General features: G+C 40.8%; 1 protein-coding gene across 1 annotated transcript; it reads right to left on the reverse strand.

Annotated features, from left to right (window-relative positions):
- Window positions 1–1,194: 1,194 nt before the first annotated feature.
- ITIH5 (inter-alpha-trypsin inhibitor heavy chain 5) lies at window positions 1,195–119,297 on the reverse strand. Its single transcript, XM_010590891.3, has 14 exons — window positions 119,115–119,297; window positions 107,922–107,966; window positions 84,821–84,984; window positions 83,650–83,751; window positions 77,248–77,498; window positions 58,604–58,773; window positions 57,775–57,891; window positions 33,053–33,221; window positions 29,002–29,311; window positions 25,486–26,045; window positions 23,081–23,134; window positions 18,516–18,632; window positions 9,464–9,841; window positions 1,195–8,157 (listed from the first exon to the last, which is right to left on the reverse strand). The coding sequence occupies exons 1-14, from the start codon at window positions 119,229–119,231 to the stop codon at window positions 7,856–7,858; spliced, it is 2,856 nt and encodes a 951-aa protein (XP_010589193.2). The 5' UTR covers window positions 119,232–119,297; the 3' UTR covers window positions 1,195–7,855.
- Between the last annotated feature and the right edge of the window lie 16,759 nt (window positions 119,298–136,056).

The following is a 136,056-nucleotide window of genomic DNA, read 5'->3' on the forward strand; positions in this document are numbered from 1 at the left end:
TAATAATACACATTTTTATGTTTTCTTCATCACAAATTCTTAAAACATTCTAATTAGTTTTTTAGGCAGGCGGATGAGGAGATTGAAAAAATAGATAGTTGGCTACGAGTTGTATAGAAAAAAACTTTAGTTTCTACGTTATTCCTAGGCTCTAGCCTTCTTCAGGAGTTCCTGGGTGGTGCAAATGGTTAACACTGCTAACCAAAAGGCTGGAGGTTCAAGCCCACCCAGGGGCACCTCGGAAAAAAGGATGGAGATCTACTGAAAAAAATCAGCCGCTAAAAACCCTAGGAGCACAGTTCTATTCTGACACACATGGTGTCACAGTGAGTAGGAGTCTACTAGATGGCAACTTTTTTTTAATTTGGCCTTTTGCAAAAGCAAATCACTTCACTTTTGAGCCAATCCTTCAGACTTTAAACCGTTTCTGTCTTCCCCTGGAAAGGCTTGCTTCTGTAACGTTCCATGTGGACTTTCAGAATGAAAAAAAAAAAAAAATGAATGAAGTACTGTGCAAATCTTTTATTTTTAAAAAATTTGTAGAGCATAATGTTATCTTTATGGCTGAAAGATTCTAACGGGAGGCAGACTTCCCAGTGGAAGTTTCATAGGGTAAAAGAGTGTATGTATACCATGCATAAATTGCTCTTACACATTTTAAATAAGTTTTATTTTGTAAAAAGCAGACTAAGATGTATTTATCATGAATTTTTTACTTGTAGTACAATAAAGTGATTTGTCATCTCAATAAACTTAGTACATGTGATTTTCAACTTATATAACCAAAAATTCCCAGTGAGCAGTAGGGACATGAGGCCTTCCTTCTCTTGCACAAACACAGCTGCTGTTTTGAAAAAACAATATGATTAACAGAGAATTTTCAGGAAGAACACTGTGTCAATATAAAAATTAATTTTGAGCTGACCTCCTATGAAATGCAACCAGCATATATCTATGTTCCTACCTTTATTTGCAACATCTCAAATAGAAAAGGATGGGAGGCTGGAACCTTCCGTTCCCATCTTCCCATATTCCCAATCCCAAATACCTATAATATAAACAGACACTTTGAGGATGGAAAGTTTGCTTTTGTTCCTGAGTTTGAGGTGAAGCCAGAGTAACTAAAGGGAAATGACCTCAGAGAGAGGCCAATACTGCAGATTTATATGTAGGATTCCTCTATGTAGAGGCAAATGCTGAAGCCATGAAGAGGATGAGCCAGGAAAGGGGAGAGAATGCAGAGAAGAAAGTACAGAGGACCAAGAGTAAACCTTAGGGTAACCCACGGGTTAGTACAAGTTTCAGTAAAGAAGGCTAGGAAAGGTCAAAATCACATAAAAGAAGCAAAGGGATGTCAGGATTTCAAGAAAGGAGAAGAGGCCAACAGAGTCTTGCCACAGAGGTTGAGGTCACTGAGAGCTGGATTTGTACATTGGGAATGGTAATGTCTCATCTGAGAGTCAGTTCCACTAATGTGGCAAAGACAGAGCTGAATCTGAAGAGTTGAGCAACTAAGAGGAGAAAAAATGAGGTTTCGAATACCAGCCACCAGAGCAAGCCTGACATCGAAATGAAAGAGAAGATAGAAGCCTCAAGGGAGAGCAATCAAGAGACAATCATTTCAGAATAGAAGAGACTCTTGGAGTGATACTGGAAATCAAGAAGGAAGAAGCTGGTCTGGAGGTTCTAAAAAGAAAGGGAATAATTGAGCAACTATCCAGAGAAAATGAGAATGAATGGGGTCTGGAATTCAGGTAAACAAAGTTGTACTTGGATGAAAGGGAGATATCAAAATGACAGAGCCATGTGAAGATACAGTCACTTTTTAATATGAGAAAGAATAAATGAGGCAGCTCCTTCTTCAGTTTCCTCAGCAAGATAGGAGGCAAAGTTACTGTGGAAAGCCTAAAAAGGTGAAGTAGAATGGAGGCTTGAAATAGACATTGAGGAAAACACACTTAAATAAAAGCCAATGATTTCAGTTTTGCTAAATGCCACAGGAGCCTATTGGTTGAATGGGCTCACCTTAGAGTTCTGTGATTTTTCCAAGGAATTTGATGTATCTTGGGAGCAGAAGTGAAGGAAACAGGTGATATAGATACAAGGGTGGAGACCCATCTGGCACAGGGTCAAGCGAGTTAAGGAACCTAGGATTCCACCAAGTGGTATCCAAGTTCTCAGTAACCACTGCATCAACAGTGCTGTGCTTGAAAGCAAATGGAATAAGATTGCTTCAGTTGGAGGATGTTTCCCATTGCCTAACATCATAGTAAAGAATATTTTAAGTGGTTGCCTCTGTATTTGCTCTTCTTCCTTGAAGGTTAACGCTCTGTCTTTGAAATGATTTCCTGACCTCCTTCTTTCCTTCTTGGTTCTCCCTCATCTGTGTTCAGATAACAGCCCCCCCCTCCCCCCCCAAATCCTCTTGTAGTATTTATCACACTTTTTCAATCTTGGTAATTTTTTCCATCTCCTGTTCTAAACTGTGAACTCCACGTGGGCATGAACTGTGTTTATTTTCCTCTGATTCTTGAGCCTGATGTCCTAGAGCTCAAAATATCTTGGAGTAACTGAATGAATAATCTTGTATCTATTATTTGGAAGTTCAGGAAGTATACTCACCTGAAGGAAGCTCATAAGACTTTAGAAATTATTCCAATCCCTTCATTTTATAGAGAAACCAGAGCTCAGAGAGGTTGACTTTTTGTCCTTGACGTCAATTGTTTGCTTGTTTTCTCTTCAATACAGTTGACTAGTTCTGTGTTCTGTGTCTGTCTTGGTTCCAATCAGGTGTTGCTCCATTTAGAATTTAATATAGATGAATCTGAATCTGAACAAGATCCAGCAGGATCACTCAGGACTGGAGGGGAAAATGCCAGAACCACAAGCTAGAAATGCTATTTGAGGGGGAAAATGACCCTTAGCCAAATGCAAGTACCAAGCAGGATGCTGGTCAAAGCTTGTGCAAATAAGTGACCCAATGATACAGATGGAATTGTATAGATATCTTAAAGACTTAACCCCTCTCCTGGTAAATATGACCTTGTTTGGAAACAGGATTTTTCTTTGCAGATGTTATCAGTTAAAAGTTATACTGGTGTAGGAGCCCTGGTGGCCCAGTGGTTAAGAGTTCAGGCTGGTAACCAAAAGATCGGCTGTTTGAATCCACCAGCCGCTCCTTAGAAACCCTATGGGATAGTTCTACTCTGTCTATAGAGTTGCCATGAATCAGAATTGACTCAATGGCAACAGGTTTGGCTTTATGTTGGTGTAGGGTGGGTCCTACTACTAATCTCGTCTGAGTGGCATCTTAGAAAAGGGCAGACTGGAAAAAGTCACACCCACAGAGGGGAGACAGCAAATGGGAATCCATCTATATGACAAGGAACACCAAGAAACACCGGGGGCTACCAGAAACTGAAAGAGACATGAAAGAATCTTCTAGAGCCAACAGAGAGAGAACATAGCCTTGTCAATCCTGAGTTCACACCTCTAGCTTCCAGAACTGTTAGAAAATAAATTTCTATTCTTTAAAGTCACCTCCTTTTTGGTATTTTGTTATGGCAGCCCTGGGAAACTAAAACTCCCAGTACCAAACCAAACCCATTGCTGTTGAGTCGATTACAATTCATAGGGACTCTATTGGCCACAGTAGAACCACCCCACAGAGTTTCCAAGGAGCACCTGGTGGAGTTTAACTGCCGGCCTTTTGGTTAGCAGCCAACCTCTTAACCACTGCACTATCAAGGTTTCCAATATGAAGGTGATAAAAGCTACGGGATCCCAGAGTCCGCAGGCAGTAATGAACAGAGAGGTATGAGAGACTTCCATGGATTTGACAGTTTTGTAAGAGCTCAGGAATGGCTGCTGTAAATTTGTCATCCTTTCGAGTAAATATAATATTTTAACATTATCCTTCTGGTGTCTCTACTCCATGTACATATCAGTTCATAAAAAAAACAATTCAGAAATTCCTGTAAACAAGCAGTTCAGTTAGAATCAAGTTTTAGTGTCTACAACCCCGAATCTGATTTTCCCTGAAAAAAAAAATAAACATACCAATATGTTGTTTGTTTTTAGATGTCATTCTCCTACAAATTTTTGTTTAGGAAAGATCTCTCTTGAATGTGGGCTACTTGTATCCTATTTATTTAAAACTGACTAAAATATTTAAAGTTTCATTTCTAGGTATTAGCTTAGTTGTGTCATTTTATTTTATGTTTACTTAGCTGGGTCATGTTCACATGGTTTCAAAAATCCTTCATCTTTTAAAAACAACATTGTATACATTCTGGACAGTTTGATGAAAGGAAAAGTAATTTGTATTTCTAATGATTCAGTATAGTCAAGAGATAAACTTGAAGGGATGAACCTTATCCCTAATCCACCTATGAAGATGGGTGATTCAATTAAACATTTAATGTTACACCTGTTAGGAACAAAGAGCTGCTCTTTCTGACTCCCAGGCACCCTGCATCCTGAGCTTAGCCAGCTGGCTCTGATGGAGCGCCAGATGGTTTATCCTTCCAAACGCCCACCCCCTCTAGCCTGAAGCAGTAATTCATTAAAAAGTCAAAGAGGGGAAAACAAAGCACCTACCACTGGCAGGTAGAGACCTTTCAGTCTGAGGTTCTTCATTTTTATTTTGGGAAATATAAAACTTTAAATCAGAAGAATCTTAAAGGTGACCATTCAAATGTCTTCCTTTTTCTAATGAAGGAGGGGATTGGAACCCAGGGATGGTGACTTGCTCAAAGTCCCAGTTAGCCAGTTATGATGACTTATTAAGTATTATAATGGCAATATTTATTTCCTTTAACTGCAACGTATTTCTCGATGTTGTGAAGACACTCATTTAGTAACTCCCCTTACTTGCAAATTCTCAGAAAAAGAACTCTCCGCGTGGTGAGACGGTGTCAAAGCTAACAAGATGAATTCTGGCGGTTGAGCCTGGCCCTGCACTAAATCTTTGATATAACTTGAGAAAAATCACTCAACTGTATTCTGCCTCAGTTTCCCCAACTGAGAGGAGAATTCCTCCTTTACTCGGCATTTACTTTACATGACTTGCTAATCACAACCAAAACCAAACCCATTGTCGTTGAGTCAAATTTCAACTTACAGTGACCCTACAGGACATAGCAGAACTGCCCCATAGCGTTCCCAAGGCTGTCACTTGCGGTAAACAAAAAATGCTGTGTATTTCAATCAAATTAAAGGGTCCGAAATCTAACACTGAGGAACCCTGAATGGCGCAAACAGTTAAGCACTCAGCTAAAAACGGAAAATTTGGAGGTTCAAATCCATTCAGAGGTACTTTAGAAGAAAGGCCGGCATCAGCTTCCCAAAAATCAGCCATTGAAAGCCTACGGAGCGTAGTTGTACTCTGACACACATGGGGTCACCAGGAATGGGAATCAACTCAATGGCAACTGGCAAAGCCTAACACTGGTACGGGATTTCAGGCTCACAGATAATCAGTGTCTGGCTAAAACAGAAATCTAATGGCAAATTCCTTTTATGGTAAGGAGAGAGATACACAACTAGTCTTTGCTCTTGGCTTTAAAGCTGCTGTGGAACATGGGAGGAGAGAGAAAAGTAATATTTGTCTAAAGTAAAAACATTAAAAGTTCAACCTTGATACTCTTTTTAATCATTATTATTTTATTTTCTGACTAGGGGAGTAAGCAATGGGTAGCCCATTGGAATATTTTTCTTTGCTCTTAGATAAGGTAAACGCAGAAGCAGCAGCAACTGGTATTGCTTAGTAATACGCTCCTCCAGAGTGTTGGCACCTATACCTGGAATAATAAACCACCTACACCTGCTCCAGGTGCTATACTGTGGGCTGAGCCTCTCAGCTCAAGGGATGCTACCCAGCTGGGACACAGATTTACAGACTAGGAGGGTCCCCACGGAGCGTCCCTGGCACTGGCTAGCCCTGGCTCATATTCCTCCTCTTTCTCTTAGTTCCAAAATACGTAAGTATCCTTCAGCAGTCTCCAGCATGAGAGCAGCCAGCTGAGTCTGGGGAGATGGGAGTAAATCCATGGCACAGCTGACAGGCCAGGGCATCTGTTGCCAGCTATGACTGATGAGGCCGTAGTCTGGTAGGTTCATGAAACAGAGAGACAGAGAGAGAGACTCTGAGACAGGACTGTCAAGTCACCCAGCACTAGCTTACTCTCCCAAAGCCGCCTGGGTCCAACAGGAACATGTGGATGTCATTCTGCTGCCCAGATGTCTCCCACGGGAAGGTAAATATGATAAACAAGTTTCTCAGCCCTGACTTCTCCCCAGGTGCTAAATCTGCTTTCCCGTTTCATGCAAAGGCTGCCTTGGCTTCATTCCCGACCTCAAGCCTCTTGTGAGGCCAACACAAAAGCCTTTAACTCAACCCCACATCAAAATATTGTATTTCTCTGACCAAAATCTTGATTTCTCTTTTCTTTGGCTCCAGTGCCCTTTCACCTGTGTCAGTCTGCATCCCAACCATGCCCCTCCCTCAGATCAGAGCCCTGAGAAGACCCACAGACCAACTATCCAGGAGGTGAAAAGGAGGTGTCGATTGCATCAGCAGGCTCACTTCCCTGTGATAATATGAACGGGCTTCAGAGAGGTGCTCAGAATGAGAAGCGTGACATTTATTGACTTTTCAAGTCCCCGTGATTTTAACCTTTTCTTTATAGGACCGGGTTTGTCCAAGCTCTGAAACCAAAGACCCTCACTCATGCTGATTTCCTGGCTTTGGCCTTTCTGAGGTGTGGAAGGTCTTTTTAGATTTTGTAGAATATACACTTTTCCTGCTGCGAATGTACAAGTTGATCCCTATGGCTGAGCCAATAGCTCTCTCCCTCCCAGTCCCTGTCCCACCTCCTGGAGGACTGCAAGCAAAACGATGCAGGAATTATGACAAAGCCTGAACAGCTCCAAGTAAAAGATACAGCATTCATTTACTTGACCAGCCCTCCAGCACCCACACAGGCCAGTAAAAAACAGCCACTTGGCATTATTAAAGTACTTGGCTTACTGGAATACAGAGGCCCTCCACTAGCAAAGTCCAGTGGTTTACAAAGTCCATTAGAAGGTTATCAGTATCTAGGATATGGATTTCTGTTTCCAATTTATTTTAATGAAAACTAAATTTTAAGGGCAAGATATCACAGCAGAAGAAAATCCTCTCCTAAGAAAACAGTGATCAAATCTCTCTGCCATTTGCACCACCTACAGCCTGGGCTCAATTAGAGGTTCCCTTGAAACCCTGGTGGTGCAGTGGTTAAGAGCTACGGCTGCTACCCATCAAGGCTGGCAGTTAGAATCTACCAGGTGCTCCTTGGAAACTCTATGGGACAGTTCTACTCTGTCCTATACGGTCGCTATGAGTCAGAATCAACTCTATGGCAACAGGTTTGGTTTGTTTTTTTTGAGGCAAAGGTTGGCCAAACCTCTGGAGAACGCAGAGATTCCTAAGCATTAGTATAAGGCAAAAAGCAGGGTGCCCAAACTTGGCCCTTTCCACAGAAAAAAAAATCTCATGGCAATCTTCCTTCATCAGATGGGTTACCTTACGGTAGGCTATGAGAAGGACATGCCAGTTGGTATAAGACATAGGGTTTCTCTACTGTAGATAGGAAGGAGGAAGGCAGGAAAAGGAAGTAGGAGGAAGTAAGTCTCACACAAGCTTCCTGCTCCTACCCTTTGCTCAAGCAGACATTGGACCCACACTCCATGGGGATAGATTATGGAGTGCAGCTAATTGCCAAGAATGAGGCATGTACAAGCAACAAGAAGAGCTGCACTACGGTGTCCCCAGACCATTTCCCTGTCATGCACTCTATATTTAAGGCCACTAGCTTCAGAGTCCCCTGGGTATTCCCAGGCCAAATGTAGTCTCTGTGTCAAACGGATGAGATGCCAGGTAATCTTTATATTCCCCATCAATCAGTTTGGCAGCATTGTTCTTGGCAAACCAGCAGTCTATTTCCTCTTCCCCATTGTAGATCTTTCTTTGTTTCCAGACCACTGGGACTCGGTGCCCTTTCACCTTTAGGACAGTCTCAGACCTTTTGTCTGCCTGAGGGAGTGGAGGATCAGTAAGATTCTTGCTGAGCCCTGCAGGCTCCTCTGTGAGTTTAGCATCCTGGTTCAGGAACTGACCTGGGAGGACAAAAAAAAAGCATCAGGTCTAAGTCTAAGGCAGACAACACCGTTTTGAAATCTGACTTCAATTCAGGCCCCTGGTAATGAGGAAATGCACAGAGGAAGGTGAGAATTAATTATACAGTGGTGGGAGGGTTTTTAATTGACCACAATGCAAGGCTGGACTCTCCCAGAAGGTATTCGCAGATTTCCCAGTGTCAGTGACATCACATGTGTTTTGGGGGGTACTGGAGAGGAAAGGAGGAGTCCTGTTGGTGCAGTGGTTAAGCGCTTGGCTGCTGACCAAAAGGTCAGCAGTTTGAACCTTCCAGCTGTTCCATGGGAGAAAGACATGGCAGTCTGCTTCCGTAGATTACAGCCTTGGAAACCCTACGGGGCAGTTCTACTCTATACTACAAGGTCACTATGAGTCAAAATCGACTTGACGGCAATTGGGTTTTGGAGAGAAGAGAGTTCAGGTTTTATTCATAATGGCCAGCCATTTCTGGAAGCTGCCCAGTGACTAACACTGGAAAGTTGCCTACCTAACAAACAGAGATAACCACAGTCTCCTACTAAGTTGGGAGGACAAAACAGGAGCCGATAAACAGAGAAGTAAGGTCAGGTCTTCCCCTCTGTCCTCCCTGCTTATAGGTTTGCCTATGTACTATCATTTAGTGGATACACTAGGGTAGGGGAGTGGAGAGCATTACTGCTGATACTCAAAATCAAAGTTCTAAAGGTCAAGTGAGGGCACTGCTAAGGCCAAAGGAACACAGACCTGCATCTGTGAGAAGAAGCTCGCGTTTCATAGTCAGGCTCTACATAGACGCTTCCAGCTCAAGAGCCAGGGAATCCTGCCTTCTAAGCTGAGCCCTGGCAAGGGCTTGCTCTCTAGTTTTGGGCAAGGGGCTCAGGAGAAATTGCACGTTGAAGAAAGCTCGTCAGTGTGGACTGCCTGCTACTTGTACCAATATGGATGACCCCTATGGAAGGAATATGTTTCCTGTGCTTGGTGCTGGGCTGTGGTCTGCTCTTTATTTGTATCTTCTTGCTGAGTGGTAAAGAACCAGACATTAAGATGAAAGCTCTCAATTTCTTTGCTTGCTTTCCCAGAACGCTAGTGAGACCTGGTTTATAAAGCCCATTCCTATTCCAAGAAAGTCATCGGGAAACAAGAAATCTGCTTTATATCTCTCAGGCACACACATAGATTCCTAGTGAATTTCCCAATCAAGCTAAAGATATTGGCAATATCAGCTTCACTGTGGGGTATTTAATCCTATCCTCTAAACTCAATGTGAATAAGAGAGTAGCTGCTTACCTAATAGTCCATGGCAGTAACTGGAAAGGCCTTTGCTGTTGGAGATGTAGAAGCCCAGGTGGTTTCGCTGGTAGGATGCTGGCTTTTTGTAGAGGTGAATGAGGATGACAAAGGCAATGGTGCCCTGGATGGTGACGGTGACATTGGCGTTGGCAGATACTGATACCTCCAGCCCCCGACTCCCCACCACCACGCTCTGGTTGCAAGGGAGGACCAGCCTGTCCCCACCATCCAAGATGACTCTTTTTGGTGTGATTTCCAGATAAGATCTCTCAGGCTTATTGACAAGGATGGTGATGGTGTGGAAGTAAGTGCGCTGTTTCTTGTGGCCATTTGGAGGAGCAGGGGCCCCGATTAACTCTCCATTCACTGTCACACCTCAAAGGCAGAGGGGAGGAAAACAACGATTAGAAAAACCGTCCTTACTTTTATGCTAAAAGTCATCTCTAATCAGAATTTCCTTCCTCGGGCTTATCAGATCACTGAGTGTTGGAAATGTTTTGCGCTTGACTATTAACCTAAAGGTTGGCAGTTCAAACCTACCCAGTGGCACCATGGAAGAATGCCCTGGTGATCTGCTTTCATAAAGATTACAGCCAAGAAAATCCTATGGAGCAGTTCTGTTCTGTAACACATGGGGTCGCTATGAGTTGGAATCAACTTGACAGCAACGGGTTTGGTTTTGATACTGGGCTTATCTTTGTAACACTGATTCACATATAGAAGTGCTTACTAGATGAGTGAATGAATGATTGAATGAATGAAGTTATTAATCAATTTTCACCCATGCTTGACCAGTATCTTGGGGGGGGGACAGAGAGAATGATGTAGATTTGGATCAAGGTATCATTAGAAGGGGGTTTACATGTTTGTTTGCTTTCATTCCAGTGTCTGGTCATAGTGACAAAAAGCCTTGTGTGGCCCTGACATGTATTTTGCATCTACCAGTTGTCACTGATCCTAATATGGAGATCCTATGATGCCATTGAGCAGTGTGGTACAATGGAAAGACCAGAATTTTTTGAGTCCAAAAAAATCAAGATCTAAAGAAGAGAAGTATATAATTGTACCAATTGATGTAGAAAAAGCATGTGACAAGATCCAATACCCACTCATGGTAAAAACTCTCAGCAACTAGGAACCTAGGGGAACCTCCTCAACTTGATAAAGAACACGTACAAAAAAATCTACAGCTAACATCATACTTAACCGGAAGAACTTGACGCTTTCCCCCTAAGATAAAGACATCTCCTCTCACTACTGCCATTCAATATTGCACTGGAAGTCCTAGATATTGCAATTAGACAAGAAAAGGAAATAAAAGGTATACAGATTGAGAAGGAAGAAATAAAATTGTCTCTTTTCACAGAAGATATGATTGTCTATGTAGAAAATCCTAAAGAATCAACAAAACAACTCCTGGAACTAAAAGGTGGTTATATATAGCAAGATATCAGGATACAAGATTAATATACAAAGGTCAGTACCCTTCTTACATACCAGAAATGAACAATTGGAATTAAAAACACAACATCATCAATATTAACACAACAAAATACTTAGGCATAAATCTAACAAAACATGTACAAGGCCTATATGAGGAAAACTACAGAACTCTGATGAAAGAAATCAAAGAAGAGCTAAATAAATCGAGAGATATTCCATGTTCATGGATAGGAAAACTTAGTATCATCATGATGTCAATTCTTCCCAACTTGATTTACAGATTCAATGCAATCCCAATAAAAAGTTCATCAAGTTATTTTGCAAATATTGACCAGCTGATTCTAAAGTTTATATGGAAAAGCAGAAAACCCAAAATAGTCAGCACAATACTGAAGAACAGAGCTGGAGGACTGATACTACCTGACATCAAGACTTACTATAAAGCTACAGTGATCAAGACATCAAGGCATAGAGAGAAGAACAGATAAATGGATTAGTAGAACAGAATGGAGAGCCCAGAAATAGGTTCACACAAATACAGTTAACTGATCTTTGGCAAAGGAGCAAAGAAAATTAAATGGTCTTCAACAACTGGACATCCACATGCAAAAAAATGAATCTAGACACAAACCTTCCATCTTTCACAAAAATTGACTCAAAATGGATCATAGGCCTAAATGTAAGATCCAAGACTCTACAAGTTTTAGAAGGCATCACAGGAGAAAATCTAGGTGATCTTGGCTTTGGTGATGATTTTTTAGATGCAACACCAAAAGCATGAGCCATAAAGGGAAAAAATGATGAGTTAGATTTCATTAAAATTAAAAACTTCTGCTCTGCAAAAGGCACTGTTAAGAGGATAAAAGACAAACCAGACTGGGAGAAACTATTTGCAAAGCATGCATTTGATAAAGGACTAATATCCAAGATATGCAAAGAACTCTTAAAATTCAATGATAAGTCAACAAACAACCCAATTACAAAATGGGCAAAAGGTCTGAACAGAAACTTCACCAAAGAAGATATACAGACGGCAAATAGGCATGTAAAAAAATGCTCATCATCATATGTCATTGTTGTATTGTTGTTAGCTGCCATCAAGTCACCCACTGACTCATGGCAACTCCATGTACAATGGAACAAAATGTTGCTCAGTCTTGCACCATCCCCATGATGGATTGTGGATTGGACCATTGTGATCCATAGGGTTTTCGCTGGCTGAGTTTTGGAAGTTGGTTGCCAGACCTTTCTTCCTAGTCTGTCTTAGTCTGGAAGCTCTGCTGAAACCTGTTAAGCATCATGGCAACACACAAGCCTCTACTGACAGATGGGCAGTTGCTGTACATGAGGTGCACTGGCTGGGAATCAAACCTAGGTCTCCCACAAAGAAGGTGCAAATTCTATTACTGAACCACAAATACCCTGTATGTCATTACCAGTTGCCATCAAGTTGATTCCAACTCATGGTGACCCCATGTGTGTCAGAATAGAACTGTAGTCCATAGGGTTATCTGTGGCTGATTTTTTTGGAAGTAGATCAGCAGGCCTTTCTTCCAAAGCACTTCTGGGTGGATTTGAACTGCCAACCTTTTGCTTAGCAGATGAATGTGTTTGCACCACCCAGGGTCTCCCATATGTCATTTAAAAAAAAAAAAAAACGTTGCCATCGAGTTGATTCCAACTCATAGCGATCCTATAGGACAGAGGAGAACTGCCCCATAGGGTTTCCAAGGAGCAGCTGGTGGATTTAAACTTCTGACCTTATGGTTAGCAGCTGTATCACTTAACCACTATGCCACCACAGTTTCCATATGTCATTAGGGAATTGAAAATCAAAAAACATGAGATACCACTACACATCTGTTAGAATGGCTAAAATCCGAAACACTGACAACACCAAATGCTGACAAGGATGTAGACCAACAGGAACTCTCTCACTGTTGGTGGGAATGGAAAATGGTACAGCCTACTTTAGAAGACAGTTTGGCAGTTTCTTACAAAGCTAAACATAGGCTTACCATTCGATCCAGCAATCACACTTCTAAGTACTTGCCCAAATGAGATGTAAACATATGACCACATATAAAAGCCTGCACACAAATGCCTATAGCAGCTTTATTCATAATTGCTCCAAAGTGGAAGCAACCAAACTATCCTTCAATAGGTAAGTGGATAAATAAACTGCTACATCCATACAATCAAGTTTTATTCATAGATAAAAAGTGAGCTGTCAAGCTATGAAAAGACATGGTGGAACTTTAAATGCATATCGCTAAGTGAAGTCCCTCATGTGTCTGTCAGTTTTTCGTACCGTGGGGGCTTGCGTGTTGCTGTGATGCTGGAGGCTGTGCCACTGGAATTCAAATACAAGCAGGGTCACCCATGGTAGACAGGTTTCAGCTGAGCTGACAGACTAGGGAGAAAGACCTAGCAGTCTACTTTTGAAAAGAATTATCCAGTGAAAACCTTATGAATAGCAGCGGAACACTGTCTGATAGAGTGCCGGAAGATGAACCCCTGAGGTTGGAAGGCACTCAAAATATGACTAGGGAGAGCTGCCTCCTCAAAGGAGAGTCGAACTTAATGATGTGGATGGAATCAACTTTTGGGACCTTCATTTGCTGATGTGGCTAGAGTCAAAATGAGAAGAAACAGCTGTAAACATCCATTTATACTCAGAATGTGGAATGTACGAAGTATTAATCTAGAAAAATTGGAAATCATCAAAAATGAAATGGAATGCATAGACATCAACATCCTAGGCATTAGCGAGCTGAAATGGACTGGTGTTAGCCATTTTGAATCAGACAATCATATGGTCTACTCTGCTGGGAATGACAAATTGAAGAGAAATGGCATTGCACTCGTCAAAAAGAACATTTCAAGATCTATCCTGAAGTACAACATTGTCAGTGGTCAGATATTCATATGCCTACAAGGAAGACCAGTTAATACGACTTTTATTCAAATTTACACACCTTACACACCACAACAAATTGAAGATTTTTGCCAACTCTGCAGTCAGAAATTGATCAAACGTGTAATCAGGATGCACTGATAATTACTGGTGATTGGGTAGTCGGAAAATATGGCCTTGGTGACAGAAACAATGCCAGTGATCGCATGATAGAATTTTGCCAGACCAACAACTTCTTCATTGCAAATACCTTTTTTCACCAACATAAATGCTGACTATAAAGGTGGATCTTGCCAGATGGAATACACAGGAATCAAATAGACTAAATCTGTCGAAAGAGAAGATGGAAAAGCATAATATCATCAGTCAGAACAAGGTCAGGGCCGACTGTGGAACAGAACTTCAATTACTCCTATGCAAGCTCAAGTTGAAACTGAAGAAAATTAGAACAAGTCCACAAGAGCCAAAGTACAACCTTGCCACCTGAATTTAGAGACCATCTCAAGAATAGATCTGATGCATTGAACACAAATGACCGAAGACCAGACGAGTTGTGGAATAACATCAAGGACATCATAAATGAAGAAAGCGAGAGTTCATTAAAAAGACAAGAAAGAAAGAAAAGACCAAGATGGATGTCAGAAGAGACTCTGAACCTTGCTCTTGAACATTGAATAGGTAAAGCAAAAGGAAGAAATGATGAAGTAAAAGAGCTGAACAGATTTCAAAGTTTGAGAAGACAAAGTAAAGTATTATAATGACAGGTGCAAAGACCTGGAAATAGAAAACCAAAAGAGAAGAACACACTCCCCATTTCCCACGCTGAAAGAACTGAAGAAAAAAATTCAAGCCTTGAGTTGCAATAGTGAAGGGTTCTATAGGGAAAATACTAAACGATGCAGGAAGCATCAAAAGAAAATGGAAGGAACACACAGAGTCACTATTCCAAAAAGAACTGGTCAATGTTCAACCATTTCAGGAGGTAGCATATGATCAGGAACCGATGGTACTAATGGAAGAAGTTGAAGCTACACTGAAGGCATTTGGCCAAAAACAAGGATCCAGGAACTGACAGGATACCAACTGAGATGTTTCAACAAATGGATGCAGCGCTGGAAGTGCTCACTCGTCTATCCCAAGAAATTTGGAAGACAGCTACCTGGCCAACCAACTGGAAGAGATCCATATTTATGCCTCTGCCCAAGAAAGGTTATCCAACGGAATGAGGAAATTATCAAACAATATCATTAATATCACATGCAAGTAAAATTTTGCTGAAGATCATTCAAAAGTGACTGCAGCATTATGTTGGCAGGGAACTGCCAGACATTCAAGCTGGATTCAGAAGAGGATGTAGAACGAGGGATATCATTGCGGATGTGAGATGGATCCTGGCTGAAAGCAGATAATATCAGAAAGGTGTTTGCCTGTGTTTTATCGACTATGCAAAGGCATTCGACTGTGTGGATCATAATAAATTACGGATAACATTGCGAAGAATGGGAATTCCAGAACACTTAATTGTGCTCATGAGGAACCTGTACATAGATAAGAGGTAGTCATTCAAAGAGAACAAGGGGATACTGTGTGGTTTAAAGTCAGGAAAGGTGTGCATCAGGGCTGTATCCTTTCACCATACCTATTCAATCTGTATGCTGAGCCAACAGTCCGAGAAGCTGGACTATATGAAGAAGAACTGGGCATCAGGATTGGAGGAAGACTGATTAACAACCTGCATTATGCAGATGACACAACCTTGTTTGCTGGAAAGTGAAGAGGACTTGACACACTTCCTGATGAAGATCAAAGACCACAGCCTTCAGTATGGATTACACCTCAACATAAAAGAAAACAAAAATCTTCACAACTGGACCAATAAGCAACATCATGATAAATGGAGAAAAGATTGAAGTTGTCAAGGATTTCATTTTACTTGGATCCACAATCCACAGCCATGGAAGCAGCAGTCAAGAAATCAAAAGATGTGTTGCATTGCGCAAATCTACTGCAAAAGAACTCTTTAAAGTGTGGAAAAGCAAAGATATCACCTTGAAGACTAAGGTGTGTCTGACCCAAGCTCTGGAGTTTTCAATTGCGAAATTGCATGAGAAAGTTGGACGATGAATAGGAAAGATCACAGAAGAATTGATGCCTTTGAATTGTGTTGGCAAAGAACATTGAGTATACCAAAAGAATGGACAAATCTGTCTTGGAAGAAGTACAACCAGAGTGTTCCTTGGAAGCAGGGATGGCGAGACGATGTCTCACTTACGTCGGTCATATTATCATGAGCGATCAGTCCCTGGATAAGGACATCATGCTTTGTAAAGTAGAGGGCCAGAGAAAAAGAGGAAGACCCTCAAGGAGATGGACTGACACAGTGGCTGCAACAATGGGCTCAAGTATAACAAAGATTGTGTGGATGGCACAGGACTGGGCAGTGTTTCGTTCTGTAGTATACAGGGTTGCTACGAGTCGGAATCAACTCGACGGCATCTAACAACAGCAACAAGTGAAAGGAGCCAGTCTGAAAAAGCTATATTGTATGATTCCAACTATATGACATTCTGGGGAAGGCAAAACTACAGGGACAGTGAAAAGATCAGTGGCTGCCAGGAGTACAGGTGAAGGGAGGGAGGGAGGGATAAACAGGTAGAGCACAGGGCATTTTAAGGGCAATGAAACTCTTCTGTATGATATTGTCATGGTGGACACATGACATTATGCATTTGTCAAATCCATAGAACTGTACTACACAAAAAGTGAACCCTATTTTTTTTTAATGTAAACTATTCACTTGAGTTAATAATAATGTATGAATATTGGCTCATCAATTGTAACAAATGTACCACAGGAATGCAAGACGTTAATAGAAGAAACAACGTGCAGGGGGGAGGGAATATATGGGAACTCTGTACTTTCTGTACAATTTTTCTATAAGCCTAAAACTGCTCTAAAACATAAGTCTATTATAAAAATAAAACAAAACCTACAACATCTTCAACTTACTAGGTATGCATCCCTGGGTAAGTCACTTAAAAAAAACTGGGCCTCAGTTTCCTCATCTGTAAAATGGGGGATATAACACCTACCTAATTGTTGTGAGAATCCTAGCAGGTAACTATGTGTCAGCTGAGAAGTGCAATCAAATACAACTCCTTTCTTTTCCATTCATTACCATCAACACAAATGCAGCTTCTTCTCTAGACTTGGCAAGGCCTGTGAGCCAGACCCCAGCATAGGCTCCCATGCTGTCCAGTTGAAGAGCAAACAGATGGCAAATCCACATGAAAGGCTGAGGGCTGAATTAGGTGTGCATGCTAAATGTGTTCTGCTCTCACAAAAGACAGAGGCAATCTGCGATAATATAATACTGCTGTATAACTGACTCTTTCTCTCCTTTGGGGATAATCTTCCCAATAAGTCTTGACTGGCAACTTCTTAGATATTCCAGAGGAACACTGCCTTCACTGGGGCAAAGGGTCAGGGGAAGAGGAGTAATTACAGCATGGGCAGAGCCTGGGCTCTTCAGCCTCTAGAGGCCAAGCATCTTCTGGCTGAGCTTCCCATCAGGCACACGGAGTTGAATAAAGAGACCATGGGAACAGCTCCTAAGGGGGTGGGATACAGTTAGGGCCCTACCTCACTCCTGATCCCTTTGAAATTAGAAATAAGTAGAGATTTAGCTCTGAGGCTAGACAGCCCAGTAAGAGAACAATGTGGGAAAGAAACCCTGGGATCAAACATTAAATAATTATGTCACAAGTACTGTCATCGGTCCTCTGTGACCTAACCTTCCAAGAAGTCCATTTTCTCAGAACTGAGAAATGTCAGACTGTCCACTCTAAGGCTTGTCCTCACCAAATTAAGCTGCGTGGCTGTCCACATGGCCATCACTGAGGCACTGTCACCTCCATTTAACTTGAAAAGCTTTTTATATACTCATTTCTCTTACCCAATCCCTCTAGAGATCGAAGGGGTTCAGAGCCCATTTTACACATATGTTCACCCTACACCAAAAAACCAAAAATCAAACTCATTGCTATTGAGTCGATTCTGATTCATAGTGACCCTGTAGGACAGAGCAGAACCCTCATAGGGTTTCCAAGAAGTGGCTGGTGAGTTCCAACTGCTGACCTTTTGGTTGGCAGCCAAACACTTAACCACTGTGCCACCAGGGCTCCGCACGACCACAAAGCTGTGTAATTAACATCTGGGGTTTGCATCTAAATCAAGGAGCTGAAGCCGTTGAGTTTAGGACTCTTGCATCTCTCCATGGTTACAACTTTCAAAACCAGAAAGGCCTAATAACAATATATCATGAATTTATGTAACACTGAGTATTTACAAAACAATTTCATATCTGTTATTTGGTTTGATCTTTATACTAGCCCTGTGAGGTAGACAGAACAAGTATCATTAACTCCATTTTACAAGGGAAACAACTGAAGCTTCTGAATTGTGTGTCCAAAGGTCACACGACTAGTTACGTCACTGAGCAGGATTCCAATGCATGTCTTTCTGACGCCAAGCCCAGGACACAGCTGCTTCCCTTAATTAATCATCGACAACAGTCACTAAGCATGTATGGGGTGCCCCTTATACAAATGGACATTCATCTTAAGAACAGAGGGGAAGTATGCAGGCCCTCGCCCTGTGCCCAGATGCCATGGGGGGGACAGAACTTACCAGAGTCCCTGTGATCAGAGACTAGCCTTAGAATGTCTCCAGGTTGTCCATCAATGTTAAAGCAGACAGTGAGCTGGCTCGAGGGAAAATCCACGACAAAATGGGGGTCTCCATCCGCTGCCAGGGCAGGAAAAAAGGAGAGAAGGAGAAAAAGCATTTACTGGTGCCTTCTGTTTTGTATCTTCTCCGCATTAATTACTTAATCCTGACAACAGTTCTGTAGGGACGACATCCTCAGTTTATAAAACAGGAAGACGAGGTGAAATGACTCACCAAAGTTAGCACGTGGGAAAGTAAATATTTGAATGCAGGTCCTCTTAATTCAAATATGATTCTCCTGTCACCACAATTCTGTTAGATATAGACAACTAAGCTTTGACAGATAATAGGGGCATGAAAAAGGAAAGAGTTATTGCTCTAAGCCCTCAACAATTACTGAGTTCATGTTCTTCAATTTCCTTTGTAAATTTCTCCAACAAACATAACAAAACTAAATCCGCTGCCATGGAGTTGATTCCAACTCAGAGCGCCCCTACAGGACAGAGTAGAACTGCCCCAAAGGAGTGGCTGATGGAGTGAAACTGCCGATATTTTGGTTAGCAGCTGAGCTCTTAACGGCCATATCATTGCTTTCTCCCTTAATTGCCAAAGTAAAGCAATCTGAATGAGGCGCCTTCCTTTCCTGTGAAAAGAGCTGTGGCCCTTCTTGCCCAGGAAGCCACGGGCTATCTCAGAAACATTCTCAGCATCAGCTATATGCCATCCTTGCATGACAGTGCTAATAACCCAGCCCAGTTTACAGTTAAGCACCAGGCTGCTAACCGAAAGGTCAGCAGTTTGAACCCATCAGCAGCTCCTCAGGAGAAGGACCTGGCGATCTGCTCCTGCAAAGATTACAGCCTAGGACACTCTCTGAGGCAGTTCTACTCTGTCACGTGGGGTCACTACGAATAAGGATTGACTCAACGGCATACAACAATAACAACAAACAAATGAAGGATAAAGAGTCCTTAGGATCAGGGGACACTGAGCTTCTGTCAAGGGTGATGGAAAAATCCAGCAACAGTTAGTGGTGACGGCTGAACAACAGGATGAACATAATTAATGCCACTGAACTGTACAAGTGAAGACTGTAGAGACGGCAAATGTTTGGTGAACTGTACAAGTGAAGGTTGTAGAGACGGCAAATGTTTGGTTACCTATGTATTCACCACAATGGGGCAGGGAGGGAAGAGTCCAGTGAGGGTTAGAAGGTCAGAGTGCAGTAAGTGATGAGGGCGGCAATCCTTCCTTTGGGTCGTACTGGCTTTATTTCTCCAATTTTTGTCCACAGATGAGTCCACAAAGCTCAGCTGACCCCTGTTCCTTGCCCCTTCTCCTCATTTTCACCTCTGTTAAAGATGAACAGCCTTGCCTTGTATTGCAGAGACAAAATACTTACCAAGAGTCTACATCGATTCTCTTCTTTTGCTAGACTGGAGATTTCATTTCTCTCTAATTTATATACCAAACACATGTTTCTGGATGCCTCTCCTCTTTGAATATATTTGTAACCTACTGCTGTCAAGTTGATTCTGACTCATGGCGACCCCACGTGTTATAGAATAGAACTGTTTCATAGGGTTTTCTTGGCTGTAATCTTTGTGGAAGCAGATTGCAGGTCTTTCTTCCACTGTCCAACTGGGTGGGTTCAAACTACCAACGTTTAGGATAGCAGCTGAGCACAACCTGCTCACACCACTCAGGGATCTATGTGTACAATATGTGTATGGTAGGCATGCAGGGGTAGGAGGAGTTCAGTCTTTTTCTTTTTTTTTTAAACTTCGACAAGTTGTGCTGGCTTCCCCAGTATTATGCACTGTCTTACCCTTCACCACAGTTACCACTTATCTATTGTCTATTTAGTGTTTTTCCATCCCCACCCTTCCCTCCCTCGTAATCATCAAAGATTCTTATTGTGTGTGAAACTTTTCATGAGTTTTTACAGTAGTGGTCTCGTATAATATTTGTCCTTTTGTGATTGACTTATTTCACTCATCGTAATGCCCTCCAGATTCATTCATGTTGCGAGATGCTTCACAGATTCATCATTGTTCTTTATCGTTGCGTAGTACTCCGTTGAGTGTATGTACCACAGTTTGTTTATCCATTCATCTGTTGATGGGCATCTGTTGATGGGCATCTAGGTTGTTTCCATCTTTTGCTATTGTGAACAATGCTGCAGTGAACATGAGTGTGCATATGTCTATTCTTGTGATGGCTCTTATTTCTCTAGGATATATTCCTAGGAGTGGGATTGCTGGATCATATGGTACTTCTATTTCTAGCTTTCTAAGGATGCATTATATTGTTTTCCAAAATGATTGTACCATTTTGCATTCCCACTAGCAGTGCATAAGAGCTCTAACCTTCCCACAGCCTCTCCAACATTTGTTATTTTCTGTTTTTTTGATTCAGCCAGGGTGAGATGGTATCTCATTGTGGTTTTGATTTGCATTTCTCTAATGGCTAGTGATCTTGGGCATTTCTCATGTGTCTGTTAGCCACTTGAATGTCTTCTTTGGTGAAGTGTCTGTTCATTTCCTTTGCCCATTTTTTAATGGATTATTTATCTTTTTGTTGTAGAGGTGTTGGATTTTTAGGAATCCAGTCATTTCAAACTCCAAATTAATGTCCTCGGCTTAACTGCTGGAAACCCTCTTCGGCCTCCAGCATCACTCATGAGGACCCTTGAGAGCATCTGCCTGATCTCACTGTGAAGTGTTTCAAGCACACTGTCAAAGTCAACATATGCAGAAATGCATGGTGTTGGCCTTCTGCAGATGAGAAAAAAATGATATCTATAGGAGTCAAAAGTTCACATCCATATTTCTGGCACTCTTTCAATATGAATATAGCTTATCTGACAGTTCTCTGAGAATTTCTATGTGCTCATACCACATCATTTCTACTCAAGTCTTCCAAACCCCTAATTTACAAGGAACGATGTCACTTGTTCCAAGAAAGGGGGAGGGGTCTGAAAGTCAGTACATCCAAGAGGAAGGTTTTCTTGCATTCCATAAAACACGGGTGTGCTCAAAGGGAAGTACATCTGTCCCCTGGAGACTGTGTTTCCACCTCCATAGCTAATCACGTTGTCCCTGGCTTTATGAACTTGCATGTACAGCACACCAGCAGAAAGGCAGTAACAAAGACTTACAAAGGATGACGTGTATATTTTAAGAATAAAACCCAGCCCTTGTGTTTTCACTCCAACTGGATTTTTATTATAATCCCAGGAAGCTGGCAAAAGGAAATTTTATGACTTTTTTCTTTATCTTTTCTTCCCTCCTAAAGACAAGGATTGTTGTTGTTGTTATGTTGTTAGGTGCCGTCAAGTTTGTTCTGGCTCATAGCGACCCTGTGTACAACAGAACAAAACACTGCCCAATCTTGTGCCATCCTCACAATCGTTGCTATGCTTGAGCCCACTGTTGCAGCCACTGTGTCAATCCATCTCCTTGAGGGTCGTCCTCTTTTTCTCTGGCCCTCTACTTTACCAAGCATAATGCCCTTCTCCAGGGACTGGTCCCTCCTGATAACACGTCCAAAGTGTGTGAGATGAAGTCTCACCATCCTCCCTTCTAAGAAGCATTCTGGCTGTACTTCTTCCAAGACAGATTTGTTCATTCTTCTGCAGTCCATGGGATATTCAATATTCTTCACCAACACCATAATACAAATGCCTCGATTCTTCTTTGGTCTTCCTTATTCATTGTACAGCTTTCACGGGCATATGAGGTGATTGAAAACACCACGGTTTGGGTCAGGCACACCTTAGTCCTCAAAGTGACATCTTTGCTTTTTAACACTTTAAAGAGGTCTTTTGTAGCAGATTTGCCCAATGCAATGTGTCTTTTGATTTCCCGACTGCTGCTTCCATGGGCGTTAACTGTGGATCCAAGTAAAATGAAATCCTTGACAACTTCAATATTTTCTCCATTTATCATGATGTTACTTACTGGTTTTGTTGTGAGGATTTTGGTTTTCTTTATGTTGAGGTGTAGTCCATACTGAAGGCTGTAGTCTTTGATCTTCATCAGTAATTGCTTCGAGTCCTCTTCTCTTTCAGGAAGCAAGGCTGTTAATGAGACTTCATCCAATCCTGATGCTGTGTTCTTCTTCATACAAGCAAGGATTAAAAAAAAAACAACCAACTCTGCATGTCACAGATATTTGTAGCACCAGAGGCTGGAAGTGTGGGCATACCTCAGCTCTCTAAAACAACTGTCTTTTAAACTTAGTAATTACCAAATTGTGTTTCTGCTATCCATCTATTCTTCTGTCAGTGCCATTGCCAGGCTTCCTCAGGACCGTGTTATCTCCACAGTGTTTATACAAGGGTTTTATGATGGTCCTGGTTCTTAGCATTAGCCTCAAGCTGTTGGCTTGGGCTGAATAAATATAGGCCCTGTAGCCTTGTTCTCTGAGCTGATGTCTTAACTGGATCCAGGGAATTCCTGGTTACCTACTTTCTAAACAATCCTTACTCTCAATTTTGGCACAATTACAATCTTTGTCTTTACCTGATGTTTTAGAGATTTTAATTCTTGGGTTGTATGGTCTCTTGAGAACAGGTCCTAAAAAAAAAAAAGGGACATAATACTCACTGTTATTCATTAAAGAAGATGAGTGAGAGGAACAGACAAAAGAGGGTTAGGGTGAATAAAATACAACTTTCAGATCCTTGTGTAGCAATTTAAAGAATAAAAAAAATATTTAAAACATTGTGTGTTTTAAAGAAAGAAATTGGCCTCACAAGATATAAGTGAAGGTATCAAATGTGGAGGCTTAATTATTTCATTCTTTTATTAGATATTCTTTTCTGTGATTTCTGTGATTTCTGTGCCTATGATGGGGAGAAATATTCTATCACACTTAAAATACATTTATAATTCAGTCCTGTAGATATGTATAAGCCTACTTCATAAAGCACCAGGCAAACATATAAATATTAGCTTAAAGAATAATCTAGAAGTAAATTTACTTCTATACATTTCATATTTTACTTCAAATTATTTATAGTTACAAAATTATGGTCCTCTTTACTGGTTTGTGCCCCTCACAGAAATTAAAGATCAAAAAAGTCTACGTGTTTTTAAGCTCCCCCTTCCCAACCCAGGTCCCTGGTCAGTATGACATCAGCAGAATGCAGACAGACCACGCTGGAGGAGCGATTGCTCCGTCCGGACGACTGCTCTGATGAACTTTAGTGAGTGAAAGCTGCCACAGACACTCAAAAAAAAATTTTTTTTTTTTTAATTTTAAAATCATCAGAGCTTTGAAAAAATGGAGATGGTTCTTAAGACAAACTGATGCGTGAGGAAAATCTTATTTCAAAAAACTCCTTTAAGAAATCGGTTGGTTATTTTTTCATTTGTATTCTTGGCCCTCGGAGTATCGTGTCATTTGCATTTGATCTCTCCCGAAGCTTACTGAGGTTTGAGCTGCTGACATAGAATAAACATGTCATTCAAAGAGCCTTTTTTTCCTGGATGTGGCACAGATTTTGCTAGAGTCAAGTAATAGCATCATGCCATTTCCTTTTAATCAGAAGTAAAATTGGACTCATTTTGCCAAGACAAACTCCACTCTTTCTAAATGGGCAACATATCATTTTTAACCTCCACAGCAAGGTCTGAAATTTTCAGTACATTTCTAGAATGACACTTTTCAGGAATGGGGATCTAACATTTGTAGAGCACTCATTATGTGTCAAGGACTTTATACATTTAATCCTTGCACCAACCTTCTAGGGAAATTATTATTATCTCCATTTTACAGATGCAGAAATGGAAGCTCAAAGAGGTTCAGAAACCTCCCCCGGGCCTCACAGCTAGTCAGCAGAGGGTCAGTGAACGGAACCTCAGCTCTGCCTAGATCCAAACTTTATGCTCCTTCTGCTTTCAAGTGCTTTTCAGAGATTAGAGTACATGGAATAAACCCACTGCTGTGGAGTCGATTCTGACTGACAGCAACCCTGTAGGACAGAGTAGAACTCCCCTATAGGGTTCCGAAGGTTGTAAATCTTTACAGAAGCAGACTGCCACATCTTTCTCCCGAGGAGTGGCTGGTGGGTTGGAACCAGAGACCTCTGGGTTTGCAGCCAATCTCTTAACCACTAAGCCACCAGGGCTTCTCCTGAGTACAAGTAGCAGATAAGACAATTGTTGGGCACCTAGTAAGGTCTGGGTTAATGTCAGTTCCCTCTCCTTAGGAGACGTAAACCTGACAGAAATCTCAAAATGTTACACATAAAAAGCATGCTCTTTTCCACAGACAGGTATTACCAAGAATAAAACTCTGTTTTAGTTTAACTGCTGTTCCTTTCTCTTGTTCTTGTCCCTACTGACTCCCCACATCAAAATGGCCCTGAGACTGACAACTGTTCCTGTTTAGGTGCTGAGTGAATGGGTATTGAAAGGGTGAAGTCTCTCAAGAACTCAGATCTTGATTCTTCATGTGTTCTCAGGCATACTCATAAGCTGATGATTATGCTGAAGTACTTTAAAAATACAGAAAGGCACGTAAAAATGAATGTTGCTTTGCTTGTTCATCTGGTACCTCTGGAAATGCCTGGTCCACGGTAGGCACTTGACTGGGCAACAGTTCTGAGCCCAATGCTGCCTTTTATCATGTCTCTACCATGATCCACAGTTTACAACAATGCAAACACAGCAATCCAACAGACCCTTTGAAGACCACAGGCTGCATTTAGAATTATTGTTTATAAAAATTATAATAAGATAATAAATATAAAATAAACATACTGTATTTACAATTATATTCTACAAAATAAGAAAAATATAAATATTACTTTATTATGATATAAATATTATGTTTAGAATTACATAAAATAATAATATATAAAATGTAAATAATATTCTTCCATAATAACATAAAATAAAACAGACTATAGGGATCTCGTTACCCGGTTGCATGCTGGCTCCTCGCAAGCTCTGCATCACTGTCTCAGGACCTACTGCAGCAGACATGCCATAGTTGTCCTCCAGTCTCTCTGTCTGAGTTGCTGATTTCTTCAGCTTCATGGAGGTGAATGGGGTGAGGAAGTGATAATTCACTGCCAGAGCTTGGGCCTTCTGCCTCAGCCTCTCTTTCTCTTGTTCATCGTCACTCTGCAGCCAGGAACTCAGCAGCTCCTTCAAGGTGAGGTAGCTCCAGAGACGCTCAATGTGGTTGGGGTCCTCCTTGCCATCACCCTTGGGCCCGGAGCTGCCTGTGACATCATTTCCCACCTTCTGGGGCTCCACAGGCACATCCGTCTTCAGTATGACAAATTTCTTACTGTTGCTGGCTGTGACTTCCACATGCAACTGATCCATCTTCCTGTCCACCAGCTTCCCAGCAATGATGATTTCTGAGCCGTTGAAGTAGTTGGGGAACAGGGTTTTGGTGACATGCTCCACTAAGCTGGGTGGATAATCAATGCGAATATCAGAGAGGAGAGGAGTCCTGATCTCATCGTAGAACCTGGAGTGGAAGACCAGAAAGAGAGAATAAGGGCCCTACCCTGGCTGCAGGTAGGACAGGTCCTAAAGGAAATTATGGGCTGTCAGAGGAGTGAATCTAATCTTATAAGCTTTCAAATCCAACATTCTATTCCGCACAACAGTTCTGAAAGGAGGTCGTTTAGCAGCAGATTGAACAACACTGGTAAAGAGAACTTACTGTCTCACAAGGTTTCCTAGTCTCTTTTTCAGCAGCTCAAACGATGAGGAAGAACATGCTTATAGGAGACCAAAATCTTACTTCCTGAAATTTCCATAGTCATTGGTCTCAGTTTTGCCTCTGAAGCAATACAGAATTCATCTATTCCATCTCAACATGACAGCCATTTAGATGATTAAAACACACTGCTGTGTATTCCTTGAAGTCTTCTTTTATGTAGCCTAATCATCCCCAGTTTCATCAACTTATCCTCAAACCAAAAAAACCAAACCCAGTGCCGTTGAGTCGATTCTGACTCATAGCGGCCCTATAGGACAGAGTAGAGCTGCCCCATAGAGTTTCCAAGGAGTGCCTGGCCGACCCTTTGGTTAGCAGCCATGGCACTTAACCACTACGCCACCAAGGTTTCCAACTGGTCCTCATATCATACAATTTCAAGACTCTGTAACCACTCTTGGTAAATTTCCTTTGTATACACATAAGTTTCTCAAAGGAGCCCTGGTGGTACAGTGGTTAAGCACTCGACTGCTAACCGAAAGATTGGCAGTTCAAACCCACCAGCTGCTCCACAGTAGAAAGATATGGCAGTCTGGTTCTATAAAGATTACCACCTTGGAAACCCTATGGGGCAGTTCTACTCTGTCCTATAGGGTGGCTATGAGTTGGAATTGATTTGACAGCAATGGGCTTTTTTTTTTTTTTAATTAAGTTTCTCAGAGGTTCTTGTAAAACATTTTTCTTAGAGCCAAACACATATTTCAGATGCGTTCTAACCAACACGTTATACTTTAGAACTCTGACGATGACCTTGACGTTATGTTTTTGTGAAATGTAGCATCTACTTGTATCAGCTTTTCTCATAGTTATGCTACATGGTTGCTTCTTACTGAGTAAGGAGACGATTAAAATTCTTTTTCAAAGATCTAGAGGGTATAGGCTGTGGAATTAAACTTCTGCTTCACTCACTTCCTTGCTGTGTGCCTTGGGGCATGAGACTTAACTTCTCTGAACTTCAGTTTCTTCATTTATAAAATTAACAGTACCTATTTTTTTTTACTTTGGAAGACTACTAGTTATCCTGCCAAATCCACTCTTCCCTTCCTTCATAATAATCGAGTTTCAACTGAGTATATGCTTATCCAGCCAGAAACATTTCCTAGCCTCCACTGCAGTCAAATGTGGTCATGTCTATGTTCTCACCAATGGAATATGTGCAGACATTTTATGTACAACTTCTACAACACCAGCTTAAAAGAAAATGGCTTGTCCTGGCTTTCTGTTGTTTTCGCTTTCCATTGAGCTGGATGGCAGAAGGGACAGTGACCTAATTTCAACCTTGCAGTTTTCAACGACACCCTAAGGGGTGCAGAGCAATCAAATGGAAGGAAACTGAGTCTCTGGATGACTTTGTGGAGAAGAATCTAGCCTGTTCAGGCTACTACAAATGAGAGAAATAAATGTCTATATTATTTCATCTTTGGTATTACGTCATCTCTGTTGTGGAAGCTACCCTACCTCCTAGGACTTCTGTATCACATGAGAGGATGCATGTAGAAATGCTTGGCATATGGTAGGTTCTCAATAAATGTCAGGGACTGGTATTTTTAGCAGCATGACAACGCAGCTGATTTGTTTCAGTGTAAGTGCTGTTGCACATGAACACCTTCTGGAATCTCACTGCTGTCACACGATGCATCCAATTCTCCCTCTTTGCATCTAGTTTTGAATAATTTTGAAAATGTGGGAAGCAGATTTCTGTTTTCATTTAAATCTTTGATAAAAATGCTGGGGAAAAAATGGTGACTAGTCCCATACTGAGGCTTCACCTTCATTGTACACCATTAGGGATCACCAATTAAATTGCTCCTTCATGAATGTTCTTTGCTTATGGCTATGTAACACCTGTAAATCTGCCTAAACCTCCCTTTTCCTTTTAAGGCGTATGCCGTCTATGCCACAAAGCAGCAGGTTAAAGTACATAATGCTGAACTGGGAGTCGGCACTTGACTGAATCAACAGCAACCATACACCTCGTCCGGCAACACGACATCTAAGTTCTAGCTTTTTCTCCACCTCAAAATAAAACTATGATCACCGACAAGTCATTTAAACAGTTTTCAAAATGGAGATAATGCTTCCTCTCCTACCTATGGAAACCCCTGGTTGCACAGTGGTTAAGTACTAGGGCTGCTAACCAAGAGGTTGGCAGTTTGAATCTGCCAGGCGCTCCTTGGAAACTCTATGGGGCAGTTCTACTCTGTCCTATAGGGTCGCTATGAGTTGGAATCGACTGGAGGGCAACAGGTTTGGTTTTTTTGGTTTCTCCTAACTACCTCGCAGGGTGGATTACATTGTAAATGTACTACAAAGTGCTTTGAGATGTCAAGAAGCCATTATAACTGTAAGAGCGAACTGAGCACTTAATATGTGATAGACACTCTGCTTATACTTTACATATGTTTTCACATGACTGTGAATTCTGACAACTGACTACAATCTTCACCTTACAGGTGAGGAACCTAGGCACAGACAGGTTAAAAAAAACTGGCTTAAAGTCACAAAGCAGGACCAGAATTTGCATCCAGGTCTGCCTGGTTTCAAAATAAAATAAGATACCCTCCTAGTATAATGAATTCTGATGATTTCAGCAGATTCAAAGTTAAGGTGTAGCAAAACACCCTCATTTCTGAGTTTCTCGTTGAATCCAACCCCACCCCCCTCCAGAGAGCCTCTCATTGTCCTAAGAAGACAGACAGACCCGATGAACTGTGAGCCCGCATCTTCCTCCTCGTGCACACGTCGTGTGAGGCCACAGTTCTCCAGTGACAGCTTCTCCAACAGTCTGAAGTCCACATCATTCCCAATTCCAATGGTGAAGATGCAGATTTGACCACGGGCAGCCTCTTTGGTGTTGTTGAGAATCTTAAGGGTGTGGGTCTCCCCCACAGTGGGTTTCCCATCTGTCAGGAAGATGATGAGGGATACACTCCGGTCTTCAATGTCATTGTGGGCCACATAGTTGTTGAGCAGCCTGATACCCCTCTGAAGGGCCCCATTGATGTCCGTGCCTGTGAACACCAAAACAGGACAGTTCAGGGCTTTGCACTCACCTTCTTAATCTGAATCCACCTTCATATCTGCAGTTAACTCTCAACTGTTTAAGCATTAACAGGAGTGAGATGTGTGGGAAAGGTCACCTCCACATACAATGATTTCATGTTATGTGGCCTGTATGGAAACTTGGCAAATGTTTGCTAAATGAACCTAAATGACACAGAATTTGCTGCTGCCGCTGCTGCTGCTGTTGTTACCTGCCATTGAGTTGGCTTTGACTCATGGCGACCTCATGTTTAACAAAAAAAGTCACCTTCAACAAAACCGTGAATGAGACAGATTGGCACAATGGCCACAACGATGGATTCAAACATACCAACGATTATGAAGATGGTGCAAGACCAGGCAATATTTCATTTCAACATGGAACTATCCCACTATAAAAAAAAAAAAAAAAACCTTCTCCCGAAGGTATCTGGTTATAGCTTACTAGGAAAGTCTTCAAAATCTTAGCATTCATGACTTCTACATCCTCTTCTGAGAAGAGGTTTTGCAAAGAACAGGAGGGTTGCTAGGTAAAGGAATTTGAAGGAAGAGTCACCGAAGAAGGAGAAGGACACAGAACAGGGCAGTGGAGGGCCACCGGAAGCAATGCTGGATGACTTCAAATGTTGTCTGGGGCTGGGTGGTGCTTATTAAAGAACTAGTAAGTCACTTTGGTTGCCTCTCCTTTCCATGCTTCCTGCACCTTCAGGATTACCTCTTCTCATCAGAGACTGCAAAGAGAGGAGGTTTTAAATTTATACCTCCTGACCCTGCCTTTTTTTCCTTTAGAAGTGCTTGTCATTAGCGCTTGATGAGCTCTAATTAAAGTTGTAGGACTGTGTCTGTAGTAGATGTTCAACAAGTATTTGCTAGATGAATGGAGAGATGGGTGATGGGTTGGTTTGTTGAGGCAAAAACTGCCAGCTAGAAGGTGGTTTCCAGATTAGCTAAGAATTTCATTCAACCACTGCTGCTGCTCCCCCGTCACCAAGTAAAACTAAGAGTTCTTGGCTGCACCTGGGACACCGATTTCTTTTTTCTGACTGTAGTGATTTTTTCAAAACGTGTATTGAAATAGAATTCACAAGCCAAAAAAAAAAGCATCCATTTTAAGTATAAAATGCAGTTATTTTTAGTAAATTTGTAGAGTTGTGCCACCATCACTACGGTCCAGTTATAAAATATTTCCATCACCCGGCCTGAAGTGATTTTTATCTACTTTCAAAATCTATCATTTTTGAGTGAACCAGGTGATTCCACCACTGCTTCACTTCATCCAGAATTGCTGGCTGAAAAAACCTTAGCCTATGTCTGTGGCAAACACATTCATGCTTCTTTCTCAGATGCATACAGAGTCCATACCTAAGGTTCAGTTACAGCTAAAACAATATTTAACATTTCTTTGGGCCCATTAATTTGCCTTTCTTTATGCGCAGCCTAATTTCATTTTGCCTCTGGATGTGTGGGCATAGACTAAGTGGCAGGTGTTTATTATCTCTTTTATCTAGCACTTAGCAACAGTGCCAAATCTCTCACTCTACTTCAAAGCCAAGGAAAACCAAGAAATATGGGTTGGATTTAGGGTTCCTAATATCACATGGTCACCAAAGGCACAGCAGTGCTTGCTTGGAATCAAATCTGTGTTACACCAGGGCTTCTGCCACCCACTTAACCACAGTGCGGAACTCTCTCCACAGGGACAGCACTACAGAGTTAACCCAACCATTCCACAAAGAACTCAGGTATCACCATCAAACGACTCAAGAGCAACAGCCGAAAGAGACTACTCAAGTGGGTAAAAACAATGAACATATCTGATATTTAAAAAAGACATACTTACCACAACACAGTTTACTAAAGCAAAGGACTTACCACGTGCTGGGCACTTTTCAAAGCACTTTAAATATGTTAACTCGTTTAATCCAAATAATAACTCCATTAATATTCTCATTTTACAAATGACAAAACTGAGGCTTATAGAGGTTAAACAACGAGTAAATAGTGGAGGTGGAGTCAAATCCAGGCAGTCTATCTTCAGAAGCTATGCTCCTGACCACAACGTTGCTGTTAGGTGCTGTTTAGTCGACTCCAACTCACAGTGGCTCCACGTGACAAAGCAGAACTGCCCTATAGGGTTTCCTGGGCTATCGGGCAATGAGTTTTAATCTTTATGGAAGCAAACTTCCAGGTCTTTCTCCTGTAGAGCCTCTGGGTGGGTTTGAACCGCCAACCTTTTGGTTAGCAGCCAAATGCTTAACTGTTGTGCCCCCAGGGCTTCTTACCACAATAGCACACTGCTTGGATAAGTATAGATGAACTTTCTACTCATCTGCAGAGGCTGGGTAATGAAGTGCAAAGAAAAAATAAAGGAAACCAATAAAGTTTCTAAGGTTTGGATTCCAAAAGGAACATAATACTTATCGAATCATCTCTAAAGCCCTTTATCCCATCCCGCCGCCCACATATCATATAGGCAGTATACTTAAAATAACCTCAATGTAACACACATTCACTGAGCATGTACTCTGTGCTCTACGCATGAACTATGCTGGGAACCAGGGGGTATACAAAGACAAGGACGAGTCTCTTCTCTCATGGACTTCACAGTCTTTTCAACTTCCTGCCAAACATCATCACCATGATATTGGATTTAGTCTTTTGTTTCCCCCATTGACCAATAAAATGGATTCTAGATTACACTGTATTGGACACTGGTTGGAAATCCCATTGCAAATGGAAGTACCATCCAAGGACAATCAAGTTCCAAATGAAGTTCGTTTGGGAAATCAGAAGCTTTGCCTTGAAAGGAAATAACGAATACATGAGAGATGTAAAACCCAGACAGAAGAAGACTGAACTAGGTATTTCATATGCATAACTGTATTAACCGAGACAGAAATTAACTGACACAATGCCACCAGAAGATGGTGTCTCTGTAAAGGATCTTTAAGGAAAGGAGTGGGGGTTAGGTTCAGTTCCCCTACACACTCCTATACTGAGTGCCTCTCATGTGTCCACTGTACTAGTAATGGAGATAACAGCAAGACCAAGACCCAGTTCCCATGTTGGAGGAACTCACACCTACTAGTACATTTGGGTAACATACTGTTCTGATTCTCTAATCATTTTCTTAGGATTCTTTATGACCTCTTCCCCCTCTTCTCTTAACATCCTGTGAGCTTACCTGGGTACTGTACCCAAGACAAGTGTGCAGTGACTCAGAGTCCAATGTCCTCTCTGTCACATTGTACATACAAAGCACCTTGGTCCACCCGGGACTTACACCCTACTCACTCTCCTGCTGGCAGGCTACACAATGGTCTAACAGGCATTTCTATCTGCTGCTTCCTAAACTGGTAACATCCACCATATAAAACAGATCATCCATTTGGCTTTAATTCTCAACCCAAAAACAACTGACAAAAAACAGCTTCATTGTTCGGGACTCGTGAGATAAGGCAGGAAAGCCTCCAACATATCAGGTATTTTCCCCTCATCACTTACTTGGCCATCTTAGTTAGGGGACTGGAATAGGAGAATTTCCAGATTCGGTGTTCAGAGAAACATAAGCTTCTGGGAAAGCTCTCACTTATTATCTCCTTTCCTGTAATCAGCTTCAGCTTTCAAATCCTCCTCATCTCTTGGCTGAAAATAAGCTACTAACTTAGTATCACGTCAAAGCTAATGTGCAAAGAAGGAATCATTTCTACCTCCAGCAGGCGACATGTGGTGAATGAAGACTTTGCCATCCCTGATGTTGTCGGGAGTGACTGACACCAAGTGGTCCTTCCACACTTTGATCCGGTTGGAAAATCCAATGATACTGAAATGATCCTGAGGTCGGAGGTCATGGAGGATGGTGAAGAGGGCGTCCTTGGTCTAGGCAAACACAAATCCAAAACCAGTCACATATTGAGGTGATCAGATCGTTTAATCTTCACAACTCACCTGAGGTAAAGCGACTATTAATATTCCCACTGTACAGGTGAGACAACTGAGGCACAGAGCGGTTAAGCATCACGCCCTCTGGGAGCTTAGATTAGAACACAGGCAGTCTGATTCCAGGGCCAACACTTATACCAACAGCAACTAGACTCTGCAGCCTCAAGACTGCCGGGTCTGAGAATACTCAGTTATAACCCTTATAATTTGCAGCTCATTTTGGGATTCCTTCCAGGTGCCTGCATGTTGACGGGCTCCATTTCTTTCACTTCATTTCTGGTAGCAATTAATGGATTCATCTCCTATAACATCCCTGCAGAAAGCACTGTGTGAATTCTGCAGCCACCCCCGGATGAGAACAATAAACATATTTCATTAAATCCATCTGCTCACCCTACAGAGGACTGCCTCCCTCCACAGCTCTTCCAGGGGAAAAGAATGGCAATGGAAGCACACAGTTCTGTTCCCTGCCCAGGAAACCCTCCTCTTCTATTCCCTTTTCTCTCTTCTGGCTCTGGGCCTTTCCTCCTCCCACCCCATCACACTGGAGTTTTTCAGGGGATGGACTCAGTGGCAGCAGAATTCCCTGTCCTCTTCCAACCCTGAATCCCACCCTTAAGAAATATGTCTCAGTATCTTGTGAAAATAAACAGGATCCGCACCCCAAAGCTGTTAGCATTATCCAGCACACATTTTAAAGTGTCTGCGGGATATGTGACCAAGATGGCCTTTCCCTCCTTCTTGAAACTCTTCTTGCCTCTGGCTTCCTAGGCACCACCCTGCATCGCCTGCACTCTGAGCAGCCAGCCCTCCCGTTGCCTTTGCAGGTACCTCCTTCTCTGCTTGCCCTTCAATGCGAGAGTTACCCGAAAGTTTTCTCAGCATCCATACTCAGTTCCCCCCTCACACTACACACTTCCCCTAGGTGAGTTTATCCACTCACATAGCTCCAACTACCAATTATTTCACTGCTAACTTCCAAACTTATCTCTGGTGCTTGCTTCTCTCGTTAGGTCCAGACCAACCTGCCACACGTTTCTCCCTACATGTCTCACAGGAATCTCAGACTCAGCATGCTGAACATTTCAATCTTCCTCTTACTGCCCAAACCTGTCCCTCCTCTGTTGCTCTCTATCCTGGAGGATGGTGCTTTCAGCCACCCAGAGTCCACGTCAGAAGTCTACAGACCATGCTGAACATTCTTTCCTGACCATCCTTGGCTCCCATACCCTTCAATCACCGAATCTTAGCAATTCTGCAGGATTCTTTTGGCAAACCTCTTCCCTTACCAAGGAAGCCTTTGGTGGTGCAAACGAATTATGTGCTGGGCTAATCAAAAAGTTGGCTGTTGGAGTCTCCCCAGAGGTGCCTCAGAAGAAAAGCCTAGTGATCTACTTCTGAAAAACCAGCCATGTCAATGGCGCACTTCATGGAGCACAGTTCTACTCCAACAAACACGGGGATCATCGTGAGTCAGAATCTATGCGATGGCAATTGGTTTGGCTTGGTTTTGGTTTCCCTTCCTAAACATTCCTGTGGCCATATCTGAGCTATAATCACCTCTGCTCTAGACTGGCAATAGGTTTTTTCTTCTTTTTCATTTTTCCTTAATACAAAAAAAAAATTATTCGTTAAAAAAATCAGACTCATAATCCCACCTACCTAGAGACAACCATTATTAAAATGCTGGCATACTACATACCCTTCAGGTACTTTTCTATGTGTGTATGTGTGTATGTGTGTAAGAAAGTTTAAATAATAATGGGATCATATGGTGTGTGTGTGTAGGTGTGTGTATATATACACATCATACTATAAAAGTTTATATTTACTATATCATATACAGCTTTCATGTCAATAGATAAACGTATGCCACATCATTCGAACGGCAGCACAATATTCAACTGTATGCATATACCATAATTTATTATTTTTAAATATTTAAATAGCACTGCTAGGCAGATCATTATTCACACATCTTTGTGTCAATTCCTATAACCCTAGTGTAGATTCCCACACATGGGATTAGTGTGACAAAGGGCTCGCACTTTCTAAAGGAGGATTTTGTGTGTACCTGTGTTGCTACCAGAGTTATATTTTCAACCTTCCTCTGTTAAAAACCGTCAGTGGCTCCTCCCTATTCTCAGCATAAAGTTTAGACCCTTTTTAGATTCAAGGTACTTTATAAAATAAAATGGTCCCAATCTATCATTCTAGCTTTAGTCCCTGCTATTCCCACCCCCACTATAAACTCTAAGGTCCAGTTCCCCACAAACCCAGCTTCCCTAAACACACCACGCTTTCTCATGACTCCTTGCCTCTGTACAAACTGCTGCCCCATTCTCCCCCTCTTTTCTATCCATGAAACTGCAGTGTGTCCTTCAAGATCCACCTCACATGTACCCCCCTTGATAAAGCCATTCCTAACTCAACTGCAAAGACCAGCGTTGGCTACAGCCTCTGTGATCCCACAGCATTGATATACACGGCCATTCTGGTACTCACCACCTTATATTCCCAGTATTTCTGCATGCTCTTTCTCACCTCAGGACCTTTGCACCTGCTGTGTCTGAAATGCTCTTCCACACAATCTTTACTATTGCTTGTCCCTTCTCACCCTTTAGGTCTGAGTTTAAATGTTATCTTCTAAGAGAGCCCTTCCTCGTCTCCCAACCCCACCCTGCTCTTTTCTTACATGTGGCACCCCATTCTTTTCCTTCACAACACTTATAAAGAACCTGTAATTATATATTTTTACATGGACTTAACAGTCCAACTCAGCTGTCTGCGTCTAGATACAGAAACTTTTTCTATTTTGTTTATCACTCTACACCTAATACCCAGCAGTGTCTGGCATATAAATGACATGTGATAAATGTCTTCTGAATAAATGAATGGTGGATGGAGTGTCCACCTGCCACACTAGGTAGGGAGCTCCTCAAAACAATGTCCCCGTGCCCTTCCCCACCCTCCCAACATGATATTCTGCATATTGTAGGTTTTTAGTAAGTATCTGTTGAATTAGTGAACAAATGAGAGAGGCTGGCAGGGAAGCACAGAGATGGGTAGATGTTGTTGTTAGCAACTGTCAGGTCAGCTCCCACTCATGGTACTCCCATGCTCAACAGAATGAAACTTTGCCCTGTCCTGCACCATCTTCACAATCGTTGGCACGCTCAAGTCCATTGTTGGTGGCCACTGTGTATTTTGAGTGTTTTCCAATCTAGGGGGAGTTCATCTTCCAGCATTATATTAGGCAATATTCTAGTGTGATCCATAGCATTTTCATTGGCTAATTTTCTGAAGTTGATTGCCAGGCCTTTCTTCCTAGTCTGTCTTAGTCTGGAAGTTCTGCTGAACCCTGTCCACCATGGATGACCCCACTGGTATTTGAAATATTGGTGGCATAGCTTCCAGCATCATAGGAACATGCAAGCCACCACAGTAGGAAAAAACGACAGTCAGGTGGTAGCTGGATGGACATATACGTGGAATTCTCCTGGTGAATACAAAGGAATTGTCCTTGAGAATCTAAGTCAGAAAATTCTGAGAAGGATAATGTATAGGTAGGAAACAAGGCTAACTGACAGATATTGTTAGAGTAAATAACTCAGACAGTGGCAATGAACAGATGTGGGTGGGGTGCCCTAAGTGCTGACATTACTGGCATCAGCCAGGGAACTGGCAGCACTTTACTTTCTACCCTTCCTTCCACTTAGAGCCAGTACCACCCCAGTGTGAGCCTCAGACAGGTTTGGAATCACCGCAGTCCAAGGATCCAGCCCTCTGAAGGTCTGAAGGCTCACAGCTGTGAGGTGATGGGACCACAGGTAGCAGTGGTCATCCCCGAGGCAATACCCTTGGGAGACAATTCTAAGGTCTTCACTTGGAAATACTCATGCTGCTTCCCGGTGGAGCTCAGAAACTAGCCAGGTGCCACAGGACATAAGTATGCTTGGAGAAGGGGAAACTTGTCAGAAAATTCCTGTTTGTTTAGCTGCTGGCATCCTTGATCCTTTAAATAGCATGCTAAAGACCTCGAGATGGACCAGCCTAGCTCCTTTGCTGATTTTTTCCCCATTGTGACGAATATTCTGCTTTAGGAATACTTGTTTGCATCTCTCCACCCTCCCTCCCCTTAGCTCAGCAACTATAGGTTTCTTATGGCCTTGTAAGGCCACAGCTGCAACTTATCCTCACATGCTCCAAGGAAGGCGGGCCAGCCTGCTCACAGTTTTCCACCTCCAGTTGTGTTAGGACCTTTTGCATGGTCGGGCCATCCCAGAGGGGCCAGGGCAGGAGCTGCTGCTGCTGCCTGTAGCCACCACCCATTAACCCTTTCCTTGTTATTTCCCTCTCCTTAGGTGAGCTGATAAGCCTGAGAGTTCTGCACTCTGTGGAGGGCTTATAAGGAAGGAGGAAGGTGAGTGTCCAGATAGGAGAGTGAATGCGAGTGGGTTTAAGCCGACCTTTCTGCATGCTGTGTTTACACACTCAAGATTAACAGCAATTTAGTCAGGCTTTTTCCAAGAGTACAGTCCAGAGAACAGGGAAAGCACATTCCAGAAAGATCAGAGGAAGTCCAGAGAGGCAGAGAATGTGTAATGCAAGCATGTCTGAAGAACTGAATGGCCCTAAAAGCACAGGGATATCACATGAGAGTTTGGACTAGACCCCCGTTAAAGTCTCCCCTAAACCTGAGATTGTGTGAGTGTAACTAAGAACAGCTGTGGACTCATCCAGTGGAGGCAGACGGACAAGGCTGGTCAACACGTTCCCCACGACACAATTTCCAAGTAGCTTGACGTGAAGGAAAAGATACTGGATACTTGAGAATGCCATGTTCCTTGGATTTCTCCTATCCCCAAAGCTCCACCTAGTGGCCTTATACATTTGGAAACAGTCCAAACTGCCAGAGACAAATAGCCCCCAAACACACTACTTGGAACAATGATGCCTGGTATGAATTGAACTGTGTCCCCCAAAGCTATGTGTTGTAAATCCTAACCCCTATACCTGTGATTATAATCCCATTTGGGAATGGGTATTCTTTGTTATGTTAATGAGCCATTATTAGAGTAGGGTATGTATTAAGTCAATGTCTTTTGAGATATAAGAGATTATACAAGGAAGTGAGCAAGCAGATATGGGGGAAGAGAGATGCCATACCACATGAAGATCACCAAAGAACCAAGGTCCAAGGACCTTCCTCCTCTTTGTTGAGAAAGAAAGCCCTCCCCTAGAGCTGGTGCCCTGAACTCAGACTTCAAGTCTCCTAACCTGTGAGAAAATAAACTTGTTTGTCAAAGCCACCCACTTGTGGTATTTCTGTTATAGCAGCACTGGATAACTACGACAATGCCATAAAATTAACTTGTTAATCAGTGGCCAAAGCAGACTGTGAAAACGTCTTTCTTAGAGATCCGAAAAAACAGACACATAAAATGTACGACCGTACGTATTGAACACAGTTGCCGTGGAGATTAATATAATTGGGAGTACAGGTCTGATTAGTGGGAAGGACTAAATGTCTGACATTATAAAGTTACATTAGCTCTTTGAGCTTCTAGCAAGTCATCATTCTCATTCATCTTTATGCTCAGAAACAAGGACAGGGGTTTATTCGGAGTGAAAACAGAGAGAGGCTCATGTCACTGCATCTAACTACTGGGGTATAAGTCAGTTGGAGAGGAGTTAGTAAAGTTTGGTGAGACGAGGCAGTTGTGAAGAGGCAAGAAAGAGCTCAGCTGCTAACCAAAAGGTCGGCAATTTGAATCCACCAGCCACTCCTTGGAAATCCTACGGGGTAGCTCTACTCTGTTCTATAGGGTTGCCATGTGTTGGAACTGACTCAAGGGCAGTGGATTTTAGTGCCTAGGGAAATAAAAAGAAGAGCACAGAAGGGGCCCAGCTAAGGGGGAAAATATGATTCTTAAAGACATCAACCACCAAGAGGCCCAGTGGGCTTCCCCCGTGGGTATGTGCCAGTTCCTGAAAACCCCAAGGCACAGTAAATGGGCATCCTTTTATTTCCTGCTGATAGGAGAGGACAGTCTACAAACACTCCCACCAAAAAAACCCACTGCTGTCACTAGACCATATAATTAGGAGAGACCTTAAAAAGAACACCAAGACTGTGTTTGTAAAGGTATATCAAAAGGTACATGAACGAAGTAAGTCAGTCACAAAGGACAAATATTGTATGATCCCACTTATCAGAAATATCTAGACTAGGCAAGTATCTGGAGATCAGTGTTTATTACTGGTTACCAGAGGTGGGAGGGAGGGGCAAAAGAGGAATTATTGTTTAAGGGGCACTGAGTTTCTGTCAAGGGTGGTGGAAAAATTTGGAAATGGATAGTGGTGATGGTTGCATGACATGAAAGGAAGTAGTGGCACTGAACTGTACGTGCAAAAAATGTTGAAATGGCTATTGTTGCATTACATATATTTTACCACAATTAAAAAGGAAAGGTACAAAAATACAATGAATATATGAAAAGGATAAACTTCTTACTATTCAGGTGGTGAGGAAGTACCTCAGCTGGGATGCAGGGGTTAGACAGGGTTCCTTCTAATTCTTGCTATTTAGAATCACAAAGGCTAGTGGTTATTCTCTGATTAACAATATTTTATGGGGATGAATTCCTCTTCTTATGTCTACTTTCCTTAGATTCAGAAAAGACAAAAGCATTTCCTTTAAAAACAATGTCTTAGAAGTTAACTTCAGCTCTGCCTTAGGTTTATTATTAGGTAAATCTTTTAATCTCTGTCCTTTTCAATTCTTTCAAAAACAACCCATTGGCACTGAGCTGATTCCAACTCATAGTGACCCTATAGGACAGAGTAGAACTGTCCCACAGGGTTTCCAAAGAGCAGCTGGTAGATTCGAACTGCCAACTTTTTGGTCAGCAGCTGAGTTCTTAACCACTGCACCACAGGGGCTCCTTCAAGAACAAGGCAGAATATAAATAAATAAAAATTAACTCTCCATTTCATAATTTCCATCCATACAATATGGCTGGAAATAGTCCTTGTTTTAATCGATCTTCAGGAAATAACACTATAATCCCTTCTCATGGTGTCTGTCCATCAGTGGAGTCTCACATGTTGCTAAGATGCTGAAAAGGTTTCCAGCAGAGCTTCCAGACTAAAACGGAGTAGGAAGAAAGGCTTGGTGATCTGCTTCTGAAAACCAGTCAATGAAAACCCTATTACAATGGTCTCATCCTCAACTGATCATGGGGATGGCATAGGACCAGGCGGCATTTCATTCTGTTGAGCAAGCAGTCTCCATGAGTGAGGGGCCTGGCTAAATGGCAACTAACAACAACAAATGGTGTCTGTAAGGGAGCAGAGCTGGGCTCTGATGTGGCCCCTTTTCATTCTTCACTCACACTGCCCCCATCATCGCTACTACCAGAGAAGGGGGTATCCAGGTCGCAGCTCTGCCCTGTGCCATTTGGGCACCTGCACTTAAGTTGCACCAGAGGCAAGGGATGGAACTTTCTTTTCCACCACCCCTCTCTACAAAAGTGAGCCCAAGCAGCTGCATGCTCTTGGCACCACCCTGAAAGGAGTAAGCATTCCACTGTTATAGCCACCATATCGTGCATGGCTATTAAACATTTCACAAGTAGAGAAGTGTTATATAATAACAGCCTCAGAGTAGGACCTCAAGGGAGCCCATGAAAACCCCAGCTGCCTGCCTACAACTTCCTAGAGTATCCACTGGTGCAGATTTTCTCAAATATTTCTGTGTCTGTGTCAAAGCAGGCTCGATGGGAACTAACTCTGGCACAAAAAGCCTTTGTACTGCAAACCCTAGGTTGTAGGACATAATCAAGGGAAGCCCATGACATCACAGATGAAGTCCAAGTTCAAAGGTGTTAGATATTAGCATTTCCATTTTTCAGCACAATGATTGTCCTGTTCTCCTAAGCAACCTTATCACTTGCCTCATTCTAAAATGTTTACCAAGGAGTTTACATTTTCGCTTTCATTCTTCCATACAGTCCTTCTGAATGAACCCAAGAGAGAAATCTTCTAAGATGAATAGCTTAAAATAAACCAACAAAGAAGACTAAGACCTTCTAAAAGTCTGAGTTGAGCCATGGAAGAGAATCGTGACCAGCAGGTACATACCATGAAACACCCCCTTGTTTCTTAGAGATAATTTTGGAATAGAGAATATGCCCAACAGAAAATTTGGCTGCAGGTCAGCTTCACCCTTTCAAAGGTGGGCAGAGATACTAGACACTGAGGTGGGAGTGGGGGTGTTTATACTGTCCCCTGTCAATCTTTCCTGATGCCAGCAGGAGGGAAGTCCTCAGTGCCCAGGATACCCTGCTCCAGGGTGGCAGTGTGGCAATGTAGTCATTCTATTTGAAGGGACAGACAAAAATTGTCAGTGACTCCATCAAAGCTTGCAAGAAGGGATCCTCCCTGCCACTTTAAACTACTTGTACACATCTGCAATGAGGAAGAGTAAAATGTCTACCATTTCGGCATCAGTTTTGTCACCTCTCCTGTACTCCAGCAGGACTGTCCACACATAGTCACCTCTGGGTCATGTTCATAGCCAAGACTAGAGTAGCCATGGCTTGCCAGCAATTGTCGCCAGACATGGCCATCAGTTCTGCTTTAGTGGGATACTGAAAGGTCATGGTATTTTAAGACCACAAAAACTTATTATATAAAATATAGCAGAACCTTATTTTACACTCTGCAGGTCTTTCAATGAATTGAAGGAAACTTTTCTGAAATCTTACCATGACTGATCCATCAAGTAATCAGATTTTTCAAAATCCCAACTTAGGGAGCAAGGAAATAAATTGAGTGAAAAAGGCCATTTCTCTATAGTATATTTGTATCTATATGGTTGTTTTACCTAGCAACAGATTGGCTTCAGAGAAGGAACCAAAATCTTTAAAAATAACATTACCCCACTGACAGCAGTATAGGTACAATTAAAGAAGTTGTGTAAACTCAAAAAAGAAATCAATGATAACTAAAACTTTTTTTTTTTTCCCTTTACTAGCTAAAATGTTCTTTATGGAGAAACACCAGAAACCAGTTAGCTCTCTCTATCTAAATGGAAAATTTGGAATAGAAGCCATCATATCTTCCAGTATTTTATAAAACATTTGAAAACAAAAAAAAGAAAGGTAAATAAAAAAAAAAGTAAATGTGGATATCACTGTTTCTTTGATCTCTACATTTTAGTGTTCATAAAAAGTATATTTCTTAGATTAAGCAAAACCACAGGGCTCCACTATTTAAAAATACACTATTTTGAGCTATTATTTCATTTAATGCTTGAATTCTAAATTTCAAATGCTCCTTTAATGCAGTACTCTGCTAGATAATACTACAATTCTGGTTCTGATTGCCTATTTGCATATCTATTTAATCAATCTGTGTAAAAATATAAAACGGTTATTTCTTCATAGCAAGATAAAGGAGTTTTTTAGTAAAGATTCAGATCTAAATACCAATATTACCTCAGGGCTGGTTCTAGAATAGAATAATTATGTTAAAGCCTAAATTCTGGCTAAAGTCAGCCCTAACTTAAAGAAATATCTGAGTAGGTTTATATGTTAGAACATTTCTTTGCAACATCAACTTAACTAAATTTCCCGGTCCTTGTCTTGGATTGCAGTACTCTAAGAAGCAAACTATCTTTCATCTTGACCCTCTGGTTAATGTTAAGATTAGTTATCTCATGTTTTGACTTTGCTGTGACAAATGTGCCAGGTATTTGTTTAATAATGTCATTGTACAGCTTTTTTTCTCAAAAGCTCATAACACTTTGCCAATAATATATCCTTAATTCTTTGTGATGTATTATAGATTGACCAAGGAGCCCTGGTGATACAGTAGTTAAGCACTTGACTGACAACTGAAAGGCTGGCGGTACAAACCTACCAGCTGCTCCGTGGGAGAAAGATGTAGCGATCTTCTTCATAAGGATTACAGACTCGGAAATCCTATGAGGCAGTTCTACTCTGTCCTATACAATCACTATGAGTCAGAATTGACTCAACGGCAACAAGTTTTGTGTTTTTATGGATTGGATTGTGTCCCCCCAAAAGATAAAGGCATACCTCATTTTACTGTGCTTTGCGTACTGTACTGTGTTTTTTACAAATTGAAGGTTTGTGGCAATCCTGTGTCAAACATTTCTATTGGTGCCATTTTTCCAACAGCATGTGCTTACTTCCTGTCTCTGTTACATTTTGGTAATTCTTGCCATAGTTCAAACCTTTTCATTATTATTATATCTGTTGTGGTGATCTGTGATCAGTGATCTCTGATGTTACTATTGTAAAATTTTGGGGGTGCCATGAACTGTGCCCATTTAAGATGGTGAATTTAATCAGTAAATGCTGTGTGGGTTTGGACTGCTCCACTGAGCAGCTGTTCCCCTGTCTCTTTCCCCTTCCTTGGGCTTCCTTATTCCCTGAGATATGACAATATTGAAATTAGGCCAATTAATAACCCTTCAATGAGCTATTTGTATCAGGTGGACACTTGAGACTGTGTTGGCATCTCCTGTCTGGAGGGGGGATGGGAGGGTAGAGAGGGTTGGAAGCTGGCAAAATTGTCACAAAAGGAGAGACTGGAAGGGCTGACTCATTAGGGGGAGAGCAAGTGGGAGTACGGAGTAAGGTGTATATAAACTTACATGTGACAGACTGACTTGATTTGTAAACGTTCACTTGAAGCTCAATAAAAATTAAAAAAAAAATTATTTTTTAAAATCTAATTTTGTAGTATTGAATAAAAATTAAGTGTTAATGAAAAAAAAAAAAAGAACCCTTCAATGGCCTCTAAGCGTTCAAGTGAAAGGAAGAGTCACACATCTCTCAATTTAAATCAAAAGCTAGAAATGATTAAGCTTAGTGAGGATGGCATGTCAAAAGCCAAGACAGGCCAATAGCTAGGTCTTTTGCGCCAAACAGCCAAGTTGTGAAGGCAAAGGAAAATTCTTGAAGGAAATTAAAAATACTACTCCATGGAACACACAAATGATAAGAAAGCGAAACAGCCTTACTGCTGATACGGAGAAAGCTTAAGTGGTCTGGACAGAAGATCAAACCAGCCACGACATTCCCTTAAGCCAAAGCCGAATCCAGGGCAAGGCCCTAACTCTCTTCAATTCTGTGAAGGCTGACAGAGGTGAGGAAGCTGCGGAAGGAAAGTTTGAAGCTAGCAGAGGTTGGTTCATGAGGTTTAAGGAAAGAAGCCGTCTCCGTAACATGAAAGTGCCAGATGAAGCAGGAAGTGCTCATGTGGAAGCTGCAGCAAGCTGTGCAGAAGATCGAGCGAAGGTAACTGATGAAGGGGCTACACTACATGACAGGCCTTCAGTGCAGACGAAACAGCCTTGTATTAGAAGGAGATGCCTTCTAGGGCTTTCACAGCTAGAGAGGAGGCAACGCCTGGCTTCAAAGCTTCAGAGGATGGGCTGACTCCCTTGTTAGGGGCTGATGCAGCTGGTGACTTTAAGTTAAAGCAATGCTAAATCTACTCTGCCTGTGCTCTATGAACGGAACAAACCCTGAGCGACGGCACGTGTGTTTACAACATGGTGTACTGAATATTTTACGTGCACTCTTGGGCTTAAAAAGATTCCTGCTCAGAAAAATGATTCCTTCCAAAATATTACTGCTCATTCACAATGCACCTGGTCACCCAAGGGCTCTGATGAAGATGTGCAAGGAGATTAATGTTGTTTTCACGCCTACTAACACAACATCCATTCTGCAACCCAGGGACCAAGGACTAATTTCTACTTTCACGTCTTAAATACATTTCATAATGCTACAGCTGCCATAGACAGTGATTCCTCTGATGGATCTGGGCAAAGTAAACTGAAAACCTTCTGGAAAGGATTCACCATTCTAGATGCCATTAAGAACATTCATGATTCACAGGAGGAGGTCAAAATATCAACATTAACAGGAATTTGGAAGAAGTTAATTTCGACTCTCATGGATGACTTTGAGGGGTTCAAGACTTCAATGGAGGAAATAACTTAAAGTGGTGGAAACAGCAAGAGAACTAGAATTAGAAGTGGAGCCCACAGATGTGAATAAATTGCTGGAATCTCAAGATAAAAGTTTAATGAATGAGGAGTTCCTTCTTGTGGATGTACAAAAAAAATTGGTTTTTTGAAATGGAATCTACTCCTGGTGAAGATGCGGTGAACATTGGTGGAATGATGACAAAGAATTTAGAATATTACATAAACTTAGTTGATAAAGCAGGAGCAGGATTTGAGAAAGTTGTCTCCAATTTTGAAAGATCTACAACTGTGGGTAAAATGCTATCCAACAGCATCATATGCTACAGAGAAATCTTTCTTGAAAGAAGAGTCAATCAATGTGGCCAACTTCTTTGTTGTCTTACTTTAAGAAATTGCCACAGCTACCCCAACCTTCAGCAACCACAACCCTGATCAATCATCAGACATCAACATGGAGGCTCAGATGATGGTTAGCATTTTTTAGCAATAAAGTATTTTACAATTAGGGTACGTACATTGTTTTTTTTTTTAGACATAATGCCATTGCATACCTAATGGCTATAGTATAGTGTAAACATAACTTTTATATATACTGGGAAACAAAAAATTTCATGTGACTCACTTTATCGCAATATTTGCTTTATTGCAGTGGTCTGGAACCGAACCCGCAATATCTCCGAGGTACGCCTGTATGTTGAAGTTCTGAGCCCTGTACCTGTGAATGTGACACAGTATGGGAAATAGGGTCTTTGAAGACATTTTACCAGTTAGGTTAACATGAGGTCATACTGCAGTACAGCGAGTTCTAATCCTATATGACTGGTGTCCTTATGGAAGAGGAGAAGATTCACAGAAACAGAGGAAGGATGCTATGTGACATCGCAGCTGCAAGCCAAGGAACACCTGGAGTTATGAGAAATTAGGAAAAAGTCATGGGATAGATTCTCCTTCAAAGCCTCAAAAGGAATCAACAGAGCCAACACCTTGATCTCAGACTCCCAGCCACCTGAACTGTGAGACAAGAAATTTCTGTTTTTATAAGCCACCCAAAACACCATTGCTGTCAAGTCAATTCCAACTCCTAGCGACCCTACAGGACAGAGTAGAACGGTCCCATGGGGTTTCCAAGGAGCGGCTGATGAATTCAAACTGCTGACCTTTGGGTTAGCAGCCAAACACTTAACTACTGTGCCACCAGGACTTCTATAAGCCGCCCGGTTTGTAGTATTTCGTTATAACAGCCCTAGGAAACAAATAGTGAAGTATGAGGCAAATCCATTTTTCATACTTAACGTGTAAATAACTCAAATCTCAAACTTTCTTTTTTTTTTTCCACTCTTCTTCATGTGGAAGGTTAGTACTTATCAAGATTTAGCTTCACTGTTAATCTCAGACTTCTCACTCTCGCCAAGAGTATACCTTACTATGTTACAAAAAAAAAAAAAAGGGTATAATCCATCTGTAGGCCCCAGGTGGTCATCCCAGGAAATGGTTTCCTGCTCTAACAGGAAGTGAGTAAGAGGCTGCTGACCAGAAAAGTTCACCTCAGTTTACGGATCTCCTTTGTAACTGGTATCTTTTATCAATTGTTTTGACATGCCTACTGACTAAAATGATTGCGTTCTTGTTCCTCGAGGCCTGGCCTAAATTCTGAAGTTTGTATTGTCCACCTACATGTTTGGTTTCTGGAGCCCCACCTGTTTCATTCTAGGGTCTTTTTTTTGTGTGTTTTTTTTTTGGTGTCTGACTCTCTGCCTTTTGACCCATTCAACTGGCCTCTAACCCATTCATCTTTCCCTGAAGTATGAGTTCTTGTGCTTTTTTGCTTGACTTAGCTCCATCCTGGGTCACTCACAATAAATTTTCAGGTATATGCCTTGACAAATACCTAGAATGCAAAACACAGATATGGAGAGGCTGAGAAAAATCCATGCTGAAATGTAAAATAGGGAAACAACTGGGTAAGAAGCAAGCACAGAATATAAAAGAATATATGGATTGTATATACAAGAAAATATTTAGAGGAAGTGGAGTCACCCTCTGCCATAAGACATGGAGAGTGATGAAAGTCTCTTTCCAGCTACGCATACTTTCAGTTAAAGTCACCATGAGACGGGGACGTGAGTTTTTGTTGCAGGAGGGAAGGGATTATAAAGCCAGGCGAATGTAATTGCTGGGGTCGGAGAGGGTCCTTTGGTTAGCAACTTTTTCTTGTCTGCCTTATTTGCATTAGGAGGTCTTTGGTTCTGGAGAGCTAGAGGGGCCGGAGTGGAGGTTTCCTTAGCTATATGGATGAGGGTTAAATGAAACCTTACATCTTTCTATGTTGTCTGGCTCACTTACCTGGGGATGAAAAGGAAATCAGGCATCAGAGCTTTCCAGCAGTAAAGGTTGGACATTTGGCGAAGGTTTCAGATATATTGCATGTCTCAGGAATCGGAGCTAGTAAACGAATGAACGGGGTATAGAGAATGTGGGGCTGGGGTGGGAGGGTGGTGAATAATTCCAATATCCCTGACTTAATCTCACCTCGGAAGCCTGGTTTTCCCACCTGGCCCTCAACTCCTGTTTTCTGATTTCTTCTACGTATTTTCTTCAAATCAAGTACATTCCCCAAACTCTCCCAGCTGTCTTCTGAAAATCTCTTGAGTACTCAGTCTAGCAAGCTCACTGCTGCCCTCGGCAGAGCACAGACATGGCAAACCAGAAATGGACCACTCTTTACCATTTCTGTCTTGTTCACTGGGCCTTGCTGCCCTCTCTTAGGAACATACCGTTAGGCATTTTACCAGAGGTCAGTTACTGTTTTCTCCATGTGTTTCCCAGCTCCTGAACTTCATCTTCTTCCCTCTAAGGCAGTGTTCTCGGCCTTTAGAATGCACTCTGACTTTAGCATGCACCAGGCTCACCTGGCTGGCCCAGCCCCCAGATCGGCTGATGCTGTAATTCTGTGGCGAGTCCTGAATACCTGTGTATCTAAAATCCCAGGTGATGCTGGAGATGCTGCTTTGAGACCACACTTGGAAAACCGCTACCAGCAGTGCCTGGGTTACAAATATCTGACTTACGTACAACCCATAGTTACAAACCAACCCCTGTAAAGCCTATTATATTGAAAATCTGAGGCACAAACAATGGTTTGTAATGGGCACTACTTTGTGACATGCATCAAAACATTACATCAAAATATTACTATTACTGTATTATTATGTTAAAGATGTTTTAGTGTATCTGGAAGTGTTTGTTTAATGTTTTTAAGCATAGAAAGGTACACTATATATTACATATCTAGACAAACACCTGGCTAACTGATGTTAGATACAAACTGTACCTAACTGTTCTGACTTACGTACAAACTCAACTTACAGACTTTGGAACGGAACTCGTTTGCAATCCGGGGACTGCCTGTACTCTGCCAGGACAATTTATCCTTCCCTTGCTTCATGCCCAGAACCAGACAGACTCCTTCAGCTCTCTTTCCAATACTGTGTTTTGTTTTACAGAGAAGCCTGAGCAAAATGATTGAGGCCCAAATTCAAGTTTAAAAAAACAAAAGGATGATTCAGAAAACCTTACCTGGATGAAGAAAGTAACAAAGTTTTGACTGAACTATTCTTAACACTTCAGTGATTTCTTCAACGATGATAATATAGGCCAAATGTCATTCTTTAGATCCAGCTTTTTACACTTGGCATTGGTCCTGACACAGTGAAAATTACCACTTTAGTGAAAAGGTACTTGTGAAAGAGTCATGAAATAACATAAATCTTTACAAGGACCACACTGGCCAATAATTGATCACAATAGTTGCTATCATCCTAACGCCACCCTGTTTAGAAGACACAGTTGTAATTTCAATCAGCTGAGCTAGGGTATGAAATCGCAGGAATAACAAATCTCTCTGACACTCTGATGAGCACTTCCACTTTTGTTATTTCATCAAATTCTCTTTGATTTATAGCATTTATCTTGTCATTACATATAGCTAAGGTTTCTGTTTAGCCCTTACCTAGCCCTTTACAGAAAATGTTTGCTCATCCTTACTCGAGACTACAGTGCACAGTTAGGAAACCAGAAAGCAGGGAGGTAAGCTTTTCTGTTATTCACTAGGGTCATGCTCTCAGATGCTTACAACCAGGTCTGTGACCTGAACAGGTAACGCAGGAGTACAAACTGCCCTATGTCATTAATTTTTTCTTTGAATGAAAACATAGCGCCTATGTTCAGAGACCCTTCAAATTACTTAGATATAATCCCATTTGGATAAATCGTAACCACCTTAACAAAATTTTTTAAAAATTAATGCTTCCAATTTATCTCAAAAATATCTATATATCATTGCTGAAGAGCAATTTTTTGAAACTAAAAAATTTTTTTTCCACTGGTAACTTAGAGAAATAATTATTTTGCCCTCTGTCCATTATTTATTACCTCATACTCTGAGTCAGAGTGAAAAAAAAAAATACCAGTTTTCCCCCACTGTCTTCTGTTAACTGCCCCAAGTCCCAGATTTTGCAATGTATTTCTGAAGCACACATCTACTGGTGTTTTGACAAAAGCAAACTCAGTAGATGAGAATAAATAATTTCAACTGAAATGACCTCTAGTCATATGGCAATTAGTCATTTCCCTAGACCAAAGGTTAGCAAACTACGGCCTGGGGGCCAAATCCTGCCTGCTGTTTTTATAAATAAAGTTTTATTGGAACACAACCACACCCATTCTCTCCAAATTGTCTCTGGCTGCTTTTGCTCTACAACAGCAGGACTGACTTGAGTAAATACAACAGAAACCATGTGGCCTGCAAAGCTTAAGATATCTACCATCTGTCCCTTTACAGAAAATGTTTGCTGAATCCTCTTCTCGACTTAGAGTACAAAATTAGGAAATCAGAAAGGGGTCTTGCTTTCGGATGCTTACAACAAGACCTGTGACCCACACAGGTACTGTAGGAGTACAAAAAGTTCTATACTGTCCATTGTTTCTATATGATAGTCACAGAATGCCTTTGTTCAGTTGTTGGTATTTGCTGGCAAGTCAAGCTCTGACTCATAGTGACCCCATCTACAACAGAATGTCACATTGCCAGTTCTGCACCATCTTCACAATTTGTTGGTATATTCAAGTTCATTGCCGTGGCTACTGTGTATTTTCAGTACCTTCCAACCTAGGGGGCTCATCTTCCAGCACTATCTTGGACAATATTCTGTTGTGAGCTATACGGTTTCCATTGGCTAATTTTTGGAAGTAGATCACCAGACCTTTCTTCCTAGTCTGTCTTAGAATGGAAGTTCCACTGAAAACTGTCCACCCTAGATGACCCTGCTGGTATTTGAAATGCCAGTGGTATAGCTTCCAGCATCACAGTGGGACAAAATGACAGACAGGTGGTGGCTTAGGTTCAAATTCTTCAGACTTGATCTCATTTGTATGCTTCCATCCCTCCTCTTTTCTCAGCTCCTTCATTTGTTCATGCAGGGAGCTCTCCCCTCCTAACCAGGTCATAACTCTATAGAGGTACTTTCAGGTTCTGCTGTCCCTGTGAGCATTCTTCCAGGCTGTTCAGTGAGCTTCTGGTCCCTGCCTTTTCTGATCTCCATCATTTAAAAGCTACTTTCTTCATACCCTAATGTCTTTCCAGAATGCTCCCTTTCAAAAAGTGGCAGGTCACATATTCTGGAAGAGGGCAGCTAGACTGTTATGCACCGTTAGACACCACGGGACCTCTTAGTCACCCACCTTTTCCTCACTCGGCACCTCTGCTCTCTCCAAGCTTGTCCAATCCAAATCATAAAAGGGAAGGAAGTCTGCATCCTTTTGCGTGTTCTTAACATCAAATAATAAAATACTCCTAGGTAATTATTATGGACTGGGGCAGAAGAGCTCCACTGATTTTTCACACCATGCTGGTGGCTGAAGCAGGTGGCATCTGTGTGCACTTAGCCGAGATGGCAGCATTCCACATCACATCACATGGCGATAAGAATAGGTAGACCCTAAAAGCTTGAGAGGTGGTCTAATGTTATGGGGAGGAGCGGAGGCTTTAGAGTAGGATAGATCTGGTTTGAATCCTAACTCTTCTACTTAAAACTTTATATGTTTCAACACAGGTATGTCGCCTTCCTGCCTGTCACCTTCTCACTTATATAATAGGGATAATAGTGTCTACATCATTGGATTGCTTAAAGATTAAATGAGACAACATATGAGAAACCCTCAGAATGCTTGGTATGTATTGATCACTCAATGGTGGCTACTGTGCCTTAAAAAATTCAGGCTACATTTAATGTTTATGTGCTGGTATGCCTTTTAGTACAAATAATTAGTATAAGTCAGGTATGAAGGCTGTGGTATTTCAGTGATACAATTCTCTCTTTCCATGCAGGAGACCCAGGTTCAATTCCCAGCCAACATACCTCATGTACAGCTGCCACCCATCAGTGGTTGTTCAGTGTAAGAATTCTCACCTTCCGTGCTGAAGGCCCAGGTCCGATCGCTGGCCAACGCACCTCATGCATAGCCACCACCCGTCTGAAGGTGGGGGCTTGAGTGTCGCTATGATGCTGAACACGTTTTAGCAGAGCTTCCACACTAACACAGACTAGGAGGAAACCCCTGACAATGTGCTTCCAAAGAAATCAGTCAATGAAAACCCTATGGATCACAACAGTCCAATCAGGGAGATGGCGCAGAACTGGGGAGTGTTTCATTCCATTGTGCATGGGGTCACAATGAGTTGGGGGCCAAATCAATGGCAGCTAACAACAATGACATGTCAGGTACTGTGCTAGGAGCTGGGAATACAAACTACAAAGATCAATAACAAAAAGTCCTCAAACCTATGGAGGTTACAGACTCTTAGCCTATAATGCTACACATAAAATATTCAGATTTTGAACATAAAATATCCCGTTGTGGATAGTGAAGAAGAAACTGACATCCTGGAGCACATAGTAAACCAGTGAATGAAGCACAAATAGCATTCAGATTGCAGTCTTTCAATTCATCACTTCACACGAAACTTCATTTTAATCTGGCAATTACAGATCAGAAATATTAAGCTTGGTCTTTACCCTCTAAAATTGTTGACTAAATTAAATTCAGGTAGCTTCCAAAAGCTACACAGGAAAACCTAGAATTAACATAGAATGGGATGCATTATGAGAAGAATTAAACCAAAACCAAAAACCAAACCCAGTGCCGTCGAGTCGATTCCGACTCATAGCAACCCTATAGAACAGAGTAGAACTGACCCATAGAGTTTCCAAGGAGCGCCTGGTGGATTTGAACCGCCAACCTTTTGGTTAGCAGCCATAGCACTTAACCACTACGCCACCAGGGTTTCCAGAAGAATGAGAAGCATCTGCTGAATGATACATTAGTCACTGCTGGGTTGTCAGAGAAGGTCCTTCGGCCAAGCTCCCTAGTAAAAAAGGAGGACAAAAATAGTAGTAGACTTAATTTCACAAGGAAGAGAAAAAGAACAAAGCGTAGGCCTTGGTCAAGGGGAAATGTATTTAATCAACTATATATTATCCTAAATCTCCCCAAGGACATGCTCATTTGCTAGTGCCAATGCTTTAAGCATGTGACCAACCAGAAAAAACTATAGCTCAGCTCTAAGAGCTCAGCTGCTAACTGAAAGATTGACAATTTGAACCCATCCGGCAGCTCCATGGGAGAAAAAACCTAGTGATCTGCACCCATAAAGACTGCAGCCTGGAAAACCCTATGGGGCAGTTCTAACCTGTCACACGGGGTTGCTATAAGTCAAAATCGACTTGACGACACCTAACAACAACGTTCTAATCACTGTGTTTTATCCTTTTTGTTGCCTTTTTCTGCTCCTACTCTTACTGAGGAGTTTTACTAGCTCAAACTGGGAGGCAGAAATCTTATGTGACCCAGCACCAGAGCTATGCCTCAAAACAATTGCACAGGAGAGAAAACAGAGCCAAGCCCTATGCCAGCAACCTGCGGGGTCCTGTCACTGTTCCTCAGCTGGATGAGTCCTGGTGCCAGGCTCACATTCCCACTGTGATCAGGACAAGAACCAGAAAATGCCAGAGGCACACAGCTTCAGGTGCTCCCCGGACACAGGTGCCTCCCCTCCCTTACTGGCTATACGTTTCAAGGTTGAATGATCTTTACAACTCCTAATACATCAATTGTTTGAGTAATTATTAAACACCAACTATGTGCTCTACATTGTGATAAGCAGAGTGAAATATTTCAGGCTCATCAAAGATAAGGGGAGCCCAGAACATCCAGAATAACAGTGAATGATTCTTTTTATTATTGTTGTGGCAAATATATATGTAACAAATCATTTACAGTTTCAACATCTGTCACGTGTACAATTCAATGACATCAGCTATGTTTATCATGTTTATCATTACCATTACTCGTTTCCAAATTTTCCTATCACCTTTAACAGAAGCTCAGTGTCCCCTAAGCAGTGAGTCCCCCTTTCTCCCCTCCCTTCCATCTGCCCCTGAATGATTCTTAATGGAATTTGAATGGACCTGTGGCAAATATCCAATGCTGCCAAGCCTGTTGACACAATATAAAAGCCCCATGCTTGGGGCAATTATCCTCTTCACCAGTGGACATGACATTTTATACAAGACTCTAGGCCTTTTACTTAGTGCTGTGGCCTTAAAGAAGCTGAGAGCTGCTAAAATAGCAGTTTTCAAATCCACTCAAGGCAGCAATGGGCTTTAGAAATGGCTCAGAGGCTTCTGACATGTGTTTGGCTGGTCTAGGGTGGTTCTCCTGGAAAGAGGCCATCCTGTAGCTTAGAAGCCAGCAGGGTGCATGCCAGACTTCCAGTGACCAGCATGCAAGGAATGGGATTTTAATATCCAGGAATGAAGGAAGAGGGGAAACTAACAAATGGTATGGTATCTGTCATTACATTGCTTTTGCTAAATGCAAGGAAATCCCTGCCTTCCAAAATACAACTTTCTCAACTGGGTCTTGAAATGTAAAACTATACTAACCTTGTATCCATTTGCTCTTCCATTAGTTGCACAACAGTGCTGCCTCACGACACTGCACCCTGTATGGAGGCACCACAGCATCACAGTTTGCCTCATGGGCTTTGCAGTCAGTCCTGGGTTTGTAGCCTGGCCCTACCATTTACTAGTGGAGATATCTATCTTTGAAAAGCCTCAGTTTCTCCACCAGTAAAATGGGAGTGGTAACCAAATTGTTATAAGGATTAAGTTTTGTTTTTTTTTTTTAAATAATTCACCTAATACCCTTTGCGTAATACCTAGCATGTTGAAAATACCCCATACTACATTTTTAAGATGTGCCCAACTAATTTTTCTCCTTAAAGGTAAGTTTAGGAGGCCCTGATTTAGTTGACTGGTTTTCTCTGTACAATTTGGGGTATGATTTGTCTTTCTGGGTATTATTAGATAAGAGGATTATGGGTAGTTCTCTCATTAGAAGTGGAAGCGGACTCTTGTGGCCTGGAATGGAGGTTTGAGGTTAGCCCCTGAAGTGACTCGGGCACTTGAAGATGCAGGTCCTTCAAGATGCTGTAGCCTTTGGGTGACCAATGACCTTTGAGTGAAGATGCAGTAGAACTGACCATGCATTCTACCTTTCTGGTATTTCTTAATATTTACTGGTAAATAATTTAAATATAAAATTTTGTTGAATTCTCCAAATGCATACTACAGAAATTGTTTGTCATTATAAATAATTTACACAGTTTAAAGGTTGACAATATGAAGATAAAAATAGTATTTCTCTTAATATGCATTTCTTTAATTATAATTTCTATTAAAGGTAAAACCCCTGTCTTTCTCCTGCACAAAGTTTTCCAGTCTTTTGCTTTCTTTTATTACATTTTTATTTATAACAAAATTTTAAAATTTTTACATAGCTAAAGTTACTGATTTTTTCCTTGGAACTTACTTTCGCTGCAAACCAAAACATTCTCTGGAGGAATATTTCATTATCCCAGTCTCAAATTATTTCTACAAATTTTCAAACATAATATCCATCATGCAATCATTTTTTTTTTTTTAATCAAAGATAACCAGTCACACAAGAAGAAAAAACAATTGACAGTAAAAAAGCTCTCACATGAGCTCCAGAGATTGAAATTATCAGACACAGACTTTAAAACAACCATGTTTACTGTGTGTTCAACAAGATAAAAAACATTATCCAAAACTCCATAAAATAACTAAAAACCCTAAAAAGTGACATAGCAAATTCAAATAAAAAAAAAAGAGGAATTCTAGAAATAAAAAATATAATTGAAATGGATGAGTTTAACAGCAGATTAGACATACCTGAAGAGAGAATTTGTGAACTGGAAGATAGGTCTGCAATAAAGCATGGAAAGGCAAATGATGGAATATATAGAAGAGAGTGCAGGGGACATAGAGGATATGAAAAAAGGATCTAATATTAGAATTCCAGAAGGAAAAGTGAACAGAAACAATTTCAAAGATAATGACAGAGAATTTTTCCATGAATCCACACATTCACGAAACCCTAGGAACCTTATGAAGAATAAACAAAAAGAAATCCACTTAGAACTATTATATTAAAACTACAGAAAACTAAAAGCAAAAAGAAAAATCTTAAAAGAAGTCAACAAAAAAAGAGAGAATACCTTCAGGGAAACAACAGTTAAAAGATCAATGACTTTTTAACAGCAATGATGGTAACCAGAAAACAGTGGAAGGCATCATCAATGTACTGAAAGAAAATAACAACCAACCTAGAATTCCATACCCAGTAGAAATATTCTTAAAGAATGAAAGTGAAAAAGATCATTTTCACACAAATAAAAACTGAGAGCTCTTCACCAGCAGATGCATATTTAAAAAGATACTGAGTATTCTTTAGAAAAGTAAAGATGAAAGCTCAGCAACTCAGGAAGGTAGAAAAAAAGCAATAAAAATGGAGGAGTTAGCAGGCTAAATTCTGTACAAGAATGTGATGCTGAAGAACAAGAAGCTGGTTTACAGGGGAAGTATATCCACCCACCCCCCCCCCCCCCATTATCAGGTAGAAATTATACTTGGCTAACCTCTGAAAAATAATTAAACACTATCCTCATATCACATTTTGGAATATATTTTTTTGCTATTTGGCAGGGGAGCGGGGGAAGAGGAAACCCAGACCCCAGGAAGAAAAGATTAGCAGGCTTTACTGTATGATTTTTAAAAATATAAATGCCAAAGAAACCATTTACAAAATAACAAATTAAGGAAAAATATTTGTAATAGCTTATTAGTTAGAATTAAGTTCATCTGTGGGGCTATGGGATGAGAACTACGGATCGAAACAGTTGGGAAAAGGGGTACTTATGAGCTTTTAGATACTATATTTGACTTATTAAACCACATATTTGTATTATTAACTGATAAAATAGGAATTAGGTTAAAAAAGAAAAGCTGGAGATCTAAGTTTTGATGTACGTAAAGATTATTAGTTGGTCCAGCAGCCAATAGTTCTGTTTTCCACTATGGTTTGTGAGTTGGAAATAACATAAAAAAAAAGTAAGATAAGAAATTGCCTTTTCCAGTGGTTTATAAGAAAAAAGTAAGTAGCTGTACAGTCTGCCCTCTGTATCTGTGGGTTCCACATCTACGGATTCATAGTAGTCCCCCCCTTATCTGTAGTTTCGCTTTCTGTGGTTTCAGTTACCTGCGTGGTCAACGGTGGTCCCGGGCTTGGCTGGAGCCACTGCCTCTGCCACATGCACCTATTCAGGATCCTGGCTCCCCACAGTCTTCAGACTTTCACCTCCTAGTCTTCCTTTTCCGGGGGTGCATTGGCTAGGCTACTCTCCACAGGCAGGAGGGAGTAGGGCCTTGGCATGGAAGCAGGCACAGGGCAGGGCCCTGTTCTTGGGCTGAAGCATGGGACATGCAGGTGGAGTGGCCTCATTTTATACAAGGGACATGAGCATCCACGGATTTTAGTATCTGCACAGGATGGGGGGCGGGGTGTCCTGGAACCAATCCCCCGTGGATACCGAGAGACAGCCTTATGTTCAGGATAATTTAATTTTTCCTCGATGTTCCTTTAATGTCCCTCACAGTCCTTAATCTTAAGGATAGGCCAAAGGGACTGGTAATGATTCTATTCCATTGGTCCCATAGGGCATCAACACTGAACAGAATTATTCTGTCAACAATGATGCTGGTGAGTGGCCCTTTATGTGTACTGCTGTCTTGCTTACATAATTCGCTCTGCTAGTCCCCTTTATTTAGAAGTGTTTCTATAGCATGCCCCTCTATCCTCTTAAAACTACTATGCTAAAATAAAATGATAGTTTATGTCAACGGTTTAAGTAAATCAATTCTGGAATGTTCCCTGTAAAGCTAAATAATGACATTTGCATCAGCTGGACTTCATTCACAAAGATCACTGTTGCAGACAAAAATGGGAAGAGGAAGAACTGGGCAGCTGGCACTCACTTACCTGCCGGAGTTTGGTTCCCACCATGGACGCACTGCTGTCAAGCAAAAATACCACGTTCTTGGGCAAAGGAGGAAGGTCTTTAGGGGCAAAGTAGTGCACAAAATAGCCATTTAGAACCTGGTGGAGAAAAAGGAACATAAGAATGGTAGTACTCAGAAAAGGAGGAAAAGGAACTAAAATGAATAGTCCACGGAGCTTCTAAAAGTCACAGACACCATGAAACAGAACCAAGGGTTCAGAGTCTATGTCCAGAACAAAATGATCCATGGTCCTGATCCCTCCGGGGGAACTAATAGCTAATTTAACCTGTATAAGGATGGAAACGCCCCTTAAAATTTTATTGAATATGTCTACTAATTTCATTTTAATTACCCATCCCCTCTGACTCTTATCTCTTGAGAATCCTGCTTCCTACATTATCTGGTTTTTACCAAGAATCTTACAAGTTGAGACAAGGCTGTCTATATTCTGAGCACATATTATTATGTATTAATATTCCCACTGTGTCTCTGGAGCAATAAAACATAAAGGGGAATGAGCGACAGAGCAACCTCTTTTGAAAAGCAACTAAAATTCTAACTTCACCTAAAACACTGCAGGGGGAATTATTATAGATTTTGTTTGCTCTCCAGGTTATTGAAACAGGAAATAGGTACTGTTGGCCTCCAGCAAGGGAACACCATTAGTCTCTTTGGAGACATATTTTGTTAAAACAAATTTTCTAAGAGCCAGAAAGTTCTCTCTCTTTCAAGTAAGTTCCCGTATCTAGTTTTCATCTAACTAAAAGTACCAAGAAACCAACAGGAAACAGCAATGGTGAATCTATTACCTGGATGTCCCCAATGCTCTGTTCCCTATTGACATCATATCTAATGATGAAATCTCCCAAAATACCATTCTGAGCAATCTTGGCTTGTTGTATCACACTAGGTTTAAAAATGACTTTGGCAGAAGTTTCATTTTGGTGGATAACCGTAGAAGGAGGAGGCCCCGAATCATCTGCAAATAAGACACACACACAATTAATACATAAATATATAAATTTTTTCTAAAAAGAAATAAGAATTGCTTTTGCATGGGCACAGAGGGTTAAACTTAATTTTATTTCAGGTTTATATTTCATACGAACTTCCAAGACTCTATTAATAATACATCACAATGCAAGAGACATGTTATCATACATTTTACCTCTGCCTCCTTTTAAACTTTTCTTGTAAAAACATCTAAAACACAGTAATTTTTAATGTTTTATCTATCCCTTCACCATTTCTTGCTAGAATATCTTAAAACAAATCCCAGGCATCATATTTCATCCATAAACACTTCAGTATATAACTGTAAGAACTTTTTGAAACATAACCACAAAATCATGACCACAAGTAAAAATATTAACACTCAATGCCTTCATACCTGCTAACATTCAGTCTGTATTTAAATTTCCCTGATTCTCCAAAAAAAGTGTCTTGGTATAGTTGATTTGGTGAAATCAGGATCAATACGAGGTGCAGACATTACACTTAGTTTATATGTCCCTTAAATCCATTTTAATCTCTAACAGTGTCCCCTCCTCCCGACTCTTTTCTAACGCCCCATAGTATACATTGTGGAAACCTGGTCATTTATCCTGTGGTATTTCTCACATTCTACATTTTGTGATTGTTCCTCATGATGTCCTTTAACTTGCTCCTCTATTCCAGTGGTTTCCAACCTTGACTCACATTGTAACATCTGGTGGAGCTATACAAAAATACTGATGCCTTGGCCAAAACCAAACCCATTGCCATTGATTCCAACTCATAGTGACCCTACAGGACAGAGTAGAACTGCCCATTAGGGTTTCGAAGGCTGTAATCTTTATGAAAGCAGACTGCCATATCCTTCTCCCAGGGAATAACTGGTGGGTTCAAACTGCTGACCTTTGGGTTTGCAGCTAAGCACTTAACCACTGTGCCACCAGGGCTCCTCCAAGGTTGAGAAGCACTGCTCAGTCCCTTCTGTTTCCTTGTGTTCTGGTAGGTAGAGTTAAGAGGTCTGATTAGATTCAGGTTCAGTTCTTTTGGCACAAATGCTTCACAGGTGATGCCGGGTGCTTTCTACTCCATCACATGAGAAGTCGTTTCCCGTTAGTCCTGGTAAGATTGATAGTGGGTTCAGGTGTTGCCAGCCTGACGCCCCATTGTAGCGTTTCCCACCTATCTTTTACTTGATAGTTTAGCAATCGCTGATGATACTGGTCTAGATCTATTATTTCATTAAGATTGCAAAATGGTGATTTCTAACCCTATCGTTCCAACCATCTGGAATTCTTCTATAAAGGAAACCCCTCCCTCATCAATTATTTGGTTGCCCTAACATACTGTTTATTCAGAAAGTTATGTCTCCTTTTAAAAAACATTCCCCAAAGCTTTCTGCAAGCACGGACCTTTGGATATAAATTAGAAAAGAAAGATAAACAAGTTCAATGTAGTTTATTAAAAAAAAAAAAAATAGTGAGAAGACAGGCCACACAAAGAGCATCCCAGTTTTTGCTCCTAACCTTCACTTCCGGTTCAATCACAAAGAGAATGATTTAGCAGATTACCCACGTTTCTAATTCCAAACATCACAAAGTCTATGTATTCAGCAGCAGAAATCCAAATTTTTCAGATCAGCATGGACCATGAAGAATATGAAAATAAAAATAAGAACTCTTAATCACCAGCACACATGGAGGCTTTCAGCCAGATACTGAATCAAAGGCAGGCTTAAACGTGCTATAAAGCATCTGATTATCTTTTAGGTCCTCTGAAGCAGATACTGCACAGTAGGCTAACCAGCAATTTTCTATGGCCAAATAGCAGAAGAGAAAGGAAATGACCAGAATAATTTGTACTTGAAAATAAACTTCCTTCTCTGCAGGGTTTATTAGACACTAAAGTCAAAGGAAGTTTAAATGTTTTCTTCAGCAGAATAGATAATTATTTTTCAGAGACAATTTAGGTGTAACCCTAACAGGAACCACTGGGCAGAAGTGATTCTTCTATTTTTGCACTTATCAAGGGCAGGAATTTGGAAAGTAATCAGAGAGCTAGCAATAGGAAAGTTTATTCTTGTAGAAAGACAGTTGTAGAAAAGATAGCATGCTTCCAATAGATCAGCTCATTGGAAGAAGGAGTTGAGAACATTGAGAAGCACATTGACAAGTGTCACTCTCCAGTTCGCCAGCGCGGCTGAAAATACCTTAAAACCATTAGAGGGGAGGAAAAAAAAAAAAAGGCTGAAAATGGAAAGGTCCTTGAAATCAAAGGAAACCGCATGCTCTCTGGACTCAATCTCTCATTGATGATTATTGGTAAAGCACCAAGAATGAGAGGCAAGGTAATACACCAGCTAAGAACTCAGGACCGTGAGTTAGAAGGACCTATATTCAAATATGGCCCTATCTCTTGTTAGCTGTGAGACCTTGGGCAAATTACTGAGTCTCGGCTATCTCATCTGTAAAATGGATTAACAGTAGTACCTAGCTCACACTATTGAAAAGATTAAGTGATGCAACATAGTTAGCACTGTAGTGGTCCATGGTAAGCAACAGTATAACTGTATTATTATCAGTTGTGGTGCAATGGATTGCTTTTATATGGCCTTTGTAGCCATGGTCTTATAACTCCTACCAAATGATGGGGTGGGACTATACAAATAAGACATTTGTCATCCACCAAGGGGATTGGACAGATTGATAATAATGCAAATAAGGTATATGAAACCCTAACAAAGAGATTGGTCAGTTTTTCTATTCCATAAGGCTTAAAATGAGCCATCCCAGAGATGGATTGCGGGGGGGGCCTCACTACCACCAAGAAGAGATAGGAGCAGAGTGTGTCCTTTGGACCCTGGGTCCGTGCCCTGAGAACCTCCTAGGCCCAGGAGACATAGAGAGAGAGCTGTAACACTGGAGATGGTGCAAGACAGTGAGAGTTGCTGACAGAGAAATGGCTGCGGCAGAATCAGGAGACTGGCACAAGATGGCACAGTGGACTTCCCAGTCCATGGAGCAAGGTGGTTACAGTGGGTGTCCCAACCCATGGAGCAACAGAGCTGAACCGCCTTCGGGCACGAGGCTTCCTGATGGAGTGGAGCGCTTCAGGGCACTTACTGGTGGAGCTAAAGAAATTTGTTAACACTTGTCTGAGCAGGGCAAAGGCCGGGCCAAGGGGCCAATGAACTACGGGGCAGAGAGAAGCCTGCCTGCAGGTATGGCTGAGAAGCTGTCCTGATGAAGAACTGTATCGTGAGTTATTCCTGATCCTAAATTGTAACCTGTTACTTCCCTAATAAACGCCATAACTGTGAATATTGTCTGTGAGTTCTGTGTAGCCACTGCAATGAATTGTCAAACCCAGCAGAGAAGTAGACAGTGCCACAGGAGAGACAATTATCATCAAAACTGGTAAAAAGATTGAAGGGTGGAGGTATGTCTGACCTCCATCCCATAGCTATCAGTTTTGATCTGTTGATCTTGATTCTCCCTTCCCCTTGTGAAGTATGAAGAGGTTTGACACTGCTGCCACACCATTTTTACATCAATATTAGCTAATATTATTGTCAATCTTAAATATATACAAAATAGAAGTGCTAGCGAATTCAGTGTAAAACTATAAAACAAGTCAAATCTCGCATATTACATGGCAATGGAAAATAACGAAGTACTGCTACATACAAAAACATGGTTGAATCTCAGAGTCATGTGGAGTGAAAAATCGCAGATACAGAAGAGTGTATTCTCTAGGTTTCCATTTACATAAAGTTCAAAAGCAAGTATAACTTATTCATGGCAACTGAAGCAGAATGGTGGTTACCTTTGGGGGTGGGTACTGACTGGGAAAGAGTATGAAGGACCCCTTGGAGGTGGTGAAAATAGTCTGTGTTTTGATCTGCTAGGGAGATGTATGGGTATATACATATGTATAAATTCATCAAGCTATCAACATAAGATCTATGCACTTTAATCTATGTACACTCCAATTTATTTTATCCTATTTTTTTAGTTTCAGATATGTTGGGAGTTTGATAGCAGAATAGGTTGAACAAGTACTTCCTAGTGTGGAACACAATATTATTCTCCAAACAGACCCCTGACCATTATTTTCATTAGGTAAATTTTTGTTTGTGTAGGAATTTTATGGCGATTAGGTGTTTTTGGAGTAATTCAGCTTGAAGAATTAGAAGTAGGGAGAGAAGTTACTAGGAAGCACTGTTCAGTGCAGCATCAGTAAATTCTAAGAAAGACGTCTAGTGGTATAGGCAGCTTCCACAACTGATCTCATTGGAAGTGGTGAAGCAAAGCCTGCATGAGCCACCTGCATGGATATAGTAGAGAGCAGTGGTTTTCAAATCGTGTCCCTGGACTAGCAGCATCAGTATCACCTGATGTCATGGATTGACGATTGACTTTGTCCCCCCAAAACGTGTGTCAACTTGGCTAGGCCATGATTCCCAGTATTGTGTGGTTGTCCACTATTTTGTGATCTGATGTGATTATCCTATGTGTTGTAAATCCTAACCTCTATAATGATAATGAGGCAGGGATAGAGGCAGTAATGTCAATGAGGCAGGACTAAATCTATAGGATTAGGTTGTATTAGTCAATCCCTTTTGAGATATAAAAGAGAGAAGCAAGCAGAGAGGAGAGAGACCTCATGCCACCAAGAAAGAAGTGCTGGGAGTGGAGTGCATCCTTTGGACTCAGGGTTTCCTGCACTGAGAAACTCCTAGACCCAGAGGAAGATTGATGCCAAGACCTCCTCCCAGAACCGACAGAGAAAGAAAGCCTTTCCCTGGAGCTGGTGCCCTGAATTCAGACTTCTAGCCTCCTAGATTGTGAGAAAATAAACTGCTGTTTGTTAAAGTAATCCACTTGTGGTATTTCTGTTCTAACAGCACTAGACAACTAAGACTCCTGGGAACTTTCTAGAAATGCAAATTCTCAGGTCCACTCACAAAACTGAATCAGAAACCCTGGTGGTAGGGCCCAGTGATCTGTATTTTAACAAGTCTTCCAGGTGATTCTAGTTCCTACACCTAGAAAAGAGGCACATGCCTTATATATAGAAAATAGTTAATAAAATTTGTTGTATGTAATTAGGCAGTACTAGATTGGCGCAGCGGTTAAGAGTTCGGCTGCTAACCAAAAGGTCAGAAGTTCAAATCAACCAGCTGGTCCTTGGAAACCATATGGGGCAGTTCTGCTCTGTCCTGTAGGGTTGCTATGAGTTGGAATTGACCTGACAGCAATGTTTTTTTGTTTGTTTTGCTTTCAGATTATCTCTAAGATTCTGAAACAATTAAATTAGACTCCCTTTCTACTGCCAGCATGTACCCACTTTTTCTTGCTTCAAATTTCTCAAGAAAATGCTCTTTACAACTACGCTGAATTAATGCTATTCATGCCTGAATGAAAGCAGTGGGGATTATAAAGTATAATTTCTCCCTTCATAATTCACTTGACTAGACTCTTTGATATAGATCATGAGAAAAGACAGTGTATTATTATTTTGGTTTCCCATAGGCCTCTAGTTCATGATGAAAATTCATAAGATTCATCTAAATGGGCTTATTTTAGATGTCCAAAGAGTGGGTTGATTCCCACTTACCAAGAAGCCTAGTTTCTGATGCTGACTTCAACCCATTAAGTACCACATAGTAAATTTGACCCATTAAGTACCAGATAGCAAATTTGACCCACTGAATTTTCTACTACCTATTTAAAAAAGAAAAAAAAAAAAACGGAGAATCAGTCACTGGAGAAGGACATCATGCTTGGTAAAGTAGAGGGTCAGCAAAAAAGAGGAAGACCCTCAATGAAATGGACTGACACAGTGGCTGTAACAATGGGCTTAAGCATAACAGCAATTGTGAGGATGGCTCAGGAATGGGTGATATTTCGTTCTGTTGTACAAAGAATCCCTATGAGTTGGAGCCAACTCAATGGCATCTAACAACAACAATTTAAAAAAAAAAAAGTTTATTGGGGAAAAAAACAGAGTAATATCCATAGACGATAAGGTCATCTCTGTATTCTTAAAAAACTGTATTCTTAGAGGGGGTAAAAAACCACTGTAAATTTAAAGTAAAATCTGCCCCACAGTTACTAACCAGTCCCAAATCAAAATAATATTTAGCTTGTCCTTACTGTGAATTGAAACTCGTATTGCTGACCACTACATAATATTTCATAAGCACAATGAGCTTTATTGGAAGGGCCCTCACCAGTCATGGAAATGTGTTCTAAGGAGAATGAAGAGTGCAAGGGAATAGTTGGGAGTAGACTAAAAAAGAATAAGAATCTGACCTACTTTCCTAATGACCTATTTTCCTAATATCTTCTTTCCTCTTGTCCACGTGGGGAGGATGGAAATGAACTGGCGATTGCTCCAAATTGGGGGAGGCTGAGTCTTCTAATGCCATGTTCCTGTTCTAATTCAGGCATTGGTGGTCTGATGCGAGATAACCTTCCTTCAGCTGCACACTGCCACGAGGTCCCTTGGTAAAATATCCACTCTTTCTCTCCCCACCAACTCTTCCCTGCTCCTCAGGTCACTGATGCCCATGGGGTCTCCCGTCTAAAGGCCCATATTTCTGAACAAAAAGGTATGTGTGGTCTTTAGAAATAATATAAGAGAAAATGAGAGGGAGCTCTTGAGTTTGCCATACCTGCCTCTAACAAGATGACTGACTCTATCTCTAAGCCTCACTTCCACATCTATTAAATTGGAATAATTATTCCACGATCATGGAATCATTTCAAGGATTACATGAGTTCATACCTGTAAGGTATCCAGCCTTGTGCCTGGCTCAAAAATTAATTCCCATCTTTTTCTGTTCAGAAGTGGCTTCTTATACTCTTTGTCTACTATGAAAGGCAACTTACAAGGAACAAATACTCTGATAACATACAGTTTACATTTTTGCCATAACAAGTTTATCTATACCACTGAGAACTTGGTAAAAACAATCCTTATTTGGAGAGGACACATCATAACGAACGTTCATGACGGGGAATTCAAGAATGTTTATATAAAGAACATTCTTTACAAAGTATAATATAGTCCCTGATAGCTGTTCAAGAACCCCCTGAAATCATATGCATAATTTTGCATATAAGTGCACCTGTATATTTTTTCTGGAGACAAGATCCATCTTTGGCCCGATTCTCCAGGGCATCTAAATTATGTTAAGAACCATGCATATAAATGCTATTAAATATTCCCCTCTTGGATTCTATCATGTAATGACAAAACGCTTCACATACAGTGCTTAAGGGATGAAGAGAACAAAATGCATCTCCTTAGTTTTGTCCAGGCATATGGATCTTATTCACAGATAAACATTTTCCTCCCACACAAGCCACATGGGGGAAAAAAAAAAAGCCAATTACCAGGTAAAATGACTAAAAGAGACAAGATTTAGGAGCAAAGAACCACACTCAAGGACACCAGTCAGAAGCTCCACCCTTTGGGTCAACAGACAGAGGGATTTCCTGGCCTCTGTTTCCTGTGGGCCTTGGGGTTGGCTACTGTCAGAGAAAAGCAGCCAACACCTGCAGATTTTACAAAAGGATTTGCAAACAAACACTGCCTGCTCATTTCCCCTTGGAAAAGGGGCTAAATTGCTTATGTTTGTTTATGTAACCTGCTCACCTGGGATACAGTGAGGCAATTTCTAAAATGTTACCTGTTGCTGTAGAGTCGATTCCAACTCATAGCAACCTTAAAGGTCAGAGCAGAACCTCCCCATGGAGTTCCCAAGGCTGTAATGTTTATGGAAGCTGACTGCCACATCTTTCTCTTGCAGGGCGGCTGGTGGGTTCAAACTGCCAACTTTTTGGTTACCAAAATACAGGGCTGTCAATAACCCTGTGAATAATTGGGCAACTTAAAAAAAAAAAAAACAACCCTTTGCTACCTTTGATGGTAGCAATAAAGATGAAAATCAAGCAAATCAGTAGAGTATTAAAACAAAACATGGTAAAACTGAGGCAATGAAAGTGAGGAGAAAACTGCTTAAATACCTTCCTAAGTCCCTCATTGTGTATAGATTTCTTACTGAAAAGAATTTTTCCCCTTTATATTGATGTTTGGTATCTTAAATCCTTCCAGAAAATGGAATCATAGAATAGTGCAAATTTATGCTGAAAGGGTACAAATTCAACTTTATTATTCTTAGCAAATTAGCTTTCTTCACTACTTATTCAATGTTTTCTCTCCGCTTTCCATATTTGACTGACTTCCTAAGAAAAGTTATGCATGAAAACAAATGCAACTACCTCACCAAGAAAGCACACATTCTAAAGCTTGTAACCCTTAAAAATATGCCTTATCCCTTCCTGATATCCTTTTGTGTCCACTGAAGCCCTCAAATACGAACTGCTCAAAGGAACAGAAACTGAACTAATCGGAAACCCAACAAAAGCAACAGTCGAGCAGCAAACGAACAAAAGACTGAGAGATTTCTGTTCAGTTCCTGTACTACTTACTGTCTTCTTGCACCCAAACAGAATTATGCCTCATCACTGAGAAAACCTGAGGGGTAATTTACAGAGAGCTTTCTTTTTTTATTATTCAAAATCCAACTCTGAGCTCTCCAGTGGCAACATCTTAAGCATGTTTAGATTTCCACCATGTAGCACAGTGCCAGGGACACAGTGAGAACTCAGTACACACTGGTGGAACATTTAGTGTGGAAACGACTACACCTATCATCACGTAGTTGGGCAGATGGGTAGAGCAGCCCTTCAAGAGAACTAACATGTCTCATCCTGAAAGTGCTCTGTGGGCATGGCAGATGCTCTTGGTGTCCAGTGTCCTGTCCCCGGACTCACCTCTGATTTCATCCACAGCTTAGTGGACAGTGTCATTCACACTAACAACATCCCATCTCACACACCAAACGAAGATGGCAGGATAGAGGAAAAAATAGTGAGGTCTCACAGGGAAAAGCAGGTTGCTCACCAAGATCAAGTTAGTTAAAGAGAGAATGCCAAAATGCCTGTGCTGATCTCCTGGGTCTTTCTGAGTCATCCTGCTCACAGCTGGCCCTGGTGGAACTACAGCCAATGTCGGAGCAAACAAGATGACGTGGGTTCTCACATTGGCATTAAAAAAAAAAAAAAAAAAACACTGCGGCGCTATATGATTCATACCTGAATAATTTCTGAGCTGAACAATGCTAGAAACCCGCACGTAACAACCAGATTGTTTCCTGGCAAGTGGACAGAGAGATTTCACAGAGGCCAAACAGGGGCATGTCTCTCCAGCTCTCCAGCTCTGTCTCCAGCTGCAGAGTGGAAACTGGATCGTGCGGCAGAGCACGCAACAGCAGGGAGCCAGGACTTTGTGGTTAATGATCAGTCACAATGGCGACCCTTTAATACGGCAGGCAGAGGGTAGGGCTGCCAGATTTAGCAAATAAAAATACAGTACACCCAGTGAAATTTGAATTCAAGATAAATGGTAAATAATCCTTCAGTATAAGCATGTCCCAAACACTGCATGGAGCGTATTGTTACCTGAAATTCAAATTTCACTGGGCATCCTGTATTTTATCTGGCAGCCCTACCAAAGGATTTATGTAGATTTTTGTAATCCAAGCCCTCCGGTCAAAGGTGAATGGTTAATTCTGCCTCTAGGCCCCTCCTTCGCAACTGCAAAATAAGGGCTATGACCAAGACCTGGCAGAGTGAACTAATTCAAGCCAGCAAAGTGCTGTAAGCCTAAAAGCATTCTCATTGCCAAGAGTTATTCATTACTTCATTCAGCAAATACTTAGCAGCCCCCATTTTATGCCCGGCACCATGCAAAATCAGTTGTAGTCAAGTTGATTCTGACTCATGGCAACCTCATGTGTGTCAGAGCAAAACTGTGCTCCATAGGGCTTTCAATGGCTGATATTTTAGAAGTAGATTGCCAGGCCTTTCTTCCAAGACACATGTGGGTACAGTCAAACCATCAACCTTTTGGTTAGCAGTCTGCACCACCCAGAGACTTCTAGGCACCATACTAGTTGTCTGAGGATACGATCCTAAGACAGCCTTCAGAGCAAAAGGTAGAAGCATGGTATTAATGTACCAAATAAATAAAAACATAATAAAACATAAATAAAATTTTAAAACAGAATCAATTCAACCCTTATTAGGCATCTGCTGAAATACCAAGGAACAAAGGTGACCTGATCCTACAGGATATATGGCTGGTCATTAACGTATTCTCTAGGACAGCTACAGTGTCAACAGCCTCATCTACCAATACGAAAGGTAATGAAGCTGTATTTCAAGTGGTTCCTCTTTCTAATAGTGGTTCCTCTTTCTAATTGAGCTTCCTCAGTTCTCAGGACTACATGAAGGTCAAAGTTTTATAGGAAGCATATGTAAGTACAATACTATGAAAAAGCAAGATGTAAGTTGAGTTGCGCCCGGTCCTATCATCTGCCTTCACAGCAGTGTAAAGGATGTATGCCTAACTGCAGAGAGCACAGCAAAAGTCACCTCCAGGGAACTTGAGTGAGTGGGATTCTAGCAACCCAGAATGTATTTATTTTAAGAGCAGAGGCTGATTACTCTTTATCTCCCTTCTGTATTCTTGAGAGTGGAGCATCGTTCAATGATGAACCAGATACAGGAAGACCATAGAAACAGGAAAGTCTCCTTGTTTCTGAATCTAAAATTTCCTTTCAGTGTTAAAGACTTATGAATCCATCAGTGTGACAGGGGCAGAGAGCTGAGATAACCCAGGAACCCAGGCTGGGAGGCTTGAGAACAAAGATTCTGCAGCCTGAAAAGCAAGTCTTAGGGATAGTGGGATAAGAACTAAAGCCAAATAATCTAGAAAACAAATCGGGGTCTAGGCCCCAAGGTTTGCTGCACACTGGAATCACCTGGGGGTCTTTAAATAATCCCGATGCCTGACTTCCATCCCCAGATATTCTGACTTAGTTGATGTGAGACTTGGACAACAGAGTTATAAGCTCCCCAGGTGATGCCAACGTAAAGCAAAGTTTAAGGTCACTGACTCAGGTAAAAGAGCTGTGTAAAACAAGTCTGACACTAAGCCAGGGCTTCAAGCCGGTTCATCCCAGATGAACCCCTGCCGAGAATCTGAAGTTTCATCCCAGATATACTGAATCAGAATCTATATTTTAACAAGATCCCCAGATGATTTTTATGTATAATAATTTTTGAGAACCACTGCTCTGCTAGAGGTTCTTAGAATTGGTCCTTAACCAGCAGCATTAGCAGTGCCTAGAAAGTTGTTAGAAATGCAAATGCTCAGCAGGGTTTTGAACCAGAACGAACCGGTTCGAGGCCCTGCACTAAGCCAGGCTTCCGAAGCTAGGAGATCTTTATCTCAAAGTGGCATGGAGAGGAACAATTCCCACCATGCCCAAGAGGCCATGATGGGGATGAAGGCAATTAGAAAAGCTCTTTTGACACCAAAAATTTACTAGATGATCATGTTTGTCTTTTCCAAGAGGAGATGGGACACCTGATTTAATGCATTTGTGACTACTGAAAAGACTGCACCGCCTTACCGGGATTGCCTGTTGGTGCTTTTCCTTCTCAGGTTTCTATGTTGGTGAGCAACAGTTGGATACAGAAACAGGTTATTTCCACCAACTACTGGATACAGGCCTAATTCTATGTTGGCCTGTATCCAATAGTAAAAACTTGGTGGGAAAGAGGAGCAAATACATTTTACCAAGGGTCCAACGTCAGAGTATTCTGAGGGCTTGAAGATTAAAGGGACAATCCTGTTTAATTTAAAAGCTGCTTCTGTAGGTCAAACCAAAAAACCAAACCCATTGCCATCGAGTCGGACGCATAGCAACCCTATAGGACAGAGAACTACCCCATAGGCTGTAAATCTTTCCAGAAGCAGACTGCCATATCGCTCCACAGGGCAGCTGCTGGGTTTAAACTGCTACCTTTCCAATCAGCAGCCGAGTGCTTCACCACTGTGCCACCAGGGCTCCTTTCAGTAGGTGAAGACCCTGGCATGTTTAATGTCCTTAAATTCAGCTGGAAAGTCCAAAATAATGATTCCCAACCTTTACAGAGTATCACAATCACCTGAGGTGCTTTTTATACTACAGCTGTTAGAAATCTTTAGAGACAGAAAGTTGATTAGTGGCTGCCTGGGGCTGAGGTGGGAGCAGGGAGTGACTGTAAACTGGTACAAAAATCTTTGTGGGGTGATGGAAATATTTAAAAAATGGACTGTGAAGATGGTTGCACAACCCTGTTGATGTACTAAAAATCATCGAATGGGACACTTAAAATAAGTAAATTTTATTATATGCCAATTATTCCTCAATAAAGCTATTTTTTAAAATACAAGTAATATAAAGAATAAACTATGAAAGCCACAGAACCATACCTGTTTGATGGTAGAAAAAAACTCAGCATTATTCTTTAACTTTATAAATACATGAAAATTATGAAAGCGCTCAAATTTTTTATTTTCTCATAAATTCATAGACTATCAGATGCAAAAATGCAGCTACCTAAGCCCCATTCCAATAGTGTTAATGTAATTATCTGGGGTAGGACTCAGTCATCTCTCTCTTATTTTTTAACCTCTCCAGCTTAGTATGGGGTACAGCTAGGGTTGAGAGTAATCAATGCACAGCAACAAAAGGGAATAACACAGGTGTTTCTGTTGTGTGCCACTGAGTCCATTTCGACTCATAGTGACCCTATAGGACAGTGCAGAGCTGCCCCATAGGGTTTCCTAGGCTGTAATTTTTATAGGAGGCTACCACCAGGTCTTTTCTCCCCCAGTACCACTTGCTGGTGGGTTCAAACTGCTGCCCTTTTGGTTAGCAGCCGAGTGCTACCATTTGCACTACCAGGCCCCATATAACACAGGCAAAGTATCTTATTTCCTACTTTGTTTATCTCATTTTCTTTTATTCCTAGTCATCAGGGACCTTATCATAAATGAAAATTTTGTGCCGAAAAAAACTGGAATTATGGAAAGGGTGGTAATTTAGGTGACATGGGACAGTAGGTAGTTAATGAGATTTTAGCAGTCAGAGAGTAAAATAACCAGCCTTGAACCAATCTCACAGATGGAATATCTATCTTGGGGTATGCCTTTGGAAGATCACACACCCCGAGTGTTCAGGACAGTCCTAATTTCAAATACTCTATTCCATTGAGCCCATAACTCATAAAAACATTTTAAGGGGAGAAGACAGACAAGAGTCTCGTCTTTTACTGTGTACCAATGTGTAATTTTTTTAGGTTTTGAACAATGTGCATGCATTAAGTATTTTAAGAATCTAGAAGTTACAATGCTTTGGCTTCCAAACTGCATTCACAGAAACGACTTTTGCATTGGGAAGGCGCCCATTAATTCACAATTCATTAGATATGGACCCAATCCTGATATCCCAGATAAGTAAACTGAGGCAAAGGTAGATTATATTGTTTTTAGTTTTTACTTTTACCCTTAACTAGAGACAAGCTTAGAATGTGAACTCTTACCCTCAATATTTTATAATCCTTTATTTAATAAGGAGGCAGTATAGCAGTTAAGAACATAACCCTGGAGTCAGATCTATGATTAAATTTTGTTTCTACCCATAACTAACTATGAGACCTTGTCCATATTACTCAAACTCTGTAAACCTTAGCTTCTTCATAAACAAAATGGAGATTAAAAAATACAACCTAAGAGGGCTGTCATAAGGATTGATTGAGATAATAATATATGCAATGTGCTTAGTCTAGTAGCTGGCACATAGTAATGATTACTTAGAATTACAGCCCTAAAGATGGAAATGGGTGGAGTGGTCAGAGATTTGCTTAGACAAATTCCAGAAGTCTGATTTCTTAACTACAGCCAGCTAGATCAGAGGAATGTATTGGTCTGAGTCCACATTCACACAATTACAGCTCATGTTCTGGTGTAAACCCAATTCGAGTTTGATCTCTACCCTGGATTTCTTCTGCAAACACACAGCGGGGTCCAGGCAAAATCACAACATCCTGTGTACCGCACTGCTGAGGCTACCATTTTTGCAGGAACAATTTTAACAGCTGAGCTCTAAAAGATGGAATGAGAAACAGCAACAAGGGAATCAGTCCATTGCACCTGGTCTGGTAAATGCTTGTGAAATCCCCACGTTCTGGAAGGCAAAATATCTGCTTTGGTACAAAGAGCTAGGAAAACAATTTCCTTAAAAATAAACAGATCCCAAGAGATGAATGGTCTGGAAAAATTCCTCTGAGATACTAACAGGCCCCTGAAAATAAACAGTAAGTAACTTTTCAGTTAACAGACGATCATAATTCATAGCCCCTCTAAACACAAGTTGGAGTCTACTCGACAGCACCTGGTTTTGGTTTTTTCCAAACACAACACAAACACACACACACACACAGAGCACAACACAACATGTACACATCTCTGAAAAGTCACAGTGGTTCCAAAAATAGGCAAAACACACACATTTCATTACTGAAGCATGACCACCCTCAGAATACTCCACTGAGGGCTTTGAGATATTTTCTAATCCCTGTCTATTCACCCCAGACACACTGCACAGATACACCTCCCTCCCTAGGAGATCTTAACAACTCTGAGTCTTCTTCCTCCTGAAAAAAAAATCTCCTTTCATACAGTTGTACACAGTAAAAATTTTCCATAAATTACAACTAGAAATAACTGAAATTTTAAAACATTCTTTGCTAATTTTTTGCATGTGTATTGTTTTCTTTTCTCTAATTTCCAAACAATCATCTATCTACTCTTTAAAAGGCACTGTTTTTTTAAATACTGTAAGGAGACGAAGATTAATCAGACACAGGCTTGCCTTTAAAAGCACTTACGATGTAATAACAAAAACAACAATAACCCACTGCTGTCGAGTCAATTCTGACTCATAGCGACCCTATAGGACAGGGTAGAACTGCCCCATAGGGTTTCCAATAAGCGGTTGATGGATTCAAATTGCCGACTTTTTGGTTAGCAGCCAAATGCTTAACCACTGTGCCACCAGAGCTCCTATGATATAATAAGAGAGACAAAACTAATATAGGAAAAAAAAAAAAGTATATGGTGGTAATAATAATGATAATTGTAATAAGTAACAATTATTAATTAAGCTCTTACTCTAGGCCATGTACTTCACATACATTAATGTTTCACAATGATCTTAGGAGATAATTACTATCCCCATTTTACAGATGTACAAGTTGAGTCTTACAGGGTTTAGGCTATTTTTACACAGTCATAGTTAATAACAGAACTAAAGTCCATTAGCCATACACACGGCCACCTACATGACATAAGAATGGTATATCACAAGGTAATTAATTATGAGCCCAAGAGACAGAAAGGGACACATAAACCAGAGACTACATCAGCTTGAAACCAGAAGAACTAGATGGTGCCCAGCTACAACCGATGACTGCTCTGACAGGGAACACAACAGAGAACCCCTGAGGGAGCAGGAGAGCAGCGGGATACAGACCTCAAATTCTCATAAAAAGACTAGACTTAATGGTCTGACTGAGACTAGAAGGACCCCGGTAGTCATGGTCACCAGACCTTCTGTTAGCCCAAGACAGAAACCATTCCCAAAGCCAACTCTTCAGACAGAGATTGGACTGGACTATGGGATAAAAAATGATACTGGTGAAGAGTTAGCTTCTTGGATCAAGTAGACACACGAGACTATGTGGGCAGCTCCTGTCCAAAGGGGAGATGAGAAGGCAGAGGCGGACACGAGCTGGCTGAATGGACAGGGAAATAGAGTGGAGGGAAGGAGTGTGCTCTCTCATTAGGGAGAGAACAGCTAGGAGTGTATAGCAAGCTGTATATAAATTTTTGTATGAGAGACAGACTTGATTTGTAAACTTTCACTTAAAGCACAATGAAAATTAAAAAAAAAAAAAAGAATGGTGTATCATACCTCATGCCACTTCAGAATATCAGACACCTTGACAATATTTTTAATTTTTTCAAGTAGACCTGGATTGAGAGTATCAAACTCAGTGTTTGGACTCACACAACAAATGGCCTGAGTTTAAGAGGACCAGAATAAACACCAGTCTTTGAGAATAAGCTACTTCTCATGTGAAAAGTCATTAACTGTACTCTAGGATAGGAAAGCATATTTATCACACTGTTTAAAAAAAAAAAAAAAAATTTTTTTTTTTTTTTTTTTTACTCTTCTACATACCACCTGCAGGCCTTGACTATAATTGTATTAAGCTAAATAAGAACATTCTATTATTCCATTTGTCAAGTCATTTCCTTACTCTCCTTCAAATCTCATTTCTAAATACTCATGTCCAGGAAGCCTGTTTGGGCCACTCTAGACTCTCCTTGCAATCGCAGGGGTTGAGTTCAAGATTCTGCACGTTCTCTTATTACTTAGCATTTCCCTAATCTCAATATCACAATTATCTGAAATCCTGTCATTCTAATCCCAGTGCAGTATTTTGACATATCTGTCTTGCTCTCCAATTTGACATTAAGCCTTACTGGTATAGTTACTTACTGGTATAGGGCCCAATACAAGTGAATAAACCAAACCCACTGCTGTCCTGTCAATCCCGACTCACAATGACCGCACAGAGTTTCCAAAGCTGTAAATCTCTATGGAAGCAGATTGCCACATCTTTCTCCCGCACAGACGCTGGTGATTTTGAATTGCCAACCTCTGGGTTAGCAGCTGATTGCTTTAACCACTGTACTACCAGGTCTCCTGTGCAAGTGAATATTTAAATAAATTAACTAGTAGTTGAAAGGAACATGGTGATTAAAATTAGATTATATTGTTTTTTCATAACCATTTCAACAAATGGAATGTGACTTGTTTTAATGTCTTTGGTGACGTGTCTGTTCATATCCTTTGTTCATTTTTTTTATTGTACTTTAGATGAAGGTTTACAGAGCCAATTAGTTTCTCATTAAATAATTAATACACATATTGTTTCGTGACATTGGTTGCCAACCCCACGACATAAACATTCTCCCCTTCTTGACCTTGGGTTCCCTGTTACCAGCTCTCCTGTCCCCTCCTGCCTTCTCATCCTTGTCCCTGGGCTGATGTGCCCTTTTAGTCTCATTTTGTTTTATGGGCCTGTCTAATCTTAATCTTTGGCGGAAGGGTGAACCTCAGGAGCGACTTCAGCACTGAGTTAAAAGGGTGGCTGGGGGCCATACTCTAGGGGTTTCTCCAGTCTCTGTCAGACCAGTAAGTCTGATCTTTTTTGTGTGTGTGTGAGTTAGAATTTTGTTCTACATTTTCTCCAGCTCTGTCCAGGAACCTCTACGATGATTCCTGTCAGTGCAGTTGGTGTTGTTAACTGGATACCATCTAGTGGCGCTGGACTCAGGCTGGTGGAGGCTGTGGTACTTGGGGTCCATTAGTCCTTTGGACTAATCCTTCCCTTGTGTCTTCAGTTGTCTTTATTCTCCCTTGCTTGTGAAGGCGTGAGACCAGTGGAGTATCTTAGACGGCCAATCACAAGCTTTTAAGGCCCCAGACTCTACTCGTCAAAGTAGGAGGCAGAACATTTTCTTTATAAACTGTTATGCCAATTGAGTTAGATGTTCCTGGAAATGGAACATGACTTTTAAAATTAGAGGGAAACCTAAATTCAATGGCCTTGCTAATGAACCAAAATGCCTACATCTCAAGTCAAATTTATAATACACATTTTTCATTATTTAATTTTTGAAAGACTATAATACATTGCTGGAGCCCTGATGGCACACTTGTTAAGAGCTCTGCTGCTAACCAGAGGGGTGGCAGTTGGAATCCACCAGCAGCTCCTTGGAAACCCTCTGAGGCAATTCTACTCTGTCCTATAGGGTCGCTGTGAGTCTGAATTGACTCCATGGCAGTGGGTTTGTTTTTTTGGGTTTGATAATATATTGCTGAATGTTTAAAAAAGATTTTCAAAAAATGATTCTATAATTCCATAGCCCTAGTATAAAATTATTATATAATTTTCTAGTCTTTTGTCGGCTTCATATTTAAAATAATTAACATATTTAACATTATTGTATATGTATAATTTTTTTCTTTCACATGCTGAGTTGTATTTATAATCATATTTTACTACTTGCTTCCCTATATTGAATATTTAAGTGGATGGCATATTTTTGCTATGCAAATATTGTCAAGTAAGCTCACACATGTTAACATTCCCAATATTTTAGATGTTTCATGGGGGCTAGATTTCCAGAAGGGGGACGACTGAATCAAATGATTTAAACATTTTACAATCTTCTGAAAAAGCCTGGTTCTTTAGAAAAAAGAAGGCAGGGGGTGGGTAGACTCTTTTGTTGCTATCTTTCAAACCCCCACAAACTTCAAACCCTTTGTTGAGTGGTGACACGTCTTCTATAGATTTCTCTAAATCCAATAACTGGCTCTGAGTTATCATGGAAAAGATGACCAAGTCCACCAGGCACTACTTACCTTCCCCTCTCCCAGTGCCCTTCTGCCTGCTGTTGCGTAGCGGAAGCACTTCCAGTGATGCAATGCCTGACTTCTCCAGAATATTCACTTCCACAGTGAGCCTTCCAACCAGCTGCTGGGGTCGCACACTGATGATGTGTTCATACTTTCCAAGCCGCCTCTGCAAGAGCTCTTCATAACTTAAGCTGAAGACAGCTTTGTCCTTGCTGGGAATCACTAAGGAAGCTCTGAACGTTTCAGTTCCCTTCTCCCTGTAAGGAAGAAAAAAGGGACCACTGAGTATTGTTCAGGTAGGACAAAGCCAGGTTCCCTCAAGTACCCTCGGGGCACCAGTCACACTCTCTTAGAAAGCCTATCAGTGAGGAACACTAGGCGTGGCCGTGTGAGTTCTTAGAAAGAAAAAAATGAAAGTGGCAAGAGGTCCTGCTGTCTCTCTGCTTGCTTCTCTCTTTTATATCTCAAAAGAGACTGACTCAAGATACAACCTAATCATGTTGTGTCTTGCCTCATTAACATAACTGCCTCTAATCCTGCCTCATTAAAATCATAAAGGTAGGATTTACAACACATAGGAAAATCACATCAGATGACAGAATGGTGGACAATCATACAATACTGGGAATCAGGCCTAGTCAAGTTGACACACATTTTTGGGGGACACAATGCAATCCGTAACAGGAAGAGAGGGAAACGACTACACTAGAAGGAAGTTAAGCCAGTCACGGTCAAGCTGATTCCAAGTCACGGCAACTCCATGTGTGTCAGAGTAGAACTGTGCTCCATAAGGTTTTCAGTGGCTGATTTTTGGGAAGTAAATTGCCAGGGCTTTCTTCCAAGGTGTCTCTGGGTGAACTCAAACCACCAACCTTTCTGTTAGCAGTCAGTTGGGTGTGCTAACATTTGTACCACCCAGGGACTCCAGAGAGAGTTTACAAAGGTTCAAAGAATATTCAAAGATTATTATATTTTCCTACCTCTCCCTGAGACAGATCCTAGAGGGTAATGGGGGAAGGGGACATTTATATAAACGAACTGCTAGGTCAGAGGGCTTTGGAGTCAAGATGTGAATTACATTCTCCTCTTTATAGAAATGGCCAAATGAATCCTGACATTTTATATATCTTTAAATAGCCAATAAACTAGGTTTTACATCTTAGTAAAGTCTGGTGGATGTGTTTAGAGGGAAAGGTAAGGAACAAAGGATTACAAAGCTTTTAAAAACACAAACCATTCCCAATACTTTCAGTACGGGGAGTGAGGGTTCTCTGATTCAAGATACAGACTGATCATCAAAGGGATAACCAAACCAAAGCCAAACCCATTGCCATTGAGTTGATTCTGACACATAGCGACCCTATAGAACAAAGCAGAACTGTGCCATAGGGTTTCCAAGAAGCAGCTGGTAGATTTGAACTGCCAGCCTTTTGGCTAGCAGCTGAGCTCTTAACTACTGCATCATCAAAGGGATAGTAAAGGATTAAACAGAAGGCATAAGAGAGGCAGGAGCAACCATCCATGGATAAAACATTTCAAAAAGTTTCTAGAAGACTTGGGGGATTCAGTAGAACAAGAACTCTATAGCTCAAAACACAGAGGAAGTGACTGCAGCAAAGGAGAGGAACAAACCATCTGGCTGAATCACAGAGAGACTACAGGCTCTAAGTCAGCAGGATAGCAAAAGGAATAATTCCAAGTGTGCATATGAATGACTAAGATGGTAGACTGTCTACAAACCTCTTTCCCAGAGCTGAAAAGATACACGAGTATTCAGATGGAAAAGCTCCACTGAGGGCTGCACAGAATAAATGACAAAAGACTGACACCTAAACCCATTATCCTAAAATTTCAGAACATCAAATAGAGAAAATAGGCCAAAGGAATGGCATTAGACCATATTAGATGTATCATCAACAATGCTGGATATTATAAGACATTGGAGCAATGCCTTTCAAGTCTGAAGTAAAATTATTTTGAACCTTAAATCTCATACAGGGCCAAAATATGAATCAAGACTTCAGAAAATTTACTTCTCATATACCCATTCTGATGGAATGTCTTCAGAATATACCCAGCAGTGAGGAAAAACAAAAAGAAGAAGATATGGAATGCAAGAAATAAACCAAACCAGAGGTAAAATGAAAAGAAACCGCAAGTCCCACGGCAAGGCTACAAGCAAGGACACTATTCCATAGATCTGTAATAACTCGCTTAGTAACTCATTTTTTCCTTTTTAACAGCTCTGAAATCAGGATGTGTCTCACAATCAGTGATGTCTTCCTTACAACTGCTGTTGGCCAGGCATCAGGGGTTACAGAGATATCACTACTTGCACAAGCTTGGTCATACTTGTTCATTTTATCATCATTTCAAAAGAATTATGTGTCTCGTTAGACAACAATAATGACAAAATAAGTTTCATCTTGTGAAAAAAAAAAAGAAAGGCAATTACGAACTCCAGGAAAGACAGGTATTTTTATAAGTTATGGTCCAAAACAGACTAAACTGTGGCATGATTCTGAATAATTTATGAATTGTAAGAAAAGATAATCCTGATAAAGCTTATTTGATAAAGACCATTTGGGACACCCCCATAGTCCAATAAAGTTAGGCTTAGTAACTTGCTGCAGTAAGGGAGACCATATACCAGAGGAACCATGGAGCATCTCACCAAACAAATGAAAAGATAGGCTTATTATAGGATTGGCAAAGGGTAAAGTGTGTGTCCCTAGGTGAACAAATGGTTAAGGCATCTGGCTGCTAACCAAAAGACTGGCAGTTTGAGTTCACCCAGGAGTGACTCAAAAGACCTGGCGATCTACTTCCAAAAAAGCAACCACTGAAAATTCTATGGAACATAGTTATACTCTGACACACATGAGGTCACCATGAGTTGGAATCAACTCAGTGACAACGAGGGGGTTTTTTGGTTTAAAAGGTGAAGTGTAGGTAGCAATTAGGTAGTGTTTTGACAGGCTAAAAGCAAAATAGGGCTACAAGTAAGGGGTCAGTCAATACCTGAACTAAGATACTGACTCAAGGTTCTGTTTCCTTAGAAACTAAAAATTTAATATAAAGGGAGAATTTTGTGTCTCAAAACCCTTATGAAGCTCTAAGCCTTCGTTAGAAATTGAGGTTGCTTTTCTGTATCAAAGTGAACCCACGGCTCGTGTCTTCCAGGCAAGAGCGGGATATTCCATTCTCACTAACAGGATTTCACACAGCAAAGTTTCTCAAAGTCCATGATTTTAGAGAACAAGCTTTATCAGCACTATGACCTTTTATTAATTAACGAAAACAGTTTTACATGTTCACACCACTTTATCTAGACACTAAGACCATTTTTCTTCAGAGAACAGAGGCTTGCACATTTAGGTTCTTATTTGTTTTTGTGTATGCTGTGAGGCATGGATCCTGTTTCATTTTCCCGCATGCGGAAATCTAATTTTTCCCAGCCCCATTGGACTAGGATTATATTTCCCTCTCTAGTAGCCAAATATGAACCTCACATTTGGGAAATAAAATCCCAGTCCAATGGGGCTGGGAAAAATTGGATTTCCACATGCAGAAAAATGAAACAGGATCCATGCCTCACAACATACACAAAAACAAGTAAGAACCTAAATGTGCAAGCTAAACCAAAAAACTCCTAGAAGAAAAAGCAGGGGCAACACTGTTAGGTCTCGCTTTCAACAATGGATTATCTAATATAAAACAAAAGCACAAACACCAAAAGACAAAATAAATAAATGGGACCTCATAAAAGTTAAAAACTTCTGTTCATCAAAAGACTTTACCAAAAAAGTTAAAAGAAAAGCTACTGACTGACTGGTAGAGTACGTTTGGAAATCACATGTCCAACAAGAATTTAATAACCAAAATGTATATAAAACTTCAACAACTTAACAACAAAAAGATAGATAACCCAGTCATAAAATGGGCAAAGTACTTGAACAGATATTTCCCCAAAAAGGCCATTCAAATGGCCACCAAACACATGAAAAAATGCTCAGTATCATTAGCCATCAGAGATGCAAATCACAACCAAGATAAGATGCCATTTCACTCCCACTAGGATGGCTAAGGAGCCCTGGTGGTGCAGTGGTAACAGAGCTCAGCTGTTAACCAAAAGATCAATAGTTTGAATCCACCAGCCACTCCTTGGAAACCCTATGGGGCAATTCTTGTTACACTATCCTACAGGGTCGCTAGGAGTCAGAATCAACTCAATGGTAATGGATTTTTTTTTTAAGGATGGCTAAGATTAAAAAAAAATTAAAAACACAGAAAATAACATGATCAGGATATAGGGAAACTGGAACACTTACGCTGCTGTGAATGCAAAATGGTACAGCCATTGTCAGGGGCAAATTATCTAATAAGCAAGGTGTGCTTACTTACTAATCTGTAGTAAACAATTTCAGATTTTTTCACCACATCAAAGAGTCTGCTTCTAGGTATGGCTGGCATCTGTCTCTCTCCCAACCCCACAGTACCTTCCTACAGAATCAAAAACTCTTTTCAATTTTACAATCCCTGGCAGGGGCAGATGACCCAGTAAGCACAGTAAGCATGGGCTTACTTTGCTTACTTTCTCATCTATAGTGAACAATTTCGCATGAGTTTCATGAGAAATTGTTCACTACAGATGAGTAAGTAAGCACAAGTAAGCTCATGCTTACCTTGCTTACCATTGCCGTCATGACCCAGTAATTCCACTCCTAGGTATATACCCAAAAGACTCAAAAGCAAAGACTCAAACAGGCACTCGTACACCAATGTACATTGCAGCATTATTCATTCACAATAGCCAAAAGGTGGAAACAACCTAAATGCTCATCAACAGATGAATGGATAAACAAAATGTGGTACATTGGAATACTACTCAGCCAGTAGGAGAAATAAAGTCTTGATACATGCTATAATATGGATGGAGCTGGAAGACGTTATGCTGAGTGTAATAAGTCCATTACAAAAGGACAAATATTGTATGACCTTGCTTATATAAAAAGACAAGAAAAGGCAAATGTATACAGAACAAAGCTTGTTAGTGGTTTCCAGGTGCAAGAGGGAGGCAGAAATGGGGGGTTAATTGTGATGGAAATATGTTGATTAAGGGTGTGGTTACACAGCTGATTATTGTAATTGCTATCATTAAGTTGTACACCTGAATAAGTTGAACTGACAGAAGTTGTGTGAAAGACATATTTACAATTACAGAAAAAAAAAAAGAGTAGCTGCTGAGGTTGCTTATGTACAACCAAAAACTTCATGGGATTTGGTTCCTTGGTTTGGAGGTTTAGGGTCATGATTTCATGGGACATCCCATTTAATTGGCCTAATGATATGTTTAGTGCTTCTGTTCTACCTCCTAGTTCAATGCATGGTGCCTGGTATCTTAAAAGCTTTCGAGCAGCCATACAAGGCATAACAATTGGTTTCTATTCACTTGGAACAACAGAGGAAGAAGGAGAGTCAGGAATAGCAGGAGGACAGGGAAGGTGCGGCTAATTGCCTCCATGAACAACTGCTTCCTTTGCCATGAGACCAGAAGAACTAGATGGTACCCACCTACCTTTACTAAACATTTTGATCAAAGATTCCTTAGAAGAATCCTGATCAAATGGAGGAAAATGCAGAACAGAATATCAAATTGTTATGGACTCTGGACTTCCTAGACCCATGAGGGTTAGATGAACCCCTAAAACTATTGCCCTGAGATGATCTTTAAACCTAAAACCAAAAATATCCCCTGAAGTCTTCTTAAAACCAAACAATAGTTTACCTTAAGTAGTAAAAAGTATCTGCCTTGAGCATTATGCACTTTTAAGAACTATTTGTATGGGATCAAATTGAGAACAACAACTCCCAAGGAACCTTAGGGGGCAGTGAATTCATGCTAATGGAGAGGAACAACTTGGAAAAGGAGGGTGACAGTAGTTATACAACTCAAAGAACGTAATCAATGTCACTAAATGGTACATGTAGAAACTGCTGAATTGGTGTATGTTTTGCTGTACATATTCTCAACAATAGCAACAAAATAAATAAAATTACATGTAAAAAAAGCCCCAAATGAGCCATTTAAAAAAAAGAAAAGAAAGAAAGGAAAAACAAGGCTACCATAATATTTGGAGTTAAGAAGGTAACTCTGAAGAAAACTAAATACAGAAAAATTAGAATTGGATGCTTCTACGAAGTAAGAATTGAGAAATAAGAGAGGCAAAATGTTCCTTTTCATTATAAATCCTTATCTCCTATATCAATATTAACCATATTGATAAAATTACATTGATAAAAAAATTCTGTTAAAAATAAATACTTGGAGGAAGGGATGAGGAAGAGATGAGTAGGCAAAGGGGTAGACAATTTTATTCTTTAATTCTTTAATTAAGTGGCACTTACCCATTGTCTTCTGTGGTTTTATTCCTTTCCTCTTTTACCCTATCGCCATTTTTCTTTTCTTTTTCTGTAATTTCACCCTGATAAACCTTGTCTCCAACAAGCCTGAAACACAAGAGATAGCTGTGTTACCAGCTTGCAGTTAGTTCCAAGACAAATTCAAACATGGCTCTCATAACTACGACAACCTTACAAAATATTTTTATTTGCCTCTTGGATATACAGAAAGAAAGCATTCCAGACCAGGGCACAATGCTTGAATCATTCATTTCATCCTAGGGCAATTTTCAACAGGTCTGAATGGGAAGACCCAACCCACTGTGCCTCTGTGATTCTGTAGGAGTAAATCACACCCGCTCAAACAAACTTCCATGAAGACTCATCAGCTTGAATCTTGCCCAAGCTGAAAATTAAACCCTAACACCAACCCTATGTCACAAATCTTTTCTGCTTAGTTCAGAACAAAAGAAGAGATATATTTAACCTAGTATATCAACGGTTTCATGTTATCTCACCCTTCAGATCTGAACCATCATGTTCTCTGAGCTCCCTCCCTGACTCCCCTATCTAAAGAATCTCCTCTCAATCCTACTTGCTGCTCTGTCATCTTTATAACATACACTACCATCTGAAATTATCTCATGTGTTGATTTGTTTCCTAGGTTATTGACTGTTTCTCCCCAAATGGAATTCCTGGAGTGGAGTAACATTATCTTTTTCATAGCAATATACCCATCACCTGGAAGAGTGTCTAGCCCATAGTGGGCACTCACTAAATATTTACAGGTGGGAAGGAGGAGGGCTGGAGGGACAGAAGGGAGGAAAAGAGGGAGGGAGATAGGGAAGGAGGAAAGGAGGAGGCGAGAGAGGAAAGGAGGAGGGGAGGGAGCACAGAAGGAATCATATACAGTAAAACCTGTGAAAGACAGATACCTGTTGGAGAAGGAAAACTCAAATATTTCCCTATCAAAGGCAGAAAACTTGCAAGACCCAGAAAAACAAGGCAGTCCCATCAAGTTCTGGCTCTCACAGGTTTCACTGTATAATCCACTCTGGGATACAAATTCTCAGTACAAAGACAGGCTCTTGGACTTCACATTATCTCAGGATGACCTTGACCACCCACATAGAAATCTTCATTCCAAGACTTTCGTCCAGTGTGTCTGTCACCTACATAACGAAGTTGGTGATGAAAGATGCTGCTGGAATCTGCATCTGGAACTCAACTTCCTGGTCCTCCGAAGCTCTATTCAGCATTCTGCAGGAAACCGTAGTGAAGGCATAACGAGAAATAATGGTCGACTTCACAGAAAATTCTGTCATCAGGGGTTTGGTTTTCTGTTGGAATTGAAACACACAGTATTCTTGGTGATGCACTACAGCATATGACAAAATATTTTGGGGTAGATGTGGGGGTTTTTTTCCCCATAAGGGAAATATTCTTCAATTTGGGAACCTTTGGCCTATCGTTCCTTTCTTCTTTCTTTGTCTTCTGATTTTCCTATGTTTTATTCCCTCCGCTTGTAAGACAACTTTGGTGGAACACCCAATTCTTGACATAGAAGTAAATCTTTTAACCTACCTTTAACAAAACAACACAGTGGAGATTTCCAATTTAACAGAGAATACACATTGCTTAAACACTTTAATAAAATAATTGAGTTTTAGAAGGAAAGTATGTTAAATATATAATTCTTTTCTGTTAGAAACTTTAGATCACATTTACAATATCACTGAATTGATTAAAATATCAGAACACTCCTAAAGAAATTCTCATATTTTCAAATCTGTTTCAACATCCATTCAGAGGAACCATTAAAACCCAAAACCAAACCTGTTGCTGTCGAGTTGATTCCGACTCATAGCGACCCTATAGGACAGAGTAGAACTTCCCCATAGAGTTTCCAAGGAGCGCCTGGCGGATTTAAACTGCCAACCCTTTGGTTAGCAGCCGTAGCACTTAGCCACTACACCACCAGGGTTTCCAGAGGGACTGTAAGCTAGGGTTATTTCATCTGGACTACAATCACATTGTTGTAACATAGGATCAATACTGACTCAAGAAAGGATTTGGGGAATTAGAACTCAGAAAAAGGGAAGTCTATTTCTGTGCTAATTAAGGAGCCCTGGTGGCGCAGTGGTTAAGAGCTACAGCTGCTAACCAGAAGTTCAGCAGTTGGAATCCACCAGCTGCTCCTTGGAAATCCTATGGGACAGTTCTACTCGGTCCTATACGGTTGCTATGAGTTGGAAACGATTTGACGGCAACAAGTTTGGTGCTAATTAAATGTATCCCAAAAGCTCCTTATAAAGGCAGTAGCTAGATGGTATGAGTTTAGAAGCTTGTTAGAACTATTCAGTATTTTTTCTAGCTTTCACAACAGTGTTACATCTTCTGCTACCAAGAACGTAGCAGAAGCATGAAGAAGGAAACACTAATGAGTAAAGCCACTGCTGAGTGATTGCTTCATTCCAGGAACTGACTAAGCAATTTACATGAATTATCCCATTATAGTCTTGGGAAAGACAAATGAATTTGGTGTTTTTATTCTCCTTTCATAGATAAAGCTTAGAGAGGTTACATATTGATCCAAGCCACTAAGTAGTAGGAATGGGATTCGAACCCAGTTCCACATGCTCTGTTAGGGATTGAATTGTGTCCCCCAGTAATATGTGTTGTAAATCCTAACCTCTATGCTTGTGGTTATAATCCCATTTGGGAATGGGTTTTCTTTCTTATGTTAATAAGATAGGATCCTGTAGGGTGTACATTGAGTCAATTTCTTTCAAAATATAAAGGAGGTTAAACGCAAGCTAGCAAGGAGAGACGGGAAAAAGAAATATCAAGCACATGAAGATTGCCCAGGAAGAGAAGCTCAAAAGAGGACAAAGACCTTTTTCCAGAGCCAGCAGAAACAGAAAGGCTTCCCTAGAACCAGCACGCTGAATTTCGACTTCTAGCCTCCTAAACTTGAGAAAATAAATTTCTGTTTGTTACAGCCACCCACTTGTGTTATTTCTGTTACAGCAGCACTAGATAACTAAGACAAAATTTGGTACCAGAAGAGTGCGGTGCTGCTGTAACAGATACGTAAAATGTGGAAGGGATTTTAGAATTGAGTAATGGATGGAAGCTGGAAGAGTTTTAAGGTGTCTCTCAGTTTGTCGTACTGTGGGGGCTTGTGTGTTGCTGTGATGTTGGAAGCTATGCCACTGGTATTCAGATACCAGCATGGTCACCCATGGAGGACAGGTTTTCAGCTGAGCTTCCAGACTAAGACAGACTAGGAAGAAGGACCCGGCAGTCTACTTCTGAAAAGCATTAGCCAGTGAAAACCTTATGAATAGCAGCGGAACATTGTCTGATATAGTGCTGGAAGATGAGCTCCCCAGATGACTGGGGAAGAGCTGCCTCCTCAAAGTAGAGTCGATCTTAATGACATGGATGGAGTAAAGCTTTCGGGACCTTCATTTGCTGATGTGGCATGACTCAAAATGAGAAGAAACAGCTGCAAACATCCATTAATAATCCATTAATAATCAGAACCTGGAATGTACCAAGTATGAATCTAGGAAAATTGGAAATCGTCAAAAATGAAATGGAACGCATAAACATCGATATCCTAGGCATTAGCGAGCTGAAATGGACTGGTATTGGCCATTGTGAATCACACAATCACATAGTCTACTATGCTGGGAATGATAACTCGAAGAGGAATGGTGTTGCATTCAACATCATAAAGAACGTTTCAAGATCTATCCTGAAGTAACAACACTGTTCAGAGATAGGATAATATCCATACGCCTACAAGGAAGACCAGTTAATACGACTATTATTCAAATTTACGCACCAACCGCTAGGGCCAAAGATGAAGAAATAGATGATTTTTATCAGCTTCTGCAGTCTGAAATTGATCGAACATGCAATCAAGATGCATTGAAAATTATTGGCAATTAGAATGCGAAAGTTGGAAACAAAGAAGAAGGATCAGTAGTTGGAAAATATGGCCTTGGTGATAGAAACAATGCTGGAGATCGAATGATAGAATTTTGCAAGACCAACGACTTCATTGCAAATACATTTTCACCAACATAAACGGCAACTGTACATATGGACCCCGCCAGATGAAACACACAGAAATGAAATTGACTACATCTGTGGAAAGAGACAATGGAAAAGCTCAATATCATCAGTCAGAACAAGGCCAGGGGCCGACTGTGGAACAGACCATCTATTGCTCATATGCAAGTTCAAGCTGAAACGAAAGAAAATCAGAGCAAGTCCACGAGAGCCAAAATATGACCTTGAGTATATCCCACCTGAATTTAGAGACCATCTGAAGAACAGATTTGACAGATTGAACACTAGTGACTGCAGACCAGACGAGCTGTGGAAGGACATCATCCATGAAGAAAGCAAGAGGTCACTGAAAAGACAGGAAAGAAAGAAAAGACCAAGATGGATGTCAGAGGAGACTCCGAAACTTGCTCTTAAGCATCGAGCAGCTAAAGCAAAAGGAAGAATTGATGAAGTAAAAGAACTGAACAGAAGATTTCAAAGGGCCTCTTGAGAAGACAAAGTAAAGTATTATAATGACATGTGCAAAGAGTTGGAGATGGAAAACCAAAAGGGAAGAACACGCTCGGCGTTTCTCAAGCTGAAAGAACTGAAGAAAAAATTCAAGCCTGGAGTTGCAATAGTGAAGGATTCCATGGGGTAAATATTAAATGACACAGGAAGCATCAAAAGAAGATGGAAGGAATACACAGTCATTACACCAAAAAGAATTAGTCAATATTCAACCATTTCAAGAGGTGGCATATGATCAGGAACCAATGGTACTGAAGGAAGAAGTCCAAGCTTCTCTGAAGGCATTGGCAAAAAACAAGGCTCCAGGAATTGATGGAATATCAATTGAGATGTTTCAATAAACAGATGCAGCGCTAGAGGTGCTCACTTGTCTATGCCAAGAAATATGGAAGACAGCTTCCCGGCCAACTGATCAGAAGAGATCCATATTTATGCCTATTCCCAAGAAAGGTGACCCAACCGAATGTGGAAATTATAGAACAATATCATTAATATCAGACGCAAGCAAAATTTTGCTGAAGATCATTCAAAAGTGCCTGCAGCAGTACAGCGACATGGAACTGCCAGAAATTCAGGCCGGTTTCAGAAGAGGACGTGGAACCAGGGATATCATTGCTGATGTCAGACAGATCCTGGCTAAAAGCAGAGAATACCAGAAGGATGTTTACCTGTGTTTTATTGTCTATGCAAAGGCATTCGACTATATGGATCATAACAAACTATGGATAACACTGTGAAGAATGGGAATTCCAGAACACTTAATTGTGCTCATGAGGAACCTTTACAGAGATCAAAAGGCAGTTGTTCAGATAGGGCAAGGGGATACTGATTGGTTTAAAGTCAGGAAAGGTGTGCGTCAGGGTTGTATTCCTTCACCATACCTATTTAATCTGTATGCTGAACAAATAATACAAGAAATTGGGCTATATGAAGAAGAACAGGGCATCAGGATTGGAGGAAGACTCATTAACAACCTGCTGTATGCAGATGACACAACCTTGCTTGCTGAAAGTGAAGAGGGCTTGAAGCACTTACTAATGAAGATCAAAGACCACAGCCTTCAGTATGGATTACACCTCAACATAAAGAAAACAAAAATCCTCACAACTGGACCAATGAGCAACATCATGATAAATGGAGAAAAGATTGAAGTTGTCAAGGATTTCATTTTACTTGGATCCACAATCCACAGCCATGGAAGCAGCAGTCAAGAAATCAAAAGACACATTGCATTGGGCAAATCTGCTGCAAAGGACCTCTTCAAAGTGTTGAAGAGCAAAGATGTCACCCTGAAGACTAAGGTGCGCCTGACACAAGCATGGTGTTTTCAATCGCATCATATGCATGTGAAAGCTGGACAGTGAATAAGGAAGACCAAAGAATAGTTGACACCTTTGAATTGTGGTGTTGGTGAAGAATATTGAACATACCATGGACTGCCAAAAGAACAAACAAATCTATCTTGGAAGAAGTGCGGCCAGAATGCTCCTTAGAGGCAAGGATGGCGAGACTGCGTCTTACATGCTTTGGACATGTTGTCAGGAGGGATCAGTCCCTGGAGAAGGACATCATGCTTGGCAGAGTACAGGGTCAAGAGAAAAGAGGAAGACCCTCAACAAGGTGGATTGACACAGTGGCTACAACAATGAGTTCAAGCATAACGATTGTAAGGATGGCTCAGGAACAGGCAGTGTTTCGTTCTGTTGTGCATAAGGTCGCCATGAGTCGGAACTGACTCGACGGCACCTAACAACAAACAACAACAATAGTAAAAGCCTAGATATCCTCCAAGATGCTGCTGGTAGAATTACGGACATCAAAGGCAATTCTGGTGAGGGCTCAGAAGGAAGTGAGGACAGCTACAGATAAAGTCTCTCTTGTCTTAGAGAACATATATGGCACCAGCCACAGAATGTTCCTAGAAATGTCTCGTAAGGCTTTAAAAGAAAATGATGAACATGTGATTGGACAATGGAGAAAATGCAGTGCTTTTTATGCAGTGGCAAAGAACTTGTCTGAATTATGTTCAAATGTTTGGTGGAAGGTAGAACTTGTAAGTGATGAACATGGATATCTGGCTGAGGGGATTTCTAAGCACAATCTTAACGGAGTCACACAGTTTTTCCTTGCTGCTTATAGTAAAATGCAAGAGGAAAAAGACAGACTTAAAAATCAACTGTGCAAAATGAAAACAGAACTTAAAGATTTGGAAAATTCTGTTGTAGAAACTAAGGACACCAAGGACATGGCGACACAGTCTTTTGTTAAAGAGATTAAGCCTTTGACTGACGGATCTAACCAACTACCACAGCAGAAAACTCATCAGCTTAGACTGAAATGGACAGAGAAAGAACAAAAGGAAGGAACACTGTGTGCCTCTTGAAATTCTACAGGCAGGAAATGGGCCAAAGGAGTTACATTTGTTGTCCTCCAAAAAATGAAAAGGACCATCCCTGGGGCACCTAAAAGATCAGCAGAACTGTTGGAAGGAGCCTGGGAAGCAAGGCCTTCTTGGTTTCAAAGGGTGGGGCCATAGTCTCCTGGATCTTAAAGGGTGGGGCTGTAGCCTTCTAGGTTTCAAAGAGTCAGATCTTCGCCAACTCAGGTCTGGAGTATGGGGCTGCTGTAAGATGTGCCGGGGGGTGGGGCCACCACTCAAAGCTGAGGGGGCAGGGCTGCCATGCCCAAGGGGCAGAAGAACAGGGCCTGCCCGAGCCAAGGGGATGGGGTTGCCATCCCAGTGGGCTTGGAAGGTGGAGCTGAAGCCCAAGGCTGAAGAGCCTCCACCCAGAATCCAGAGGGCGTAGCCAACACCCAGAGTCTAGAGGGTAGGGTCCTTACCCAGACAGATGGTCCCAAAGAACAGAGAATTATTTTCAAGCCTTGAGAACTAATGTAAATTGTTATGTTGGGTTTGGGGCTTGCTTGGTGTCCACTATCACTTCTTTCCCTTCGATTTCTTCCATTTGTAATGGAAATGTCTACCTTGTGCCTGTTCTACCATTGCATTTTGGAAAACAATAACTTGTATTGTAGATTTCACAGGTTCACAAATGAAGAGGAATTTTGTCCCAGGATGGAATATGCCTAGGGTCTTACCCATACTTGATTTAGATGATTCAGAACATTATATTTTGGACTTGGAGTTGACTTAAGAGATTTGGGATGATGGGGTGAATGCATTTTGCATGTGGCAAGGACATGAATTTTGGAATGTTATAGATTGAACTGTGTCCCTCCAAAATATGTGCTGTAAATCCTAATCTCTATGCCTGTGGTTATAATCCCATTTGAGAATAAGTTTTCTTTGCTGTCAATAAGATAGGATTCATCTAAAGTGTACCTTGAGTCAATTTCTTTTGAGATATAAGAGATCAGCCACAAGCTAGCTGGGAGAGACAGGGAAAGAGAGATGCCAAGCACAAGAAGATTGCCCAGAAGCAGAAGCTCAGAAAGAGACAAGAACCTTCTCCCAGAGCCAACAGAGTGAGACAGCGTTCCCCTAGAGCTGGTGCCTTAATTTCGGATTTGTAGCCTCCTAAACCATAAGAAAATAAATATATGTTGGTTAAAGGCACCCACTTGTGGTATTTCTGCTATTGTGGCACTAAATAACTAAGACATGCTTCAAAGTTCACACTTTCACCATTATACTGTGCTGCCTGTCAACACTTGGTGGACATGTCTTACTAATCATCTTGTACTCAAATCCCAGCATGGTCTTTGGCCCATAACAGGCTCTCAATAAATGAGTATTGACTGGAACGGGGCTACTCTGATAGGATTCTCCTCCATTCCACTGGTACTGTGGCCTCCATGGTCAATGTGTATTTCAGCCCTCACCTGCTTTATTAATTTATGCCAAGGGGTATTGCTCCTGTGATATACAAAGATGATAATAAACCCTGTTTCAAAGGAGTTACCATAAAGGGTTATTCTACTTAAACAAATATTTACTCAAGATGTTTGAGTCAAATCATGCTCTACACATACAACTATAAAAAGCTTAAGAGATATTTACACAATGTATTAGAGAAGTGGAGCTGAGATTTATTCAGTACAATACATGTGAGAGAATGCACACTCAAACACCCACAAGAGGGTGAGCTGCAGGAGCCAAACACAGAAGTGAAGCCAGAGAACGGGTGGGGTCTTAGATGCAAGCTCTAAGGATTATTCATCTTTCTGACATTTTGTGGCTGGGCTTTCACTCTTAGTGACTCAACAAAATAATGACAAAAGAGAACAAGCTTAGGGAAAAAAATTAGGAGTATGTGTATCTTTCTTAGAAAGCTGGAAAGATATAAACATATAGAGTTCAGTTTAAACAATGATCGAATTGGAAAAAAAGAACATCTCAAAGTATCTGAAAAATTTTCACCTAAAAGAGGAAAGTGAGCTCTTTGATTTGATCTGAAGAGGAACTATCTCAAAGTAATGATTCTCAGAGTGTGGTCCCCAGGCCAGCAGCATTGGCATTACCTAGAAACTTGGTAGAAATGCATACTCGGACCCCATTACAAACTTACAGAATCCGAAATTCAGGGGATGTGGTCCAGCAATCTGTGCTTTAACAAATCCTCCAAGGGATTCTGAAGGTCAGATTTGAGAACCACTATTTTAAAGTAAAGGAAGCCCTAGCAGCACAACGGTTAAGTGCTCAGCTACTAACTGAAAGGTTGGTGGTTTAAAGCCACCTGCCACCCCATGGCAGAAAGATGTGGCAGCCTGCTTTCGTAAATATTTACAGCATTGGAAACTCTGTAGGGCAGCTCTACTCTCTCCTATAGGGTTGCTATGAGTCGGCATTAACTGGATGGCAACGGTTTTGTTTTGTTTTGTTTTGTTTATCTTAATGTGATGAAATGGCCCTCCTCGTACATTTTCTCATCTGTAAATTGAGAGGCCTTGAATAAATCACTAAGATCATGTTCACTTCCGAGATCCATGAATCAAAGACAAAGCCAAAAATAAGAAATAAAACCACAGAAAATGTTTTAACTTGGGTTTTAAGAAAGTGTCCCCAAATTCAGAAAAACTAGATTGCAGAATATTCTCTAACGAAAATCTAGTCTCTTTACAACAAAATCTGTCTGTCTAGAAGTGATCTGGATTAAAAAGAGATTTCACATGTGGTGATACCAAATCTTTCTGTTAAATGAGCTCATTGAAAACATTCAATATTTTCCAGGAAAGACAACGGAAGTTATTTTGAGGATGGTAATAACAATGATCTTAGAAGCATGGCAACCTGTTTGGTTTTTTTTAATTAAAATGTATACATCATCATTTTTCAAAATGAAATGCTAAAGTGAATAAATCCATGAATTGAGAAAAAGTGTTCATGTTGTTTCTGGGAATAGATTTTTTTTTTTTTAGATTTTCCTCTTAAAATATTGTTGTTAGGTGCTATTAAGTCGATTCTGACTCACAGCAACCCTATGTACAGCGAAATGAAGCACTTCCCTGTCCTGCACCATCCTCACAATTGCTGCTATGTTTGAGCCCACAGTTGCAGCCACTGTGTCAATCCATATCATCAAGGGTTTTCCTCTTTTTTGCTGACCCTCTACTTGACCAAGCGTGATGTCCTTCTCTAGGGCCTGGTTCCTTCTGATAACATGCCTAAAGGATGTGAGACGAAGTCTCACCGTCCTCACTTCCAAATACAGCACTCTGGCTGTATTTCTTCCAAGGCGGCTTGTTCGTTCTTCTTGTAGTCCATGGTATATTCAATATTCTTCACCAACACCATAATTCAAATGCATCAATTCTTTTTCAGTCTTCTTTATTCATTGTCCAGCTTCCACATGCATGTGAGGCAATTGAAAATATCGCAGCTTGGATCAGGCACGCCTTAATCCTCAAAGTGACATCTTTGCTTTTTAATATTTTAAAGACATTTTTGTAGCAGATCTGCCCAATGCAATACGCTGTTTGGTTTCCTGACTGCTCCTTCCATGGGCTTCATGGTGGATCCAAGTAAAATGAAATCCTTGACAACTTCAATCTTTTTTCCATTTAACATGATGCTGCTTATTAGTCCAGTTGTGAGGACTTTTGTTTTCATGTTGAGGTGTAATCCATACTGAAGGCTGTAGCCTTTGATTTTCATCAGTAAGTGTGTCAAGTCTTCTTCACTTTCAGAAAGCAGGGTTGTGTCATCTGCACATCACAGGTTGTTAATGAGTCTTCCACCAATCCTGAAGCCCACCTTTCTTGATTTTAAACCATGCAGTACCCCCCTGCTCTGTTCGAATGACTGATTCTTGACATTTGTACAGGTTCTGCATAAGCACAATTAAGTGTTCTGGAATTTCCATTCTTCCCAATGTTATCCATAATTTGTTATGATCCACATAGTCGAATGCCTTTACTTAGTCAATAAAACACGGGTAAACATCTTTCCGGTATTCTTTGCTTTCAGCCAAGACTCATCTGACATCAGTAATGGTAGCCCTCATTCCACATCCTCTTCTGAATTTGGCTTGAATTTCTGACAGTTCCCTGTCGATGTACTGCTGTAACTGCTTTTGAAAGATCTTTAGCAAAATTTTACTTGTGTGTGATATTAATGATATTGTTTGATAATTTCCACATTCTGTTGGATCACCTTTCTTTGGAATGGGCAAAAACATGGATCTCTTCCAATCGGTTTACCAGGCAGCTGTCTTCCAAATTTCCTGGCATAGACAAGTGAGTACCTCCAGTGCTGCATCCATCTGTTGAAACATCTCAATTGGTATTCCGTCAATTCCTGGACCCTCGTTTCTTGCCAATGCCTGCAGTCTAGCTTAGACCTCTTCCTTCAGTACCATCGGTTCTTAGTCATAGGCTACCTCCTGAAACGGCTGAACATAAACCAATTGTTTTTGGTACAGTGACTCCGTGTATTCCTTCCATCTTCTTTTGATGCTTTCTGCATCGATCAGTATTTTGCCCATAGAATCCTTCACCATTGCAACTTCAGGTTTGAGTTTTTTCTTTGGTTCTTTCAACTTGAGAGATACCGAGTCTGTTGTTCCCTTTTGGTTTTCTAACTCCAGGTTTTTCACATATCATTATAATATTTTACTTTGTCTTCTCAAGCTGCCCTTTAAAATCTTTTGTTCAGCTCTTTTACTTCATCATTTCTTCCATTCACTTTCGCAACCCTATATTCAAGAGCAAGTTTCAGAATCTCTTCTGGCATCCGTTTGGTCTTTTCTTTCTTTCCTGTCTTTCTAATGACCTATTACTTTCTTCATGTATGATGTCCTTGTTGTCGTTCCATAACTCGTCTGGTCTTTGGTCATTAGTGTTCAATGTGTCAAATCTATTCTTGAGATGGTCTCCAAATTCAGGTGGTATATACTTAAGGTCACATTTTGGCTCTCATGGACTTGTTTTAATTTTCTTCAACTTCAGCTTGAACTTGCACATCAGCAATTGAGGGTCTGTTCAGAAGTCAGCCTCTGGCCTTGTTCTGATGGATAATAATGAGCTTTTCCAACATCTCTTTCCACAGACATAATCGATTTGATTCCTGTGTATTCCATCCAGTGAGATCTACATGTATAGACTCTGTTTATGTTGTTGAAAAGAGGTATTTACAGTAAAGAAGTCGTTGGTCTCGCAAAATTCTATTATGCAATCTCCAGCATCATTTCTATCACCAAGGCCATATTTTCTAACTGCCAGTCCTTCTTTTTAGTTTCCAACATTTGCATTCCAATCACCAGTAATTATCACTGCATCTTGAGTGTATGTTTGATCAATTTCAGACTGCAGAAGCTGGTAAAAAATCTTCAAGTTCCTCACCTTTAGCATTAGTGGTTGGTGCATAAATTTGACTAATAGTATTAACTGGTCTTCCTTGTAGGCATATGAATATTATCTTATTACTGACAGCATTGTACTTCAGGATAGATCTTGAAATGTTTTTCTTGACGAGGAATGCAATGCCTTTCCTCTTCAATTTGTCATTCCCGACACAGTAGACCATATGGCTGTCCAACTCAGAATGGCTAATACCAGTCCATTTCAGCTCATTAATACCTAGGATATTGACCTTTCTGCATTTCATTTCATTTCTGACAACTTCCAATTCTCCTAGATTCATACTTCATACATTCCACATTCTGATCATTAAACGGATGTTTGCAGCTTTTCTTCTCATTCTGAGTAGTGCCACATCAGCAAATGAAGGTCCCGAAAGCTTGACTCCATCCATGTCATTAAGCTCAACTCAACTTTGAGGAGGCAGCTCTTCCCCAGTCATATTTTGAGTGCCTTCCAACATGAGAGGCTTGTCTTCTGGCACTGTATCAGAAAGCATTCCACTGCTATTCATAAAGTTTTCACTGGGCAATTTTTTTCAGAAGTAGACTGCCAGGTCCTTCTTCTTAGTCTGTCTTAGTCTGGAAGCTCCGCTGAAACTTGTCTACCAAGGATGACCCTGCCGGCATTTGAAATACTAGTGGAAACGCTTCCAGTATCACAGCAACACGCAAGCCACCACAGTACGACAAACTGATAGACACACTTACTAAATTACCTTTGTTTAAACATGTTCCTATTCGTTATTTCAAACTCCATACTATTTCTGATCTCTACACACTGTTTTGTAAACTAGATTTCTGCATATTTATAAATGCCTTTGAAATCTTTCTGGAAGAGATTACAGTATCAATTATAAGGAAAAACCATCAAGAAAAAAAGGCTTTCAAGTCCATTCTCCTTCACTTTGTTGTTGTTGTTAGGTGCCGTCAAGTCAGTTCTGACTCATAGTGACCCTACGTACAACAGAACACAACACTGCCCAATCCTGTGCCATTCTCACAATCTTTGCTATGTTTGAGTCCACTGCTGTAGCCACTGTGTCAATCCATCTCGTTAAGGGTCTTCCTCTTTTTCACTGACCCTCCACTTTACCAAGCATAATGTACTTCTCCAGGGACTGGTTCCTCCTAATAACATGTATAAAGTACAGGATACGAAGTCTCACCATCCTTGCTTCTTTCTAAGGAGCATTCTGACTGTACTTCTTCCAAGACAGATTTGTTCATTCTTTTGGCAGTCCACGGTATAGTCAATATTCTTTGCCAACACCATCACTTAAACGCATCAGTTCTTCTTCAGTCTTCCTTATTCACCCTCTAGCTTTCACATGCATATGAAGCAACTGAAAGTACCATGGCTTGGTCAGGTGCACCTTTAGTCCTCAAAGTGACATCTTTGCTTTTCAACATTTTAAAGAGGTCTTTTGCAGCAGATTTACCCAATGCAATACATTGTTTGATTTCTTGATTGCTGCTTCCTTAGGTGTTGATTGTGGATCCAAGAAAAATGAAATTGTTGACAACTTCAATATTTTCTCTGTATAACATTATGTCGCTTATTGGTCCAATTGTGAGGATTTTTGTTTTATGTTGAGATATAATCCATAGTGAAGGCTGTAGTCTTCCCTCACTTACCAACATAAAATCCAGCCAGAAGTCTTAGGTAATTGACACCGAATTCTCTTTCATAAAAGGATTCCAGAGACAGCCTGGTTGCCCAAGGCCTTCCGCACGGACAACTGTTAGACAAGCAATAAAATACACAACTCCAAAACTACATTAAATGTAAGTCTTCGTTGTGGATTCAAAACTCACTTGTGAACCACAGTTATCACCCATTCGGTTCAAGAGATGGGACATTAAACCAGAGGCCTATCTATGAAAAACAGTGCCTATGGCCAGCACCAAAATTGCACGCCCATCCAAACATCTGACACCCATTGTTTAGATAATTGTCATAATATCAGCTCAAAAATACAGGTCAACCTTGCTCATCTTTCACTTAATACCTTATGGCACTATATGATCTTTCATAGCTGATGATGGAAACAGTGATGGTTAGTAGAAACTGCTTAGTGGCACCCCCTTCAAGTGGTGCCCAGGATACGTGCCATCCCTACCACACCTTAGATTTGCCTCTGCAGCTGAATGCATTCTGTCCATTGTCATATTCTGACATTTTCCAAAAATTCTTCCTATCAACTTATCACTTAACTCTCTTACAGAAAAGTAGAGTATTAGTTGGGGGGGAGGGCTCATTATTTAAGTTTACATCTTAGATAAACAGAAGTTTACAGCTCTAGCTGCACAGCATTCCAAATGAAAGTTTAGCTCTTTCAGTAGACAGTCCTTGCCTAGTACTATCGAAAAAAATAAAACCTCTTCTTCATTTGGTACACTTGAGACTATTTTTGATATCATGTTGATTTGTTCTTATTTATGACATAAGATTTCATTGAACCCAAAGTGTGAAAATTAGAAGACACCCAACAAAATACTTAGTTTAACTCTTAGAATACCTTCTTTTGCTTTAAATTAAGATCAAAGATGTAGCAGAATTTTCCAAAATATTACATCAGGAATATGAAGCATAGTTTATGGGCCCAAGAGACAGACTGAGGAAAGATTCAAGAGGTTATTTCAGTTTTACTGCTTCTACCCAGTTACTATTTTCCCACAGAAGCCTCTGTTATTACTTACAGGCCATAGCCCTTGCCTGTCTGTTACAGTACTCTTGTCTATAACATATTAGAATCAGCTATATACAAATCTATTCCTCCCTATGCATCCTGCACCCCAGAATCTACTAGACTATAAACACAAGGAAGACAAGGACCATGACTTATTATTGTTGTTTTGTTTTTCACTCACATCTCTTGTTGTTGTTAGGTGCTATCAGGTGGATTACAACTCATACAGACCACATGTGACAGAATAGAACTTCCTCATAGGGTTTTCTAGGCTGTAATCTTTACAGAAGCAGATCACCAGGTCCTTCTCCTGAGGAGTAGCTGGGCGAGTCTGAATCCCCAGCTTTTTGGTTAGCAGCTGCGTGCTTGAGAATTTAAGGACGGCGCCACCAACTCTTAGCATAGAGTAAAACCCAAAAAAAATTCATGGACAGCTTAAGTGTCTATCAGTGGATGAATGGATAAACAAAATGTGGTACAAAATAATGGAATACTATGCAGCAATAAAGAACGATGAGTTCTTGAAACATCTTGGAACACGGATGAACCTAGAGGACGTTATGCTAAGCAAAATAAGTCAATCATAAAAGAGCAAATATTGAATGATCTCACTTTTATAAAGTGACAAGTACAGCTATATATACAGAGACCAGTGTCCATTGGTGGTTACCAAGAGTGAAGGTGGGGGTGGGGAGGGGGATTCATTCTTTAGACAGTAGTTACTTTTTCCTTATGGTGATAGAAAAAGCAGTACTGAATATGGCAGACGTGTACACAGCTTAACCAAGATAACTGATGCCACTAGGTTATACACACACACATAAATAAGGATGTTTAGGCAAATGCTATGTTACATATAATTTTGCAACAACCAAAATACACGTGTGTTTATATGTATGTACATATACGTACATAAGTATATATATGTATATACATACATATATATGTATGTGTGTGTGCATGTATATATATATATATATGTATAAAACATATATACACAACGAACCAAATAAGGGTCCCAGAAAATGATACTTCTTAGACATAGCCAATCACCTCACCGGATCTGTTTTCTGAGTTTGAACTCTTAGGGTCATAGTCTCATGGGACAATTTGGTCAAATGGCATAATATAGTTCATAAAGTTTATGTTCTACATCCTAGTTTGGTGAGTAGCATCTGGGGTCTTAAAAGCTTACAAACAGCCAGCTAAGATACAGCTCTTGGTCTCTACTCATCTGGAGCTAAAGAGAAAGAAGGAAACCCAAGACTCAGTGAAGGAACCAGTCTACAGGACTAATTGTCTACATGAACCACAGTCGCCTCTACCCTGAGACCAGAAGAACTAGATGGTGCCCAGCTACCAATACCAAACATTCTGATCAGGACCACAAAAGACAGATCTCGATAGAAAGGGAGAAAAATACAGAAGAGAACTTAAAACTTTCAAAAAATCCAGACTTAATGGACCCACTGAGACAGGAGGGGACCCTGGGACTATTACCCTGAGATGTTTTTTTATACTTTAAGCCTTGAACTGAAACTGTCCCAAGTCACATTTTAGCTAAATAGGAGGTTAGCCCCTAAAGCAATGAATATCAACCTTGAGTACTGCGCCCTTTTAAAAAAGCATCCAAATAAGACCAAATGGTGAACAAATACTCTAAAGCATAGATGAGGAGGTTGTGGTCTCCAAGACAAATGGGAACAGAACAACTAGAATGGAAATAATGAGACTGTTGATACAATATGAAGAAGGTAACCGATATCACTGACAGTATGTGTAGAAATTGTTTGACTGAGAACCTGTTTTGCTGTATACACTTCCACCAAAAATACGATAAAGTATTATCTAAAAAACACTTACGGAATTGAATTTTCTGAATCTTGAACAATTAAAGGAAAATGTATTTCTCAAGAAAAGGAAACGGTAATCAATCAACATTTGTTAAGCACTACTATAGACTAAGCTCTATGAAGGACTGGGAATAAATAGAACACACAGTTCTTTCTCTCAAGGTACTTCAACTTGGGGAGAAAGTACAACATATATAAACCAATAAAAAAAGACACAGGACACTACAAACACTTAATTATCTGTTGACTGTAAGAGTTTCCATAGTTTAGAAGGCAAATCAGTGAGGTCTATAAGAGTAAGAAAAGGTTTTATAACACATTTAGAATTTATATGTGGTCAAAGAGAATGAAAAGAACATTTTAATAACACAAAAGATATGGATGTAGGAATGAACCAGGGCTTCAAACCAGTTCTGCCCGGTTCAGTCATGGCCGAGGAAGCGATACTAGAACAGACCCAAATTGTTAAATTTGGATGAACTGGAATGGGAAAATTACAGGTCAAAGCCCTGCTAGAAACTTAATCTCCCTCTTAGAAAACAAGGGCAGTGTACACATCACACAGCAACCAAATCTCGTCTGTTAGATTTTAAGCAGAGTCAGAAACAGCGTGCCCCACTCAAAGCCTACCATGTAGCTTTCAATGTGTGTCGCTCTCCACAGTCCTGACAATAATATAATCTCATTCATCAGGCTCCTGAAAAGGCTCACTACATCTCATCGAAGCCTCCCATTCCAGAGGTTTGACCCGTAATTTTTCCCATTCTGATTATTGTTCCAGATCCCCCAAACTGTTAACAATTCAGGTCTCTTCCAATTTCGCTTCATCAGCCATAACTGAACCGGTTCAAACTGGTTTGAAGCCCTGGAATGAACATAGTACATTCCCGGAAAAAAAAAATGGATAGACCAGTTTAATTAGGAAGGAGAATACATTTTGAGAAGTATATTGGACAAGTAGGGAAAATACTCATGAAGTGAACAACACTAAAAACCAAGCACAGAACTTTCATGAACATTCGTCGTGAAAGGATATAAAAGAATGGCTTCAATTTTTCCCAATGCACAGTTCTTAAAAATCCAACATGCTTTCTGCATTTGTATTTAATGAGTTATTTCATTTTGGAGTGTCAACTGGAAAAATGGGGCAAAAACAAATCTTCCTGTGACATAATATAATTTCTTCATTATTTTTCCTACAAAGGCTAAACAGATGGAAAAGTAGTTTGAGGCAGGGAGTGTCTTAATTAGCTGCTCAAGGGACCAAAGGTTTATGTATGACTCATGTGAGTCACTTAGAATCAAGCCACCCAGAGGATGTCCCAAATTACCCAAGATGCCGCCTGGAAATGTAACTGAGAAATGTGTGAGGTGGCATTTGCCAGAATCCAGCCCTCAATGCCTCTTCCCAGAAGATTAACCTTCTGTGGTTTTATTCTGGTCTAACAATAATTTAGTGACCATTAGAATAAATTACTTTGGAGGTGGTAGAGAGCCTTAGAAATAATTTAATTCAGGCTCCCACATTTTACAGAGATGGCTATAGCTTGGCAGCTGGTGGTCCTGGTCCAAAGCTCTTTACTAAACCTTACTGCCTCTCATTTTTGAAAAAAGCAACACAGCTCATGTTGTTATCACAAGAAGTAGAAACTTCAAGACAAAGATGCTGCCTTGAGTGAGTACTGTATTTGCCACCTTAGGAAAATAAGTTTACCCCTCTACAGAGGTTAAGACCAAAAGGTCAGCAGTTTGAATCCATCAGCCACTCTTTGGAAACCCTATGGGGCAGTTCTACTCTGTCCTATAGGGTTGCTATAAATAGGAATCGACTTGATGGCAACAGGTTTGATTTTCTTTATACACAGATGATAGCATCAATTCTGAACCACCTATTTGCGGCAATACATTCTACTTAGCGACATTTCATTACCTTTACAGGGGAAGAAACATGAAATTCAATTATCGCCTACCCCCACTTTTCAAAATGTAAGCATTTTTCTTTTTGTGATGCTAGGGAGCTTCATAAAAATGGTATCTAATTAAAAAAAAATTTTTTTTTAATTAATTCAGAATAAAATCAAGAAAATCCCTGTGGTCCATGAGCTGGTAATGATGGGAGAGTAACAGCTATCGGCTTCCAAAATCTGCTCATTAAGTATAGAACATTTAGGGAAGTCAGTTACTGTGATATGGCTAAGGCACAAAATGTAAGGAGAATTATCAGGTGATTCCTGGACTAGACTAAAACAACCAGCAGAAGCAGGCAGGAGGCAGGGCATGCAGGGCCTTATATACGTCCTTGAGTTTATCCTACAGGCGATGGTGAGTCATTGAAGACATCTGAGGAAGAGGGTGAGGCATCAGGTCTACTGCTGAAAAGATCATTCTGGTACCAGCTGGAAAAAAAACCAGGGCCATCTGGATAGGTAAGTAAAACTTCATGTTAAAAAGGTGCAAACCAAAACCAAAACCTACTGCCATCGAGTCGACTCCAACACACAGCAACCCTACAGAACAGAGCAGAACAGCCCCATAGGGTTTCTAAGGCTGTAATCGTTATGGAAGCAGACTGCCACATCTTTCTCCCACCAAGTGGATGGTGGGTTCAAACCACCAACTTTTTGGTTAGTAGCCAAGTTCTTTAATCACTACGCCACCAGGGTTCCTTAAAAAAATGTACAACACATTGTGGAGAGACTGGAACACTTATATACTGCTGGTGGGAATGTAAAATGGTACAAACACTTTGGAAATCAATTTGGCACTTCCTTAAAAAGCTAGAAATTGAACTACCATATGATCCAGCAATCCCACTCCTTGGAATGTATCCTAGAGAAATAAGAGCCTTTACACGAGCAGATATATGCACACCTGTGTTCACTGCAGCACTGTTTACAACAGCAAAAACATGGAAGCAACCAAGGTACCCATCAACAGATGAATGGATAAATAAATTATGGTATGCTCACACAATGGAATACTACGCATCGATAAAGAGCAACGATGAATCCATGAAACATTTTCATAACATGGAAGAACCTGGAAGACATTATGCTGAGTGAAATTAGTCAGTTGCAAAAGGACAAATATTGTATAAGACCACTATTACAAGAACTGGAGAAATAGTTTAAACAGAGAAGAAAATATTCTTTGATGGTTATGAAAGGGGGGAGGGAGGGAGGAAGGGAGAGGGGTAATCACTAATTAGATAGTAGATAAGAACTACTTTAGGTGACGGGAAAGACAACATACAATACAGGCGAGGTCAGCACAACTGGACTAACCAAAAAGCAAAGAAGTTTCCTGAATAAACTGAATGCTTCGAAGACCAGTGTAGCAGGGGCAGGAGTTTGGGGACCATGGTTTCAGGGGACATCTAGGTCAATTGGCGTAACACAATCTATTATGAAAACATTCTGCATCCTACTTTGGAGAGTGGCATCTAGGGTCTTAAACGCTAGCAAGCAGCCACTTAAGATGCATCAATTGGTCTCAACCCACCTGGAGCAAGGAAGAATGAAGAACGCCAAAGACACAAGGTAATTATGAGCCCAAGAGATAGAAAGGACCACATAAACCAGAGACTACATCAGCCTGAGACCCGAAGAACTAGATGGTGCCTGGCCACAACCGATGACTGCCCTGACAGGGAACACAACAGAGAACCCCTGAGGGAGCAGGAGAGCAGACCCCAAATTCTCATAAAAAGACCAGACTTAATAGTCAGACTGAGACTAGAAGGACCCCGGAGGTCATGGTTCCCAGACCTTCTGTTAGCTCAAGACAGGAACCATTCCCAAAGCCAACTCTTCAGGCAGGGATTGGACCAGACTGCACGATGGAAAATGATACTGGTGAAGAATGAGCTTCTTGGATCAAGTAGACACATGAGACTATGTTGGCATCTCCTGTCTGGAAGGGAGATGAGAGGGTGGAGGGGATCAGAAGCTAGCTGAATGGACACGAGAATAGAGAGTAGAGGGAAGGAGTGTGCTGCCTCATTAGGGGGAGAGCAATTAGGAGTGTAAAGCAAGGTGTATGTAAATTTTTGTATAAGAGACTGACTTGATTTGTAAACTTTCACTTAAACCACAATAAAATTAATTTAAAAAAAAGATTACAGATCCCCCTCACTAAAAAAAAAATGTACAACACATAAAAATAATACTTGGAAGATTCTATAAGAAACTCCAAGAGATTATATGAACAGTCTAGGCCAAGGGGGTCAAGAAATTCTTTGACCAAGAATGAAAACTCAGGGGCTATAAAGGAAAAGGGAGAGTTATTGATTACGTAGGAGCTTAAAACTTTTCCATGGCAAATATACCATAGACAAAGTCAATAAGACAAATGACAGATTTAAGGGGGGAAATCTTCCAATTCAGAAGACAGAGGGTATCCATAACATACAAAGTTGGCTAACAAACGGACAGTTACCAAAAAACCGAAACCTGTTGCCGTCGAGTCAATTCTGATGCATAGTGACCCTATAGGACAGGGTAAAACGGCCTCATAGGGTTTCCAGAGTGCCTGGTGGATTCAAACTGCTGACCTTTTGGTTAGCAGCTATAGCTCTTAACCACTACACCACCGGGGTTTCCAAAATGGGACAGTTAGGGGATAAAAAAACACAATAGAGAGATGGGCAAAAGACCTGAAAAAAACAATTCACAAGTAAATGACTCTGAATGGCCAAAACGAAAGAATTTTAAAAGCCCAAACTCATAAGTAGTCAAGGAAATGCAAAGAAAAGTAATACTTTATAACTAAAAGACCAGTAAATCAAAAAGAGTAATTATATCTATTGCTGGCAGGAATGTGACTATTCATCATTGTTGATAGAAAGAGGGATTAATACAGATGGTATTAAGAGTAACAATACTCAGAGAGTAATCTCATAACATCTATCAAAACTAAAAAAAAATATATATATATATCTTTTGAGCCAGCAATCCTCCTACTGAAAATGTAGGTCATAGAGTTAAAAGCACTAGCATAACAGAATAAGCAAGAAGGTTTATTGCAGCAGTGATTGTAGGAGCAAAAAACTGGAAACAAATTGCATGTCATCAGTAGGAGAATGCTCAACAAGTTATGATGTGCCAACAATACGGAATAATATTCAGCCATTAAAAAAATTAATAGAGTTATGCCAGGTGATCTATTAAGTAGGAATAATAAGGAATAGAAAAGATGTATCTAATTGGGACATCAGTTTGTTATTTTAGTTAAAATCATGAACTCAGAAGCCAGATTACTGAGACTCAAATCCTGATTCTACCACCTTTTGCCAACTGTGTCATCTTGGGTAAGTTGCTCAATCTCTCTGAAACTCAGTTTTCTCATCGATGAAATGCCTCAAAGAATTGCTACAACAGTAATTGAGTTATGATTTGTAAAGCACTTAAAATAATGCCCAGCATGTAGCAAGCACTCAATAAACATTAGCTGTCATTACATGATTCCAATGTTTTAAAACAATGATCGAAATCTCATGTATGTAAATGTACACAAGATTTCCCTATCTTCTGCCTCCGTGCTATTATTCTCACTGGTACTTATCCTCCTCTTAATGACTGATATAATTCACTTATTTACTTTGTCTTTTTGGACTATCTCTGTTCCCCTTTAGACTTTAAAAGGGACTCTACTCTATAAAAGATAAGATTTTTATTTTATTTATTTATTTTTGGTCTGTTTTGTTCATTGCATATCCTCAATGCCTAAAACAGGACCAGGCAGGTAATAGGCACTCAAAAAATATTTGTTGAATGAATAAATGAATATGTGTATATACGCATAGCTTATTCTCCAGGGGTCTCCCATATTTTTGCATGTCATGGGAGCAGATGCACTGACTGCCTTTGTTCTGAACTATCTTTCTAAGAATGTTTGTATACTGAACAGCCTTGGAAGACAGAGGTGGTGTTTCCCTCCAGAGTGAAAGGCAATTTTGTTTTTTTTTTTACTGTCCAGTATAATAAAGATAATGACTCTATCTAGGGACAAAGGTCAAGCAGGCTTAGTGCTCATTATGAAATATTCATGTTCCTTACAAAAAAAAAAAAAACTTTTTTTTGTTTTAAGTTTGAGGTTCCTCTCCTGTAATGCAACCAGCTTTGAGTATAAGCATAACCTAGCCCTCTTTGCATCACCATGTGGGAACTGGGAATAGAGGAAAGGCACAAATGCTGATATTCTGGCTACTGCTATTGCTGTGAGTAATAAATTGTCCTTTCTCTTTGACCCAGGAGTAACTTAGCTTGAACGCAGGGTAAAACCTCAATTCCTTTACAATTTGTGACATATTTATATACATATATGTTTGTCTATGAACATGGAGATAAACACAAAAAAATGAATGCTAGGTTAATTGGGGGATGGGAGGGCAGGTTGGAAGGACTGGGGAAGGAAGGCGGAAGAGAAAACATAGCAATAAACGAAAAATATTAAAAGTCCCAGTTGAAACAAAGACAGTAATGATTGTGACATCTGTAATGACAAGGAATCTGGAGTTGATTCAAACACAGCCAGATATAGGGAAAGTAAAGGGCTTGGATAAATGCCTCACTCCTGAGGGACAACTGGAGAATCGTATCAACAGACCCTGAAGACGTATCTCCACATTCTGATATTCCACCGTATACACAGTAGTAAAGGAAGAACTGAGAGAGTTTTAAATAGGCTATTGGTGTTTCTGAACATTAGTCCTAGTTCCAATCCATTAGCCTCCCACATGCATTGACGGCCTCGCCCAATTCCCACCACATGAAGCTTTAATCTACGATTGTGAATTCTTTGGCTGCTTTGTGTTGTTTACTTCACAACAAAGCCTTTACTTCCTGGGTAAAAATACCATTAAAAAGTAAAGGTTATTTTTAGCTTTTTTTTTTTTTAAGAAGGCCTTTGAAACTCCATTTAGCAGAGCATTTTTAAATGCTTTGTCCTTATAAACCAAAGCAAACTAAACACATTGCCATGGAGTCAATTCTGACTCATAGCAACCCTATAGAATAGACTAGAACTGCCCATAGAGTTTCCGAGGCTGTAATCTTTACAGAAGTTGACTGCTACATCTTTCTCCCACAGAGCAGCTAGCGGGTTTGTCCTTATAGTCCCACTGAAATAATCAGCTCTCTTTCCAGAAAGAAAAAATCCACTTAAAGAATGCCCTACAACTAGCTACACTGCTTCGTGTTAGAATTCTTTTACAAGCAACTGTATAAGCTTTGGAGGAGCTATAAGCAAAATGTGTGCCTGGTTCAAAAGAAGGAGGATAGTGAGGAAATTAGCTCTTGAGATGTATCAAGAATATACATACCAGCCTTTGTAACAGCCTCACTTGCCTTGGGACCCTGCGTCCAACCTGTAAAAAGAGAAGAATAATGAATATTCTTGTAAGGTCATTACTAAATGAGTTATTTGAGGGATTTAAAACCTATTCAAGTTCACAAAAAAAGACTACGCATCCTAAAAAGCAGTTTTGACCTTTTATCAGGGAGTTTCCAGGCCAGAATTAGAATTCATCCTTCTCACATCTGGTCGACCACCTAACCCATAATGTCACACTACCTGGTTGCTTCAGCGTTCTTAAGTTTGTCAGAGGACCATGGATGAAATGACAAGAACAAAGAGATAATCTGAATATCGGAATTCTGTTGCATTTTACTTGGGGCTTGAAATTAAGCTCTTTGCTATTGTGTCTACTACAAGGAGCCACAGTGTTTAGCCTTACTCCAGTGGACTCAGTTACTCAACTCAAAACTCCAGGAACCTCTTGAAGCAAAACTAAACTCACCTTGAATTTTCTTACTGTGTTTTTCTGGAGGGCTTGTTAAACTTTCCTGTATGCACAGGAGAAGCATGGGAATGTGATAAAACAATCTCTTTTTTTAAATTGCATTAATAATTAACCAGCTTCACTGCACTAATTTAAAAACCATAGCTGGTTGCTGAACATTCCAAAACCAACCAAACCCGTTGCCGCGGAGTCAATTTTGACTCATAGTGACACCCTGTGATAGAGTAGAACTGCCCCATAGGGTCTCCTAAGCTGTCATCTTTATGGAAGCAGGCTGCCAGTCTTTCTCCTGCGGAGTGGCTGGTGGGTTTGAACCACCAACCTTTGGATTAGCAGCTGAGCGCTTTAACCACTGTGCCACCAGGCCTCCGTTGTTGAACATTATTCATGGCAAATCACTGTTTAAATAACAGAAGTGTAAACTGCTACTGCTGTGAGTAACAGATCATCCTTTCGGGAAGTCAATTTGCAAAGTTTATTAAAAACTTGAAAAATATGCCTAGACTTTATGCATATCTTTTTTAACAGTTTTAAGAGGCTTAATTTACATAAAGTAAATTTCACCCTCTTAAAAGGATACAATATTTAGAGTGTTCACAGCGTTGTGCAATCACAATCAATTTTTGAACATTTTTGTCACTCATAGAAGGAGCCCTAGATACCTTAGAATCACCTCTCAATACCCCCTCTCTCCCAGCCTTAGAGAATGGCTAATCTACTTTCCATCTCTAGAGACCTGCCTATTCTGGACATTTCATATAAATGGAATCATATGCTATGTGGCCTTTTGTGTCTGGCTTCTTTAGCACAATATTTTCAAGGTTCAGTCACATGATAGCATGTAAGAGTACCTCGTTCCTTTCCATGGCTGAATAATATTCCACTGGGGGTGTGTGTGCACGTGTGTGTGTATATATATATATCACATTTTGTTCATTCATTCACTACTTGATGGATATTTGGGGGTTTTTCCACTTTTTGACTACTTAGAAATAATGCTAAACTCCCATGAACATTCACATGTAAGTCTTTGCGTTGGACGTATGTTTTTATTTCTCTTGGGCAGATACCTACAAGCTGAATTCCTGGGTCATAAGGTAAATTGAACATTGTAAGAAACTTCCAAAATGTTTTTCAAAGTGGCCGTACCATTTTACATTCCCACCAGTATGCATTTCTTTTAATTAAGAAAGCCGATTTATAGAAAAGTATTCTAAGGGACGAAAAATCAGTAAGAAAAAAAAAAAAATGAATGTACAAGAAAATTCTTTACAACTTTTAAAACAACTGTTAGTAATTCAAAATAGCCTAAAATATCATTAGAAAGTATTTGGCTAAATATATTATGATACATGGATTAATTAGAACGCAGCTATTAAAAATGATGATATAGACCTATATTTACTGACATCAATAAATACTCATTTTACGGGACTTTAACGCTGTTCACCAAATATTTTTCTAGCTCTTTGCCAGATGGTACTTCCTGGCACACGTGTGGGTAGGCAGGGCCACATGACTAGTTCTGGCCAATGAGTTATGAATGTAAGTAACATCTGTCACTTCTAAGCCAAGTATTTAATTACAGGTACAAGATCTTCCTGAATGCCCTTTTCTCTCTGGCACAGTAATCAGCAATGTTTGGGATGGTAGCTGCTCCATCAGCCCAAATTCCCAAGAGACCACAAAGCTCACAGTTATCCTGCTGCCAACCCAAAATGGACAACTTGTATAAAGAAGAAATAAACACTTGTCATTTAAGATATTGAGGTGTAAGGTTGTTTGTTACGACAGCATAACCTAGCCTATCCTGACTGATCCATCCACAACATATTTTTAAGTGATTAAATCAGGAAACAAAACAGCATATTTAACATGATCCCTTTTTGTGAGTAAGTATAAGTGTGTGTACGTGCGGAATGTATACCAAAATGAGAATGGTTATTACCTTTCAGTGGTAGAATTCTTTTTCTTTAAACCTCTCTGTATTGCTTCAATTTTTTGACAAATAAGTATGTACTACTTCCATAACAGAAAAAATAAAAGACATTTCCATCTTGAAAAATAAAACTATAAAAAACTGTTTTAACCCAGACCCTCTCCCTGAGCCCCCCCAAAATATATACTAAATTCTCATTATAACCCATTATGGAGCCTCCTCTTCCACAGAATATAGAATAGGAAAAAACAGTACCGTATTTAGGTTGATGTTCACCCGGACTCCAAATGAGAACCAAACAACTACTAGGGGGATACTAGTTTCTGGTCCCTACAACAAGGTGAGATGTGTGTGAGGCTGTCACACAAACAGTCACAAGAAGTAGCCTGGACAAGTTCTTTGCCAGTTCTGCAGGTTCATTTCAGACCTTTCCCTCCCTAAAACTGTGGACTTGGCTGGGATCACTTAAATAACTATGGTCACAAGAAAAGCCCAGCCCTTCTCCGGTATTATGTACTCTGATTGATCTAAAGTATTTTCTTTGAAGCTTCCTGCTTTGTAAAATAGTTTTTCATAAAAAAATAAATGAACAAGCTTTAAGGAGAACAAGAGAAGCTGGATTTTCATTTTTGAGATGACTATCATCTGACGTCCCAGGGGATCATTATGGCTACACTTCAGACCAAGTTTAAACTTAGATTGAACCAAAATCAAAACATCTTGGTTTACCCGGATTTCTGTTGCCATTCCTGGAGATGGAAATGACACCAATGCTATCATCATTGTTTTTAGTTAGGAATTCCTGATCCTTTTTCTTGTTTGAGTAGTTTCCCATTGCCTTATAAGAAACTGGAGGTGTGGGTTTGAGACCAGATATGTAATTGACTTCCAGCTCAATGGCAAGGACTACCACAATAGCAATCTTAGAGCCTCCATTCACTTGCTTGAGGCTCCAAATCACAGACTTAAAACCACCAAAAACCAAACCCAGTGCCGTCGAGTTGATTCCGACTCATAGCGACCCTATAGGACAGAGTAGAACTGCTCCCATAGAGTTTCCAAGGAGCGCCTGGCAGATTCAAACTGCCGAACCTTTGGTTAGCAGCCATAGCACTTAACCACTACACCACCAGGGTTTCCCACAGACTTAAAAGATGGTTCAAATAGGATTCTTTGGTCCTACTGGTCTGAGCTTCTTATCTCCAGCATCAGAGCAGATGTCCCAGCCACAATATTTATAGAAAAATAGGCCACAATCCTGCCACCAAGAACCTTAGTTAAAATCTAAAGACCTATCTTAAAATAACTTAAAATGAAATAAAAGTAGTGAAAACTTAATAGACAAGAAAAAATTAAGAAGTTCCAAAGTAAATGGAAAAAAGAATTGACTATGTTTTTTTAATTTTTATTGTGGTTCAAGTGAAAGTTTACAAATCAAGTCAGTCTCTCACACAAAAACTTATATACACCTTGCTACATACTCCCAATTGCTCTCCCCCAATGGATCAGCCTGCCCCCCCCCTTTTCGTGTCCATTTCACCAGCTTCTAACCCCCTCTACCTGCTCATCTCCCCTCCAGGTAGGAGATGCCAACATAATTGACTATGTTCTTGGGTGATCATAAAAGACTTTACGATGGTGGTATGGCTAGAACTAGTTTTGTAGGATATTTATTGGAGTAGGATGAAAATGAAGGAGAAATTTTAAAAGAATCGGATTCAATACAATAGTTATGCTGAAGAAATAATTCAGCTTCATAGATCTGCCACTGCCTCTGTAATTTCTAGACCAAGCAGAATCCTCTACCAGGAGGGTAGGTCACAATTTCCTTTCCACAAAGAATGCAGCAGTAACACTTATCAGGGCTGTAGAGTTTAGACTCTCACCATCTATCCAATCATCAGGGACGGATTACCCAATAAACAACGTAAGTACAGGCTTATTTGTGTTTATGTACTAATCTGTGGGGCACATCCAAAAAAAACAAAATTTTTTTTTTCAAGATATGGTGAAACCCATGTGAAATTGTGTGCTACAGATTAGTACATAAGCACAAGTAAGCCAGTGTATAACTCGCTTAAGGTAAGCCCATGCATACTTGCTTATTTGTTACTCCACCCCTGCCCATCATCAATCATTCCAACTACAGGTAAAAAATACCAGGTGCTACTTAAATGTTTATAATTCAAATAAGGATTCTGTTTTTTCTCAGAATCTTTCATAGCATTGGGGACCCTGGGGGGCAAAAATGGTTTGTACTCAGCTACTAACAGAAGGGTTGGCGGTTCAAATCCACCCAATGAGGCTGTGAAATAAAAGTCCTGGCAATCTGCTTCCATAAAGATTACAGCCAAGAAAAGCCGATGAAACTGTTCTACTTTGTAACACATGGGTCACCATGAGCCAGAATCAACTTGACAGCAATGGGTTTGGTTTTTTTGGTTTTATCATAGTGTTGGATCATGATGGAAAGAGAAGAGAAATATTCTTAAAACATTCCAAGAACCTATCAATGGGAATGAGTGTGGGAAGGGAGGAGAGGAGCAAAGACTAATTCTTAATTCTACTCATGGTGAATGACTGAATGAGAGATATAAAGGAAGGGTTCATAACCTCTACTCTTCCTTCTGAGCTCTACTACTGCGTCTGTGGCCCTGGGTCCCATAACAGATTCAAGCAACATTGCACTTAGGCTCATCGCAGCCAAACACCTTCAACTGACTGGAGTCAGGAGTTTCTAGAGAGAACTGCACTAGGAATTTACCTACCAGTTGCCCCCATTCTTCTGAGGAAATTCTAAAATCCTGAAACCAAGACCTAGCAGGTTAGAGTCAATTAACCTCAAAAACCCACTATAAGAAACAAAATCAAGTGCTAGAGTTTGGAAAACCACTGGAGATGCCATTTACCATCCAGGCCAAGAAAAGTTATCAGCCATTGAAAATGCTGTGGAGCACAGCTGTACTCTGATACACACGGGGTCACCCTGAGTTGGAATTGACTCCACAGCACAAAATTTTTCTTCCTTTGGAGTAATGTGGCCACAGGCTGTTCAGCTATTAACATTTTCAATTTATGGCCCATGGCTTCGGTAATAAGAGACATTACATTTGGGTTAAAATTTCAAAAAAGTATCAGACAGATTAAAAAAAAAAATCAACTAGCTGTAGGCAACTCACCTTGTCTCTTTTTCACCCTTGAAAAACAAGAGAGGTGAACTTTACTTGTGAGTAAATAATGAGAAGGTTGAGGATCCAGGAAAAAAAAAAACTCAAGTCTCTAACCTATGGTCCATCTTCCTAAATAGACCCTGCTCTTCCTTGGATGGAGCCCTGGTGGCACAGCGGTTAAGAGCTCGGCTGCTAAGCAGTTTGAATCCATTAGCTGCTCCTTGGGAACCCTATGGGCCAGTTCTACTCTGTTGTATAGGGTTGCTATGAGTCGGAAGCGACTCCACAACAATGGATTTGATATTTTTGGTTTTTGCTCCTTGGATAAAGAAACCTTGCTGGGACTCCCAACTGGAATGCTGACAGCACGTTAAGCAAGATTTCTTTAAATCTGAGCATCCGAGGCTTTGGGAAAAGTGCTAGTTAGGAGTGTGAAGTCACATTCACTCATCATCCAATTCTCAGAATTCCCCCACCCTTCCTTTCCCCCAGGAAACAAGATCTGGCTGGTTTGGGAGTAAGCAAATCTCTGGAATCTCTCCTACAATATCCTTCTTTCCCATTCAGCTTCACAATTCCATTTCAACAATCACATCTGTGCCCATAAGGGAGACATTATCGAGTAGCCTGGTGCCCATGTCATCTTTACTGGCTTTGTGTGTGTGTGTGTGTGTGGTAAAATACATATAACAAAAAATTTGCCATTTTAACCATTTTTAAGTGTACAATTCAGTGACATTAATTACATTCATCAAGTTGTGGAACCATCACCACCATCTATTTCCAAAGCTTTTTATTACCCCAAACAGAAACTCAGTACCCAGTAAGCCATAGCTGCCCTTCCCCTCTCCAGTCCACCCCTGGTAACCACTTATAAACTTTGGTCTCTATGCATTTGCCTATTCTGGATATTTCATATAGGTGGGATCATACAATATTTGTCCTTTTGTATCTGACTTATTCCACTCAGCATAGTGTTCGCAAGGTTCATCCACGTTGTAGCATGTATCAGAACTTAATCTCTTTCCCAACAGCAGTGAATAAGGGCTAATTTTATTGTTTAAAGAGTTAAAAACAGTTGTCCTGATTCTCCTGTTTTTCCCAAATGCAGAAATTTGGTTCTCAATGAGAAATCATGAGAAATTAAAAATTCAGGTATTCTCATTTCAGAGAACTGAGATATATATACGTATAAACCACAAAGGGTCTTTTAATTACGACAAGCAAGTATTGAGCACTTACTATGTGTCAGGAGCTCTCTACAATAAAAATCACATTCAAACTAATTAGAACTGAATCATAAATATGAAAGTGACTTGCTATGTAGGAAAGTCATTTAGAGCCACAGCTTTGCCATCCAACACACCTGGGTTCTAATCCAGGCTCTACATACTAGCTTGGATACCTCACTTACCTGGTTGGACTTCCATGGCTCTCATTTGTAAAGTAAGTACACTGATACTTACCTTGGAGGGGTGGTCAGAGATTTAAATAGGTTATACATAAATGAATAAAGTCCCTGGATGGGGCAAATGGTTTGTATTCAACTACCAACCAAAAGGTAGTTAAAGCTGGTGGTTTGAATCCACCAAGGGGTGCCACGAAAGAAAGCCCTGTGGATCTGCTTCCATTAAGATTACAGCCAAGAAAACCCTATGGAGCAGTTCTACTCTGTAATACATGGGGCACCATGAGTTGGAATCGACTCAACAGCAGTGGGTAAAGGTTGGTTTAATACACATAAATAGTAAGAATAGTTAGCCTCACCTTAGTGCTTATTATATGCAAGTACTTTGCCTGAATTAGCTCAGACAAACCTTGCAACAATGAGAGCAGAAGTGGATTTCTACAGAAAGTAATAAAATACAAGCTTCAGGGTCTCTCACTTCCACAGGCCCTTAAATACGTGTGATATCTGTGATGTTTGTCAGCTTGTTAAAAATTATAATTGATTTATTTATCATTCTAAATAAATGCTCACATTAGTACCTAATTTTGTATTTTCAGTTTTATATTCTTTTTCTTAAAGAGGACTCTTTAAACTGTGTAAACTTTAACCCTCTCCCAAAACCTAGATCCACCTCTGCCTATGAGGTTGGAACTATTAACAACTCTATTTTGCAGATGATGAAACTGAGACCCAGAGAGGTTAAGTTACTTGCCCAAGTACACACAGTCCATGGTGGGATCCAAATTTAAACCCAGGAAGTCGGGCTCCACCTGAAGTACTCTTAACCATGATACTTTCTCATCTCATACTACTTTTTACGTAAAGCTTCTAGCAAACTCTCTGGTACATTATAGCCACTCAATAATTGGTGGCTATTGTTTTTTTTTAATTAAAAATTACTTTTCAATAATAGGAATACAACCCTATCCTTAAAGAAACACATGAATTTGAATTTACAAAAGAGATAAATCTGTATAGATGAGACTTCCTTTTTAATACTGATTTCCTGGAAGAATTCTTTTAAGGTAGTGTTTTTCAAAGTGTGGCCCACAAATCATTTGCATCAGAACCACCTAGGTCTTATTCTAAACCTAATGGATCTTAAATGAACAGGAGTGTAATTCAGGAATCTAATTGCTGAATAAGCTCCCCAAGCTTCTATGTGCACATGCCAAGTCTGAAAACCACTGCATTTAGTAGTCCCTTCACTATGGGTAAACTTCCATTTACAGATGGGGCACAGAGTAGAGAAAGAAATTTGAAAAAAAGGTGTTATTAGAAACTATTTCCAATTGAAGGTAAGTGACAAGACAATATCTCTAGAATTACAATGCAAGTTAACAGACACATATAAATAAACTTTACCTATAATTTTAAAAGGAGCCCTGGCGTGTAGTGGTTAAGCGCTCGGCTGCTAACCAAAAGGTCAGTGGTTCAAACCCACCAGTGGCTCCATGGGAGAAACACGTGGCAGGCTGCTTACATAAAGATTATAGCCTTCGAAACCCTATGGGGCAGTTCTACTCTGTCCTATGCGGTCACTATGAATCAGAATGGACTCTACAGCAATGGGTACAAAAAAAATACTGCCACTGAGTCCATTCTGACTCATAGCAACCCTACAGGACAGAGCAGAACTGCCCCATTGGGTTTCCAAGGATTCAAACTGCCAACCTTTTGGTTAGCAGCCGAGCTCTTAACCACTGCGCCAAATGGGTACAAATGGGTATATAATTCTAAAGACCATAATTATTGAGACCAGAGCACTAACTACATGGCCAGACACTGTTTTTTTAAGTATATGAATTCTTTCAATCTTCATAATCTCTTAAATTAAGCAATCTCATCATCTCCATTCTAGAGAAGAGGAAATAGATGCTCACAGACATTAAGTAACTTGCCGATAAATGCAGAGCCAGGATTTGAATCAAAAAGTCTGGTTCTGGAGTTCCTGTTCTTAAATCTTAGGTCACACAAAACTAAGACGGAAAGAAAAAAAGAGTAGCGCTGAAAAAGCCAAATTGCAAATTTTCCTAGAAGTTTACATCTTGGAGTGTTTTTTGTTTTAATTATTTTCAAGATGAATACATACTGCCATGGGATGAGGACAGCAGGAAATCACCAAAATGGGCTGAATCCATGTTATTCCATGCAGGAAAGTTTAGAGGGTGTTTTTTTTTTTTTTTAAGCCTACTAGACTTGCAAATGTTAGAGCTTTAATAGGTCCTCCTAGTTCATAAACAGAATCTTTGTTTCAGCTCTTCCCACGCTCTTTCCCCTCCACCCAAGAAAAGTTTTAAGAACTTTACCCTACATTCCTTCCCTCGGCACTTGAGCTGCACAAGCCTAACCGTAATGCCGACATTAACTGCCAACTCTGTTCTAAGCATTTAGGTACATCAACTCATTCAATCCTCACGACCCTGTCATTTTCCATATTTTCAGAGGAGCAAATTGAGGCACCACATAACTTGCCCAGGGTCACAGTGGTAGTATGCAACAGAATTAGGAATCAAACCCAGACAGCCTGGCTTCAAGTCCATGCATGGCATTAGCCACTTAATAGAACATCTATCATTTATTGAGTGCCTATGGTATACACACACATATATTAGCTACAGTCCTTCCAGTTACGCTCAAAGGGAAGTGTTACTCCCTGCTTTTATCAAGAAGGGAATGAAGGCTCAGAGAGATTAAATAAGTTGCCCTAGCCACACAGCTGTAAGCGGTGGACTAAAAACCCAGCCCTTCGCTCTGGGACCCAAAGCCTGCATTTTTCCCATTCAACACAGGGCCTCCCAGAATTCTTATTTTTTTTTTTTTTTTTATTCATCTAAGTCAGAATTGACTCAGTGGCAACGGGTTTGGTTTTTTGGTTTATTCATCCTAACAAGGAGCCCTGGCTAAAGCACTCGGCTGCTAACCAAAAGGGTGGCAGTTCAAACTCACCCCAGCTGGGACAAAGATTTGGCAGTCTGCTTTTATAAAGATTTACAGCCTTGGGAACATTATGGGGCAGTTCTACTTTGTCCTACAGGATAACCATGAGTCAGAATCGACTCAACGATTTTGTGTGTGTGTGTGTGTTCATCCTAACAGCTCTGCTAGAGAATTATCATTACTTCCATTTTACAGATAAGCGCATTCGTAAGGCAGTATCAGTATGAAAATAACCATCTGATGTTTAGATAGACTCTGTCTTATAGATGTACTTCTGAAAATGCGGTGCTGGAAAAGGGGAGTTAAAGTATGACTACTTACATCTTCCTCCTATCTTGTGAAAAGAAGCTTAAACCTAAACAGTTTAAATATAACTTAAATGATATGTGTGTAAACAGCACCAGGAGATATAGCTATACACTATCTATTGCGACAGAGCCATTTCTCTATATAAAGTCTTGCATTTATAAAACTGCTTTATGCTTTTCAAAGTGCTTTCCTATTCAACAGACATTGTATGAAGATTTCATATTTGCAAGTTTTATTCGTCTGTCTGCGACGTTAAGCCGTTTAAAACACAAATGCAAATGCACAAAACAGAATTGAGATACCAAGACCCTTTGGTTCTTCTTCCCTGCCAGACCATCAAGTCACCTTTTAAACTGCTAAACCATTCACAAGAAACTGATGGGAAAGGTATGCTCTCCCGTTTTCAGATGCGAAAAGCTGAGGCTTACAGGAGTCTGAAGGTTCTCCCAGATTGTCCACTTTCCCTGGATCTAATAGGAACAACAAACTACACACACACACACACACACACACACACACACACACACTCGTAAAGAAGAAATCTTGGAATCTAGTTCAGAAAAAAAAAAAAAAAAAGTGGCAGAAATCAGCGCAGATAATGGGAGCCAGGAAGAAAATTTAATTCTTGCAGGAAACTTCTCACGTAGGGCAGGAACTGAGTATGAAACAGACTCTCCCAACAACTGAGCAAAGGATGCGGGAAACTCTCCAGCAGTGTTGGGGAAAATGAAGGAGAAAGGGAGAGAGACGTAAAAGGAGACGGAGGCGATTCCTCCCTTCCTCCACTCAAGGACAGGTCACTGGGAGCCTGTCAAGAAGCCATGCGGCCCAAAGGAGGCGGGTGGGAAGCGACTGTTGCCCCGCACCCTGGAGTCCCCTCCCTGGCTCCTAGCTTTCCAACTTACTTGCTCCAAAGTGTCATCCCACCTCCGCGCCTCTTCCAGCTCCAGAGAGGGCGCCAGGCGGTCCTGAGACCCTGCGCAGAGGGGCAGCCCCAAGCACAGCCCCAACAGCAGGAGCATGGCGTGGCCCAGAGCGCGGCGACCCAGACACTGAGACACAGCGAGACGCGCGGAGAGGGCAGCGCGAGGAGCTCCAGCGGCTGCAGGACTCGCACCGGCTCCGCCTCCCCGCGCTCCCCTGAGCAGGGCTGCTCGCGCCCGGCCCCACCCGCCAGCGCCCCTCCCCGCCGGCCACGCCTCGCGCGCCCACCGGCCCCGCCCCGCGGCGGACCCGCGTCGGAGCCGGATTCCAAGGGGGGCGGTGGGAGGTTGCTCTGCCAGTGGGGCAAGGGCTGCGCTGACCGCGACCCGTCTCCGCGCCCCCTCGTTGTCCCCACCACCTACTGCTCGCTGCGCAGGTCTCCTCCCCTCTCTTTAGTCAGATTCTTCTAACTTTTCCGCTGTGCCAGCTAACCCAGACTCCATCCCACGCGTCCTCTGCTGCCTTCCGGAGCCTGCGTGGTGTGAGAGTTTGTTGTGGACTAAACTCCTCTCTCGGAGCCTTCTACTCGGTATCCACCTGCTAACCAACCTCCTCCCTTCCTTTCCTCCAAGGTGCAAATTCTTCTCCAACAACTTTCCTAATTCCTGTCGGAGTACAAAGAAGGGCCAGGCTGGCCGTCAGTAGTCTTTTCCCAGACACTCACCTGCTAGCCTAACACGAGCGGGAGACCTTTTCTCCCTCCACAGGAGAACAGTAGGTTCCCCTCTGGACCTGGCACAGAAGGTTGAAAGCCAAGTTTAAGAAATGCTAAATAGTCTAATGCAGAAGGCATCAGCAATGTTGTCCCCTTTTATACTGTTCTAACGTTAAAAACACAAACATACCAAACCTGTTGCCTCCAGTCGATTCCAATTCATAGCGACCCTATAGGACAGAGTAGAACTGCCCTGTAATGTTTCCAAGGATGGGCTGGTGGATTCAAACCGCCGGCCTTTTAGTTAGCAGCCTTAGCTCTTAATCACTACAGGAAGGTAGAATGGGCACCTTGCAGTAGTATTTCTAATTTTTTTTTGGCTATTAATCAAACTATTGGTGATATTTCTGTCCTCCCATAGGAAGAACCTTTATCTACTAACCATCAACACATGGCCTTTTGTAATGTGGGTGCTACCTTTTTATGGGGTAGATACATAACGTAGCTGAATCTATCTGTTCACTTCGTCTTCCAAAAGACAATCACCTCAAAGACATTTTTGATGTCTCTGTACCAAATCCATCCAAATTGATGTGCTGAATAATAAAGATAGGCTAGCAACAACCTCAATAGCCAAAAAACAGGGAAATGGCTATTACAGATTATGAAACATCCATTCTGTGGAATGTTATGCAGCCAACAATCATCATAGGCCTATAGAACTGGGAAACATATTTATAATGCAATCTAAAGGAGAAAAATCAGAATGTATCAGCAGTATGATTGTATAAGGTAAAACACATATGCGTGGATATAAGAACCAGAAAAAACATGTAGAATAAAGAGTGGCACCATGTCTTCTTAAAATGTTTTATTTACTCTTGTTGAAATACTGTTTGCTCAACAAATAGAAATTATGAGAGGTAAAAAACAGATGTGTTGCTACTGTGAAATAAAGGAAAATTATTGTCATTAACAGTTAATCATTTAATTGTTTAACACTGACTAATTAAAAAGCATGCAATCAATCAGAAGTCACAGGAGCTGATTCAGCAAAGTTTCTAGAACAAAACCACTGGTAAAGGAGATCTTTGTAGTAAATCAGAGGATTTTCATTTTTAGTTCTTTAACATAACCTAATCATGAATTACAAATTTTCTCTATGCCCCAGGCAGATTTAGAAACTTCCCAGCATGCAAATCTTGTGCACACCCTGTCCTCATTTTTCACTAATGAAGATAGCCCAAATCTTCTAGAATCAGGGTTTGCCTGTTTTCGCCCTGAGGAAAAAAAAAAAACTATTTGTGAACTGAAAGTTGAATTGGACAGAGCCAGGTTATTTGAAAAGGAACTGCAATAGCTACAACTGTTTGAATCCTCCAACAGAGCTGGAACTACGTATTTGTCTTCCCTTTCCCATCGTCCCCTTTGGAATTAATGGGAGGGGCCATATTCAACTCTATTTTTGGCCTTATAGCTGCTGTTTTCCAAAATGTGTTCTAACTGAGTCTACAAAGGCCCAACATTAAGGAAGGTGAGTTTTATCTTCTTCATTCTAGAGGACTATTGGAGCCCTGGTGGTGTACTGGGTGAGAGCTACAGGTGCTAACCAAAAGGTTGGCAGTTGGCATTCACCAGGTGCTCCTTTGCAACCTTATGGGGCAGTTCTACTCTGTCCCATAGGGTCACTTTGAGTCAAATTGATGGCAACGAGTTTGAGTTTTTTGGTAGACAACTCTGATTCTACCCTGGGCCATGGTGCCAGTACATTGTTACACTTGTTTAAGGGGAGTCTATCCAATAGAATTACAAATTCCTTGAGGGCAGGTATCTTCCACAACTGCTAACCCTATGCTATGCTGAATATATAAACCAAAAAAACTCACCGCCATCAAGTCAATTCCAATTCATAGAGACCCTTTAGGACAGAGTAGAATTGCCTCTTAGGGTTTCCAAGGCTGTAAATCTTTACAGAAGCGGACTGCCATATCTTTCTCCTGTGAAGTGGCTGGTGGATCCAAACTGCTGAACTTTCGATTAGCAGCTGAGTGCTTAACCACTGCACCACAAGAGCTCCTTTGCTAAATTTATAGTTTGCACTTAATGAACATTTGATGAATTGAGTTAGAAGACAGGAGGCACAGGTATGGGGGCACAGGCTGGGCTATAGTCCAAAGTTAGCCACTAACTAGCCACATGAGTGTTTTAATTTCCCAGTGCTTGCACACTGTAATAGCCTATGATCCTATGTGACATCAGAGCATTTGAATAGGAATGGTCTTTCAAAACCAGGCAGGTGTAATAAAAACGAAAGTTGCCCAAAACTGTTTACAAGTATAAGCAATGTTTTATATTGGCCCTGGTACCACAATGGTTAAAGCGCTCGGCCGCTAGCCAAAAAGTTTCTGTGGTTTGAACCCCCCAGCCAGCCCATGGGAGAAAGATGTGGCAGCCTGCTTCAGTAAAGATTTGCAGTCTTAGAAACCCTATGGGATAGTTCTACTCTGTCCTATATAGGGTTGATATGAGTCAGAATCGACTCTACGGCAGTGGGTATAAATAAGGATGGAAAAATGAACTGTCCCCCCTGCCAAAAAAAGTGGATTTCTTTGAATATAGGATAAGGTGTCCCATACACATTTGTCTTATGATCCCATGTTTTTCATTTCACTCCCAGGAGGAGCTAATTTGCCGTTTTAAAACTACTGAACTCAATGTCTGAAAACTATGAAAGGCCCCAAAGGGCATCCAGGTCAGTCCTGATTTTTCCCATGAGATACCTCAGAGGAGAAATGGCTTGCACGGGACCACATGGCAGTTTGACAAATCTCAAGCAAGGTGTTCGTTGGCAGAATCAGAAACCAAGACTCACCAGCAAGGGTTTCAAAGTGTGCAAGAATGACCATGAGCCATTCCTACTGGGTCAGAGATATTGCTCTGTCCCAACTATTTCTAGAAAACAGCTCTCCAAAGTAACTGAACGAGGGGCTAAGGGATGCCAGTTTTATAATCAAACTTATTACAGTTACCAGCTTTGTCCTGATTTCCTATTTAAGACTGCCAATTGACAGGGCCATATCCAGAGCTAAGTTGGCCAAGTCTGAGTTTAAAGAGTAAAAAACAGGTTGTATATATTTCTTTTCCTTTCCACTCCCTTAAATTCACACCCCAAAACACGTCCTAGTTCTTATATTTAGCTACTCTAAGATTCAAGCCATAGCCCAAATCTTTGGGCCCACCCCTTGTCGTGGACTGAATTGTATCTTCAAAACATATGTGTCAACTTGGCGAGGCTGTGATTCCCAGTATTGTGTGACCATCCACCATTTTTGTCATCTGATGTGATTTCCCTATGTGTTGCAAACCTTGCCTTTATGATGTTAATGAGGCAGGGCAGGATTAGAGGCAGTTATGTTAATGAGGCACAACTCCATCTACAAGATTAAGTTGTGTCTTAAACCAATCTCTTTTGAGATATAAAAGAGAGAAGCTAGCAGAGAGGCAGAGGGACCTCATACTACCAAGAAAGCAGCTCTGGGAGTGGAGAGCATCTTTTGGACCCGGGGTCCCTGTGCTGCAAAGCTCCTCAACTAGGGAAGATTGATGACAAGGGAACTTTCCCTAGAACCAACAGAGAGAGAAAGCCTTCCCCTGGAGCTGGCACCCTGAATTCAGACTTCCAGCTTCCTAGACTGTGAGAAAATTAAACTTCTGTTTGTTAAAGCCATGCACTTGTGGTATCTCTGTTATAGCAGTACTAGATAACTAAGACACTCCTTCAGCCCCCCGTCCCAACCATGTCCCTTTTTGAGTATCTGTAAGGCCACTGTTCTATTCTGGGCCAGCTAATCCTCCCCCTCCTTGGTCTGCACCTCTTTTATCTACTTATATGGCCTTGTGTTTCTCTTGGGCCTCTGACAACTTTGCATAATCGCTACAGTTTTTTACAACCTTGGCTTTTTTTTTTCTTAATCAAAAGGACTGGGGAAGAAATGGGTTCCCTTTGGCTTTGGCTCCATGATTTCTCAGGATCCCATCATATTTTGGAAGTCTAGTTATACAAACTGTTTCATCAACCATTGAGTTTCACCTCGAGGGATTTGTAAAAGGAAGGATAAAGAATACAGGTTTCTAATTTCTTGTGATTGATGATTTGCTGAATTAACCAACTACTGACAAAGTACAACTTTTAGATTTTATTTTAATTATTTGCTTAAAGATTTGTAGCTCAAATTAGACTCAGGATTCCTCGTGAGCAAGGGTTATGTTTTGCTCATTTGTATATCCCCAGGCTCAGGCACATGGCCTGCAGTATAGAAAGTGTTTATTATGTTTGATGGATGAGTGAAAGGGTGCATATTCGTCATTATGCCTACCCTGTGCTAGTTGTGTATGCTAAAACAGAAGTTTTAGACATGGTCAGTGACCTGGAAGAATCTGTCACTTGTATCTGAAGGTGGGACTAACAAAATGAAAATACTGTGTGCTCAACTGTGAGTTGATAAGTGGAGAGATTGTGATTGTAGACTAGAATAATTAGAGAAGGCTCTTTGTGAAGGAGGTAGAAATTAATCTTTACATGAATTAGATTTTAAAAGCCAAATGGAAAAGAGAGCGCATTAAGGGTACAGAGAAAGGAGAAGGCACAAGGGGGAATGACAAAAAAAATACTGGAGGGAAGGTCCAAGTTTGGGGAGTTTGCTGTAGAAATTTCTTGAGCTGATAAGAAAGAAAGCACAGTGCAACGGTTCCCAAGTTCAAATCTGCATCTGTTTGTTTACACATATGTCTTTCCCACTAAACCAAGACCCAGTGGAGCGTAGGCTCTGTATTCTACCCATCTTTGTGTGCCTCATTGGCATCCAGGATATAATCCAAGCTTTCGAGAAATACTTACTGAGTAAATGAGGAAGACTAACAGTATACACTTCATGTTATTCATTCAGTAAAACCAGTCTGCATAGCCACTGACTGGATGCAAAAAAAAAAATGCAAGGTCTTAGACAAAGTAGTTACCCAACCGGAGGTGAATACTTTGAAGGATCAATATAGTATTGACTCCTTAATTGCCAAAAACACTTTACCTATTGCCGTCAAGTCACTTCCAACTCATAGCAACCCTGGAGGTCAGAGTAGAACTGCCCTGTCGGGTTTCCAAGGCTAGAAATCTTTACCGAAGCAAACTGCTACATCTTTTAGTTAGTAAGTGCCAGCCTTTTAGTTAGCAGCCAAGCACTGCACCACCAGGTCTCCTTTAAAAAACATTTTAGCACACAATTATTCCTTTTTATTATTTATTTATTTTTATAAATTATATAATTACAAAAACTAGGGGAAGACAATTGAATTTCAGACCCTCAGTATAATACTGTACCTGATGCTTAAACTTTTCTTAAAGTATTAGATTCCTGACAGATTTGACTCTTACATGGTGAGAGCAGTGATTTCTCTCATCTGTTTCTCTTCCCTACTTCTCTTTTTTTATCCTATGCCCTGGCCATTTCAAGGATTTCCCCACCAAAATCTGCTCTCAGAAACTACCACATCCTTTCTGCCAAACATATACACTAAGAGCATTTCTCTCCCTTGAAGAGGTTTAAGATTTATAATACATAGTAATATATTTTTAACATTCCTGAGGTCATTGGAAAGCATAATTAGTGCTAATTTTGCCTTATTTCTTAAATGTCACCGAAAGAAATCAAAGCCAGGGCTTCACTTCTCTGGCATTAGCTGTAGATGGACATCTTTGCTCTTCTGTGTCTGCATTAATGTGTAGTTCAAAGACAGATAAATAGTTCTGAAGAAATTTTTTTCAGTTAATAGTTTGTCCCTATATAAGTACTCATTAAACACTGAAAAATTGCAATCCGAAGTCAAGGATCATTTTTATTTTCTTTTGGAAAGATGCCTGTAGCAACCAGGGTTGTCCTGTTTTTCTGGGCCTTTAACCTGGGACCCCAGAAGACTTGAAATACTGCAGATGATTTGCTAATGCTATGAAATACGATGGAGGTTCATTCAACCTATCCTCAGAGCTCAACATTAATCCCCACACCCTTCCACTTTCTTTGACTCCAAGGCATGAGGACAGAGAAGCCAGCACAACCTGAAGTTGATCCACAGGGTATGTGTTCTCCCTGAAGACTTGCCAGATGCTTTCCAGACTGATGTTGGGAGATCTCCAGAGAACTGTAGCCAACAGCCACAGGTGTGTCCTTGGAAGGGTTTTGGCTAAAGTAAGGCAATGTTGGTTTTGTGGTTGATCCAGATAGATACGTCATACTCCTTAAAAACAAGACCTAACAACCAAGCTGTCATCACATTCTTTAGGCAGTGCTGATGGGCTTGTTGCCTGACCAGCAACAGAGGAAAGCCTCTTCTCTATGGTATAATGTGTAGCAGGTTTGAATCTTACAGGCATAGACTTGCTGAATAAAAATAAGCGACCTTTTATTTTCCCCACATCTCAACTTTATCTCCATACTGAGCTTTCATCCTCCCACATGGAATGAACCTTACTCTTGCCAATTCATGATAAGCAGTCAATATGGGGTTTAAACTGGTCAAATTATTTCTTTCTTAGTAAATTTAGAATGTTTCCACCCATCAGTTTGATTGGTTCTAAGTCCCACCAAATCATTCGGGCAAGGGGTGGGGTTACGAGGGAGGGGCCAGTGGTCTTTGGTCATCATCTATCCATGCTGGCATGTGCGTCATCCCATCTGATTTAGGACCATACGTCTACCTCCATGCTGGACTCCACTCAGTGGCTCTAGTGTCCATCTGACCTCCAATTGTAAGGTTTATCCTTATTAACCTGTAAGTCCCTTCACCCCATCCACAAGGCCCTTCCAGGTGTGTTGGCTTCAATGTCACATCCACACCATCCTAAGTGTGAAAAACCTTTGACTCATTCCCGTCTCCAGTAGGACACAGGGCTTATTGAGGAGCTCTTAGACATGATACCAAAAGCACAATCCATAAAAGAAAAAATCAATAAATTGAGCTTTGTCAAAATTTAAAACTTTTGCTTGCCAAAAGACCCTATCAAGAGGATAAAAAGACAAGCTATAGACTGGGAGACAATATTTGCAAACACTTATCTTAAAAAGGACTCATATCTAAAATGTATAAAGAACTCTCCAAACTCAACTGTAAACCAACAATCCAATTAGAAAAGGGACAAAAGATTTCAACAGACATTTCACCAAAAAGGATGGCAAATAAACACATGAAAAAATAGTCAACATCATTAACCATCAGGGAAATGCAAATTAAAGTCACAATGAAATATCACTACACATCTGTAAGAACTGCTAAAATAAAAAACAGTGACAGTACCAAATGGTGGTAAGGATGTGAAGAAAGTGAACATCTCAGACATTGCTGGTGGAAATGGAAAATGATACAGCCACTTTGGAAAATAATTTTGAAGTATCTTTTAAAAAACCTAAAGGTATACTTACCATGCACTGTAGGAATTCCAGTCCTAGGCATTTATCCCAGAGAAATAAAAATATGTCCACACAAAAATGTGTACACGAATATTCATAGCAGCTGTATTTACAATAATAAAAATTGAAAACAACCAAATGTTCTTTGATGGGTAAATGGTTAAACGAACCATGGTACATCCAACCCCTGGAATACTACTCAGCAATAAAAAGGATTGAACTATTGATACATGCAAAAATTTGGATGTATCTTAAGGTAATTATGCTGAATGAAAAAAGTCAGTCCCCAAAGGTTACATACTATGATTCCATCTGTATAACATTGTTGACATAACAAAATTAAGGAGATGGAGAAGAGATCAGTATTTGCCAGGGTTTAGGGATGTGGTGGGGGCAGGTGTGAGGAAATGAGTATAATTATAAAGGAGCAGCCTGAGGAAGATCTCAGTGGTGAGGGAACAGGTCTGTGTCTTGACTGTGGTGGTGGTTACACTAATCTACAGATGATAAAATTGTATAGAAACACATACACATACACACACACACACGAGTGCATGTTAAACCAATGAAATGTGAATAAAATTGATGGATTGTACCAATGTCAATTTTCCTGATTTTGATATTGTGCTACAGTTGAATAAGATATTATCCGTGGAGAAACTGAATGAAGGGTACATGAGACCTCTATGTACTATTTTTTGCAATTTTCTGTGAATCTATAATCATTTCAAAATAAGATTTAAAGTTCAAAAATTTAAGTTTGTTACATCCTGTGTCCTTGTGGAAAATGGAACATTAGGTAGAGGTGAGGGCGGGGAGGGAAGGGATGGATCCTTTCCCGCTGTACCTGATGTTGTCCAGCAACAGTGCAAGCGTGTGCGTGCGCGTGCGTGCATGTGTGTGTGTATGCGTGCGTGTGTGTGCGTGTGTGTGTGTGTGTGTGTGTGGTGGTATCGTCTTCTCCCTTCTCACCACCATAACCACCACCTTACTTTTAATCTGATTGGCCTGATCAAAAATAGGGAATTCAGAAGGTCATGGTACCTTGGCTTACCATATCTATTAGTCCTGGCATCTCTAATAGGAAAGACTGTTAACCAATGAAACCTACTATACTGGGTCATTTCTCAGTTCTGCCACTGATTACACAGTTTTACCATGTAACGGAGTATCTTTCTTTTCCTTTTCTTTTACTATGCCATAGTTTTACCACCTTTTAAATGGGAATACTAATATACATCCCCCTTTTTTTCTATCAAGAGTCCTGCTAAGGTAACTTTATAACCACAAGAGGAAAAGGTGACCATCATTTGTCTTAATGCTAACACCATGTGAAATGTTTTCCCTGCCATATCTTATTCGCTCCTCAGGGCAATCTTCATCACATAGATGAAAATACAAACTCCGAGAGGTTAAGTAACTTCTCCAAGATGACAGGGTGAAATGGTGCAGCCGAGATTTAGTAAATCCATGGCTCTCTGAATCTCAACACAGCTGCATAACATATTTCCTCAAAAGCGTTCTGTGCGTTTACTGAAGATTTGGTCTGCATCATAGTCTATTCTCAATGTTTAGAGTCACTAAATATGTCATAGAAAATGCCACTGATTTTGTAATTTAACCTTGTAACAGAGTATCTTTTTTAATTTTTACTTTGCCATGATTTTACCACCTTTTAAATGGGAATACCAGTGTGTGTCTCTCTTCTGTCAAGAGTGTTCCAAATGTTCAATTGTAAAATATTGTAGTACATATATTTTTACAACAATAAAAAATAATTTACAAGAAGGAATATTGCTAAAATAACCTTATAACCGCAGGAGGGAAATATCATTTCCTATGATAAGTTTCTGTATACATAAATGATACACTTATCAGTGGCAGATACCCTGGAAGGCCATCTGCACTACTTTCCCAGTGCCACTGTAACAAGTTACCACAAACCTAGTGGCTTAAAACAACACAGATTTGTTATGTTACAGTTGTGGAGTTCTGAAGTCTAAAATGGGTCGGCAGAGCTGCGTTCTTTGCCTTGTCCAGCTTCTGGAGACTGTCTGCATTCCTTGTTTGTGGCCGGCATCACTCTGACCTCTGCTTCTGTTGTCACATATCCTGCAATTACATTGAGCCCACGCAGGTAACCCAGGATAATTTTCCCATCTCACGATTCCTAACTTAAACACATCTGCAAGGTCCCTTTTTCCTTGTAAGGTAACATATTCACAGATTCTGAGGATTAGGATGTAGACATCCTGGGGAACTGTTTTTGAGCTGAATACGTTGCCTTAATATTTACTTGATATCCTATCCCAGGTAAACCCTGGTATGGCTGCTAACCAAAGGGTTGGCAGTTCGAATACGCCAGGAGCTCCTTGGAAACTTTATGGGGTAAATCTACTCTGTCCTATAGGGTCGCTGTGAGTCGGGATTGACTCGACGGCACTGGGGTTTTAGTTTTGATATCCTATCCCAAAGCTTGCACTTTGCACTTACGAGGAGAAAGAAGCACTTATTCAGCTGCTACCCAAAAGTCAAAAATAAAACAACAGGTATCATATTCCAAAGTGAGATGCTACGATCACTCCCCATGCAGGTCTTGTGAAGAGATGTCCTCAAACCAGTATTGCACCCCTTCACCCAACACCTGCCTCAAGAGAATCACAAAGTTGATGCTGGAAAGATGGAGGGCAGGAATTCCTTTGGAGAGAGTTGTTTGGTACACCATAGTGTCTCTCCTTCCCCAAGAGGCTGGGTGAAGTCAGCTGTGAGGAAGACGGACATCTCGGGAGTGAACTGCAATTCCCTGGGGTGTGTGTGTGTGTGTGTGTGTGTATGTTTTCTTGGGAGTAGGTGCGGATCCTGTGGGAGAACTGGCTTGGGATCCCCTTGTTTCCACCCAAGAGGCCTACATAGAGGCAGTAGATATGACCTCAACAGAGAAAGGAGATCATAGGAAGCCAGGGGCAGAGAGCGGTGCTCTCAGCAGCTGGAGCACAGTCATTGCCAATGTCAAGGGATTTGCTGTTGGAGATTCCCCACTGGAGAATGCATCCTGAAAGCCTGCTCATGCAAGGAAAAAGCAGCCCCATTCACAGGGCGCCTGTGCTGGGTTACACCTGTCTTCCTGGCCCTCACCTCTCCTCCCTCTCCCTCTGCCCCCTAGAGAACAGGACTGGTGAAAGAATAGAGGAGCAACAGTAAGGTGGGAAGGAGAAAAGCAGCCCACCCAGGCTGCCTCTCCCATGGAAGGCTTCCCAGCCTAATGCAAGACAAAGCATATAACCAGGTGGATAGCCAGTGAACTCCCAAAGCTTACTTCTGAATCCCGCGTTACACTGCCCCGTTCTTGATAGAGGTGGTGGTTGCACAACATCGTAAATGTGCTAAATGCCTTTTGAAAGGATTCATTTCGCGCTGTGAACTTCACCTCAATTAAAAAAAAAAGAAAAGTTTTTTCAAAGCAAACACACACAAAAAAACTTCTCCATACCTGAGTAGCACTAATACAGTGAATTGATGCTTTAAGGGAACTTGGAATTACAAATTTGCAACAAGTAAGCTGGGGTAAAGATGTGGAGAAAACAAATAAATAATGAAAATGTGTGTTTTCTGAGGAATTTGGTGGTTGAGCTCCAGAGTTACAGCCCATGTATCAGAAGGTTAAGGAGATGACAGCCTTGATGCCGTGTCTGGAAATGTTTCAGGTGTGGAGCATTCTCTCGCGGAGCGAATTCTTCAAATACGTGATTTCAAGAATTCTTTATTTAAGATGTTTGCTGCCTCCCTAAAGATCCCAGATCAAATGTATAACCGATTGCCCTAGAGTTGATTCTGACTCCTAGCGACCCTGTAGGACAGAGTAGAACTTCCCCATAGGGTTTCCAAGGTATACCTGGTGGATTCGAACTGCTTACCTTTTGGTTAGCAGCCGTAGCACTTAACCACTACACCACCGTCAAATACATGAAAAAAAAAACATAGCCCTGCTGAAATATCTAAATCACCTTGTTGATGATTCCCAAAATTTAGAGAAACCGTAAGAAATGTCTATACAGCTTTATCCCGGCATTTAGTCTAAACGTGTGCATTGCTTAAATGCACAATGCAGAATAAAGGCAGTGTGGGTTTACGCACTAATAATAGCTAGCTCTTATGTAGTGCTTACATGTACCAGGCGCTGTTCTAACTGCTTTACATATACTACTTCATTTAATCCTCGAAACAACCCTTTGAGGTAGGTCCTATGATTGATTGCCTCTGCTTTATGGATAAGCAAACAGAGGCAAAAAGGAGTTAAACAACTTTCCCCAGTACATATGGCTATTAGGTGGTAGACGAAAGTAGACTCAATCCATTTTTCTTCTTCCTCAAAGGCTACTTGAGCCCTAAGAATTTAAAAACGTGCGTGTGTGTGTTTGTGTGTATGTATATGTGTGTGAAAGCACACACATGGATTTGGTAGGTGTCAGGTTACGAGATTTATGGCATTACGTGAGAGTTTTCAGCATAGTTGTATCCGTTACAAAGCATGTGCCAATTGATTCTGCATAAATCAAGTCTTAAGTTTCAAATGCTAGTAAAATCTGTGAAATTTTCCTGTCTTCTCCTGTCTCTGTTCATTCTATGATGAAAACCTCTGCAATGGCATCAGTATATCCTCAGGCCCCCAGGTTGGAAACCTCTGACCTGCTTTCAATGCCTTCCTCTTCTAAAGTCTCTCCCGTGGCTTCTCGCTTTGTTCCAAGTGTCTCTTGCCTCATGAACTGCCCAAGTCTAAATTAAAGCTTTTAGCAAGAACTATCACACTAAGCTTCTAACTGGTCTTTCTTCTGTGTGTGTGTGTTTTTTTTTTCCTCCTCCCCTCCAATCTACTTTTTTTTAAATCACCAAAAGTATCTTCTTACTTTTAAAAATGAAACAAAAACACTTTGAAATGGTACTAGGTAATACTGAGGATATGGTAAATTATGTAAGATGTGACAGTGGTTCTGTGGGGACATAATGAGGTGTTCTCTCCAGTAGGAGATATATCCTGAGGTATTTACGGGTGCAATTACTTGCTATCTGAGATTTCTTTTTAAATACTCCAGAAAAAAAAAAAATGTGGCTGGAGATAAATCAAAGATTTGCAAAATGTTGATAACTGTTGAAGTGGTCCATGAAGACTCAGCATACTAGAGAGTTTTTTTTTGTTTTGTTTTGTTTGGAAATTTTCCATAATGAGAATTTTTTTAAAGAAAGCTTTGATTCTACCGAATAAAATGTGTTCAGGTGCAGGTAACAGAATACCCAAGGAACAGGGAGCGACTTCCTAGTATTTTTTTTTTTCACTAACAAGAATTCCAAACATAGGAGGTTGCCACCATTGATTCAATTCTCACATCCAGTAGCCACATTCTTTTTATCTTCCTGCTTTGTGTTGGCTTTTCATCCTCTTCCTTGTCATCTCAAGGTCTCAAGAAGATTGCTGTAGCTTCAGATGTTATATTCACGTATAAGATAGGAGCAGGGGGAAGAGAGACTCTCCAACGTGTCTGTCCTTTTTACTAGGGAAGCAAAAACTTTCTCTGAAGCCGCTGGACTGCTACAACTAGATCACAAGGCCACTTTCAGATGAAAAGCAGGAAAGGAAAGCCTAAGACATGGCAAAGTGGTATCAAAATTATCATGGCAGGTATTAACCAAATCATGATTCATCCTCTGGGTCTGGGCATATTGCCTCCTTGAACAAAACTGGGGTCTTTTTAGCAAGGATGAAGGGGGAATGGCCGTGGTCTGCCACACTCCTTGTTGCCTACAAAATAAGCTAGCTGGGCATTCAAGAGCCTGCATAACCTCATAGACTCCTGTTCTCTCCCAGTCATATTGCTGCTACATGTCTCCATGCTTCATTCATTCCAATCTTCCCCAAATTCCACAGCATGTCTATGTGGCCCTGCTTCTGGGTCTTTGTTCATGCTGTTCCTTCCCCTGAGAATGCTTCCTCCACATCCCTACCCATAAAATCTCTTCCCATGTTTGGAAACCCAAAGTCATAGTGACCGTACAGGACAGAGTAGAACTACCCCATAGGGTTTCCAAGGAATGGCTGGTGAATTCAAACTGGTGGCTTTTGGTTAGCAACCAAGCTCTAAACTCCTGCACCACCAGGGCTGCCCCGAGCTCTACTCAAGTCCTACATCCTCCTTTCTAGATTACTGCATAATCAGTGTGTTTGGTTTCCTAGGGCTGCCATAACAAAATACCACAAACCCGGTGGCTTAAAACAATAGAAATTTATAGTGTCACAGTTCTGGAGATTGGAAGCCTCCGATCAGGATGTTGGCAGTGTTGATTCCTTCTAAGGTTTTGAAAGACAATCTATTCCATGCCTCTTTACTGGCATTTCTTAGCCTATATCTGCAGCATCACATGCATCCTTCCTCCTCTCCCTGTCTCCGTATGCCTTCTTTTTTATGCCAGAAGTCATATAGCATTAGGACCCATCCTACTCTAGTATGGCCTCATGTTAACCCACCTGGTTACGTTGTCAATGGTCTTAATATCCAAACAGGCTCAGATTCACAGATACAGCGGTTAGGACTTCAGCATGTTTTTTGGGGACACACAATTCAATCCATGACAATGAATATCACTAGTATTACAATATGTTTCTTTGTGTTTTAGTTATTTGTATAATCTTACCTGTCCCATAAAACTTCTAAATTCTGTAAGGCAGAAATCATGCCTTACACACTCACATTGTCCTTGACTCACCCACAGTATCTAGCACAGTGCCTTACACATAGTAGGAACTCAACACATTTTTGTTCAATTGAACCCTACAGCAAGTTTCTTTATGAAGTCAGGAGTCATGTTATAATAATGATAATGATGACTAACACTTGTAGAGAGCACGTACTATATCCCAGGCAATATCTGGAATGCTTTACCCATATAACTCCTTTCAAAGATAGCGTTAGCTAGGTATTACCATCCTCATTTTGTTGTTGTTGCTGTTAGGTGCTGTCGTGTCGGTTCCGACTCATAGCGACCCTATGCACAACAGAACAAAACACTGCCCAGTCCTGACCCCATCTTTACAATCGTTGTTATGCTTGAGTTCATTGTTGCAGCCACTGTGTCAATCCACCTCGTTGAGGGTCTTCCTCTTTTCCGCTGACCCTGTACTCTGCCAAGCATGATGTCCTTCTCCAGGGACTGATCCCTCCTGACAACATGTCCAAAGTATGTAAGACGCAGTCTCGCCATCCTTGCTTCTAAGGAGCATTCTGGTTGTGCTTCTTCCAAGACAGATTTGTTCGTTCTTTTGGCAGTCCATGGTATATTCAACATTCTTTGCCAACACCACAATTCAAAGGCGTCAGTTCTTCTTCGGTCTTCCTTATTCATTCATTGTCCAGCTTTCACATGCATATGATGCGATTGAAAATACCATGGCTTGGGTCAGGTGCACCTTAGTCTTCAAGGTGACATCTTTGAAGTTGTCAAGGATTTCATTTTACTTGGATCCACGGTCAACAGCCAGGGAAGCAGCAGCCAAGAAATCAAACGACACATTGGATTGGGTAAATCTGCTGCAGAGGACCTCTTTAAAGTGTTGAAAAGCAACCCATGGTATTTTCAGTCGCATCATATGCATGTGAACCAAAAGGTGGGCAGTTGGAATTCACCAACCACTTCTTGGAAACCCTATGGGGCAGTTCCGCTCTGTCCTATGGAGTCACTATGAGTCAGAATTGACTCAGTGGCAATGGGTTTGGGGTTTTTTTGATCCCAAAGACCATCCTCTTAACCACTACGCTATACTGCCTCATGTGCTTTCTAAAGACAGCAGTGTACTTTGCACAGAGAAAGCATCCAGTGAATATTGGTTGATTCATTCGTTGCTTTACTGTAAATAATTATCTACGCCTTCTGTTTCATAAAAGTAGTTCCTGAGTAATGTTTTTTAAATGAATCAGTCTTGTATATTCACTATGTATACCGTATTTTTTGTCACACTTAATCAATAATAATAGTTTTAATATGTGACTATGGCACAAACAGAGCCCTGGTAGCATAGTGGTTAAGAGCTTGGCTGCTAACCAAGAGGTTGAATCCAGCAGCCGCTCCTTGGAAAGCCTATGGGCACAGTTCTACTCTGTCCCATAGGGTCACTGCGAGTCTGAATCAACTGGACAGCAAAGGGTTTGTTTGTTTGTTTTTGGCGGGGGGAGGGTATGGTACAATTTGTACTCAGGTGGTAACCGAAGCAGTTTGAACCCACCCAGTGGGCAACGCAGATGAAAAGGCCTGCCAACCTACTCCCCTAAAGATTACAGCCAAGAAAACCCTGTGGAGCAGTTCTACTCTGTCACACATGGGGTCACCATGAGTTGGAATTGACTCGATGGCACAAGACGACAACAACATGTTTTTTGAAAGAAAAATGATTTTAGTATACACATTTAAGAAAGGTGTATACTTATTTAAAGCCGCTGCAATAAAGGTCATTATTATACTATTATTCTAGTATGACATAGTTGTTCATATCCACCAACTGCGCAGTCTTAAAATCAATCCTTAGTGGGAGGCATCTTGCTTTCAACTTCCTCCTCCTATTTAAGGGCCCTTTATATCAGCTCCAGGAAACCCTGGTGGTAGTGGTTAAGAGATACGGCTGCTAACCAAAAGGTCGGCAGTTCGAATCCACCAGGTGCTCCTTGGAAACTCTATGGGGCAGTCCTACTCTGCCTTAGAGCGTCTCTA

Source organism: Loxodonta africana, chromosome 4 (genome assembly GCF_030014295.1).
Source record: "Loxodonta africana isolate mLoxAfr1 chromosome 4, mLoxAfr1.hap2, whole genome shotgun sequence".
Classification (NCBI taxonomy): domain Eukaryota; kingdom Metazoa; phylum Chordata; class Mammalia; order Proboscidea; family Elephantidae; genus Loxodonta; species Loxodonta africana.

What these genes read in the sequence shown, in the direction of transcription:
- ITIH5 (XM_010590891.3), bottom strand. Translation starts at nt 119,231, where the DNA reads ATGCTCCTGCTGTTGGGGCTGTGCTTGGGGCTGCCCCTCTGCGCAGGG. An exon ending in TGGGAACCAAACTCCGGCAG is followed by an intron (nt 33,222 to 57,774) that starts GTAAGTGAGTGC and finishes GTGTTTGCCTAG; the next exon opens with ACCAAGGACGCCCTCTTCAC. An exon ending in TAAAATCTCTAAAACATCAG is followed by an intron (nt 18,633 to 23,080) that starts GTAAAGACAAAG and finishes CTGCCCTGGCAG; the next exon opens with CGGATGGAGACCCCCATTTT.